At 39.5% G+C, this 144,179-nt stretch overlaps 1 protein-coding gene across 1 annotated transcript; it reads right to left on the bottom strand.

The window, feature by feature from the left end:
* Positions 1 to 29,158: 29,158 nt before the first annotated feature.
* Positions 29,159 to 140,881, bottom strand: LOC128652033 (glycoprotein-N-acetylgalactosamine 3-beta-galactosyltransferase 1). Its single transcript, XM_053704985.1, has 5 exons — positions 140,773 to 140,881; positions 140,355 to 140,491; positions 115,811 to 116,003; positions 100,671 to 101,332; positions 29,159 to 29,891 (listed from the first exon to the last, which is right to left on the bottom strand). The coding sequence occupies exons 3-5, from the start codon at positions 115,995 to 115,997 to the stop codon at positions 29,655 to 29,657; spliced, it is 1,086 nt and encodes a 361-aa protein (XP_053560960.1). The 5' UTR covers positions 115,998 to 116,003; positions 140,355 to 140,491; positions 140,773 to 140,881; the 3' UTR covers positions 29,159 to 29,654.
* Between the last annotated feature and the right edge of the window lie 3,298 nt (positions 140,882 to 144,179).

Below are 144,179 nucleotides of genomic sequence, written 5' to 3'. Positions count from 1 at the left end.
GACTTAGATTTAGGGGTTAATACATTTAATATAGTGGTGGCGACGTTGGGGGCGGCAGATTAGGGGTTAATAAATGTAAGTAGGTGTCGGCGATGTTAGGGACGGCAGATTAGGGGTTAATAAAATGTAACTAGTGTTTGCGAGGCGGGAGTGCAGCGGTTTAGGGGTTAATATATTTATTATAGTGGCGGCAATGTCCGATTCGGCAGATTAGGGATTAAAATTTTTATTTAACTGTTTGAGATGTGGGGGGGGGGCTCGGTTTAGGGGTTAATAGGTAGTTTATGGGTGTTAGTGTACTTTTTAGCACTTTAGTTAAGCGTTTTATACTACAGCGTTAGCCCATAAAACTCTTAACTACTGACTTTCAAATGCGTTAGGGATCTTGGAGGTAGAGGGTGTACCGCTCACTTTTAGGAAGACTCATAATACCGGCATTAGGAAAATCCCATTGAAAATATAGGTTACGCAATTGACGTAAGTGGATTTGCGGTATTTTCGAGTCTGGCCAAAAAAGTGATCGGTACACCTGTACCTGCAAGACTCGTAATACCAGCGGGCGTTAAAAAGCAGCATTGGGACCTCTCAACGCTGCTTTTAAACCCTAACGCAAGACTCGTAATCTAGGCGTATATATGTTGTTACTCAAATCTACAGTTTCCTGTCCTACCTAAACTCAAAGCTATCTAACAATTGTAACCCATATTAAGAACCTTTAAAAATTGTATTAGTGGACTTAAATGTGTTTTCTGGTTACTGTGTCTTTCTTCTTATAACATTACATATAAGTTACAGACACTAGCTTGTTAGCCAGTTAACTTTGTATTTCCTATTTTTTCTCTATGAGGTATCTAAATATTCGTACTCTGCGATACCTTAGCTGTATTAATTTACCCAATACAACTAACGTGAGGAACCTTAATGCATACTATATAACAGCTAAATACAAGAGCTAAGTTAATGATATTTAATCACATTAAACATAATATGTACTATTACTCTAATCTACAATTTCCTGTCCTAAATAGACTTAAAGCTATCTAACTGTAATCTAATTGTAACCCGTGTTGAGAACCTTTAAACATTTTATTCAACAGATAGATATAAGAATTAAGTTAATGGAGTTCAGACACATTAACTTATCTGTTCCTCCTAAGGGAGGAGTCCAATCCTTATTCATGGCATCTTCATTCTGTTAGGTGAATAGTCTCGTAAGAGTCCAGCTTTACTTCTACCAGCTAGAATCACTTCAGTAAATCTAGCCTGGGTCTTTTCCACCAGTAATCTGGGTCTTTTCCTGAATTATGTGTGTTCTACCATCTTTGTTCCATAGTCGCTGTATCTGCTTCCTAGGAGGTCTCTGAGGTACTGGCATTGGTGGATCCTCAATCTGCAGGTGCAAGTGGTTTAGCATCTCAATTCCTTCCTCCATGTTGGAGCATGACTAGTTGGTATTGTTATGTATACAAATTAGTTGAAATGGAAAAGTCCATCTATATTTCAGCTTAGCTTTCAACAATGCAGTAACGACTGGTTTAAGCTCTCTTCGTTTCCTTAAAGTAGTGGGGGAGAGGTCTGAAAAGAACTGCAGTTTGTGCCCCTCATATTCGAATTGGGAGAGTTTCCTTGAGGCCTGTACTATCTTCTCCTTAGTAGAATAGTAGTGGAACTTGATGATTGTGTCCCTGAAGTTAATAGGGTTTTGGGGTCTGTTCAGAGCCCTATGTGCCCTATCCATTAATAGGAGCATTTTGTCAGTTGCTGGTATTAGCTTTTGAAAAATTTGTGGTAGGACTTCCTGGAGATTGTCGAACAACTCTGGCAGATTTCTAATCCTGACATTAGAGGCACGATCCAATATACAGCATAGTTTTCGGCGCAAGCAAGGGAACCTGAGCCGTCCGTAGTTTCACCTCGCACATCGGGGTATTACATATACCCCGCCGGCAGTTGCTAAAGTGCCGTAAGTCGGATAAACTAGCGATGTCCAGAAATGAGCGTAACTACAAATTTCTAGAGTCACCAGTGACTTACGGCACTTTAGAAACTGCCAGCGCCTAAAAAAACCAACTGAAATCTTAAATCTCCCGTTACTGTCTAACACGCCTCCCAAAAATAAGCCCGATACGTATACCCCTATATCCGCAATCCCCCCTCTCACTCCTAATAATAAATGTATTAACCCCTAGACCGACAACCCCCCACAACGCAATAAGCCTAATTATTAACCCCTAAACTGCCATAGCCCACACCGCAATAAACCTATCCTAGTATTAACCCCTAAACCGCCGATCCAGGAGGCCACCGCCACCTACATTATATGTATTAACCCCTAAACCGCCGCTCACGGACCACGCCGCCACCTACATTAAATCTATTAACCCCTAATTTGACCCCCTACACCGCTGCCACCTACATTAAATATAGTAACCTCTAATCTGACCTCCCTACACCGCCGCCACCTACATTAAATATAATAACCTCTAATCTGACCCCCCTACACTGCCGCCACCTACATTAAATATAGTAACCTCTAATCTGACCTCCCTACACCGCCGCCACCTACATTAAATATAGTAACCTCTAATCTGACCCCCCTAAACGCTGCCACCTACATTAAATATAGTGACCTCTAATCTGACCCCCCTACACAGCTGCCACCTACATTAAATATAGTAACCTCTAATCAGACCCCTCTACACCTCCGCCACCTACATTAAATATAGTAACCTCTAATCTGACCCCCCTACACCGCCGCCACCTACATTAAATATATTAACCCCTAATCTGACCCCCCTACACCGCCGCCACCTACATTAAATGTATTACCCCCTAATCTGACATTAAATGTATTACCCCCTAATCTGACTCCCTACACCCTATATGATTTATTTTACAGGTAATTTTGTAATTATTTTAACTAGGTAGCTATTAAATAGTTATTAACTATTTAATAGCTATTGTACCTAGTTAAAATAAATACAAAGTTGCCTGTAAAATAAAAATAAATCCTAAAATAGCTACAATGTAATTATTAATTATATTGTAGCTATCTTAGGGTTTATTTTATAGGTAAGTATTTAGTTTTAAATAGGAATAATTTAGTTAATAATATTAATGTTATTTAGATTTATTTAAATAAAAATTAAGTTAGGGGGTGTTAGGGTTAGACTTAGGTTTAGGGGGTAATACATTTAATGTAGGTGGAGGTGGTGTAGGGGGTCAGATTAGAGGTTAATATATTTAATGTAGGTGGCGGCGGTGTAGGGGGGTCAGATTAGGGGTTAATATATTTAATGTAGGTGGCGGCGGTGTAGGGGGGTCAGATTAGAGGTTAATATATTTAATGTAGGTGGCGGCGGTGTAGGGGGGTCAGATTAGGGGTTAATAAATTTAATGTAGGTGGCGGCGGGGTCCGGGAGCGGCGGTTTAGAGGTTAATACACTTTATTAGGTATTGCGGTGGGGGATTGCGGTTGACAGGTAGATAGACATTGCGCATGCGTTAGGGTTTTTTTGCAGGCATTTTAGGGAGTTACGGTGCTCCCATACTCAGCGCAAGGCCTGCTATGGCTGCATTTTATGGCGAGGTGAAAATAGAGTAATATTTCTCCATTTTCGCCACGTAAGACCTTGCGCTGGATATTGGATACCGATTTACGACGCGGTCCCATGTTAGCCTACGGGAGTAAAAATTGCGGGCGACAGGTGAAATATACGGGCATAAGTTGTATGCCACGCCGTATATGTGATACCAAACCTGCGCAAAAAACGGCGTCGCCGGCCTTTGCAGGCGACGCTGCATATCGGATGGGGCCCTAGATCTCCTAGACCTATTTTCAAGATCTTCTATTTGAGTTTCCAGCTGTAAGATCTGTTTTTTTATGGTCAGAGAGGGTTGGGTGAACTTCTAGGAGATCTTCATTGATTTCATCCACTTTATCTTCTCTGTCCAATACCCATAATGTCAGTCTTCAGTTCCGCAAGTGCAGACTTCAGCTCTGTTTGAAAGACTTCTTTAATTTGATTAATAAGATTGGTGGAAGGGGTAATCATTTGGTCCCCCTGGGGTTCATCAGCTACGTTATCTTGTCCGTCAGCTGACACCATGGTTGCAGAATTGGCTGCTTGTTGCTTCTTTTTTGCTTGAGCCTTAGAGAGACAATCCTTAAACGTTTGATGTTTCCCTTTCATGTTCGATCAGGAGCTTACATAACTTATATTTTTAGCAATTCTTGTAGGGCAATAATACAGTATCTTCTATGCAATTATTGCCGCTAGGGTATGAGTAACTTTCTGTAACTTTGCCTCTTTTTTGTTTAGTTTGCACCCTGCCACCCAGGAACCGTTATTCAAAAAACATTATGCTCAGTGCGGTTGATAAAATGCTAGATAGAATCAGCTCCCTCCAAAACACTTTTCCCCATTTGTACCTCAATCTCTAAGCAGCATGTACTATGTGAGACAAAGACAGGGCACATGTTCCAGATAAGTGAATGTACTCTTAGGAGCCAGATCCCAGTGTAGAATGTAATTAGGCCATATATGATTGTTTAAAGAGGTAGATGGCACAAGGTGAGGTCTTCAGTCATTCAGACTTTCGGGAAGAGCCAATGTGAGGTGTGGTAGTGTTCTAGAATATAGGTGAGGCCGATTATTGGAATGGAGACAATAATGTATATGTCTCAGAATGTCAACCAAACACCGACTTCGGGAATTAGTTCTGTGAGTGGGGGAAAGTCTTACTTCATGTGTCTCTATTAAGCGGCAATGTGTCGTGGGACTCACCCATACCGCACACAAATACCAGCGCTGCTTTGAGCTGGTTTTACGTGCTCGTGCACGATTTCCCCATAGACATCAATAGGGAGAGCTGGCTAAAAAAAAGCCTAACACCTGCAATAACGGAGCGTAAAGCTCCGTAACGCAGCCCCATTGATTCCTATGGGGATAGAAAATGTATGCTTAAACCTAACAGCCTAACATAAACCCTGAGTCTAAACACCCCTAATCTGCTGCCCCCGACATCGCTGACACCTACATTACACTTATTAACCTCTAATCTTCCGCCCCCAACGTCGCCGCCGCCACTATACTAAAGTTTTTAACCCCTAAACCTCTGATCTCCCACATCACTAACACTAAATAAATATATTAACCCCTAAACCTGAGTCTAACCCTAACACCCCTAACTTTAATATAATTAAAATAAATCTAAATACAAATTACTATTATTACCTAAATAATTCCTGTTTAAGACTAAATACTTACCCGTAAAATAAAACCTAAGCTAGCTACAATGTAACTAATAGTTACATTGTAGCTATCTTAGGTTTTATTTTTATTTTACAGGTAAATTTGTATTTATTTTAACTAGGTAGAATAGTTAGTAAATAGTTATTAACTATTTACTAGTTACATAGTTAAAATAAATACAAAGTTACCTGTAAAATAAAACCTAACCTGCCTTATAGTAAAACCTAACATTACACTAAAATTAAATAAATTAAATTAACAAAATACATTTATCTAAATTACAGAAAATAATAAACACTAAATTACACAAAATAAAAAAGAAACTATCAAATATTTTAACTAATTACACCTAATCTAATAGCCCTATCAAAATAAAAAAGCCCCCCAAAATAAAAAAACTAGCCTACAATAAACTACCAATGGCCCTTAAAAAGGGCCTTTTGCGGAGTATTGCCCCAAAGAAATCAGCTCTTTTACCTGTAATAAAAAAATACAAACAACCCCCCAACAGTAAAACCCACTACCCACACAACCAACTCCTCCAAAAAAAAACCTACCAAAAAAAACCTAAGCTCCCCATTGCCCTGAAAAGGGCATTTGGATGGGCATTGCCCTTAAAAGGTCATTTAGCTCTTTTAGGTTGCCCAAAGTCCCTAATCTAAAAATAAAACGCACCCAAAAAACCCAAGGCTAACCCCCGAAGATCCACTTACAGTTTTTGAAGACCGGACATCAATCCTCAACGAAGCCGGGAGAAGTCTTCATCCAAGCGGCAAGAAGTCCCCAACGAAGCCAGGAGAAGTCTTCATTCGAGTGGCAAGAAGTCGTCCTCCAGGCGGGCAGAAGTCTTCATCCAGACGGCATCTTCTATCTTCATTCTTCCGACGTAGAGTGGCTCCATCTTCAAGACATCCAGCGCGGAGCATCCTCTTCTTTCGATGGTTCTTGAACAATGAAGGTTCCTTTAAATGACATCATCCAAGATGGCGTTACTTGAATTCCGATTGGCTGATAGAATTCTATCAGCCAATCGGAATTAAAGGGTAAAAATCCTATTGGCTGATTGGGTCAGCCAATAGGATTGAGCTTTAATTCTATTGGCTGACCCAATGAGCCTATAGGATTGAGCTCACATTCTATTGGCTGATTGGAACAGCCAATAGAATACAAGCTCAATCCTCTTGGCTGATTGGATCACCCAATATGATTGAAGCTCAATCCTATTGGCTGACTGCATCAGCCAATAGGATTTTTTACCCTTTAATTCCGATAGGCTGATCAGCCAATCGGAATTCAAGGGACGCCATCTTGGATGACGTCATTTACAGGAACCTTCATTGTTCAAGAACCATCGAAAAAAGAGGATGCTCCGCGCCAGATGTCTTGAAGATGGAGCCGCTCCGTGTCGGAAGGATGAAGATAGAAGATGTTGTCTGGATGAAGACTTCTGCCCGTCTGGAGGATGACTTCTTGTCGCTTGGACGAAGACTTCTCCCGGCTTCATTGAGGACTTCTTGACGCTTGGATGAAGACTTCTCCCGGCTTCGTTGAGGATGGATGTCCGGGCTTCAAAAACTGTAAGTGGATCTTCGGGGGTTAGTTTTAGTTTTTTTTAAGGGTTTTATTTTTACATTAGGGACGTTGGGCAACGTAAAAGAGCTAAATGCCCTTTAAGGGCAATGCCCATCCAAATGCCCTTTTCAGGGCAATGGGGAGCTTAGGTTTTTTTAGGTAGGTTTTTTTTTTGCGGGGGGGTTGGTTGTGTGGGTGGTGGGTTTTACTGTTGGGGGGTTGTTTGTATTTTTTATTACAGGTAAAAGAGCTGATTTCTTTGGGGCAATGCCCCACAAAAAGGCCCTTTTAAGGGCCATTGGTAGTTTATTGTAGGCTAGGGTTTTTTTTTTATTTTGGGGGGCTTTTTTATTTTGATAGGGCTATTAGATTAGGTGTAATTAGTTTAAATATTTGATAGTTTCTTTTTTATTTTGTGTAATTTAGTGTTTATTATTTTCTGTAATTTAAATAAATGTATTTTGTTAATTTAATTTATTTAATTTTAGTGTAATGTTAGGTTTTACTGTAAGGCAGGTTAGGTTTTATTTTACAGATAACTTTGTATTTATTTTAACTAGGTAGCTAGTAAATAGTTAATAACTATTTACTAACTATTCTACATAGTTAAAATAAATACAAATTTACCTGTAAAATAAAAATAAAACCTAAGATAGCTACAATGTAACTATTAGTTATATTGTAGCTAGCTTAGGGTTTATTTTATAGGTAAGTATTTAGTCTTAAATATGAATTATTTAGTTATTAATTGTAGGTTTTATTTAGATTTATTTTAATTATATTAAAGTTAGGGGTGTTAGGGTTGGGGTTAGACTTAGGGTTAGGTTTAGGGGCTAATATATTTATTTAGTGTTAGTGATGTGGGAGGCCAGAGGTTTAGAGGTTAATAACTTTATTATAGTGGCGGCTACATTGGGGGCAGCAGATTAGGAGTTAATAAGTGTAGTTAGGTGGCGACGACATTGGGGGCAGCAGATTGGGGTTAATAATATTTAACTAGTGTTTGCGATGCAGGAGTGCATCGGTTTAGGGGTTAATATGTTTATTATAGTGGCGGCGATGTCCGGAGCAGATTAGGGGTTAATAAATTTATTTTAGTGCTTGTGATGCGAGAGGGCCTCGGTTTAGGGGTTAATAGGTAGATTATGGGTGTTAGTGTATGTTGTAACACTTTAGTTATGAGTTTTATGGTACAGCTTTGTAACGTAAAACCCAAAACTACTGACTTTCAGTTTACAGTACAGATCTTGTAGTTGTAGGCTGTACCGCTCACTTTTTGGCCTCCCAGGCAAACTCGTAATACTGGCGCTATGGAATTCCCATTGAAAAAGGACTTTTTTAAAAGTGCGGTAGTTACGTTGCGTAACGGCCAAAAAGGTGTGTGGTACAGCTATACTTACAAGACTTGTGATAGCAGTGGTAGTGAAAAAGAGCCATAACGATGCTTGTTCACTCATAATGCAAAACTCATAATCTAGCGGTATCTAATTACAAAAAAATAAAATACTAAGTTACAAAAAATAACAAAAAACTAAATAACAAAAAATAAAAAAGAAATGATCTAAAATAAAAAATAATTGGGGGGTGGAGCCTGCCAAGGTTGGTAATGGCCGCAATCTGATTGAGCGCCGCGAGCCAAAGCTCCGTTAAGCTATTTCATATGGGGGATATGTCAGTCCTTTGAGCCACAAAAGTGAGTGGAAACGCTCATGAAATGACAGGGAAGTCGCCGCTACTGATTTTCCTGTTGTACAAGTGGGGCCTAAAAACATACCCATAATAGAAACGGATGATAGCGAAATAGGTTTAAATGATCTTCAGGCCGACAGGCAGCACCTTAAAAAGATAAGATACCCCACAGAGCTGAGGTGAGCGGAACATTTGTGATATAGGCTGCAGAGACAGCGGGGAACATACATACAGAGAAAAACAACTCAGATACTTGACAAGCAGCATTTTAATCAGAGGCAGGATAAACAATACCTGGAACAGAGTTAATATAGATTGCACAATGACCTCCAAAAGGGTTACTAAAGGAGAGAAGCATGCCAAAACAACAAGCAATCAGGGGGCAAAAATGGGCACGTAATTTAAGGCCCTAGAGGCCACAATAGAAGGGACAAGTAACCCTCATAACAGCCCCCTATCACAAGCCTCTGGAGCTAATGTTACACTGACAAATGAAGAAAGCAGCCCAGTCACAAAAGCTGACCTTCACTCTCTACCTAATAAAACTGAATTTGCTGCATTATCATGCAGGTGGGTCAGATGATAAAGGAGGGAATAGCATAAGTGAAAAGAGACATGAATGCCTTGGGAGACAGGGTTGTTCATTTAGAAGAAACCATGGAGACAACTACTTCAGAACAAGACTCACTCACACAAAAAACCCTTCAACAAACAACAATGATATTAGATCTACAACATCAAGTTGAGAACTTAGATAATAGGGGGCGGCGTCAAAATTTAAGGATAAGAGGAGTCCCTGAGGGAATACTACCTAACCAACTTGAAGACTACCTCGAATCCCTCTTTGCTATGAAACTAGAAAATCTTGACCTTCCTAAAATAATTTTGGAAAGAGCGCATCATGCTCTCCGACAAAATCCATCAGACACAGCTCCCACAAGGGACATTATTCTCTAATTCCACAACTTTCGTGATAAGGAGAGAATTATGAATGCCACTCATAGATTCAACCTATCAAGCACCAAGGACATACTCTGCAAATATATGCAGATATCAGCCCATAGACTCTATCCAAAAGGAGAGAAGTCAGATACTTAACGCAACATGTAAGAGACTTGACAATACCCTATAGATGGGGGTTCCCTTTCTGAATCAAAGTGGTCAAAAATAACAAGATAATGCTTTATAAATCTCCTGAGGACATAGCAGATTTCTGTGAACAATTGGGAATACTGCAACCTTCACTGCCCTCGATATTGGTGGACAGAGAAGTCTCAGAGAGATACTCAGGAGAGAAACCTTGACCCCAAAGACAAACATGGCAATTGGCCTCCAGAGGAAGACGATCAGCACAAAAATCTACAGGCTGACAGACAGACTAATCCCATAGGATTTTGTGAATGCAAATAATAAGTGATATTTCTGGAGCTGATAGGCAAAGAAGCCTACATCCAGACTTGCCATGTGACAGTTGTGACTATACTTACTTTACAACATCAGTATATAGTAGCGTGTACACTCTAAGGAACTTAATGAGTGTCTAAGCCTAATTTTCAGTCTCAGTTTAGGACAGTTGGTACACCCCAGTAGCCATAAGGATAACTGGTTCTTTAGAACACAATTAGAAGAGTTGTATGAGTATCTGAGATGGCTGTATTAACCCCCTTTAGTATAATACATATAACAAATGGAACAGTGGCTCCCCTTTTAGTTTTAGTTTAGTGTCATAGCTTCTAGCTTTTAGCTCTTAGTTCTACCTTATTGGTTAAAAGAGTTAGTTTTAGTCCCTCCAGAGGGAAAAGACGAGTTTGAACAATGTTTGTTGAAATGTATTGCAAAACTAACCCATGGCTTTATTTTCAGTTTAGATGTTTTTGTGTTTTGGTAAGAGTTCATGACTGCTGCCCAGATGCCCTAAAGTGTTCTCTTATAGCCTTTCCTATAACTAACCACCTTCATAAGACCAGGTATCCTGGAGGTGCTTCAGAGAATATGGTAAGATCGCCCCTTTGCAGAAGGGAGAACATACATAAACTTAAATCTTTACATATTAATATATTCAATAATGCACAATTAGCATCATGGCGGAGACAAATCTAACTTTTTTTGTCCCAAAATGTAAAGGGATTGAATGCACCTAGCAAGAGATCTATAGCTATGAATTGGTTTAAAAAACTAAAATATGATATAGTTTATGAACAGGAAACCCACTTCCAACAGGGAGCTCAGCTGAAGTTTTCCTCGAGGGAGTACCCTACCACTTTCTTTAGCTCCTCAAAAAGCAAACATAATAGAGTGGGGATCCTCTTACACAGGGGGCCTCACAGACATCACCACTCACAGTATGGGAGGCTCATAAGGCTGTCTTTAGGGGGGAATGCATAAACCAAAAAACTTGCTTAATTAAAATATATATAAAAAACTGTGCTCCATGACCCAAACTATTTATGCACTTGAGAAAACACTCAAAGATAACCCCACTGATACACATGTACTCTCAAAATTACAAAAAGCAAGGAAGGATTTGCAGGCACTCTTAATGCAAGATGCTCAAATAAAAGCACTTAACCTGAAAAGAATGTACTTCTATGAGGGGAATAGGGCAGGATCTCTGATACCCAGAGCACTCAAGAAGAGAACATATGCAGCATATATACATAAAAAAACAATGAAATCACTCAGGACTGTTCCGAAATTGTGGAGGTGTTTAGGGAGTTTTACAGTCAGTTATATAATATTCAGGTCCCAAATATGGTGGACAGAGAGACACAAACAAGAACCTATATAGCAAGGTTGGACTTACCGAAAATTACTCCAGAAATTAGAGATAAATTAGAATAAGCGATAACATACCAATAAGTACTTGCTGCAATATAAAGTTTGCCTTCGGGCAAAAGTCCTGGACCAGATGGTCTTTCGAATGTATATTACAAAACATTTAAAAAAAACTTTAATCCCCCATTTGAAAGAGATATTTCAAGAAGTAGATAGGGACCATCCCTTTTCCCCATCCTTATTGGAAGCCCACATATCTATTATCCCCAAACCAGACAAATCTTTGGAAGATCCTGGAAATTATCACCCAATCTCATTATTAAATTCAGATGTCAAGATTTTTGGGAAAATATTAGCAAAACGTATAAACCTAATTATAAGTGATATTATCCATTTAGATCCGGTGGGCTTCGTCCTGCGTAGAGAAGCTTGCGACAGCACCATAAGAGCACACACCCTAATGTCATATGCTAAAAAATAGATCTTAAATCGATACTAGTGGCAAAAGACGCTGAAAAAGCATTTCACCGCACCAGCTGGTTGTTCTTACGTCAAACACTAGAAGCATTTAACTTTGGCCCTTTGATGATTAAAAGAATATTTAACTTGTACTCATCTCCTACGGCTAAAATAAGAATTTATGCCACGTTATCACATACACTTCAAATTAAAAATGGCACGCGACAAGACTGCCCACTTTCTGCCACATTATTTATTCTTACTATGGAGGTATTGGCAGCACATATAAGACAGAATCAGAACATTAAATGGATACAAATAGGACCAAATGATAATAAGATAGCGATGTACGCAGACAATGTTCTTTTGTCATTGTCTGCCCCTGAAACATCTCTCCCGGCGGCGTTAGAGGAAATAGCCACCTTCAGCGCATACTCCTCCTTCGCTATTAACACGGCGAAAGCTGAAATTATGAATATAAATCTATCGCAATTAGCCTTTCAATCACTGAAACATGTCTGCCAATTCAACAACAAAAAATGGCACTTAAATAATTAGGATGTTAGAAAAAAGGAGGGGCACCTGCGCTAAAAACTCTAACACTTGGTGAGTAATGGCTATTTTTGCAACAATAGTAGTAATAGTGATATATGTGCGTGCTGCCTCTGATACAGTGTACCCGTGTCACTGTTAGGAATGTGGATGGAAAAGAGAAAATCAAAAAGGGCGCACAGCTAGGCACTAGAATAAAAATTGACTATTAGTAAAGTAGGTATGTAGTTTTCAGACCTATGTGGTTATAGTAACAGGATAATAAAAATAATAATAATAATAATGTCCTTGGATTGTTATTGTATTCTAAAGAGTTCAGTAATGTGCTTTAGAATATTCGACACTTCTTTGTCTGAGGTGAGTGGATTTGTGCTTACCAGAGGTAACCTCAATCATATGAGGTAAGTTGTAGACTTGTCTGGGTTAGAGATGTTTCTTTGGCTCTTGTCCAGTCGATTTTGCTTTGTTCTTTTCTGTAGGAATCTTTCCTTTGTTGAAACCCTTTGGGATCTTTGTTTCCAGGTGGCTCCTGGCAGCAGTATGTTGTTTTGAATGAAAATCTTGGACTCTCTTGTATCGTTTGTTGAAAGGCAATGGAAAATCCTCTTTTACTGCCCAGACACTAAACTAAAAAATAAAATCCACCCATTAAACCCTTAAAAAAGCCTAACACTAACCCCCTGATGATCCACTTACAGTTTTTGAAGTCCCGCTTGAACGCTCTTCATCCCGGCGAAGTCTTCATCCAGGTGGCCTCTTCAATCTTCATTCCGGTGGCGATGTCCTTATCCAAGTGGCGAAAGGTTTTCATCCAGACGGCCTCTTCAATCTTCATCCAGGCGGCATCTTCTATATTGATCCCGGAGACGCGGAGCGAGTACGATCGGGTTGATTGCCACCTCCCGGCTGGCGGCAGGGATGCAATGTGCAATGCTGAATATGGAGAGCGTATTGCTCTCCGAATTCAGCGAGGTCTGGCAGACCTGATCCGCGCTGTTGGATCAGGTCCGCCAGACCTTTGATAAATATCCCCCTGGGGTTTATGTTAGGGTGTTAGGTTTAAACTGTCTTTTCTTTTTCCCCATAGACATCAATGGGGCTGCGCTACGGAGCTTTTGTTTCCGTGATCGCAGGTGTTAGACTTTTTTTTTGCCTGCTCTCCCCATTAAAGTCTATGGGGAAAGCATGCACAAGTCAAACACAGCGCTTGTTTTGTGTGTGGTATGGAGCTTAAAATCTCCATATCGCCCGCGCAAGCAGTGTTTTTCAAAACTTGTAATGGCAGCGCTATAGGGGTTTAACTAACACAACTCGCAATCTAGGTGTTTATTAGGAAGTTTGCGATGTGGGGGTTGGCGGATTAGGGGTTAATATATTTTTATAGTTATTGCGTGGGGGAGATGGGGGTTGACAGGTAGATATTGTGCATGTGTTAGGTGTTAGAACTTTCAGGAGTTACAGTTCTTATATACTCAGTGCAAGGCTTGCTGTGCCTGCCTTTGTGTGGTGATTACGAGTTTTGAGCGCTATAGGGAAAGTAAAGAATGCAACAAAAGTTGCGTTATTTAACCCCCTATAGCGCTGCCATTACACATTTTGAAAAACACTGCTTGCACGGGCTGCCGCCTAGCTCCTTTACAATCCAAAATGAATGCCTCTGCCAGGCTCATCTTCCTTGCATGTCGATCTTCATCTGCCGCGCCTCTCTGCCAATCCCTTCACTGGCTTCCTCTTGCCTCCAGGATTAAAAACAAAATTCTCACTCTGACACACAAATCCCTCAATTGCATTGCTCCCCCCTACATCTCAGACCTTGTCTCCAGATACTCTCCTTCCTGTCCCCTTTGCTCCGCTCATGATCTCCTACTCTCCTTCTCTCTTGTTACCTCCTCTAATCCCTGTTTACAAGATTTCTCCAGACTGGCTCCCATCTTATGGAACTCTCTGCCTCGCTCCACAAGAATATCCACTAGTTTTAAAAGCTTCAAGTGCTCCCTGAAGACTCTACTATTCAGGGACTCTTACAACCTACACTAAACTTCCTATCTCCACTGCTATCCCCTAAAACCTCATAGCATGTAAGCCTATGAGCCCAGCTGTTTGTAGTTTACCTTCATAAGAGCCGACTACAACAGTGCAACTCTCGGCAGGACCCTCTCTCCCATTTGATCCCTGTAATCGTTTTTACATACTACCTATGTCCAAACCCCCGCTGAACCTGTTGGTGCTCTACAAATACCTGATAATAATAATAATCTATTTTAATTATGTTAAAGTTAGGGGGTGTTAGGGTTAGGGTTACATTAGGGTTAGGGATTAATAGTTTAATTTCGGTTGTTGCGATGTGGGGGGTTGGCAGATTAGGAGTTTACTAAACCCTAATATCACCTAGGCAATTTTTTTATTATATGCTAGTACTAAAGCCCGTGTACACGGGCCATTTTTTGCAGTACAGCGGTCCCACCCCTTGCTCTCTCCCCCCTCTCTTTTGCTCTCTCTTCCCCCCTCTCCTTTGCTTTCTCTCCCCCCTCTCTTTTGCTTTCTCTCCCCCCTCTCCTTTACTCTCTTCCCTCTTTTGCTCTTTCTCTCCCCTCTTTGGCTCTTTCCCTCCTTTCTTTTGCTCTATCTCCCCCTCTTTTGTTCTCTCCCCCCTCTTTGGCTCTCTCCCACCCTCTTTGGCTCTCCCCCCCCCTCTTTGGCTCCCCCCCTCTTTGGCTCTCTCTCCCCCCTCTTTGGCTCTTTCCCCTCTTTTGCTCTCTCTCCTCTTTGGCTCTCTCTCTCCCCCCTCTTTGGCTCCCCCCCCTTTGGCTCTCTCCCCCCCCTTTGGCTCCCCCCCTCTTTGGCTCTCCCCCCCCCTCTTTGGCTCTCCCCCCCTTTGGCTCTCTCTCCCCCCTCTTTGGCTCTCTCCCCTCTTTTGCTCTCTCTCCTCTTTGGCTCTCTTTCCTCTTTGGCTCTCTCTCTCCCCCCTCTTTGGCTCTCCCCCCCACCTTTGGCTCCCCCCCCTTTGGCTCCCCCCCCCCCTTTGGCTCTCTCCCCCCCCCTCTTTTGCTCTCTCTCTCCCCTCTTTGGCTCTCTCCCCCCCTTTTGTTCTCTCCCCCCTCTTTGGCTCCCCCCCCCCTCTTTGGCTCTCTCCCCCCCTCTTTGGCTCTCTCTCCCCCCTCTTTGGCTCTCTCCCCTCTTTTGCTCCCTCTCCTCTTTGGCTCTCTCTCCTCTTTGGCTCTCTTTCCTCTTTGGCTCTCTCTCTCCCCCCTCTTTAGCTCTTTCCCCCCCCTTTGGATTTCTCCCCCCCCTTTGGCTCTCTCCCCCCCTCTTTGGCTCTCCCCCCCCCCTCTTTGGCTCTCTCTCCCCCCTCTTTGGCTCTTTTTCCTCTTTGGCTTTCTCTATCCCCCATCTTTGGCTCTCCCCCCTTTGACTCTCCCCCCCCCCTCTTTGGCTCTCTCCCCCCCTCTTTGGCTCTCTCTCCCCCCCCCTTTGGCTCTATCCCCCCCCTCTTTGGCTCTCTATCCCCCCTCTTTGGCTCTCTCTCCCCCCCTCTTTTGCTCTCTCTACTCTTTGGCTCTCTCTCCTCTTTGGCTCTCTTTCCTCTTTGGCTCTCTCTCTCCCCCCTCTTTGGCTCCCTCCCCCCCCTCTTTGGCCCTTCTCCCCCCTCTTTGGCCCTTCTCCCCCCCTCTTTGGCCCTTCTCCCCCCCTCTGCTGCTCCCTCTCTGGCTCTGTCTTCATTGAAAACCTTTGCCTCTCTGGCCACGCCCCCATCGCGGCACCCCATCCGGCCATGCCCCATCACGACGACACCGCCGACCACGCCCCTCGCGACGCTGGGCCACGCCCCCATCGCAACGCTCCCGTCGGCCACCTCCTTGACACTCCACTTCAGCCTTGCTCTGTGCTGAGTGCGGAGTGTCAGGATCCAAACGGTCAGGTATGTTTGTCACATGCAGTCTCTACTACGCATGACTGCATCTGACAAACATACTTGGCCATTTATTATATAGGATGTCCTATACTATTTAGCTAATGACCAGTCAGATTGGAACTTAATTCATATGACTACACTACTATAAATAAGCATCCATCCCATTTTACATTGTACTGTAAGCTACTCAATTGTTAATGAGTACCTAATTAGACGCCATATTGCTATACAGTAGATTCTTGGAGGATAGATACTAATGACCGACTCTACCACCCCCACAGGGACTAAATATTCCTTTTTGGATCAGGTAATCTATACTATGTTACCCGATAACAGATGTCTAAAATATTCATCAGGCTATCCAAATAATCTGATCATATTCAAAGCCATATATACTGTGTTACTATATGTAGTTAGACGAGATATCATGATTTCATTGCAATACTATGTGGAAACCCTAAAGTAAAGCTGTGATTACAGTTCCATGCATTCCACTTTCCCCCAGTGTGACAATCCTAGTAGTGAATAATATTGAGACCTTGCATAAACCTTACTTTTCATCATTAGATGAGATCTCAAGCTTCCATATAGATATGTGCAATGCTGTTCTAATCTACTTTTTTTAAATGTCTAGGAGTAACATATGGGATACATATGGGTAACGATATAATGTGATCCTTGTGTTCTCTACAATGCAGACTTGCTATTTTAATGATGAAAATTGATTATGTAATATCGGACAATTAAAACTTTTATCTCACTACCTACTACAGCACCACATGTAGTCACATAGCTAAGGAAGGTACCACTGAGTTTTATACTGCTAATCTGATATCTCTTAGACAATAGACCTCCTAACTCTTACATTACCCAAACATTCTTCTCCTCCAGAACATACCAAACAGTTTTTATTATTAGCCCCCCCCCAATAATTTACCTGTTAAACATGGGATAATATATCCTATGACCTAAACCCCTAACCATTATTATATGTGCTCTATTTTTTTAAGCAATCAGAGGGATTGCTGCCTCTACATGTGTTCAGTTAGTCTATAATAGATATTCATACAGGGAGTGCAGAATTATTAGGCAAATGAGTATTTTGACCACATCATCCTCTTTATGCATGTTGTCTTACTCCAAGCTGTATAGGCTCGAAAGCCTACTACCAATTAAGCATATTAGGTGATGTGCATCTCTGTAATGAGAAGGGGTGTGGTCTAATGACATCAACACCCTATATCAGGTGTGCATAATTATTAGGCAACTTCCTTTCCTTTGGCAAAATGGGTCAAAAGAAGGACTTGACAGGCTCAGAAAAGTCAAAAATAGTGAGATATCTTGCAGAGGGATGCAGCACTCTTAAAATTGCAAAGATTCTGAAGCGTGATCATCGAACAATCAAGCGTTTCATTCAAAATAGTCAACAGGGTCGCAAGAAGCGTGTGGAAAAACCAAGGCGCAAAATAACTGCCCATGAACTGAGAAAAGTCAAGCGTGCAGCTGCCAAGATGCCACTTGCCACCAGTTTGGCCATATTTCAGAGCTGCAACATCACTGGAGTGCCCAAAAGCACAAGGTGTGCAATACTCAGAGACATGGCCAAGGTAAGAAAGGCTGAAAGACGACCACCACTGAACAAGACACACAAGCTGAAACGTCAAGACTGGGCCAAGAAATATCTCAAGACTGATTTTTCTAAGGTTTTATGGACTGATGAAATGAGAGTGAGTCTTGATGGGCCAGATGGATGGGCCCGTGGCTGGAGTCGGCTCCAGTCCGACTCAGACGCCAGCAAGGTGGAGGTGGAGTACTGGTTTGGGCTGGTATCATCAAAGATGAGCTTGTGGGGCCTTTTCGGGTTGAGGATGGAGTCAAGCTCAACTCCCAGTCCTACTGCCAGTTTCTGGAAGACACCTTCTTCAAGCAGTGGTAGAGGAAGAAGTCTGCATCCTTCAAGAAAAACATGATTTTCATGCAGGACAATTCTCCATCACACGTGTCCAAGTACTCCACAGCGTGGCTGGCAAGAAAGGGTATAAAAGAAGAAAATCTAATGACATGGTCTCCTTGTTCACCTGATCTGAACCCCATTGAGAACCTGTGGTCCATCATCAAATGTGAGATTTACAAGGAGGGAAAACAGTACACCTCTCTGAACAGTGTCTGGGAGGCTGTGGTTGCTGCTGCACGCAATGTTGATGGTGAACAGATCAAAACACTGACAGAATCCATGGATGGCAGGCTTTTGAGTGTCCTTGCAAAGAAAGGTGGCTATATTGGTCACTGATTTGTTTTTGTTTTGTTTTTGAATGTCAGAAATGTATATTTGTGAATGTTGAGATGTTATATTGGTTTCACTGGTAAAAATAAATAATTGAAATGGGTATATATTTGTTTTTTGTTAAGTTGCCTAATAATTATGCACATTAATAGTCACCTGCACACACAGATATCCCCCTAAAATAGCTATAACTAAAAACAAACTAAAAACTACTTCCAAAACTATTCAGCTTTGATATTAATGAGTTTTTTGGGTTCATTGAGAACATGGTTGTTGTTCAATAATAAAATTAATCCTCAAAAATACAACTTGCCTAATAATTCTGCACTCCCTGTAGTAGTAAATCCAATTTATACCCTAGGCCACATACGCAGTTAAGAAAATAAGCCCTACTGTGCCCTTTAAAACTCTTCACTATTTTTAAGGGGGCTGATTCTTTTCAATACACACTGTGTGTATATATATATATATATATATATATATATACACACACAGTATCTCACAAAAGTGAGTACACCCCTCACATTTTTGTAAATATTTTATTATAACTTTTCATGTGACAACACTGAAGAAATTACACTTTGCTACAATATAAAATAGTGAGTGTGCAACATGTATAACAGTGTAAATTTGCTGTCCCCTCAAAATAACAACACACAGCCATAAATGTCTAGACCATTGGCAACAAAAGTGAGTACACCCCTTAATGGAAATGTCCAAATTGGGCCCAAAGTGTCAATATTTTGTGTGGCCACCATTATTTTCCAGCACTGCCTTAACCCTCTTGGGCATGGAGTTCACCAGAGCTTCACAGGTTGCCACTGGAGTCCTCTTCCACTCCTCCATGACAACATCACAGAGCTGGTGGATGTTAGAGACCTTGCGCTCCCCCACCTACCATTTGAGGATGCCCCACAGATGCTCAAAATGGTTTAGATCTGGAGACATGCTTGGCCAGTCCATCACCTTTACCCTCAGATTCTTTAGCAAGGCAGTGGTCGTCCTGGAGGTGTGTTTGGAGTCGTTATCATGTTGGAATACTGCCTTGCAGCCCAGTCTCCGAAGGGAGGGGATCATGCTCTGCTTCAGTATGTCACAGTACATTCTGGCATTCATGGTTCCCTCAATGAACTGTAACTCCCCAGTGCCGGCATCACTCATGCAGGCCCAGACCATGACACTCTAACCCCAATGCTTGACTGTAGGCAAGACACACTTGTCTTTGTACTCCTCACATGGTTGCCGCCACACAAGCTTGACACCATCTGAACCAAATAAGTTTATCTCATCGGACCACAGGACATGGTTCTAGTAGTCCATGTCCTTAGTCTGCTTGTCTTCAGCAAATTGTTTGAGGGCTTTCTTGTGCATCATCTTTAGAAGAAGCTTCCTTCTGGGACGACAGCCATGCAGACCAATTTGATGCAGTGTGCAGCGTATGGTCTGAGCACTGACAGGCTGACCCCCCCACCCCTTCAACCTCTGCAGCAATGCTGGCAGCACTCATACGTCTATTTCCCAAAGACAGCCTCTGGATATGACGCTGAGCATGTGCACTCAACTTCTTTGGTCGACCATGGCGAGGCCTTTTCTGAGTGGAACCTGTCCTGTGAAACCGCTATATGGTCTTGCTCACCGTGCTGCAGCTCAGTTTCAGGGTCTTGGCAATCTTCTTAAAGCCTAGACTATCTTTATGTAGAGCAAAAATTCTGTTTTTCAGATCCTCAGAGAGTTCTTTGCCATGAGGTGCCATGTTGAACTTCCAATGACCAGTATGAGAGAGTGTGTGAGCGATAACATGAAATGTAACACTAACCTGAGACCTTGTAACACTAACGAGTCACATTACACCGTGGAGGGAAAATGGCTAATTGGGCCCATATTGGACATTTCCACTTAGGGGTGTACTCACTTTTGTTGCCAATGGTTTAGACATGTATGGCTGTGTGTTGAGTTATTTTGAGGGGACAGCAAATTTACACTGTTATACAGGCTGTACACTCACTACTTTACATTCACCTAGTTTACAAGTTTTGCGCTATAGAGGGTGCGAAACGAATGCAACTAAAGTTGGGTTATTTCAACCTCCATAGCACTGCCATTAAGAGTTTTGAAAAACCCACCTTGTGCGTTCGATATGGTTGCGTTAAGCTCCATACCGGACAAAATACAAGCGCTTTTTTGACGTGCTCGTGCACGCTTTCCCCATAGACATCAATGGGGAGAAAGTGTAAGAAAAAAACTAACACCTGCGATCGCGGAATGAAAAGCTCCATAGTGCAACCCCATTGATGTCTATAAGAAAAAAAAATTACGTTTAAACCTTAACACCCTAACATAAACCACATGTTTTAACACCCCTAATCTGCTGCATCTGACATCGCCGACACCTACATAAACTTATTAACCCCTAATCTACCGCTCCCGATATTGCCGCCAGTATACTAAAGTTATTAACTCCTATTCCCCTGCACCCCAACATCGCTAACACTATAATAAAGACACTGCAACTAAATAAAGTTATTAACCCCTAAATCTCTGGCCTCTCACATCACTGCCACTAAATAAAACTATTAATCCCTAAACTGCCAGCCCCCCACATCGCAAAACACTAAATTAAAATATTAACCCCTAAACCTAACAACCCCCTAACTTTAAATTAAAATTACAAGATCCCTATCTTAAAATAAATAAATACCTGGGAAATTAAAAAAACCTAAGTGTAAACTATAAACTAAACTAACATTACTATTATACTAAAATTAAAATAACTATCAATTAAATAAATTAAATTACTCATTAAAAAAAACTAAACTACTAAAAAAATTAAATCTACAGTTACAAAAAATTGAAAATACTAAATTACAAAAAATAACAAATGAAATTATCCAAAATAAAAAGTATTACACCTAATCTAATAGCCCTATCAAAATAAAAAAGCCCCCCAAAATAAAAAAAAAAACCTTAGCCTACAATAAACTACCAATAGCCCTTAAAAGGGCCTTTTGTGGGGCATTGCCCCAAAAATATCAGCTCTTTTACCTGTAAAAAAAAATACAAAGAACCCACCAACAGTAAAACCCACCAGCCAACCAACCCCCCAGCCAACCAACCCCCCAAAATAAAAAACCTAACTCTAAAAAAAACCTAAGATACCCATTGCCCTGAAAAGGACATTTGTATGGGCATTGTCCTTAAAAAGGCACTCAGCTCTTTTTCTTGCCCTTAAAAGGGCATTCAGCTCTTTTAAGACAAGCCCAAACCCTAATCTAAAAAAAAAACACCCCAAAAAGGTTTTGAAAAACCTAACACTAACCCCTGACGATCCACTTACAGTTTTTGAAGTCCGGACATCCATCCTCATCCAGGTGCAAGAAGTCTTCATCCATCCAAGCGTCGTCTTCTATCTTCATCCTGGCGGCCCGGAGCGGCTCCAAACTGAAGACATCCGGCGCGGAGCATCCTCTTCATACGGTCGCCGCCACATACTGAATCTTTAATGCAAGGGAGCCTTTTCAAAATCGTGTCCCTTGCATTCCTATTTGCTGATTTTATTTTTGAGATTAGGGTTTGGGCTTGTCTTAAAATATGCCATTTTCAGGGCAATGGGCAGATTAGTTTTTTTTTTTAGAGTTAGGTTTTTTATTTTGGGGGGTTGGTTGGGTGTTGGGTTTTACTGTTGTGGGGGTCTTTGTATTTTTTTTTCAGTGAAAAAAGCTGATTTCTTTAGGGCAATGCCCTACAAAAGGCACTTTTAAGGGCTATTGGTAGTTTATTGTAGGCTAGGAATTTTTTTTATTTTTGGTTGGCTTTTTTATTTTGATAGGGCTATTAGATTAGCTGTAATTGTTTTTAGTTTGGATAATTTTATTTGTTATTTTTCGTAATTTAGTATTTTTTTGTAATTTAGTATTTTTTTATTTTTTTTGTAATTTAATATTTTTAATTTTTGTAACTGTAGATTTAATTTTTTTATTAGTGTTAGGTTTTTTTAATGAGCAATTTAATTTATTTAATTTATAGTTATTTTAATTTTAGTATAGTAGTAATGTTTAATTTATAGTTTGAATTTAGTTTTTTTTAATTTCCCAGGTAAGTTTTTATTTATTTTAAGATAGGGATCTTTTAATTTTAAGTTAGGGAGTTGTTAGGTTTAGGGGTTAAAAGTTTAATTTAGTTTTTGGCAATGTGGGGGCTGTTGGTTTAGGGGTTAATTGCTTTATTTAGTGGCAGTGATGTGGGAGACCAGAGGTTTAGGGGTTAATAACTTTATTTAGTGGCGGCTATGTCAGGAAGCGGCGGAATAGGGGTTAATACATTTTATTATTGGCAGCGATGTCGGGAGCGGCAGATTAGGGGTTAAAACTTTAATATAGTGTTTGTGATGCGGGAGGGCCTCGGTTTAGGGGTCAATAGGTAGTTTATGGGTGTTAGTGTACTTTGTAACACTTTAGTTATGAGTTTTGTGTAAAAGTTTTGTTGCGTTATACTCATAACTACTGGTTTTAGATTGCGAACAGGATTGTGTCGGTATAGGGTGTAACGCAAGCTTTTTAGCCTCACTGCAAAACTTGTAATAGCAGCGCTATGGAAATCCAATGCAAACACGTAATTTTTTCAAAAGGGATTGACGTTGCGTTACAGGCTAAAAGGCTTGTGGTATAGCTATACCGATAAGACTCATAATGACTGCGTTGCTGTTTTAACGCTGAAATGGCCATTTTTTCAGTGTTAAAACACAAACGCAAAACTCGTAATCTAGGTGATTGTAGCAAAGTGTAATTTCTTCAGTGTTGTGACATGAAAAGAAATAATAAAATAGTTACAAAAATGTGAGGGGTGTACTCACTTTTGAGACACTGGGCTCCATTTATCAAGCTCCGAACTGAGCTTGAAGGGCCGTGTTTTCAGACTCGCCAGAAACAACAGTTATGAAGCAGCGGTCTAAAGACCGGGGGGTATCTAAAGACCGGGGGTATCAACGGCACTACTATGCAAGTATTACTTTAATACTCTATATTACTTAATAACCCCTTATCACTATTTGGTATATGTGGGAGTTATTCCCATTCAAATTTTATTGACTGGAGTAGGTGCTATGTAGTATTCAACATATGAAAACTTTTAGTAGAGAGAAGCTCTAACTAGACAGACAACATGTTTAGCACTCAAAGGGTTAATATAGGGTACATCAATAAGTAGTGAAAAGACTATTACATAAGGCAAATCAGAGTTGCTGATGGTCGAGTGAGCATGCGTGCTCTACGTTAAAACAAAACTTTTATTCATATCAAAATTAAATATAAAATGCTGGAAAGTTACTTTAAAAACACTCTCAGAAGCTGAGAATTTATTGAATAGCCTGATCACGATGAGTTAAGTATATATATATTGCAATTAATATATGTGTACTACAACACAGGGCTATTCTATGTAAAAGCACAGAAGTTACCAAATAATTTTGGGCTGAATATACAACACACTATATAATAGACAGAGTGATGTTTCTTGGCTAAAGTGTTACAACGGCAACATAATCCCACACGAAGTATCGTCAATCCTTTATAGCAAAAGTTACACAATAACAATGGGAACCCACATTTTTTACTAGATTGTACTACTTGAATGAAAGCCTTTGTCTTGTGGCTACTCTACTGAGAATAAGTGAATTTGGAGCACCAGACTGATATCTAAATATTTAAACCAGGGGTTAATTCCCCATGCATTAACATTAAGTGACTATTGGTCTCCAACACGGTGCACTGTATACTTATTACCTTACTTCAAATACACAGGACACAACACCCATACAAGCTATTATTGGGTTAAACCTGAATATTAGAGCTGTTCTGATATATTGTAAATTCACATCATTCAGTGACTCTTGTGTATAATAATAAATATTAGATGCTTTACAAATAATACAATTAATAAATATAATAAAGTATCTTTTTATTTATAACCAACTATTTGAGCAAAGACTTTTTGATACGAGACTGTATCAATATGGAATAATTTGATACAATCAAACCTAAGTAGTCTATAAGCACAATATACTACCTACTTTACTATACTTAACTCATCGTGATCAGGCTATTCAATAAATTCTCAGCTTCTGAGAGTGTTTTTAAAGTAACTTTCCAGCATTTTATATTTAATTTTTATATGAATAAAAGTTATGTTTTAACGTAGAGCACGCATGCTCACTCGACCATTAGCAACTCTGATTTGCCTTATGTAATAGTCTTTTCACTACTTATTGATGTACCCTATATTAACCATTTGAGTGCTAAACATGTAGTCTGTCTAGTTAGAGCTTCTCTCTACTAAAAGTTTTCATATGCTCCATAACCCTGTCCGTCTGCTCTGATGAGGCGAACAGGAATCGCCGGAAATCAACCCGATCGAGTACGATTGGGTTGATTGACACCTGCCTGCTGACGGCCGATTGGCCGCGAGTCAGCAGGGGGCGGCGTTGCACCAGCAGCTCTTGTGAGTTGCTGGTGCAATGTTAAATGCGGAGAGTGTATTGCTCTCCGCATTCAGCGAGGTCTTGCGGACCTGATCCGCACTGTCGTATCAGGTCCGCAAGACCTTTGATAAATATGCCCCTATGTATATCATAGGTCTTAATTTTTAGGTTTGATATAAGCAGCACTTTAAATTTACTTTGCGACCTTGCAAGGACAATCCATAGGATATATCCTACTCGACTTTATGATTATTTTTAAGTCACATGATAACATAAAAAATAACTTTATAGTTTGCTTCTGTTTATATATATTCCCTACCCTCTTGATCTAGATAACACTATTCCCAAGTATTCATGTTTTTAATGTTCCAGGTCGAAGAGAGACCATTTATTAAATATAAAAATAAGGTTCCATTTTTGTCAGTATACTTTTGCTACAGACAAATCGCCTTCTATGCTTCCAGGTAATATATTTAATGTCTATCACACTGTCAGAACTATATAGCTATGTCATTATCACTAACTTATGGAAAGTGGATGTTTAAAAAATGTCATATCAATGTTTTTAATTGCATGGAAAATACTATAAGTCTGACACCAATGCTGTTTCATGCTGACAATTATAAGTTGTTGTGATCTTTGTATTTTATAACCTCAATAAAAATAAAAACTTAAAACAAAAAAATAAAAATAAATGTACAGCAACGCATCTCAAATTCACATGCATGCATTCTTGCACATGCATCACCCTAGTCACACTCTGGTAGGCAATATAACCCACTTCACACCCCTGACCAAATGCATAACCCCAGACTAGATTCATACCTACAGCAACTCTGTTACTAAACTTGTTCTTGAAAAAAAAATAAAGGCAGATAAATAGTTACTAGTAATACTGAGGCTATTGAGTGACCTAAAAGGTGGTTTTCAACATAAGGCCCCCAAAAACTTTGGGTCAGGGTCGGCTCCAGAACTAATGAAATGGGGGGGGGGGCATTTTTTTTCACGAGGGGGCACGCATTTAAAAAGCATGTATGAGAGTCAAAATAAGAGCAGACCTACTGTGGCAGTCCAGGGGTTACATTTATCAGATCTCTGGCTGTGCAGGAGTTAGATTTGTTTATATTTCTGGAAGTGCAGCGGTTACATGTGTCATATCTCAAGGAGTATAGGGGTTACATTTATAAGATGTCTGGCAGTGCCGCAGCAGTTACATTTACCAGATTTATGGCAGTGCAGGGGTTACATTTGTCATATCTCAGGAATGTCTCCCACATATGATACAGCCAGTGGACACTGTTTGCATGTGTAGCTCTACCAATGACCCTACTAATGATCAAATAAGCTTTTATGTGACAATAAGTTTGAGTGCCAATCAGTACATTACCTGTACAGATATTATTAATGATATTTACCAGCACACACACAGTATATACAGTATGTATATACACACAAATTATATATATATATATACATACATATACACACACACATATATATATATATATATATATACACATACATATATATACATACACACACACACACACACACACAGTGTGTGTGTATATATATATATATATATATACACATACACACACACACATACACACGGTATATACACACATATATATATATATATATATACAGGGAGTGCAGAATTATTAGGCAAGTTGTATTTTTGAGGATTAATTTTATTATTGAACAACAACCATGTTCTCAATGAACCCAAAAAACTCATTAATATCAAAGCTGAATAGTTTTGGAAGTAGTTTTTAGTTTGTTTTTAGTTATAGCTATTTTAGGGGGATATCTGTGTGTGCAGGTGACTATTACTGTGCATAATTATTAGGCAACTTAACAAAAAACAAATATATACCCATTTCAATTATTTATTTTTACCAGTGAAACCAATATAACATCTCAACATTCACAAATATACATTTCTGACATTCAAAAACAAAACAAAAACAAATCAGTGACCAATATAGCCACCTTTCTTTGCAAGGACACTCAAAAGCCTGCCATCCATGGATTCTGTCAGTGTTTTGATCTGTTCACCATCAACATTGCGTGCAGCAGCAACCACAGCCTCCCAGACACTGTTCAGAGAGGTGTACTGTTTTCCCTCCTTGTAAATCTCACATTTGATGATGGACCACAGGTTCTCAATGGGGTTCAGATCAGGTGAACAAGGAGGCCATGTCATTAGATTTTCTTCTTTTATACCCTTTCTTGCCAGCCACGCTGTGGAGTACTTGGACGCGTGTGATGGAGCATTGTCCTGCATGAAAATCATGTTTTTCTTGAAGGATGCAGACTTCTTCCTGTACCACTGCTTGAAGAAGGTGTCTTCCAGAAACTGGCAGTAGGACTGGGAGTTGAGCTTGACTCCATCCTCAACCCGAAAAGGCCCCACAAGCTCATCTTTGATGATACCAGCCCAAACCAGTACTCCACCTCCACCTTGCTGGCGTCTGAGTCGAACTGGAGCTCTCTGCCCTTTACCAATCCAGCCACGGGCCCATCCATCTGGCCCATCAAGACTCACTATCATTTCATCAGTCCATAAAACCTTAGAAAAATCAGTCTTGAGATATTTCTTGGCCCAGTCTTGACGTTTCAGCTTGTGTGTCTTGGTCAGTGGTGGTCGTCTTTCAGCCTTTCTTACCTTGGCCATGTCTCTGAGTATTGCACACCTTGTGCTTTTGGGCACTCCAGTGATGTTGCAGCTCTGAAATATGGCCAAACTGGTGGCAAGTGGCATCTTGGCAGCTGCACGCTTGACTATTCTCAGTTCATGGGCAGTTATTTTGCACCTTGGTTTTTCCACACGCTTCTTGCGACCCTGTTGACTATTTTGAATGAAACGCTTGATTGTTCGATGATCACGCTTCAGAAGCTTTGCAATTTTAAGAGTGCTGCATCCCTCTGCAAGATATCTCACTATTTTTGACTTTTCTGAGCCTGTCAAGTCCTTCTTTTGACCCATTTTGCCAAAGGAAAGGAAGTTGCCTAATAATTATGCACACCTGATATAGGGTGTTGATGTCATTAGACCACACCCCTTCTCATTACAGAGATGCACATCACCTAATATGCTTAATTGGTAGCAGGCTTTCGAGCCTATACAGCTTGGAGTAAGACAACATGCATAAAGAGGATGATGTGGTCAAAATACTAATTTGCCTAATAATTCTGCACACAGTGTATACACACACAAACAATATATATATATACACACAGTGTGTGTATTGTGTATATATATATATATATATATATATATAATAAAACAACCTTGGGGACAAATAGGATATGTTTTGAAACATGTAAATAATAAACATAAGGCTATTTCACTCATTGTCCGACAGCTACATTTGAAGTGTGTGTATGTGAGCACCTATAATCTGACACACATTTTACACTGATCACTGCAGATAAAGCAGGCACAATGCACACTTGTTTTGTTTGACCTGCAGTGGGGAAACCAAGGAATTCCCAATTTGCTTCTTTATCTGTGGCTGCCATGATATAAAGCACAATAGGGAAGGGATACTACACTCACACACACATTGGTTATACGGCTGTGTTTTCACAAAATTACTTCTGCCTTCCCTCTCACTGACTGTTAGCTTCTCCCAGCACTTCCTGCAGAGGTCTGATGATGTCATCATCTCACTTCAGCTCTGTAGTAAGTGGGCTATCAGGAGGAGGGGCATTGCGAGCCCTAGGTTAACTGTGAGAGCACCAGCAGAGAAATGCAACTTTATTTGTTATCTGGTTGTAAATAGAGGAGAGTAAAGAGATTAGCTGGGCCCTCCAGTGGCGGATCTCCAGGGTCCAGTGGCTGCAAATGGTTGATGCAACATTTGGGACCCTGGACGTTCCGTCACCCCCAATGCCCCCCCTTAGAGCCGACCCTGCTTTGGGTGCTGTTGTAGTATATGTCTCATGTCTACTTGGAGGTAGGTAGTTCACAAACATGAAAAGAGAGTGAGAGAAATACATTTATATGCACACCACATATATCCGTCATAAAACTGAAATAAGCATTCACATTTATTTATAAGAAAATAGGGATACTTGGAGTGTATAAAAAGTTATTTTGATAACTTAAGTTTTATGCTAAGGCATTATTTTTGTCTTGGCTTTATGGTAATGTAAAATAATCCAATAATAACATAGTATTCGTCCTATAATTTATTAAAATAAAATGTGTTGTATAAATAAAGACAAATAAATGTTTAAATAAAAAACATATTAGAAGTTCACATTTGATTCACAGGTTATTTAGTGATATTTCTCTGGAAATAGTCTATAAAATTGCAGATGGTACTGTTATTTCTATTTATCCAAAGATGATGAAATTATAATTAGTCCATCTTTTTTTGTTTCCAGATCCATCAATGCACTGTTTGTCTCGTGTTCCTTGCTAATAACAACAAGGTTTTAGATTTCTTTTAGTGGTCTTGGCTGGTTGAACAACAGAGTTTTTCACTTCCACCATGTGGAAATGCACAAAATCTTCATTGACCCATCAAAAGAATTAGTAAAAACAAAAAGCAGTCATAAGGTGAAATAAATTAATGGTATGATGGGAAACAACATATTAATTCATATTTTCATATAAAATTCAACAGTGATTCTTCATATTAGAGGCACTTTTATGACATATGTCCTGAGTTATATCTTCTTATTAATATCAGATAAAGTTAAATTGGATTTGACAGAAGGTTCTGGTACTGAAGCCTCATCCTTAGTGTGTATTGGGAGTCTACGTGCATTCTCAGGTAGTGGTGGCTGGTAACGATACTGGTAACCATATGGTCGGAGATGATAGGTAAAATACTCCAATGTGTACATGAGTTCAGGATTGACATAATGGAATGATATTGCCAGATCCGAGCAGCACTGGGGGCCCTGTGAAGTATAAAATACATAATAAAACATTATATTAAAAAATGAACAAAAGACAAAACAGATATTCAAACTAGGTTAAAGAGACATTAAAGTATTTTAAACATACATGGGCTCCACGTACGAAGCAGCGAGAGCTGCTCCGGAGCCATTGTGGGGCAGATTAGCATATGCAAGCCTGCTTCCCGCAATGTTAAAAGCAGCGGTCATTAGACCGCTGCTTCCTACACTCCTCGCCACCTCAGAGGTGGCAAAGAGAAATCACTCGCTCTCGGTGATTGACAGTCCCTTCACTCAGGAGATTAGTCACGCGAATGAAGGGGCGGGCATTACACACTCATCAGAGTGTGTAATGATACATGCGGGCTAGCGGATCAACAGATCAGTGTCTTAAAGGGATACTAAACCAAGATTTTTTTCTTTAATGATTCATATAAAACATGCAATTTTAAGCAACTTTCTAATTTACTCCTGTTTTAAAGTTTTCTTCTTTTGCTATCTTTATTTGAAAAGCAGGAATGTAAAGCTTAGGAGCCGACCCATTTTTTGTTCAGCACCTGGGTAGCGCTTGCTGATTGGTGGCTAAATGTAGCCACCAATAAGAAAGCTTTATCCAGGGTGCTGAACCTAAAATGGGCCGGCCCCTAAGCTTTACATTCCTGTTTTTTAAATAAAGTTAGCAAGAAAACAAAGAAAAATTGTTGGTCTCAACAAATGCACTCTCTTGAGCCTACCTCAGTATGCTCATGTAAAGGAGCTACTTTTTAACAATGGATAAAAAGATAAAAAGGTACATTTCTCCAACATAGGTGTGTCCGGTCCACGGCGTCATCCTTACTTGTGGGATATTCTCTTCCCCAACAGGAAATGGCAAAGAGCCCAGCAAAGCTGGTCACATGATCCCTCCTAGGCTCCGCCTACCCCAGTCATTCTCTTTGCCGTTGTACAGGCAACATCTCCACGGAGATGGCTTAGAGTTTTTTAGTGTTTAACTGTAGTTTTTATTATTCAATCAAGAGTTTGTTATTTTAAAATAGTGCTGGTATGTACTATTTACTCAGAAACAGAAAAGAGATGAAGATTTCTGTTTGTATGAGGAAAATGATTTTAGCACCGTAACTAAAATCCATGGCTGTTCCACACAGGACTGTTGAGAGCAATTAACTTCAGTTGGGGGAACAGTGTGCAGTCTCTTACTGCTTGAGGTATGACACATTCTAACAAGACGATGTAATGCTGGAAGCTGTCATTTTCCCTATGGGATCCGGTAAGCCATGTTTATTAAGATAGTAAATAAGGGCTTCACAAGGGCTTATTAAGACTGTAGACTTTTTCTGGGCTAAATCGATTCATTATAACACATATTTAGCCTTGAGGAATCATTTATTCTGGGTATTTTGATATGATTATATCGGCAGGCACTGTTTTAGACACTTTATTCTTTAGGGGCTTTCCCTAATCATAGTCAGAGCCTCATTTTCGCGCCGGTATGGCGCACTTGTTTTTGAGGACAGCATGGCATGCAGCTGCATGTGTGTGGAGCTCTGATACATAGAAAAGTCTTTCTGAAGGCATCATTTGGTATCGTATTCCCCTTTGGGCTTGGTTGGGTCTCAGCAAAGCAGATTCCAGGGACTGTAAAGGGGTTAAATATAAAAACGGCTCCGGTTCCGTTATTTTAAGGGTTAAAGCTTCCAAATTTGGTGTGCAATACTTTTAAGGCTTTAAGACACTGTGGTGAAATTTTGGTGAATTTTGAACAATTCCTTCATACTTTTTCGCAATTGCAATAATAAAGTGTGTTTAGTTTAAAATTTAAAGTGACAGTAACGGTTTTATTTTAAAACGTTTTTTGTGCTTTGTTATCAAGTTTATGCCTGTTTAACATGTCTGAACTACCAGATAGATTGTGTTCTGACTGTGGGGAAACCAAGGTTCCTTCTCATTTAACTATATGTATTTTATGTCATAAAAAAATTTAGTAAAAATGATGCCCAAGATGATTCCTCAAGTGAGGGGAGTAAGCATGGTACTGCATCATCCCCTCCTTCGTCTACACCAGTCTTGCCCATACAGGAGGCCCCTAGTACATCTAGTGTGCCAATACTCCTTACTATGCAACATTTAACGGCTGTAATGGATAATTCTATCAAAAACATTTTAGCCAATATGCCCACTTATCAGCGAAAGCGCGACTGCTCTGTTTTAGAAAATTCTGTAGAGCATGAGAACGCTGATGATATGGTTTCTGAAGGGCCCCTACACCAGTCTGAGGGGGCCAGGGAGGTTTTGTCTGAGGGAGAAATTTCAGATTCAGGAAACATTTCTCAACAAGCTGAACCTGATGTGATTACTTTTAAATTTAAGTTGGAACATCTCCGCGCTCTGCTTAAGGAGGTGTTATCCAATTTGGATGATTGTGATTATCTGGTCATTCCAGAACCACTATGTAAAATGGAAAAGTTCTTAGAGGCCCCGGGGCCCCCCGAAGCTTTTCCTATATCCAAGCGGGTGGCGTACATTGTTAGTAAAGAATGGGACAGGCCCGGTATACCTTTAGTACCTCCCCCCATATTTATAAAATTGTTTTCCTATAGTCGACCCCAGAAAGGACTGATGGCAGACAGTCCCCAAGGTCGAGGGGGCGGTTTCTACTCTACACAAGCGCGCCACTATACCCATAGAAGATAGTTGTGCTTTCCAAGATCCTATGGATAAAAAATTAGAAGGTCTGCTAAAGATGTTTGTTCAGCAAGGTTCCCTTCTACAACCAATTGCATGCATTGTCCCTGTCACTGCAGCCGCGTGTTTCTAGTTTGATGAGCTAGGAAAGGCGATTATTAGTAATTCTTCTTCTTATGAGGAGATTATGGACAGAATTCGTGCTCTTAAATTGGCTAATTCTTTCACCCTAGACGCCACCTTGCAATTGGCTAGGTTAGCGGCGAAAAAATTCTGGGTTTGCTATTGTGGCGCAGAGCGCTTTGGTTAAAATCTTGGGCAGCGGATGCGTCTTCCAAGAACAAATTGCTTGACATTCCTTTCAAGGGGAAAACACTCTTTGGCCCTGACTTGAAAGAGATTATCTCTGATATCACTGGGGGCAAGGGCCACGCCCTTCCTCAGGATAGGTCTTTTCAAGACCAAAAATAAACCTAAGTTTCGTCCCTTTCGCAGAAACGGATCAGCCCCAAGGGCTACGTCCTCTAAGCAGGAAGGTAATACTTCTCAAGCCAATCCAGCCTGGAGACCTATGCAAGGCTGGAGCAAAGGAAAGCAGGCCAGGAAACCTGCCACTGCTACCAAGACAGCATGAAATGCGGGCCCCCGATCCGGGACCGGATCTGGTGGGGGGCAGACTCTCTCTCTTCGCTCAGGCTTGGGAAAGAGATGTTCTGGATCCTTGGGCGCTAGAAATAGTCTCCCAAGGTTATTCTCTGGAGTTCAAGGGGCTTCCTCCAAGGGGGAGGTTCCACAGGTCTCAGTTGTCTTCAGACCACATAAGAAGACAGGCATTCTTACATTGGGTAGAAGACCTGCTAAAAATGGGAGTGATTCATCCTGTTCCATTAGGAGAACAAGGGATGGGGTTCTACTCCAATCTGTTCATAGTTCCCAAAAAAGAGGGAACGTTCAGACCAATCTTAGATCTCAAGATCTTGAACAAGTTTCTCAAGGTTCCATCGTTCAAGATGGAAACCATTCGAACACTTCTTCCTTCCATCCAGGAAGGTCAATTCATGACCAAGGTGGATTTCAAGGATGCGTATCTACATATTCCTATCCACAAGGAACATCATCGGTTCCTAAGGTTTGCATTCCTGGACAAGCATTTCCAGTTCGTGGCATTTTCTTTCGGATTAGCCACTGCTGCTAGGATTTTCTCATAGGTACTAGGGTCCCTTCTGGCGGTGCTAAGACCAAGGGGCATTGCTGTAGTACCTTACTTGGACGACATTCTGATTCGAGCGTCGTCCCTTCCTCAAGTAAAGGCTCACACGGACATTGTCCTGGCCTTTCTCAGATCTCACGGATGGAAAGTGAACGTGGAAAAGAGTTCTCTATCTCCGTCAACGAGGGTTCCCTTCTTGGGAACTATAATAGACTCCTTAGAAATGAGGATTTTTCTGACAGAAGCCAGAAAAACAAAACTTCTAGACTCTTGTCGGATACTTCATTCCGTTCCTCTTCCTTCCATAGCGCAGTGCATGGAAGTGATAGGTTTGATGGTAGCGGCAATGGACATAGTTCCTTTTGTGCGCATTCATCTAAGACCATTACAACTGTTCATGCTCAGTCAGTGGAATGGGGACTATTCAGACTTGTCTCCGAAGATACAAGCAAATCAGAGAACCAGAGACTCATTCCGTTGGTGGCTGTCCCTGGACAACCTGTCACAAGGGATGACCTTCCGCAGACCAGAGTGGGTCATTGTCACGACCGACGCCAGTCTGATGGGCTGGGGCGCGGTCTGGGGATCCCTGAAAGCTCAGGGTCTTTGGTCTCGGGTAGAATCTCTTCTACCGATAAATATTCTGGAACTGAGAGCGATATTCAATGCTCTCAAAGCTTGGCCTCAGCTAGCGAGGGCCAAGTTCATACATCAACCATCAGGGGGGAACAAGGAGTTCCCTAGCGATGGAAGAAGTGACCAAAATCATTCTATGGGCGGAGTCTCACTCCTGCCACCTGTCTGCTATCCACATCCCAGGAGTGGAAAATTGGGAAGCGGATTTTCTGAGTCGTCAGACATTGCATCCGGGGGAGTGGGAACTCCATCCGGAAATCTTTGCCCAAGTCACTCAACCGTGGGGCATTCCAGACATGGATCTGATGGCCTCTCGTCAGAACTTCAGAGTTCCTTACTACGGGTACAGATCCAGGGATCCCAAGGCGGCTCTAGTGGATGCACTAGTAGCACCTTGGACCTTCAAACTAGCTTATGTGTTCCCGCCGTTTCCTCTCATCCCCAGGCTGGTAGCCAGGATCAATCAGGAGAGGGCGTCGGTGATTTTGATAGCTCCTGCGTGGCCACGCAGGACTTGGTATGCAGATCTGGTGAATATGTCATCGGCTCCACCATGGAAGCTACCTTTGAGAGACCTTCTTGTTCTAGGTCCGTTCGACCCACTCCAGCTGACTGCTTGGAGATTGAACGCTTGATCTTATCAAAGCGAGGGTTCTCAGATTCTGTTATTAATACTCTTGTTCAGGCCTGAAAGCCTGTAACCAGAAAAATTACCACATAATTTGGTATATCTGTTGGTGTGAATCTGCAGGATTCCCTTGGGACAAGGTTAAGATTCCTAAGAGTCTATCCTTCCTTCGAGAAGGATTGGAAAAAGGATTATCTGCAAGTTCCTTGATGGGACAGATTTCTGCCTTGTCTGTGTTACTTCACAAAAAGCTGGCAGCTGTGCCAGATGTTCTAGCCTTTGTTCAGGCTCTGGTTAGAATCAAGCCTGTTTACAAAATTTTGACTCCTCCTTGGAGTCTCAACCTAGTTCTTTCAGTTCTTCAGGGGGTTCCGTTTGAACCCTTACATTCCGTTGATATTAAGTTATTATCTTGGAAAGTTTTGTTTTTGGTTGCAATTTCTTCTGCTAGAAGAGTTTCAGAATTATCTGCTCTGCAGTGTTCTTCTCCTTATCTGGTGTTCCATGCAGATAAGGTGGTTTTGCGTACTAAACCTGGTTTTCTTCCAAAAGTTGTTTCTAACAAAAACATTAACCAGGAGATAGTTGTGCCTTCTTTGTGTCCTAATCCAGTTTCAAAGAAGGAACGTTTGTTGCACAACTTGGATGTAGTTCGTGCTCTCAAATTTTACTTAGCAGCTACTAAGGATTTCAGACAAACTTTGTCTTTGTTTGTTGTTTATTCTGGTAAACGGAGAGGTCAAAAAGCAACTTCTACCTCTCTCTCCTTCTGGATTAAAAGCATTATCCGATTGGCTTATGAGACTGCCGGACGGCAGCCTCCTGAAAGAATCACAGCTCACTCCACTAGGGCTGTGGCTTCCACATGGGCCTTCAAGAACGAGGCTTCTGTTGATCAGATATGTAAGGCAGCGACTTGGTCTTCACTGCACACTTTTTCTAAATTTTACAAATTTGATACTTTTGCTTCTTCTGAGGCTATTTTTGGGAGAAAGGTTTTGCAAGCCGTGGTGCCTTCCATTTAGGTGACCTGATTTGCTCCCTCCCTTCATCCGTGTCCTAAAGCTTTGGTATTGGTTCCCACAAGTAAGGATGACGCCGTGGACCGGACACACCTATGTTGGAGAAAACAGAATTTATGTTTACCTGATAAATTACTTTCTCCAACGGTGTGTCCGGTCCACGGCCCGCCCTGGTTTTTTTAATCAGGTCTGATAATTTATTTTCTTTAACTACAGTCACCACGGTAACATATGGTTTCTCCTATGCAAATATTCCTCCTTAACGTCGGTCGAATGACTGGGGTAGGCGGAGCCTAGGAGGGATCATGTGACCAGCTTTGCTGGGCTCTTTGCCATTTCCTGTTGGGGAAGAGAATATCCCACAAGTAAGGATGACGCCGTGGACCGGACACACCGTTGGAGAAAGTAATTTATCAGGTAAACATAAATTCTGTTTTTATTAAAAAAGTAAACTGGGAAGGGTTTTGCACTCTGATTTATGGATGTTTAATTTTTACTTTCATTATCATTTTTTCCTATTTATGTAAATGTATATTTGCTGCTCCTTCATGCACAATACAATTTATTTCAGTTTTATGACCCTATAAAACATTTATGTACAAAATGCTGTCAGGGTATCTGTGAAGTAACCTTAAATAAACTACAGATGTATCATAGAATCTAATATTTCATTTAGCTTCTACGAATTGATTTAGCTGCATTGCGAACAAACACTGGAATGGGTGATATCAACCCCTCCCTTTTGCTCTCAACTACAGACTTGTAGAACAAAAGAAATAGACAGGACTTCTAAAGAAAAACAAACATTGGTCCCAAATTATAAGAGATAATGAGGGATATTTATCAAGCTGTCAACCGCAAATACGACGGAATTCCGCTGCGTAATTGTGCCGAACCTGATTTGACCCATTTATCAAAGCCTACAGACCGTCAAAATTTGAAATTTGTGATGTAATATACGATCCGCCGGTCTCAATCCGACACAGATCGATAATTACGTCATTACAGATGTTCCAAATACAAATTTGGCAGTATCTGACACCTTTGGCAAGTTATCAAATTTCTAACAGGTAGGCTCGCCACTATTCCGGCCCAGCATACCTGGTTTTCAATCCGCCACCCTGGAGGCTGCGGATGCCATAGGACTCAATGGGAGTCTGAAAGCAGCAAAAGCTTATGTTCGATGCTGCCAGATATTCCATTGATTTCTATAGTAGAAAAAAAATTACGTTTACACCTAACACCCTAACATGTTCCCCGAGTCTAAACACCCCTAATCTGCTGCCCCCGACATCCCCTCCACCTACATAATGTTATTAACCCCTATCCCGCCGCTTACGGACCCCGCCACAAATAAATATATTAACCCCTATCCCACCGCTCCCGGAGCCCACCGCAACTAAATAAATGTATTAACCCCCATCCCTCCACTCCCGGAGCCCACCGCAACTCTAATGAAGTTATTAACCTCTATCCCACCGCTCCCGGACCCATCCGCAACTAAATAAATGTATTAACCCCTATCCCTCCACTCCCGGAGCCCACCGCAACTCTAATAAAGTTATTAACCCCTATCCCGCCGCTCCCGGACCCCTCCACAACTAAATAAATGTATTAACCCCTAAATCCCTGGCCTCCCACATCACTACCACTTACTAAACCTATTAACCCCTAAACCGCCAGCCACACACATCACCATAAACTAAATTAAGCTATTAACCCCTAAACCTAAACAACCCGCTAACTTTACTTTAAATATTAACTCATTGCTATCTTATAATAAATTTAAACTTACCTTTAGAATTAAAATAAACTATATTAAACTACTAATTAACCTACCCCAACTATTATACTAAAATTACATTAAACTAACAATTAAATTAACTATATTACATATTTAAAAACCTAACCCTACTCAAGTTATTTAAATCTACTACAAAGAATTATTAGTTACAAAAAAATAACCTATAAAACTATATTAAACTATTAATTAACCTACCCTAACTATTATCCTACAATTACATTAAACTATATTAAACTATTAATTAACCTACCCTTACTATTTTACTAAAATTACATTAAACTAACAATTAAATTAACTATATTACATATTTAAAAACCTAACTCTACTCAAGTTTTTTAAATCTACTATAAAGAATTACTAAGTTACACAAAATAAAAAACACTAAGTTACACAAAATAAAAAATAAATTATCAAATAATTAAACTAATTACACCTAATCTAATAGCCCAATCAAAATAAAAAAGCCCCCTCAAAAAAAAAAAAAAACCCTAGCCTACAATAAACTACCAATGGCCCTTAAAAGGATTGGAATAGCCAATAGAATGCGTGCTCAATCCTATTGGCTGATTGCAACAGCCAATAGGATTTTTTCCACCTCAATTCTTATTGGCTGATAGAATTCTATCAGCCAATCGGAATGTAAGAGACGCCATCTTGGATGATGTCATTTAAAGGGAAACTTCATTTGGCAACAGACGTTGAAAGAAGAGTATGCTCTGCGCCGGATGTCTTGAAGAGGGAGCCCTCTGCGCCGGATGGATGAAGATAGAAGATGCAGTCTGGATGAAGACTTCAGCCCGCTTGGATAAAGATTTCGGCCTGCTTGGATGAGGATGGATGTCCGGTCTTCGGAAACTGTAAGTGGATCTTCGGGGGTTAGTGTTAGTTTTTTTAAGGGTTTATTGGGTGGGTTTTAATTTTAGGTTAGGGACTTTGGGCTGAAAAAGAGCTAAATGCCCTTTCCAGGGCAATGGGGAGCTTAGGTTTCTTAGATAGGTTTTTATTTGGTGGGTTTGGTTGTGCGGGTGGTGGGTTTTACTATTGGGGGGGGGATGTTTGTATTTTATTTTACATGTAAAATAGCTGATTTCTTTGGGGAAATGCCCCGCAAAAGGCCCTTTTAAGGGCCATTGGTAGTTCATTGTAGGCTAAGGTTTTTTTTTATTTTGGGGGGACTTTTTTATTTTGATAGGGCTATTAGATTAGGTGTAATTAGTTTAAATATTTGATAATTTATTTTTATTTTGTGTAACTTAGTGTTTTTTATTTTGTGTAACTTAGTGTTTTTTAATTTGTATAACTTAGTTGTTATTTTTTTGTAACTTAGTAATTCTTTGTAGTAGATTTAAATAACTTGAGTAGGGTTAGGTTTTTAAATATGTAATATAGTTAATTTAATTGTTAGTTTAATGTAATTTTAGTATAATAGTTGGGGTAGGTTAATTAGTAGTTTAATATAGTTTATTTTAATTCTAAAGGTAAGTTTAAATTTATTATAAGATAGGGATGAGTTAATATTTAAAGTAAAGTTAGCGGGTTGTTAGGTTTAGGGGTTAATAGCTTAATTTATTTATGGCGATGTGGGGGGCTGGCGGTTTAGGGGTTAATAGGTTTAGTAAGTGGTAGTGGTATGGGAGGCCAGGGGTTTAGGGGTTAATACATTTATTTAGTTGCGGAGGGGTCCGGGAGCGGGGGGATAGGGGTTAATAACTTTATTAGAGTTGCGGTGGGCTCCAGGAGTGGAGGGATGGGGGTCAATAACTTTATTAGAGTTGCGGTGGGCTCCGGGAGCAGAGAGATAGGGGTTAATAACTTTATTAGAGTTGCGGTGGGCTCCGGGAGCGGAGGGATAGGGGTTAATAACTTTATTAGAGTTGTGGTGGGCTCCGGGAGTGGAGGGATAGGTAACTTTATTAGAGTTGCGGTGGGCTCTGAGAGTGGAGGGATAGGGGTTAATAACTTTATTAGAGTTGCAATGGGCTCCGGGAGCGGAGGGATAGGGGTTAATAATTTTATTAGAATTGTGGTGGGCTCCGGGAGTGGAGGGATAGGTAACTTTATTAGAGTTGCGGTGTATAGTGGTATAAATAAAGTTGGGTGTTGAGATATAAACTGAAAGTGCTCTTACAGTGTTGTAGCCTATATACATTGCATGTTAACAGAAGTGTAAATAAAGTTTATTTTATGTTGTTACCTCCTCCTTCCTCCTGACACAGGAAGCAGAAGCAGTGTAGTAAAATAAAGACATAGAAGCAAGAAGTGCCTGTGTGATTTTTCCTCCATATTTATATAAAATAATTTATATATCTGGTTATCCTACCCTAATAATAACAGAATGGCAACAGATTATGGGCCCAGGAGGGATGCAGGAAACCGATGGAGCAGACTTTGCTTTGATGGAGATGAAAAGAATTATGAACTTTGGGAGACTAAATTCTTGGGACATCTGAGATTGCTGAAGCTGAAAGAAACCATCCTGAGTGTGCCTGCAGACACAGAAGAGGAGGATGAAGATCACAGTAAGAATGAGGAAGCTTATGCTGAATTAAAGGGCCATAATACCCAAATGTTTAAACACTTGAAAGTGATGCAGCATAGCTGTAAAAAGCTGACTAGAAAATATCACCTGAACATCTCTATGTAAAAAAGAAAGATATTTTACCTCAAAAGTTCCTCAGTAGCCACATCCCATTGTAAAGGATTTCTAAGCAGCATATTAGTATGTCTGTCCTGGGACAGCTTAGGGGATGAGCCTCGTGCACTCATATTATTTCCCTATTCAGCTTACTATGAAATCTCATGAGAGTTAAGTCAAATCTCATGAGATCACAGTAAAAGAGTTCATGACCTCAGCACTGCTGATTGGCTGCTGTTCATTTCTTCATTTTTTATTTTTTTTTACCTGCAGCTGGGAGCAGCTGAGTATAACTTTTTACACAGAACTTACTCTGCTGAGCTGAGGAAATTGTGAGGTAAAATATCTTCCTTTTTTACATAGAGATGCTCAGGTGATATTTTCCTGTCAGCTTTTTACAGTTATACTACATTAGTTTCAAGTGATTTAGCATATGAGTATTATGTCCCTTTATTTAAGATTTTAGATGATAAAAGTTTGTCTCTGATTATGAGAGAAGCAGCTGATGATGGAAGAAAGGCTCTTCAAATATTGAGAGACTACTATGCAGGTAAAGGAAAGCCCAGCATAATTAGTTTATACACTGAACTGACATCTCTTCAGAAAACTGTAAATGAGAGTGTGACAGACTATATTATACGTGCAGAGACAGCCATTACAGCACTAAGAAACATTAAGTGACGGATTGTTGATTGCAATGATTTTGAAAGGTTTGCCTAAATAATTTAAACCGTTTGCCATACACATTACACAGGGTGATGGAAAAGTAACTTTTGTAGAATTTAAAACACAGTTGAGAAGTTTTGAGGATACTGAAAAATACCGCACTAGTACAAATGAACATAATGTGTTAAAAGTGAGTAATTCTCAATGAACAGAAAAAAAGGCACCTTCACGGTTATGCGGTTAAAAAGTCTTTTGTTTATTTCTTGAACAGCAAAACAAATTCTTGAATTCAGCTCAGGATGGAAAGTTTGGGTTGTTCCCAGTGACCCACTGACGCGTTTCGGCTCGCTGGCCGTAATCGTAGTGTGGTCTGTGTAGCCTCTATCGGCTCTTTTTAAATCTGTAGGCTTTTGCCTATTGGTTAAAACCAAAAACCTGGGAATTAACCCATTACTTTCCAATTCATTTAAATACTCATATGTAAATACTATTACAAAGCCTTTCTTAGGACAATCAATTAATGTATATTATAAACATCCTCATATATGACATGACTTCATAAAGTTACATTGGCACATTTCAGAAAATGATAAATTCATATCTCAATTAATACTCTTATATCAACATAGTAATAGAAGGAGGAAAGGGCTATCAATGATTACATACTTAATTTTAAATAAGTTGTTAACTCCTCTTTTAACTATATACTATAATGGTACCCTCTTAGTGTAATGCAACCTTTTCCAGACAATCTAAGACTTAAATATCAATTTATATGACCCCTTGTTTTGGGTAAATTCATTCTTTAATATGAGTTGTCCCCAACTCCATAATTTAGCTGCCAGTTTTTGTGTTAATGTTCCGGGATCGATTTACATTATCTCTTAGACAGTCAGAGTCAAAAATTCATTATTTCTGGACACACAAACTATTTCCAGAAGTTGATCAGATCATATTCTGAATTTAATCCTTGTGGCAACCTCGTTTTTAGTCTGTGTATCCAGAATATTTCTTTCTTAGCCAAGACTGACTCCCTATCACCTCCTCTTGAGCCCATTTTTGCATCATCTATTATTGTCCATCTAAGTGTTTTGCTACTTTTATTATGACAATTTTTGAAATGAAGCACAAGAGGTGTAGTTAGTTTACCTAATTTTATGTTTGAAAGGTGCTCTCTAATTCTATACCTTACTTCTCTAGTAGTGAGTCCAGTATACTGTACTTCGCATTCTATACAAGTAAGCAGGTAAATGGAATAAGTGGCTCTACAATTTGAGCATCCTTTAAATTCAAAAACCTCTCCTGTTACACTGCTTTTAAATTCTTGTCTAGGGTCTAACTTCTCGCAGGCTTTACAATGTAAATTGCCGCATCTAAATACCCCTCTATGTTCTAACCATGAGCTTCTTCTTGGAAGCTCAGATTTCAACTGTGTAGGAGCAATTCTATTTCCAATAGACAGTCCTTTTCTGAATGCAAACCTGCACATTCTTGGACTCATCTCCTCCAACCCATCATCAGCTTTTATCATAAACAGATTTTTTCTGATGATTTGACAAATTTCCTCATACTGATTACTATATTGGGTGACAAAAGTCACCCTTTTCTCCTCCTTAATATCACGCTTTTTTGACAAATCCCTATAATTAAGGTAAATTGACCTGTCTTGGCCATCAATATCTTTTCTTACTGAGTCAATATCTTTTTGTTGATATCCTCTTTCTCTCAATCTTTTACTAAGATCGTCTGCTTGTATGCTGTACGTGTCCATGTTTGTACAGTTTCTCTTGAGCCGTATATATTGACCCCTTATAACTGATTTAAAGACCCTTTGGGGATGATTACTGCGGGCATGCAATATAGTATTGCCCGATATGGGCTTTCTATATAATTCCACCTCAATTTTGCTTTGATTCTCTCCTTTAAGGGTAACATCTAAGTAGTTAATACTACTCTTACCTACTTCAAAGGTGAAATTAATCCCCACATCATTTGTGTTCAGTCTTTCCACAAACCTCTTCGCCTCCTCAGGTCTACCACACCATACGAATATCAAATCGTCTATATATCGTTTGTAATAAACAATGTGGTCCCTATCAGTGTTTTCACCCCCAAAGATGTGGGACAGCTCCCACCATCCCATGAATAAATTCGCATAGGATGGTGCAAATTTTGCTCCCATGGCCGTCCCACATCTCTGGAGGTAAAATTCCCCCTCGAAGGCGAAGAAGTTGTGGCTCAGTAAAAATTCTGTTACTCGTAAGATGTACTTACATAAATCTTCATCAAAAGATTTATTTCTATGAAGAAAATAGTTTAATGCCTCCAAACCTTTCTCATGTCTAATAGAGGAATATAACGAGACTACATCTATAGTCAACCATATGTAGTTTTCTTTCCAATCTATAGATTCCATTTCTAGTAATAACTGTTTGGTGTCTCTTAAAAAACTTGGTAACTGTTTCACCAATGGTTGGAGAATTTCGTCCAACCATTCTGAAAGATGTTCAAAGATAGAATTGATGCCACTTATTATAGGCCTTCCTACCACATTTTCTAAGGATTTGTGGACTTTGGGCAAAAAATTGAAGATCGGAATAACAGGGTGGTCTACCAACAAAAATTCTTTGGTTTTATCATCCACAAAACCACCTTCAATTCCATCATCAACTAAGTGCCCAAGTTCCTTTTGAAATCTTTGGGTAGGGTTAAAAGTCAACTTAGTGTATTGGTTCGGATTACTCAACTGTCTATGGGCTTCTTTGACAAAGAAGGTTCGGTCCATAACCACGACCGAACCCCCCTTGTCGGCTGCCCTAATTACTAAATCATTTCTATTTCCCAATTTTTTTAACGCTAAATGCTCTTCTTTGGTCAAATTTTTCCTTTTATATTTATTTACACGATAGGCTAATTTATTTAAATCCCTTTCAACTCGTTTTTGGAATTTCTCCAAAATTTCTCCCCTAGATTGAATAGGATAAAAAGAGGAAACTCGTTTTAAAGATGGTCCTTTTACTATCTGCCTGTTTGCAAATTCACTGTTACTTTCATTATATAGTGATTCCAGAGTTTCCAGATCACATTCCTCCTGATAGCTAAGGTTTCTACTCATAGGATATCTATCTCTTTCAGACTGTAGGTGACCAAATATCTCTCCACTCTCATCATTTTTAAAATGTTTTTTTAAAGTTAAATTACGAATCAGTTTATTGGTATCAATTAGAGTCTGAAAGAGATTAAAATCCTCACTCGGGACAAAATTCAAACCTAAACTCAATACTCTAATTTCAGTTTCATTTAATTCAGAGGAGGAAAGGTTAATTACTGAGTTCACTTGTATTTCGTTTGTGACCTCCCTCTCCGTGGTGGGAGCTGATTCTCCCTTATTTTTCCATCTCTTCCCCCCCCTTCTGATTCTTTTGTTTTTACCTGAAAAACCTGCGCTACTTCTTGTTCTTTATCTCTATCAGATGCAGTCATTGATGTCCCTGATGTAGAGGGCCCTACCTGCTGATAATTAGAAGCTTCTTGTGTTAGGTTACATTTAAGAATAGAGCCTGTTTTAGACCTAGCTCCCATATCTTCGGTGTTCACTAGGTTCTGTCTATCCTCATCTCCTGAATTGGACCCTTCCCCTGAAGTATGTCCCTCCTCCTGAGAGTCCCCCTCACTATCTGTAAAAGTGACCTTTTTATTTTTTCTACTCTTATTTCTTCCTTTTCCTTGTTTTTTACCTTTGTTTGTAAAAAATTAATTTTCCCTTCTATAACTGAATCTTTGTTTCTTATTCCAAATATACACTTTATTTGTTTCGAAATCAATGGAATCTCTAACAAATTTATCATGTTTGATTTCCATAATCATACGTTTGGTGTCGGCTATGATCTCGTGTAATATTTTATCAAATTTGGAATATTGTAATTCCCCTTCCTATAGATTGGAAAGAAAACTACATATGGTTGACTATAGATGTAGTCTCGTTATATTCCTCTATTAGACATGAGAAAGGTTTGGAGGCATTAAACTATTTTCTTCATAGAAATAAATCTTTTGATGAAGATTTATGTAAGTACATCTTACGAGTAACAGAATTTTTACTGAGCCACAACTTCTTCGCCTTCGAGGGGGAATTTTACCTCCAGAGATGTGGGACGGCCATGGGAGCAAAATTTGCACCATCCTATGCAAATTTATTCATGGGATGGTGGGAGCTGTCCCACATCTTTGGGGGTGAAAACACTGATAGGGACCACATTGTTTATTACAAACGATATATAGACGATTTGATATTCGTATGGTGTGGTAGACCTGAGGAGGCGAAGAGGTTTGTGGAAAGACTGAACACAAATGATGTGGGGATTAATTTCACCTTTGAAGTAGGTAAGAGTAGTATTAACTACTTAGATGTTACCCTTAAAGGAGAGAATCAAAGCAAAATTGAGGTGGAATTATATAGAAAGCCCATATCGGGCAATACTATATTGCATGCCCACAGTAATCATCCCCAAAGGGTCTTTAAATCAGTTATAAGGGGTCAATATATACGGCTCAAGAGAAACTGTACAAACATGGACACGTACAGTATACAAGCAGACGATCTTAGTAAAAGATTGAGAGAAAGAGGATATCAACAAAAAGATATTGACTCAGTAAGAAAAGATATTGATGGCCAAGACAGGTCAATTTACCTTAATTATAGGGATTTGTCAAAAAAGCGTGATATTAAGGAGGAGAAAAGGGTGACTTTTGTCACCCAATATAGTAATCAGTATGAGGAAATTTGTCAAATCATCAGAAAAAATCTGTTTATGATAAAAGCTGATGATGGGTTGGAGGAGATGAGTCCAAGAATGTGCAGGTTTGCATTCAGAAAAGGACTGTCTATTGGAAATAGAATTGCTCCTACACAGTTGAAATCTGAGCTTCCAAGAAGAAGCTCATGGTTAGAACATAGAGGGGTATTTAGATGCGGCAATTTACATTGTAAAGCCTGCGAGAAGTTAGACCCTAGACAAGAATTTAAAAGCAGTGTAACAGGAGAGGTTTTTGAATTTAAAGGATGCTCAAATTGTAGAGCCACTTATTCCATTTACCTGCTTACTTGTATAGAATGCGAAGTACAGTATACTGGACTCACTACTAGAGAAGTAAGGTATAGAATTAGAGAGCAAGGAGGGGGTGGTGTGAGTGCTATCTTGTGAGGTGTGAGCTTAAATCCCTAAATGGTCTATTATAATCTCCAATAATAGACTTGAACAGTGAAATAAAAAAGGGGGGGTGTGGGATAAGCGCTCCAGAAGGAGCTAACCTAAAGTGAAACTGTGATTATAATATATTAAATATATTAAATACCAAAATTAATCAAGATGTTGAATATATATGTGTGAATAAAAATACCAAAAAGTGACATAAAATTGTCAATTTAATAAAAGATAACAAATATAAACAGGTAAATATATAACATATAATAAAATCGGATAAAAGAAACTCATATAAGTCTAAGATGCCGGCATCACTGGATTACAATAATGACTAATAGGAAATTCATACCATATAAAATTAGCGATCGCTATATTAAAAATAGCAGTATACAGAACCTTGATATAGCAATAAATCTGCTGACCTGTAGCAAACCAATCTTATGGTCACTTGAGGAAAGGTGACTCTGTTATGAATAACAATAAACAACTTATTTATATGTCCGTTATAGGCTATGGAACATGTGATCCGTGGGTGGTGACGTCACGTCATGTGACTAGTATTACTGATCCAATGTTATCCAATGATATCCAATGATTGATGTGTGGCGTTATATTTGAAAAATATATATACCGGTATAAAAAAAAAGGAAAAGAAACAAAAATGTCAATTATTTTCCGTAACAAAAAGAATACTTGCAAGTAGTGGATCGCTATCCTCCAATTTCCCCCGTGAGAGGGAAGTGATACAGCTGAAAGGAACAACAATATAGGTGGAATAAAGATGAGTGTCCGTCTTTTTCTTTCCAAACTCCAAATAGATAGAATTTCTTTATAAGGTGCTCTTTGTTCAGCAGTCCTTTAGGTGAATAAGGTGCTCTTTATTCAGCAGTCCTTTAGGTGGATAATGTTATGGTGGCTAAAACCAAAGGTCTCTTGCAAGCACACAGGGATTATTCATATATCTAGCTCAGGTTATGTGTGTGAGCTAGAAATGAACCTGTTGTTTGTGCCGCCGTAGAAACAGGTGAGTTAGAATGAAGCTCTATGGCTATGAAATTGTGAACACCGCACACAGGAATTATTCATATATCTTGCTCAACTAGAAATGTAGAGCTCGAAATGAACCTGTAATGTGCCGAGTGAGAGAGTAAATGAGATTCTATAAGCAAATCTACGCGTTTCGGCAGAGTTACCTGCCTTTATCAAGACCCTCTTGATAAAGGCAGGTAACTCTGCCGAAACGCGTAGATTTGCTTACAGAATCTCATTTACTCTCTCACTCGGCACATTACAGGTTCATTTCGAGCTCTACATTTCTAGTTGAGCAAGATATATGAATAATTCCTGTGTGCGGTGTTCACAATTTCATAGCCATAGAGCTTCATTCTAACTCACCTGTTTCTACGGCGGCACAAACAACAGGTTCATTTCTAGCTCACACACATAACCTGAGCTAGATATATGAATAATCCCTTTGTGCTTGCAAGAGACCTTTGGTTTTAGCCACCATAACATTATCCACCTAAAGGACTGCTGAATAAAGAGCACCTTATTCACCTAAAGGACTGCTGAACAAAGAGCACCTTATAAAGAAATTCTATCTATTTGGAGTTTGGAAAGAAAAAGACGGACACTCATCTTTATTCCACCTATATTGTTGTTCCTTTCAGCTGTATCACTTCCCTCTCACGGGGGAAATTGGAGGATAGCGATCCACTACTTGCAAGTATTCTTTTTGTTACGGAAAATAATTGACATTTTTGTTTCTTTTCCTTTTTTTTTATACCGGTATATATATTTTTCAAATATAACGCCACACATCAATCATTGGATATCATTGGATAACATTGGATCAGTAATACTAGTCACATGACGTGACGTCACCACCCACGGATCACATGTTCCATAGCCTATAACGGACATATAAATAAGTTGTTTATTGTTATTCATAACAGAGTCACCTTTCCTCAAGTGACCATAAGATTGGTTTGCTACAGGTCAGCAGATTTATTGCTATATCAAGGTTCTGTATACTGCTATTTTTAATATAGCGATCGCTAATTTTATATGGTATGAATTTCCTATTAGTCATTATTGTAATCCAGTGATGCCGGCATCTTAGACTTATATGAGTTTCTTTTATCCGATTTTATTATATGTTATATATTTACCTGTTTATAGTTGTTATCTTTTATTAAATTGACAATTTTCTGTCACTTTTTGGTATTTTTATTCACACATATATATTCAACATCTTGATTAATTTTGGTATTTAATATATTTAATATATTATAATCACAGTTTCACTTTAGGTTAGCTCCTTCTGGAGCGCTTATCCCACACCCCCCCTTTTTTATTTCATAGAATTAGAGAGCACCTTTCAAACATAAAATTAGGTAAACTAACTACACCTCTTGTGCTTCATTTCAAAAATTGTCATAATAAAAGTAGCAAAACACTTAGATGGACAATAATAGATGATGCAAAAATGGGCTCAAGAGGAGGTGATAGGGAGTCAGTCTTGGCTAAGAAAGAAATATTCTGGATACACAGACTAAAAACGAGGTTGCCACAAGGATTAAATTCAGAATATGATCTGATCAACTTCTGGAAATAGTTTGTGTGTCCAGAAATAATGAATTTTTGACTCTGACTGTCTAAGAGATAATGTAAATCGATCCCGGAACATTAACACAAAAACTGGCAGCTAAATTATGGAGTTGGGGACAACTCATATTAAAGAATGAATTTACCCAAAACAAGGGGTCATATAAATTGATATTTAAGTCTTAGATTGTCTGGAAAAGGTTGCATTACACTAAGAGGGTACCATTATAGTATATAGTTAAAAGAGGAGTTAACAACTTATTTAAAATTAAGTATGTAATCATTGATAGCCCTTTCCTCCTTCTATTACTATGTTGATATAAGAGTATTAATTGAGATATGAATTTATCATTTTCTGAAATGTGCCAATGTAACTTTATGAAGTCATGTCATATATGAGGATGTTTATAATATACATTAATTGATTGTCCTAAGAAAGGCTTTGTAATAGTATTTACATATGAGTATTTAAATGAATTGGAAAGTAATGGGTTAATTCCCAGGTTTTTGGTTTTAACCAATAGGCAAAAGCCTACAGATTTAAAAAGAGCCGATAGAGGCTACACAGACCACACTACGATTACGGCCAGCGAGCCGAAACGCGTCAGTGGGTCACTGGGAACAACCCAAACTTTCCATCCTGAGCTGAATTCAAGAATTTGTTTTGCTGTTCAAGAAATAAACAAAAGACTTTTTAACCGCATAACCGTGAAGGTGCCTTTTTTTCTGTTCATTGAGAATTACCTGAGTAATCACTAAAGTGCACACACGGCAGCGATTTCCACCACGCCCCACTGCAGGTATTGTGACGGAAGCACGCCCTGAACGTCAACGAGCACACACACGAAGGGGTAACAGAGAAACACAGAACGCCGAGCAAGGACGAGCCGGGCTTCCGCGATAGTGGAGTCTCCAAAGCAGACCACAGGTGAATACCGGGTTTTGTCTATAAGAGGGAGATGAGTTCCGGACAACGGGCGAATGTGAGTGTTTAACCCAGAAGTGAAGTTTGAAATGTGTGAACTGAAATCTTGTGATGGGTGTAATTTATTAATGTCACATAGCAGTGGGGTTTAAATTTGGACTTGGCAACATAAGGATATAAGACAGGTGCTAAGCCTTTGGTGTATCTTTAGAGGAGCGGCGGATTGCCCGCAATAGCTGGAGCACTGTTAATATCCATAAGAACGCTAAACCATTAGATTGGTGGACTCTTTGGGGAAATATAATCTTTTGTATTTGAATATACGGAACAGCATCTAATTATGGAGCTAGAAGTTAACAGTGAAGGAACTTTGCAATACTATTCACTAAAACCAACTGTGGACAGAGTGAGTGATCGGAGCGATTTGGAATGTGTGTTTACTACGGACTGTTCTATGTTCTCATTAAGCAAGTTGTTTGAGACAATTGAAGATTTGATGATAAAAGAAACCAGGCTGAAATGGGATGTATGGACTCTAGAAAAATATTTAGATGCAGGGTTAATCCCTAGGGGTCTAAGAGTAAATAAATTCCCCACATTTACTGTGGATGATGCTGAATTTGTAAGAAATTGGAACGGTATTCTGTCAGAATGCTCTATAAGATTAATGAGAATGTTATTAGAGTTTAAACGTAAAGCTTTAAATGAAGTTTCCAATGAAATTGATGTTTTACAAATTGAATGCAACCGCAGAAAAGGGGAATTACAATATTCCAAATTTGATAAAATATTACACGAGATCATAGCCGACACCAAACGTATGATTATGGAAATCAAACATGATAAATTTGTTAGAGATTCCATTGATTTCGAAACAAATAAAGTGTATATTTGGAATAAGAAACAAAGATTCAGTTATAGAAGGGAAAATGAATTTTTTACAAAGGTAAAAAACAAGGAAAAGGAAGAAATAAGAGTAGAAAAAATAAAAAGGTCACTTTTACAGATAGTGAGGGGGACTCTCAGGAGGAGGGACATACTTCAGGGGAAGGGTCCAATTCAGGAGATGAGGATAGACAGAACCTAGTGAACACCGAAGATATGGGAGCTAGGTCTAAAACAGGCTCTATTCTTAAATGTAACCTAACACAAGAAGCTTCTAATTATCAGCAGGTAGGGCCCTCTACATCAGGGACATCACTGACTGCATCTGATAGAGATAAAGAACAAGAAGTAGCGCAGGTTTTTCAGGTAAAAACAAAAGAATCAGAAGGGGGGGGAAGAGATGGAAAAATAAGGGAGAATCAGCTCCCACCACGGAGAGGGAGGTCACAAACGAAATACAAGTGAACTCAGTAATTAACCTTTCCTCCTCTGAATTAAATGAAACTGAAATTAGAGTATTGAGTTTAGGTTTGAATTTTGTCCCGAGTGAGGATTTTAATCTCTTTCAGACTCTAATTGATACCAATAAACTGATTCGTAATTTAACTTTAAAAAAACATTTTAAAAATGATGAGAGTGGAGAGATATTTGGTCACCTACAGTCTGAAAGAGATAGATATCCTATGAGTAGAAACCTTAGCTATCAGGAGGAATGTGATCTGGAAACTCTGGAATCACTATATAATGAAAGTAACAGTGAATTTGCAAACAGGCAGATAGTAAAAGGACCATCTTTAAAACGAGTTTCCTCTTTTTATCCTATTCAATCTAGGGGAGAAATTTTGGAGAAATTCCAAAAACGAGTTGAAAGGGATTTAAATAAATTAGCCTATCGTGTAAATAAATATAAAAGGAAAAATTTGACCAAAGAAGAGCATTTAGCGTTAAAAAAATTGGGAAATAGAAATGATTTAGTAATTAGGGCAGCCGACAAGGGGGGTTCGGTCGTGGTTATGGACCGAACCTTCTTTGTCAAAGAAGCCCATAGACAGTTGAGTAATCCGAACCAATACACTAAGTTGACTTTTAACCCTACCCAAAGATTTCAAAAGGAACTTGGGCACTTAGTTGATGATGGAATTGAAGGTGGTTTTGTGGATGATAAAACCAAAGAATTTTTGTTGGTAGACCACCCTGTTATTCCGATCTTCAATTTTTTGCCCAAAGTCCACAAATCCTTAGAAAATGTGGTAGGAAGGCCTATAATAAGTGGCATCAATTCTATCTTTGAACATCTTTCAGAATGGTTGGACGAAATTCTCCAACCATTGGTGAAACAGTTACCAAGTTTTTTAAGAGACACCAAACAGTTATTACTAGAAATGGAATCTATAGATTGGAAAGAAAACTACATATGGTTGACTATAGATGTAGTCTCGTTATATTCCTCTATTAGACATGAGAAAGGTTTGGAGGCATTAAACTATTTTCTTCATAGAAATAAATCTTTTGATGAAGATTTATGTAAGTACATCTTACGAGTAACAGAATTTTTACTGAGCCACAACTTCTTCGCCTTCGAGGGGGAATTTTACCTCCAGAGATGTGGGACGGCCATGGGAGCAAAATTTGCACCATCCTATGCGAATTTATTCATGGGATGGTGGGAGCTGTCCCACATCTTTGGGGGTGAAAACACTGATAGGGACCACATTGTTTATTACAAACGATATATAGACGATTTGATATTCGTATGGTGTGGTAGACCTGAGGAGGCGAAGAGGTTTGTGGAAAGACTGAACACAAATGATGTGGGGATTAATTTCACCTTTGACGTAGGTAAGAGTAGTATTAACTACTTAGATGTTACCCTTAAAGGAGAGAATCAAAGCAAAATTGAGGTGGAATTATATAGAAAGCCCATATCGGGCAATACTATATTGCATGCCCGCAGTAATCATCCCCAAAGGGTCTTTAAATCAGTTATAAGGGGTCAATATATACAGCTCAAGAGAAACTGTACAAACATGGACACGTACAGTATACAAGCAGACAATCTTAGTAAAAGATTGAGAGAAAGAGGATATCAACAAAAAGATATTGACTCAGTAAGAAAAGATATTGATGGCCAAGACAGGTCAATTTACCTTAATTATAGGGATTTGTCAAAAAAGCGTGATATTAAGGAGGAGAAAAGGGTGACTTTTGTCACCCAATATAGTAATCAGTATGAGGAAATTTGTCAAATCATCAGAAAAAATCTGTTTATGATAAAAGCTGATGATGGGTTGGAGGAGATGAGTCCAAGAATGTGCAGGTTTGCATTCAGAAAAGGACTGTCTATTGGAAATAGAATTGCTCCTACACAGTTGAAATCTGAGCTTCCAAGAAGAAGCTCATGGTTAGAACATAGAGGGGTATTTAGATGCGGCAATTTACATTGTAAAGCCTGCGAGAAGTTAGACCCTAGACAAGAATTTAAAAGCAGTGTAACAGGAGAGGTTTTTGAATTTAAAGGATGCTCAAATTGTAGAGCCACTTATTCCATTTACCTGCTTACTTGTATAGAATGCGAAGTACAGTATACTGGACTCACTACTAGAGAAGTAAGGTATAGAATTAGAGAGCACCTTTCAAACATAAAATTAGGTAAACTAACTAAACCTCTTGTGCTTCATTTCAAAAATTGTCATAATAAAAGTAGCAAAACACTTAGATGGACAATAATAGATGATGCAAAAATGGGCTCAAGAGGAGGTGATAGGGAGTCAGTCTTGGCTAAGAAAGAAATATTCTGGATACACAGACTAAAAACGAGGTTGCCACAAGGATTAAATTCAGAATATGATCTGATCAACTTCTGGAAATAGTTTGTGTGTCCAGAAATAATGAATTTTTGACTCTGACTGTCTAAGAGATAATGTAAATCGATCCCGGAACATTAACACAAAAACTGGCAGCTAAATTATGGAGTTGGGGACAACTCATATTAAAGAATGAATTTACCCAAAACAAGGGGTCATATAAATTGATATTTAAGTCTTAGATTATCTGGAAAAGGTTGCATTACACTAAGAGGGTACCATTATAGTATATAGTTAAAAGAGGAGTTAACAACTTATTTAAAATTAAGTATGTAATCATTGATAGCCCTTTCCTCCTTCTATTACTATGTTGATATAAGAGTATTAATTGAGATATGAATTTATCAATTTCTGAAATGTGCCAATGTAACTTTATGAAGTCATGTCATATATGAGGATGTTTATAATATACATTAATTGATTGTCCTAAGAAAGGCTTTGTAATAGTATTTACATATGAGTATTTAAATGAATTGGAAAGTAATGGGTTAATTCCCAGATTTTTGGTTTTAACCAATAGGCAAAAGCCTACAGATTTAAAAAGAGCCGATAGAGGCTACACAGACCACACTACGATTACGGCCAGCGAGCCGAAACGCGTCAGTGGGTCACTGGGAACAACCCAAACTTTCCATCCTGAGCTGAATTCAAGAATTTGTTTTGCTGTTCAAGAAATAAACAAAAGACTTTTTAACCGCATAACCGTGAAGGTGCCTTTTTTTCTGTTCATTGAGAATTACCTGAGTAATCACTAAAGTGCACACACGGCAGCGATTTCCACCACGCCCCACTGCAGGTATTGTGACGGAAGCACGCCCTGAACGTCAACGAGCACACACACGAAGGGGTAACAGAGAAACACAGAACGCCGAGCAAGGACGAGCCGGGCTTCCGCGATAGTGGAGTCTCCAAAGCAGACCACAGGTGAATACCGGGTTTTGTCTATAAGAGGGAGATGAGTTCCGGACAACGGGCGAATGTGAGTGTTTAACCCAGAAGTGAAGTTTGAAATGTGTGAACTGAAATCTTGTGATGGGTGTAATTTATTAATGTCACATAGCAGTGGGGTTTAAATTTGGACTTGGCAACATAAGGATATAAGACAGGTGCTAAGCCTTTGGTGTATCTTAAAAGTGAGTAACACAACTTGAAGATTTCAAGTGAGAAATGACTCTAACATTCGGCTAGATTTCGAGTTTTGCATTATGAGGGGTGCGGTGCTAACTTGCACGTTATTGTCACCGCTCACTTCCCTACAGCGCTGGTATTACAGGTTTAAAAAAAACCGGCGTTATCAGGCAAAAAGTGAGCGTAGAGCAAAAATTGAGCTCCATACCGCACTCCACCAGCGCTGCTGAAAGCTGCGGTGAGCTGATTTTACGTGCTCGTGTACGATTTCCCCATAGATATCAATGGGGAGAGCTGGCTGAAAAAAAGTCTAACACCTGCAAAAAAGCAGCGTAAAGCTCCGTAACGCAGCCCTATTGATTCCTATGGGGAAAATGTATGTTTACACCTAACACCCTAACATGAACCCGAGTCTAAACACCCCTAATCTTACACTTATTAACCCCTAATCTGCCGCCACCGACATCTCCGACACTTACATTATATTTATTAACCCCTAATCTGCCGCCCCCAATGTCGCCGCAACCTACCTACACTTATTAACCCCTAATCTGACACACCAAACGTCGCCGCCACTATAATAAACATATTAACCCCTAAACTGCCGTACTCCCACATCGTAAACACTAGTTAAATATTATTAACCCCTAATCTGCCGCCCCTAACATCGCTGCCACCTACCTACATTTATTAACCCCTAATCTGCCGCCCCCAACGTCGCCGCCACTATACTAAATTTATTAACCCCTAGCCCTAAATCTAACCCTAACACCCCCTAACTTAAATATAATTAAAATAAATCTAAATAAAACCTATTAATAACTAAATAATACCTATTTAAAACTAAATACTTACCTGTTAAATAAACCCTAAGCTAGCTACAATATAACTAATAGTTACATTGTAGCTATCTTATGGCTAGATTACGAGTTTTTGTCAGTAATGGTGTGCGGTGTTAATGAGCATTTTTTTCTCACCGCTCACTTAAGACAACGCTGGTATTACAGGTTCTTCTAAACCCGGCGTTAGCCGCAAAAAAGTGAGCGGAGAGCAAAATTTAGCTCCACATCTCACCTCAATACCAGCGCTGCTTACATTAGCGGTAAGCAGGTAAAATGTGCTCGTGCACGATTTCCCCATAGGAAACAATGGGGCTGAGCCGGATGAAAAAAAACCTAACACCTGCAAAAAAGCAGCATTCAGCTCCTAACGCAGCCCCATTGATTCCTATGGGAAAATACATTTTATGTCTACATTTAACACCCTAACATGAACACCGAGTCTAAACACTCCTAATCTTACACTTATTAACCCCTAATCTGCCGCCCCCGACATCGCCGCCACCTACATTATACCTATGAACCCCTAATCTGCTGACCCCAACATCACCGAACCCTACATTATATTTATTAACCCCTACTCTGCCGCCCCAACGTCGCCGCAACCTATCTAAATTTATTAACCCCTAATCTGCCGTCGCCGCCACTATAATAAAGTTATTAACCCCTAACCCTAACACCCCCCTAATTTAAATATAATTTAAAATAATCTAAATAAAATTACTACAATTAAATAAATTAATCCTATTTAAAACTAAATACTTACCTATAAAATAAACCCTAAGATAGCTACAATATAACTAATAGTTACATTGTATCTATCTTAGGATAGATATTTTTATTTTACAGGCAACTTTGTATTTATTTTAACTAGGTAGAATAGTTATTAAATAGCTATTAACTATTTAATAACTACCTAGCTAAAATGAATACAAAAGTTCCTGTAAAATAAAACCTAACCTAAGTTACAATTACACCTAACACTACACTATAATTAAATTAAATCCCTAAACTAAATTCAATTAAATACAATTAAATTAAATAAACTAAAGTACGAAAAAAACCACTAAATTACAGAAAATAATAAAATAATTACAAATTTTTAAACTAATTACACCTAATCTAATCCCCTTGATAAAATAAATAAGCCCCCAAAATAATAGAAATCCCTACCCTATACTAAATTACAAATAGCCCTTAAAAGGGCTTTTTGCGGGGCATTGCCCCAAAGTAATCCGCTCTTTTACCTGTATAAAAAAATACAAAACCCCCTCAACATTAAAACCCACCACCCACACACCCAACCCTACTCTAAAACCCATCCAATCCCCCCTTAATAAAACCTAACACTAACCCCTTGAAGATCACCCTACCTTGAGACATCTTCACCTAACCGGGCACAAGTGGTCCTCCAGACGGGTAGAAGTCTTCATCCTATCCGGGCAGAAGAGGACCTCCAGACAGGTAGAAGTCTTCATCCAGACGGCATCTTCTATCTCCATCCATCCAGAGCGGAGCGGGTCCATCTTCAAGTCAAACGACGCAGAGCATCCTCTTCTTCCGACGACTCCCGAAGAATGAAGGTTGCTTTAAATGACGTCATCCAAGATGGCATCCCTTGAATTCCGATTGGCTGATAGGATTCTATCAGCCAATCGGAATCAAGGTAAGAAAAATCCTATTGGATGATGCTATCAGCCAATAGAATTGAGCTTGCATTCTATTGGCTGATTGGAACAGCCAATAGAGTGCAAGCTCAATCCCATTGGCTGATTGGATCAGCCAATAGGATTGAACTTCAATTCTATTGGCTGATTGCATCACCAATAGGATTTTTCCTACCTTAATTCCGATTGGCTGATAAAATCCTATCAGCCAATCGGAATTCAAGGGACGCCATCTTGGATGACGTCATTTAAAGCAAACTTCATTCGTCGGGAGTCATCGGAAGAAGAGGATGCTCCGCGTCGGTTGGCTTGAAGATGGACCCGCTCCGGATGCATGAAGATGCCACCTGGATGAAGACTTCTGCCCGTCTGGAGGTCCACTTGTGATAGGATGAAGACTTCTCAAGGTAGGGTGATCTTCAAGGGGTTAGTGTTAGGTTTTATTAAGGGGGGATTGGGTGGGTTTTAGAGTAGGGTTGGGTGTGTGTGTAGTGGGTTTTAATGTTGGGGGGGTATTGTATTTTTTTTACAGGTAAAAGAGCCGATTACTTTGGGGCAATGCCCCGCAAAAGGCCCTTTTAAGGGCTATTTGTAATTTAGTATAGGGTAGGGATTTTTATTATTTTGGGGTCTTTTTCATTTTATTAGGGGGATTAGATTAGGTGTAAGTATCTTAAAAATTTGTAATTATTTTATTAATTTCTCTAATTTAGTGGGGGGGTTTCGTACTTTAGTTTATTTAATTTAATTGTAATTAATTGTAGTTAATTTAGGTAATTAATTGAATTATAGTGTAGTGTTAGGTGTAATTGTAACTTAGGTTAGGTTTTATTTTACAGGTAAATTTGTACTTATTTTAACTAGGAAGTTATTAAATAGTTAATAACTATTTAATAACTATTGTACCTAGTTAAAATAAATACAAAGTTGGCTGTAAAATAAAAATAAACCCTAAGCTAGATACAATGTAACTATTAGTTATATTGTAGCTAGCTTAGGGTTTATTTTACAGGTAAATATTTAGTTTTAAATAGGAATAATTTATTTAATTGTAGTAATTTTATTTAGATTTATTTAAATTATATTTAAGTTAGTGGGGTGTTAGGGTTAGATTTAAGGGTTAATACATTTAATATAGTGGCGACGACATTGGGGGTGGCAGATTAGGGGTTAATAAATGTAGGTAGGTGTCGGCAATGTTAGGGACGGCAGATTAGGGGTTAATAATATTTAACTAGTGTTTGCAAGGCGGGAGTGCGGCGTTTTAGGGGTTAATATATTTATTAAAGTGGTGGCGATGTCGGGTCGGCAGATTAGGGGTTAAAAATTTTAGTTAAGTGCTTGCGATGTGGGGGGGCCTTGGTTTAGGGGTTAATAGGTAGTTTATGGGTGTTAGTGTACTTTTTAGCACTTTAGTTAAGAGTTTTATGTTACGGCGTTAGCCCATAAAACTCTTAACTACTGACTTGTAAATGCGGTAACAGTCTTGACAGGAGAGGCTGTACCGCTCACTTTTTCCAAGGAAAATCCCATTGAAAAGATAGGATACGCAATTGACGTAAGTGGATTTGCGGTATGCTCGAGTCACGGAAAAAAAGTGAGCGGTACACCTGTACCTGCCAGACTCATAATACCAGTGGGCGTTAAAAAGCAGCGTTGGGACCTCTCAACGCTGCTTTTTAACCCTAACGCAAGACTCGTAATCTAGGTGTTAGGTTTTATTTTTATTTCACAGGTAAGTTTGTATTTATTACTAGGTAGACTAGTTGGTAAATAGTTATTAACTATTTACTAGCTACCTAGCTAAAATAAATACAAATTTACCTGTGAAATAAAACCTAACCTGTCTTACATTAACACCTAACCTTACACTACAATTAAATAAATTACATAAATTAAATACAATTACCTACATTACAAAAAAAAACCCCACTAAATTACACAAAATAAAAAAATAAATTATCAGATATTTAAACTAATTACACCTAATATAATAGCCCCCCAAAAATAAAAAAAAAACCTAACCTAAACTAAACTACCAATAGCACTTAAAAGGGCCTTTTGCGGGGCATTGCCTCAAAGAAATCAGCTCTTTTACCTGTAAAAAAAATACAAACAACCCCCCAACAGTAAAACCCACCACCCACACAACCAACTCCCCCAAAAAAATCCTAACTAAAAAAATCTAAGCTCCCCATCTAAGCTCCCGCATTTAGCTATTTTTCTGCCCAAAAGCCCTAATCTAAAAATAAAACCCACCCAATAAACCCTTAAAAAAGCCTAACACTAACCCCTGAAGATCCACTTACAGTTTTTGAAGACCCAACATCCATCATCAAGAAGCGACAGAAGTCCTCATCGAAGCCGGCAGAAGTCTTCATCCAAGCCCGCAGAAGTCTTCATCCAGACAGCATCTTCTAGCTTCATCCATCCGGCGCGGAGAGGCTCCATCTTCAAGACATCCGGCGCGGAGCATCCTCTTCAATCGAAAACTTCTTGCAGAATTAAGGTTCCTTTAAGTGACGTCATCCAAGATGGCGTCCCTTGAATTCCGATTGGCTGATAGAATTCTATCAGCCAATTGGAATTCAAGGGACGCCATCTTGGATGACGTCATTTAAAGGAACCTTCATTCTGCAAGAAGACGTCGATTGAAGAGGATGCTCCGCGCCTGATGTCTTGAAGATCAAACTGCTCCGCACCGGATGGATGAAGATAGAAGATCCTGTCTAGATGAAGACTTCTGCCCGTCTGGAGGACCACTTCTGCCTGCTTGGATGAAGACTTCTCCTGGCTTCGTTGAGGACTTCTTGCCGCTTGGATGAAGACTTCTCCCGGCTTCGTTGAGGATGGATGTCCGGTCTTCAAAACTGTAAGTGGATCTTCTGGGGTTAGTGTTAGTTTTTTTTTAAGGGTTTATTGGTTGGGTTTTATTTTTAGGTTACGATTTGGGCACTGAAAAAGAGCTAAATGCCCTTTTAAGGGCAATGCCCATCCAAATGCCCTTTTTAGGGCAATGGGGAGCTTAGGTTTTTTTAGTTAGGATTTTATTTGGGGGGTTGGTTGGTTGGGTGGTGGGTTTTACTGTTGGGGGGTTGTTTGTATTTTTTTTTACAGGTAAGAGAGCTGATTTATTTGGGGTAATGCCCTTTTAAGGGCTATTGGTAGTTTAGTTTAGGCTAGGTTTTTTTTTTATTTTGATAGGGCTATTAGATTTGGTGTAATTAGTTTAAATATCTGATCATTTCTTTTTTTATTTTGTGTGATTTAGTGTTTGTTTGTGTTTGTAATTTAGGTAATTGTATTTAATTTAGGTAATTGATTTATTTGTAGTGTAAGGTTAGGTGTTAGTGTAAGACAGGTTAGGTTTTATTTTACAGGCAAATTTGTATTTATTTTAGCTAGGTAGTTAGTAAATAGTTAATAACTATTTAGTAACTATTCTACCTAGTTAAAATAAATACAAACTTAGCTGTAAAATAAAAATAAACCCTAAGCTAGCTACAATGTAACTATTAGTTATATTGTAGCTAGCTTAGGGTTTATTTTATAGGTATTTAGTTTTAAATAGGAATAATTTAGGTTATGATAGTAAGTTTTATTTTGATTTATTTTAATTATATTTAAGTTAGGGGGTGTTAGGGTTAGACTTAAGTTTAGGGGTTAATAAATTTAGTATAGTGGTGGCGACATAGGGGTGGCAGATTAGGGGTTAATAAATGTAGGTAGGTGGCGGCGATGTTAGGGGCGGCAGATTAGGGGTTAATAATATTTAACTAGTGTTTGTGATGTGGGAGTGCTGTTTAGGGGTTAGTATGTTTATTATAGTGGCGGCGATGTCCGGAGCGGCAGATTAGGGGTTAATAAATTTATTTTAGTGTTTGCGATGCGGGAGGGCCTCGGTTTAGGGGTTAATAGGTAGTTTATGGGTGTTAGTGTACTTTTTAGCACTTTAGTTATGAGTTTTATGTTATAGCTTTGTAGCGTAAATCTCATAACTACTGACTTTCACTTTACTGTATCGATCTTGGCGGTATAGACTGTACCGCTCACTTTTTGGCCTCCCAGGTAGACTCGTAATACCAGCGCTGTAGAAGTCCCATTGAAAAAAGACTTTACGCAAATTGCGTAAGTTAATTTGCGTTGCGGCCAAAAAAGTGTGCAGTGCCCCTAAACCTGCAAGAGTCGTAATACCAGCGGTAGAGAAAAAGCAACGTTATGAGCCTTAACGCTGCTTTTTCACCCATACCGCAAAACTCGTAATCTAGCCAATTTTTTGTTACAATTGCAGCAAAAAGGGACACAGGGCCAGAGAGTGTTTAAACAATACAAATAAAGGTCAATCACTGTGGTGTAGCTATTGCAAGAGCTCAACACACAAAGATGCAAATTGCAGGAGCAAAAAGAGAGACAATGTCAGACAAGCAACAGATGACGCAGACGACAGACACTCATTTGCTTTAAAAATTAAAGATAACCAGCTAGATGGGATGGGATAATACCAAAAGGACTAATGGTTGATACAGGAGCAACATCCCATATAATTACTGATATTGGAAAGTTTAAGAACTTTGACAAAACGTTTAAACCAGAGAAACATACAATGGAGCTCGCAGATGGGAAAAAGACAACAGGCGTGGCACTGAGAAGAGGCGATGCAGAGGTTTGTCTACTTGACAGCGAGGGGAGCCGAATGAAGATGACATTGAAGAATGCGTTGTACATACCTACATACCCTCAAGACATCTTTTCTGTAGAGACAGCAACAAACAGTGGAGCATCAGTTAACTTCCAGCAAGGCAGGAATACACTCATTCATAAGAACAGTACCAAATTCACGATCCAGAAATACAGTAGACTTTACTGTCTAAATACTTTTGTTGAAAATGATGACAGTTGTCATGGATGTTATGATATTCAAATGTGGCATGAAATTTTAGGTCACTGTAATTATGATGATATTGCAAAACTACAAAATGTGGTAGAATGAATGACAATTAAAGGTAAGATTGATAAGTCTAGTCTAAACTGTGAAGTTTGCACTCAGGGAAAATTTGTTCAGAGTAGGAACAGAGAACCTGATACCCGTGCCACAGCTACATTAGAACTAGTACATACTGATTTAGCAGGTCCTATAGAACCACAAGCTAGAGAAGGTTTCAGATACACAATATCATTCACTGATGATTATTCTGGTGCAGTATTTGTATATTTTCTGAAAAACATGAGTGATACAGCGTTAGCATCTGAAAGGTTTATTGCTGACACAGCCCCATATGGAGTTTTAAAATGTATAAGATCTGACAATGGTACTGAGTTTGTAGCAAATATTTTTAAGTCACTGCTAAGTAAGCAAGGCATAAGACATGAGACCTCAGCACCTTACTCACCCTATCAGAATGGGACTGCTGAGAGAAATTGGAGAACGCTATTTGAAATGGCAAGATGTCTGTTAGTTGAGAGTAAATTACCAAAAGAGTTATGGACATATGCAGTAATGACTGCCGCTCATATTCGAAACAGGTGCTTTAATAACCAGTTAGCACAAACCCCTTATTACCTTTTGACAGGCAAAAAACCTAAGCCAGAATGTTTTGCATACAAATACGACAGAAAGAAACAAGATTCAAAATGTAAGAGAAGGATTTTTATTGGATATGACAAGAACAGCCCCTCGTATCTAGTGTTTTATTCAGACACTGGAAAGGTCCTTAAACACAGGCTGGTGGGGTTTATCACAAAGAAAGTTGTTGAAAGACAGACTCAAACTGGTCTGTTACATGATGATGAGGATTGCCATAGGGAGGGCTATGCACCCACTATACTAAAGACTAATCAGACTGAAATTGAGTGTCCAGAGATAGTCCAAATTTCTGAAATAGAAACTTTGAAGAGTGAGAACAATGGACAGGAAGGGAGTGACCATAATACAGGTTACCCTAAAAGAGACAGAAAAACTCCTCAATACGTGGAAGACTATGTTTCAGATTTTGAATGTGATGATCAGATACTAACAAACATTGATTATTTTTACAGAGTGTTTGATGTACCACAAACCTTTAAAAATGCTATGAGCTCACCTCAGTCACAGAATTGGTTTAATGCTATGACAGAGGAAATGGATTCACTAAGAGAAAATGACACATTCACTTTGACCATTTTACCAGAAGGTAAACGTTCAGTGGGTGGTCGATGGGTATATGCATTAAAAAACAATGTTGATTGATCAGAAACATACAAAGCCAGATATGTTGCTAAGGGTTATAGTTAAGTAAAGGGAATTGATTACAAGGACGTTTTTTCTCCAACTGCAAATATTACGTATGTATCAGTACGTTTTTTTATGCAACTGGCAGCACAGTATGATTTACTTTTTCACCAGATGGATGTGAAAACAGCCTACTTACATGCCCAAATTGATTGTGATAGATTTATGTGGAACAACCTGTAGGATTTTAAAATGAAAGAAGTCATTGTATGGTCTAAAACAATCAGGTAGAAATTAGAACAAGATGCTGCATGATTATTTAAATGAGAATGGGTTTGAACAAAATCCAGCAGACCACTGTGTATATGTCAATCATGGACATGATAGAGTAATACTGTTAATATGGGTTGATGATCTAATTATTGGTGCCAATGAAGAAACAGTACTTAATGACGTGAAAAAAATGCTTACAGCACAATTTAAGATGAAAGATCTTGGAAGGATCAAACATTTCCTAGGTATTAATTTTGAACAAAGTAATGGTTTGGTAAAGATGAATCAGAAGAGATACATATTAAAGATTCTGGAGACGTTTGGAATGATAGATTGCTAACCCAGATCGACACCATGTGAGCAAAAACTAGAACAAAATGATCACAATGATCCAGTAGATGCAAGAAAATATCAAGAGATAGTAGGTCGCTTGCTGTATGTTATGACCTGTACAAGGCCAGATTTAAGCTGGGTGATCAGTAAACTGTCACAATACTTATCAGAGCCAACAAAACAACGTCTAACCACAGCTAAGCATGTGATGAGGTACTTAAAGTGTACTATTGACTATGAGTTGTGCTACAGAAAATGTAGTGATAACTTGAAACTCAAGGCGTATAGTGATGCAGATTGGGCCTCTGATGTGAATGATAGGAGTATGAGTGGACACTGCTTTAGCCTAACCAAGAATGGTTTGCATGGAAATAAAAAAAACAGCCCACAGTAGCTTTATCTACATGTGAAGCTGAATACATGGCACAGCCAATAGAATGCGAGGTCAATCCTATTGGCTGATTGGATCAGCCAATCGGATTGAACTTCAATCCGATTGGCTGATAGCATCAGCCAATAGGATTTTTCCTACCTTAATTCCGATTGGCTGATAGGATTCTATCAGCCAATCGGAATTCAAGGGACGCCATCTTGGATGACGTCATTTAAAGGAACCTTCATTCTTCATTAGGACTTTGTTTGAAGAGGATGCTCCGCGTCGGCTGGATTGAAGATGGACCCGCTCCGGAAGTATGAAGATAGAAGATTCCGCCTGGATGAAGACTTCTGCCGTCTGGAGGACCTCTTCTGCCCCGATCGGATGAAGACTTCTGCCGTATGGAGGACCAATTGTGCCCAGCTGGGTGAAGACGGCTCAAGGTAGGGTGATCTTCAGGGGGTTAGTGTTAGTTTTTTTTAAGGGGGGATTGGGTAGGTTATAGGAGTAGGGGTGTGTGGGTGGTGGGGGGTATTGTATTTTTTTTACAGGTAAAAGAGCTGATTACTTTGGGGCAATGCCCCGCAACAGGCCCTTTTTAGGGCTATTTGTAATTTAGTATAGGGTAGGGAATTTTTTTTATTTTGGGAGGCTTTTTTATTTTATTAGGGGGATTAGATTAGGTGTAATTAGTTTTAAAATTTGTAATTTATTTTTTATTTTCTGTAATTTAGTGGGGGGGTTTTCTTCGTAATTTAGTTTATTTAATTGTAATTAATTGTAGGTAGTTTAGGTAATTAATTTAATTATAGAGTAGTGTTAGGTCCAATTGTAACTTAGGTTAGGGTTTATTTTACAGGTAAATTTGTATTTATTTTAGCTAGGTAGTTATTAAATAGTTAATAACTATTTAATAACTATTGTACCTAGTTAAAATAAATACAAAGTTGACTGTAAAATAGCTACAATGTAACTATTAGTTATATTGTAGCTATATTAGGGTTTATTTTATAGGTAAGTATATAGTTTTAAATAGGAATAATTTAGTTAATAATAGTAATTTTCTGTAGATTTATTTAAATTAGATTTAAATTAGGGGGGGTTAGGGTTAGACTTAGGTTTAGGGGTTAATAAATTTAGTATAGTGGTGGCGACGTTGGGGGCAGCATATTAGGGGTTAATAATTGTAGGTAGGTGGCGGCGACGTTGGGGGCGGCAGATTAGGGGTTAATAAATATAATGTAGGTGGCGGCGATGTTAGGGGCAGCAGATTAGGGGTTCATTAGTATAATGTAGGTGGCGGCAGTGTCCGGAGCGGCAGATTAGGGGTTAATAATATTATGCAGGTGGCGACGATGTCGGGGGTGGCAGATTAGGGGTTAATAAGTGTAAGATTATGGGTGTTTAGACTCGGGGTTCATGTTAGGGTGTTAGGTGTAGACATATTTTTTATTTTCCCATAGGAAACAATGGGGCTGCGTTAGAAGCTGAACGGTGCTTTTTTCCAAGTGTTAGGTTTTTTTTTTTCAGCCGGCTCAGCCCCATTGTTTCCTATGGGGAAATCGTGCACAAGCACGTTTAGCCAGCTTACCGCTGACTTAAGCAACGCTGATATCGAGGTGAGATGTGGAGCTAAATTTTGCTCAACGCTCACTTTTCTGAGGCTAACGCAGCCATTCAGAAAACTCGTAATACCAGCGTTGTTTTAAGTGAACGGTGAAAAAAAAGGCTTGTTAGCACCCCACGGCTCTACCGACAAAACTCGTGATCTAGCCGTTTGTATTTTAAGCTTGTGTTCGTAGTCCTGTATAGTTTAAAGCTAGTCATATTTAGTGCCAAGCAATTTATATTTGCAACTATATATTTTAGAATTTGCTTTATTGTAGCTAAATAAGATTTATTTCAGCTCAGATAAATTGGCATACAAATTGGCTGTTAAAGTATCTTGTTATATTGTTTAACTAAGCACTGTTAAAGTTAGCGGTCCATATTCTGGTATTTTATTGTGATATTTTAATGCGATTCATTGTGAATAAGGTAAATTGTAAAGGTATATATTTTTTATGATCTTTGTATAGAATAACAGCATAAGCGTGTATAGTTTGATTCATAATCTGGTTTCTATAAATATAATTTAATGTGTATATAGATTTTAACTAATCTTAAAGAAATTAGGAATAAATATTGATTTTAATTTTTTCGTATGCATTTTAATTGGAGGTTATTTTAAAGAATAATTATTATATTTTGTAGTAAATAGAAATTATCTTGAAAAAAAAAATATTCATTTTTTTTTAATTTTAAGATTCATTTTTTTTTTCTTGTTGGTAAAAATTGTATTAGCATTTTAAATTAACCAAATACTAAGCCAAAATAATAATGTCTGTTACTAGAAGTGAATCAAATGAATCTATACATAGTATTGAAATAAGTTCCCCAAAATTACCCCTTACTGAGGGCGATATCCTTAAGATGGACGTTATAGGCCACATTAAAAAGAGGTGTAATATTGCGAGTGATTTAAATGATTATATGGATATGCTTGCAATTAAGGCTAAAAATATTGCTATTGATGATGGAAGGTGGAATGAAAAAAGTGAATTGTTCCAAGAATTATTCAAAATTAATAGATGCAAAAATGCTAAGATGCGAGATAAGTTAATACTAAAATCCTAGCCCCTTGTAATATGCATTATTGATGAAATGTCCCTCCTCCTTTATAGAAAAGGAACTGCAAATACATTGAAAATGAAATTGTTACAATTTAACAGGACATGGCCGCCTTAGATAAGCATAACCAAAAATTACTAACCAAGATAGAAGATTTGCATAAGCAACTCGCACAAAGCCAAAGAGAGTTAAATGGTTTAAAAAGGCTGTATCATCATAATGAAAACCCCTCTATTAGCAATGAGGATAATGCAGATAATTCTAAATACATCAGAAATGAACTGCAGAAATTTATGGAAGAATTTAAACAAAGAAATACACTTCCCAAATAGACAGTCACCTCATGTTATAAATTCAGGGAACTGCTATACCTCAGATGAGGGAGGAAGCTCTAATAGTGAGTCAGAGGGTAGAGCTAGCTACCCAAATACTAAGTAAAGGACAGATAGGGGGCACTCCAGCCCCAAAAATAAGGTCTCTCTAGGAGAGCCCAAGATACGTCTAATAAGGTATATGACACCCCTAAAAACATAAATTATGCTTACCTGATAATTTCCTTTTCTTCTGATGGAAACAGTCAACAGCTGCATTCATTACTTTTGGGAAATAAGAACCTGGCCACCAGGAGGAGGCAAAGACAACCCAGCCAAAGGCTTAAATACTCCTCCCACTCCCCTCATTCCCCAGTCATTCTGCCGAGGAACAAGGAACAGTAGAAGAAATATCAGGGTGAAAGGTGCCAGAAAAGGTAAGATTGATAAGTCTAGTCTAAACTGTGAAGTTTGCACTCAGGGAAAATTTGTTCAGAGTAGGAACAGAGAACCTGATACCCGTGCCACAGCTACATTAGAACTAGTACATACTGATTTAGCAGGTCCTATAGAACCACAAGCTAGAGAAGGTTTCAGATACACAATATCATTCACTGATGATTATTCTGGTGCAGTATTTGTATATTTTCTGAAAAACATGAGTGATACAGCGTTAGCATCTGAAAGGTTTATTGCTGACACAGCCCCATATGGAGTTTTAAAATGTATAAGATCTGACAATGGTACTGAGTTTGTAGCAAATATTTTTAAGTCACTGCTAAGTAAGCAAGGCATAAGACATGAGACCTCAGCACCTTACTCACCCTATCAGAATGGGACTGCTGAGAGAAATTGGAGAACGCTATTTGAAATGGCAAGATGTCTGTTAGTTGAGAGTAAATTACCAAAAGAGTTATGGACATATGCAGTAATGACTGCCGCTCATATTCGAAACAGGTGCTTTAATAACCAGTTAGCACAAACCCCTTATTACCTTTTGACAGGCAAAAAACCTAAGCCAGAATGTTTTGCATACAAATACGACAGAAAGAAACAAGATTCAAAATGTAAGAGAAGGATTTTTATTGGATATGACAAGAACAGCCCCTCGTATCTAGTGTTTTATTCAGACACTGGAAAGGTCCTTAAACACAGGCTGGTGGGGTTTATCACAAAGAAAGTTGTTGAAAGACAGACTCAAACTGGTCTGTTACATGATGATGAGGATTGCCATAGGGAGGGCTATGCACCCACTATACTAAAGACTAATCAGACTGAAATTGAGTGTCCAGAGATAGTCCAAATTTCTGAAATAGAAACTTTGAAGAGTGAGAACAATGGACAGGAAGGGAGTGACCATAATACAGGTTACCCTAAAAGAGACAGAAAAACTCCTCAATACGTGGAAGACTATGTTTCAGATTTTGAATGTGATGATCAGATACTAACAAACATTGATTATTTTTACAGAGTGTTTGATGTACCACAAACCTTTAAAAATGCTATGAGCTCACCTCAGTCACAGAATTGGTTTAATGCTATGACAGAGGAAATGGATTCACTAAGAGAAAATGACACATTCACTTTGACCATTTTACCAGAAGGTAAACGTTCAGTGGGTGGTCGATGGGTATATGCATTAAAAAACAATGTTGATTGATCAGAAACATACAAAGCCAGATATGTTGCTAAGGGTTATAGTTAAGTAAAGGGAATTGATTACAAGGACGTTTTTTCTCCAACTGCAAATATTACGTATGTATCAGTACGTTTTTTTATGCAACTGGCAGCACAGTATGATTTACTTTTTCACCAGATGGATGTGAAAACAGCCTACTTACATGCCCCAATTGATTGTGATAGATTTATGTGGAACAACCTGTAGGATTTTAAAATGAAAGAAGTCATTGTATGGTCTAAAACAATCAGGTAGAAATTAGAACAAGATGCTGCATGATTATTTAAATGAGAATGGGTTTGAACAAAATCCAGCAGACCACTGTGTATATGTCAAACATGGACATGATAGAGTAATACTGTTAATATGGGTTGATGATCTAATTATTGGTGCCAATGAAGAAACAGTACTTAATGACGTGAAAAAAATGCTTACAGCACAATTTAAGATGAAAGATCTTGGAAGGATCAAACATTTCCTAGGTATTAATTTTGAACAAAGTAATGGTTTGGTAAAGATGAATCAGAAGAGATACATATTAAAGATTCTGGAGACGTTTGGAATGATAGATTGCTAACCCAGATCGACACCATGTGAGCAAAAACTAGAACAAAATGATCACAATGATCCAGTAGATGCAAGAAAATATCAAGAGATAGTAGGTCGCTTGCTGTATGTTATGACCTGTACAAGGCCAGATTTAAGCTGGGTGATCAGTAAACTGTCACAATACTTATCAGAGCCAACAAAACAACGTCTAACCACAGCTAAGCATGTGATGAGGTACTTAAAGTGTACTATTGACTATGAGTTGTGCTACAGAAAATGTAGTGATAACTTGAAACTCAAGGCGTATAGTGATGCAGATTGGGCCTCTGATGTGAATGATAGGAGTATGAGTGGACACTGCTTTAGCCTAACCAAGAATGGTTTGCATGGAAATAAAAAAAACAGCCCACAGTAGCTTTATCTACATGTGAAGCTGAATACATGGCACAGCCAATAGAATGCAAGGTCAATCCTATTGGCTGATTGGATCAGCCAATCGGATTGAACTTCAATCCGATTGGCTGATAGCATCAGCCAATAGGATTTTTCCTACCTTAATTCCGATTGGCTGATAGGATTCTATCAGCCAATCGGAATTCAAGGGACGCCATCTTGGATGACGTCATTTAAAGGAACCTTCATTCTTCATTAGGACTTTGTTTGAAGAGGATGCTCCGCGTCGGCTGGATTGAAGATGGACCCGCTCCGGAAGTATGAAGATAGAAGATTCCGCCTGGATGAAGACTTCTGCCGTCTGGAGGACCTCTTCTGCCCCGATCGGATGAAGACTTCTGCCGTATGGAGGACCAATTGTGCCCAGCTGGGTGAAGACGGCTCAAGGTAGGGTGATCTTCAGGGGGTTAGTGTTAGTTTTTTTTAAGGGGGGATTGGGTAGGTTATAGGAGTAGGGGTGTGTGGGTGGTGGGGGGTATTGTATTTTTTTTACAGGTAAAAGAGCTGATTACTTTGGGGCAATGCCCCGCAACAGGCCCTTTTTAGGGCTATTTGTAATTTAGTACAGGGTAGGGAATTTTTTTTATTTTGGGAGGCTTTTTTATTTTATTAGGGGGATTAGATTAGGTGTAATTAGTTTTAAAATTTGTAATTTATTTTTTATTTTCTGTAATTTAGTGGGGGGGTTTTCTTCGTAATTTAGTTTATTTAATTGTAATTAATTGTAGGTAGTTTAGGTAATTAATTTAATTATAGAGTAGTGTTAGGTCCAATTGTAACTTAGGTTAGGGTTTATTTTACAGGTAAATTTGTATTTATTTTAGCTAGGTAGTTATTAAATAGTTAATAACTATTTAATAACTATTGTACCTAGTTAAAATAAATACAAAGTTGACTGTAAAATAGCTACAATGTAACTATTAGTTATATTGTAGCTATATTAGGGTTTATTTTATAGGTAAGTATATAGTTTTAAATAGGAATAATTTAGTTAATAATAGTAATTTTCTGTAGATTTATTTAAATTAGATTTAAATTAGGGGGGGTTAGGGTTAGACTTAGGTTTAGGGGTTAATAAATTTAGTATAGTGGCGGCGACGTTGGGGGCAGCATATTAGGGGTTAATAATTGTAGGTAGGTGGCGGCGACGTTGGGGGCGGCAGATTAGGGGTTAATAAATATAATGTAGGTGGCGGCGATGTTAGGGGCAGCAGATTAGGGGTTCATTAGTATAATGTAGGTGGCGGCAGTGTCCGGAGCGGCAGATTAGGGGTTAATAATATTATGCAGGTGGCGACGATGTCGGGGGTGGCAGATTAGGGGTTAATAAGTGTAAGATTATGGGTGTTTAGACTCGGGGTTCATGTTAGGGTGTTAGGTGTAGACATATTTTTTATTTTCCCATAGGAAACAATGGGGCTGCGTTAGAAGCTGAACGGTGCTTTTTTCCAAGTGTTAGGTTTTTTTTTTCAGCCGGCTCAGCCCCATTGTTTCCTATGGGGAAATCGTGCACAAGCACGTTTAGCCAGCTTACCGCTGACTTAAGCAACGCTGATATCGAGGTGAGATGTGGAGCTAAATTTTGCTCAACGCTCACTTTTCTGAGGCTAACGCAGCCATTCAGAAAACTCGTAATACCAGCGTTGTTTTAAGTGAACGGTGAAAAAAAAGGCTTGTTAGCACCCCACGGCTCTACCGACAAAACTCGTGATCTAGCCGTTTGTATTTTAAGCTTGTGTTCGTAGTCCTGTATAGTTTAAAGCTAGTCATATTTAGTGCCAAGCAATTTATATTTGCAACTATATATTTTAGAATTTGCTTTATTGTAGCTAAATAAGATTTATTTCAGCTCAGATAAATTGGCATACAAATTGGCTGTTAAAGTATCTTGTTATATTGTTTAACTAAGCATTGTTAAAGTTAGCGGTCCATATTCTGGTATTTTATTGTGATATTTTAATGCGATTCATTGTGAATAAGGTAAATTGTAAAGGTATATATTTTTTATGATCTTTGTATAGAATAACAGCATAAGCGTGTATAGTTTGATTCATAATCTGGTTTCTATAAATATAATTTAATGTGTATATAGATTTTAACTAATCTTAAAGAAATTAGGAATAAATATTGATTTTAATTTTTTCGTATGCATTTTAATTGGAGGTTATTTTAAAGAATAATTATTATATTTTGTAGTAAATAGAAATTATCTTGAAAAAAAAAATATTCATTTTTTTTTAATTTTAAGATTCATTTTTTTTTTCTTGTTGGTAAAAATTGTATTAGCATTTTAAATTAACCAAATACTAAGCCAAAATAATAATGTCTGTTACTAGAAGTGAATCAAATGAATCTATACATAGTATTGAAATAAGTTCCCCAAAATTACCCCTTACTGAGGGCGATATCCTTAAGATGGACGTTATAGGCCACATTAAAAAGAGGTGTAATATTGCGAGTGATTTAAATGATTATATGGATATGCTTGCAATTAAGGCTAAAAATATTGCTATTGATGATGGAAGGTGGAATGAAAAAAGTGAATTGTTCCAAGAATTATTCAAAATTAATAGATGCAAAAATGCTAAGATGCGAGATAAGTTAATACTAAAATCCTAGCCCCTTGTAATATGCATTATTGATGAAATGTCCCTCCTCCTTTATAGAAAAGGAACTGCAAATACATTGAAAATGAAATTGTTACAATTTAACAGGACATGGCCGCCTTAGATAAGCATAACCAAAAATTACTAACCAAGATAGAAGATTTGCATAAGCAACTCGCACAAAGCCAAAGAGAGTTAAATGATTTAAAAAGGCTGTATCATCATAATGAAAACCCCTCTATTAGCAATGAGGATAATGCAGATAATTCTAAATACATCAGAAATGAACTGCAGAAATTTATGGAAGAATTTAAACAAAGAAATACACTTCCCAAATAGACAGTCACCTCATGTTATAAATTCAGGGAACTGCTATACCTCAGATGAGGGAGGAAGCTCTAATAGTGAGTCAGAGGGTAGAGCTAGCTACCCAAATACTAAGTAAAGGACAGATAGGGGGCACTCCAGCCCCAAAAATAAGGTCTCTCTAGGAGAGCCCAAGATACGTCTAATAAGGTATATGACACCCCTAAAAACATAAATTATGCTTACCTGATAATTTCCTTTTCTTCTGATGGAAACAGTCAACAGCTGCATTCATTACTTTTGGGAAATAAGAACCTGGCCACCAGGAGGAGGCAAAGACAACCCAGCCAAAGGCTTAAATACTCCTCCCACTCCCCTCATTCCCCAGTCATTCTGCCGAGGAACAAGGAACAGTAGAAGAAATATCAGGGTGAAAGGTGCCAGAAAAGGTAAGATTGATAAGTCTAGTCTAAACTGTGAAGTTTGCACTCAGGGAAAATTTGTTCAGAGTAGGAACAGAGAACCTGATACCCGTGCCACAGCTACATTAGAACTAGTACATACTGATTTAGCAGGTCCTATAGAACCACAAGCTAGAGAAGGTTTCAGATACACAATATCATTCACTGATGATTATTCTGGTGCAGTATTTGTATATTTTCTGAAAAACATGAGTGATACAGCGTTAGCATCTGAAAGGTTTATTGCTGACACAGCCCCATATGGAGTTTTAAAATGTATAAGATCTGACAATGGTACTGAGTTTGTAGCAAATATTTTTAAGTCACTGCTAAGTAAGCAAGGCATAAGACATGAGACCTCAGCACCTTACTCACCCTATCAGAATGGGACTGCTGAGAGAAATTGGAGAACGCTATTTGAAATGGCAAGATGTCTGTTAGTTGAGAGTAAATTACCAAAAGAGTTATGGACATATGCAGTAATGACTGCCGCTCATATTCGAAACAGGTGCTTTAATAACCAGTTAGCACAAACCCCTTATTACCTTTTGACAGGCAAAAAACCTAAGCCAGAATGTTTTGCATACAAATACGACAGAAAGAAACAAGATTCAAAATGTAAGAGAAGGATTTTTATTGGATATGACAAGAACAGCCCCTTGTATCTAGTGTTTTATTCAGACACTGGAAAGGTCCTTAAACACAGGCTGGTGGGGTTTATCACAAAGAAAGTTGTTGAAAGACAGACTCAAACTGGTCTGTTACATGATGATGAGGATTGCCATAGGGAGGGCTATGCACCCACTATACTAAAGACTAATCAGACTGAAATTGAGTGTCCAGAGATAGTCCAAATTTCTGAAATAGAAACTTTGAAGAGTGAGAACAATGGACAGGAAGGGAGTGACCATAATACAGGTTACCCTAAAAGAGACAGAAAAACTCCTCAATACGTGGAAGACTATGTTTCAGATTTTGAATGTGATGATCAGATACTAACAAACATTGATTATTTTTACAGAGTGTTTGATGTACCACAAACCTTTAAAAATGCTATGAGCTCACCTCAGTCACAGAATTGGTTTAATGCTATGACAGAGGAAATGGATTCACTAAGAGAAAATGACACATTCACTTTGACCATTTTACCAGAAGGTAAACGTTCAGTGGGTGGTCGATGGGTATATGCATTAAAAAACAATGTTGATTGATCAGAAACATACAAAGCCAGATATGTTGCTAAGGGTTATAGTTAAGTAAAGGGAATTGATTACAAGGACGTTTTTTCTCCAACTGCAAATATTACGTATGTATCAGTACGTTTTTTTATGCAACTGGCAGCACAGTATGATTTACTTTTTCACCAGATGGATGTGAAAACAGCCTACTTACATGCCCCAATTGATTGTGATAGATTTATGTGGAACAACCTGTAGGATTTTAAAATGAAAGAAGTCATTGTATGGTCTAAAACAATCAGGTAGAAATTAGAACAAGATGCTGCATGATTATTTAAATGAGAATGGGTTTGAACAAAATCCAGCAGACCACTGTGTATATGTCAAACATGGACATGATAGAGTAATACTGTTAATATGGGTTGATGATCTAATTATTGGTGCCAATGAAGAAACAGTACTTAATGACGTGAAAAAAATGCTTACAGCACAATTTAAGATGAAAGATCTTGGAAGGATCAAACATTTCCTAGGTATTAATTTTGAACAAAGTAATGGTTTGGTAAAGATGAATCAGAAGAGATACATATTAAAGATTCTGGAGACGTTTGGAATGATAGATTGCTAACCCAGATCGACACCATGTGAGCAAAAACTAGAACAAAATGATCACAATGATCCAGTAGATGCAAGAAAATATCAAGAGATAGTAGGTCGCTTGCTGTATGTTATGACCTGTACAAGGCCAGATTTAAGCTGGGTGATCAGTAAACTGTCACAATACTTATCAGAGCCAACAAAACAACGTCTAACCACAGCTAAGCATGTGATGAGGTACTTAAAGTGTACTATTGACTATGAGTTGTGCTACAGAAAATGTAGTGATAACTTGAAACTCAAGGCGTATAGTGATGCAGATTGGGCCTCTGATGTGAATGATAGGAGTATGAGTGGACACTGCTTTAGCCTAACCAAGAATGGTTTGCATGGAAATAAAAAAAACAGCCCACAGTAGCTTTATCTACATGTGAAGCTGAATACATGGCACAGCCAATAGAATGCGAGGTCAATCCTATTGGCTGATTGGATCAGCCAATCGGATTGAACTTCAATCCGATTGGCTGATAGCATCAGCCAATAGGATTTTTCCTACCTTAATTCCGATTGGCTGATAGGATTCTATCAGCCAATCGGAATTCAAGGGACGCCATCTTGGATGACGTCATTTAAAGGAACCTTCATTCTTCATTAGGACTTCGTTTGAAGAGGATGCTCCGCGTCGGCTGGATTGAAGATGGACCCGCTCCGGAAGTATGAAGATAGAAGATTCCGCCTGGATGAAGACTTCTGCCGTCTGGAGGACCTCTTCTGCCCCGATCGGATGAAGACTTCTGCCGTATGGAGGACCAATTGTGCCCAGCTGGGTGAAGACGGCTCAAGGTAGGGTGATCTTCAGGGGGTTAGTGTTAGTTTTTTTTAAGGGGAGATTGGGTAGGTTATAGGAGTAGGGGTGTGTGGGTGGTGGGGGGTATTGTATTTTTTTTACAGGTAAAAGAGCTGATTACTTTGGGGCAATGCCCCGCAACAGGCCCTTTTTAGGGCTATTTGTAATTTAGTATAGGGTAGGGAATTTTTTTTATTTTGGGAGGCTTTTTTATTTTATTAGGGGGATTAGATTAGGTGTAATTAGTTTTAAAATTTGTAATTTATTTTTTATTTTCTGTAATTTAGTGGGGGGGTTTTCTTCGTAATTTAGTTTATTTAATTGTAATTAATTGTAGGTAGTTTAGGTAATTAATTTAATTATAGAGTAGTGTTAGGTCCAATTGTAACTTAGGTTAGGGTTTATTTTACAGGTAAATTTGTATTTATTTTAGCTAGGTAGTTATTAAATAGTTAATAACTATTTAATAACTATTGTACCTAGTTAAAATAAATACAAAGTTGACTGTAAAATAGCTACAATGTAACTATTAGTTATATTGTAGCTATATTAGGGTTTATTTTATAGGTAAGTATATAGTTTTAAATAGGAATAATTTAGTTAATAATAGTAATTTTCTGTAGATTTATTTAAATTAGATTTAAATTAGGGGGGGTTAGGGTTAGACTTAGGTTTAGGGGTTAATAAATTTAGTATAGTGGCGGCGACGTTGGGGGCAGCATATTAGGGGTTAATAATTGTAGGTAGGTGGCGGCGACGTTGGGGGCGGCAGATTAGGGGTTAATAAATATAATGTAGGTGGCGGCGATGTTAGGGGCAGCAGATTAGGGGTTCATTAGTATAATGTAGGTGGCGGCAGTGTCCGGAGCGGCAGATTAGGGGTTAATAATATTATGCAGGTGGCGACGATGTCGGGGGTGGCAGATTAGGGGTTAATAAGTGTAAGATTATGGGTGTTTAGACTCGGGGTTCATGTTAGGGTGTTAGGTGTAGACATATTTTTTATTTTCCCATAGGAAACAATGGGGCTGCGTTAGAAGCTGAACGGTGCTTTTTTCCAAGTGTTAGGTTTTTTTTTTCAGCCGGCTCAGCCCCATTGTTTCCTATGGGGAAATCGTGCACAAGCACGTTTAGCCAGCTTACCGCTGACTTAAGCAACGCTGATATCGAGGTGAGATGTGGAGCTAAATTTTGCTCAACGCTCACTTTTCTGAGGCTAACGCAGCCATTCAGAAAACTCGTAATACCAGCGTTGTTTTAAGTGAACGGTGAAAAAAAAGGCTTGTTAGCACCCCACGGCTCTACCGACAAAACTCGTGATCTAGCCGTTTGTATTTTAAGCTTGTGTTCGTAGTCCTGTATAGTTTAAAGCTAGTCATATTTAGTGCCAAGCAATTTATATTTGCAACTATATATTTTAGAATTTGCTTTATTGTAGCTAAATAAGATTTATTTCAGCTCAGATAAATTGGCATACAAATTGGCTGTTAAAGTATCTTGTTATATTGTTTAACTAAGCACTGTTAAAGTTAGCGGTCCATATTCTGGTATTTTATTGTGATATTTTAATGCGATTCATTGTGAATAAGGTAAATTGTAAAGGTATATATTTTTTATGATCTTTGTATAGAATAACAGCATAAGCGTGTATAGTTTGATTCATAATCTGGTTTCTATAAATATAATTTAATGTGTATATAGATTTTAACTAATCTTAAAGAAATTAGGAATAAATATTGATTTTAATTTTTTCGTATGCATTTTAATTGGAGGTTATTTTAAAGAATAATTATTATATTTTGTAGTAAATAGAAATTATCTTGAAAAAAAAAATATTCATTTTTTTTAATTTTAAGATTCATTTTTTTTTTCTTGTTGGTAAAAATTGTATTAGCATTTTAAATTAACCAAATACTAAGCCAAAATAATAATGTCTGTTACTAGAAGTGAATCAAATGAATCTATACATAGTATTGAAATAAGTTCCCCAAAATTACCCCTTACTGAGGGCGATATCCTTAAGATGGACGTTATAGGCCACATTAAAAAGAGGTGTAATATTGCGAGTGATTTAAATGATTATATGGATATGCTTGCAATTAAGGCTAAAAATATTGCTATTGATGATGGAAGGTGGAATGAAAAAAGTGAATTGTTCCAAGAATTATTCAAAATTAATAGATGCAAAAATGCTAAGATGCGAGATAAGTTAATACTAAAATCCTAGCCCCTTGTAATATGCATTATTGATGAAATGTCCCTCCTCCTTTATAGAAAAGGAACTGCAAATACATTGAAAATGAAATTGTTACAATTTAACAGGACATGGCCGCCTTAGATAAGCATAACCAAAAATTACTAACCAAGATAGAAGATTTGCATAAGCAACTCGCACAAAGCCAAAGAGAGTTAAATGGTTTAAAAAGGCTGTATCATCATAATGAAAACCCCTCTATTAGCAATGAGGATAATGCAGATAATTCTAAATACATCAGAAATGAACTGCAGAAATTTATGGAAGAATTTAAACAAAGAAATACACTTCCCAAATAGACAGTCACCTCATGTTATAAATTCAGGGAACTGCTATACCTCAGATGAGGGAGGAAGCTCTAATAGTGAGTCAGAGGGTAGAGCTAGCTACCCAAATACTAAGTAAAGGACAGATAGGGGGCACTCCAGCCCCAAAAATAAGGTCTCTCTAGGAGAGCCCAAGATACGTCTAATAAGGTATATGACACCCCTAAAAACATAAATTATGCTTACCTGATAATTTCCTTTTCTTCTGATGGAAACAGTCAACAGCTGCATTCATTACTTTTGGGAAATAAGAACCTGGCCACCAGGAGGAGGCAAAGACAACCCAGCCAAAGGCTTAAATACTCCTCCCACTCCCCTCATTCCCCAGTCATTCTGCCGAGGAAAAGGAACAGTAGAAGAAATATCAGGGTGAAAGGTGCCAGAAGAATAGAAGGACGCCCCACATAAAATTACAGGTGGGGAGCTGTGGACTCTTTCCATCAGAAGAAAAGGAAATTATCAGGTAAGCATAATTTATGTTTTTCTTCTTAAATGGAGTCCACAGCTGCATTCATTACTTTTGGGAAAACAATACCCAAGCTATAGAGGACACTGAATGCCATGACGGGAGGGTACATAGGCGGCCCATACTGAGGGCACCAAGCCTGAATCTCTACCCAAGAAAAAACACTGCTTCGTCCGAAGCCGACAACAATTTGAAAAGGAAAAAGCCCCAATGACACTGACTCGCAGTTAGTCCAGAAGCCAAACTAGAGAACAAACTAGAGACCACAAATGGATTCGACTGAGCCAACAGTCCTCTAGGAGACACCGTCGCCCAACAAACAGTCCTCCACCACTCATCTCCACAAATGAAGGAGACACCAGCCGAAACCCCCAAGGGAACAAGGCAAGGAACCCAAAAGGTCCCCTAATCCAAAAAGGAACACCTCCACGAGTGAGTTCAGCTCACAGAGGCCCAAAGGGACCCAAACAAGGAAAGGATGCCATGCCTATACCAAGCGAAACCCGGGATAAGACCGGACACAGAGACAGAACAGACGTCTCATCAACATCCTGCAAGTACGGATTACAACTGAAAAGGCAAAGTCCTCCCAGTGTCAAGAATAGCAAGGCATTCAACCATGAAAAAGTGTGTAATGCACCCAGGAGAGAACCCCAAGTTTGAAAACACAGAGTCCATAACAGGATGACACAGAGGATACTTGCGAGGAAGAAGAAGCAGTCAAGTAAGAAACAGACCGCAAAAGCAACCCCCAGACAGAGGGCATGCTCCAGTCACCGGACCTGCACACAGGTCCCTAAAAAGGGGAACACAAACCTCCACCAAGGCCACCTGAGAAGAAGAGTATACCCTCAGAACCCGAAGGAGCCAGTTGAAGGAGAATCTATACCCTAGCAGACTAAGCTAACTGGATAGATAAACTCAATGAAGCTCACACATCCAGAGGAGACTGTGACTGAACCCAGCTCCATAGACCACTCAGCCATCCTGAGCTGCAGACCCACAGCCAGCTGGACCAACCCAGCCTCAGGGAACCAAAACAGGGGAAAAAATAATCCCAAAACAGGTACAGGAACTAGAGTAAGGATCGCACAGCCATCCCCACAGAGAACAAGTACAACCCGACTCCGAAAACAGAAAACAAGGCCATAGACCGAAGGATCTATCAAAATAAAGGCCCAACAAGTCTGCTTGGAGCCAACAAGACCCCCAGGGGAACCAATCCCACCTTTCTGACTCCCATCCAGGAGAAGCGCCAAGCAAGGATTCTATCTCCATAGGGAGGAGAATATCCCCTAAAGAAAAGGGATGATGCTAGAAGAGCAACAACTGTTCTCAAGGCCCAAAGGCACCAGCTTATGGGAAGAGAAATTCCCAACACAGATGTCCTAGAAAAGGACCCCCTACAAGTAGCTTGCCAAGCAGAGGCTCAGCCAACCCATACGCCTGCAGAGCAGGGAATCCAGGGGAACACAGGCAAGCTAACCAGGGGAATGCAACCCTAAGGCGAACCAGAAATTGGACATCCAACGCCAGCAGCTGGGTATGAACCAACCACTCTTAAGGCTCAAGCCACACGGCTAACCACCAGAGGACAAGGGTCACTCTGTGGCAAAGAATAAAAAAATACTTCAAAATCCTGGCCAACCATGACCAGATTAGGTAGATGGATCAAGGACATAGCCCCAGTTCCCAATTCAGTGGAACTCCCTGACCAGCCCAAGGATGACCCAGGGATACCTCGAGGTAAAAAAATCCTACTAACAGGACAAGTCTCCCTAACACCTTTGCACAAGCAGAGGACACAAGGAAGAGAAGGCATGAAGCCTACCCAGCTCCGGAGAACTCTGAGCTACACAAAAATCCCGAGCAGGGAACACCATCACTAGAAAACACAGATCCCTAAAACGAGATCCACTCACCCGGAGGCAATGGAAGAAGACCCAAAAGGCCTCCTATAACTAAGTCAAGAGTAAGAGCTGCATCTAGATACACTAGAAACAGCTTAGGCATACACCTGTAAGGTGTTAACAACTGCAAACCTTCCGCATGCTAGACAGCTATCACGTACAAGCTGTTGGAACAAGCCCAAAAGGACAAATCCAGAGGCCTAGAAATGAAGGCCAAACTGCTCAATAGCGGTAAGGGGCATTAAGCCCTTCCACCCTCCACCACATGGGGGAGGAAACTCAAAGTTCTGATAAAATCAGATGTCAGAGTGATGCAGCGGAAAAACTCCCCTGCCCGATCACTTATAACTGAAGGCTATAAGGACTGAAACAATCCGTCCCACCTCACAGACCCTCAGGTCCTCTTGAATGCTTAGCTTAACATGAAAACAAACCATGATAACCTGAGCACTCGGTGCTTCTACCGAACCAGCCGAGCAGAACAGCGCCACGTGTTTGAACAGTCGCAAGAACGAACGAACCTGACAGGACCAGTCTGCACCTAGGGTCCCAACCGGCAAGCTGTGTAAATTCTCCCTCATAGGGGAAAAAACAGATAAACAGACTAACATGTCCAACAACTTCTGAAGAAGTAATAAAGAGTATCAATCTCAGAAGATTCCCGAAGGAAACAAAAACAAATAAAAGACATCCCATCAGATATAAATAAAATATAAGGCAACCCGGAGACACAGGCCAACCCGCAGGACCAGCCAAACGGAGCCCTATCTTACAAAACTGGGAAAGATCTCAAACAAATGACAATCAGGAGTTTACTTCATCCCCACATGTCTAAAGAGGTGCACTATTCAAAGTATCAGACTGAAAATCCCCGTATCTCGTAACGATAGGGTCATTCAATAACTGAAAAACATGTCTGAGCAACACGCAAAGGCGTGCAATCCTGTAACGGAAGGCACAACACTTAGGGACAGATACCCCTGCAGGGAACTGTAGAGGCCCTCCCCAAGGCGGAAGGCCTGGGACAATAGGGCACAAGCACATTCTCAAATAAACGTCTGGACTCTGCAGACAAATAATCGCCAACATTATGTGGAAGCGAAAACGTGCTGCAACCTCCAGGGGAAACACACCACCCCGCATGGAGGAACAACAAACTGGGTTACCCGCATGTGCAGAAGTAGCATTTGGTAGGGAACTCGCCTCTCAGAGGACAGGACCCCCAGAGGCGGATGGAGTCCGAGGAACCCAGCACTCTGAAATGGCATACGGAACAAAACTGGTTGACAGGCATCAATAAGGCCACTTCGGATTCATCACCGGACACTGAATCTGAAATCAAAATAGTCTCAGTATCAGAATCCTCTGTAACTGAATCTGAAATTAACACAGTCTCAGCATCAGAATCATCCATAACTGGATAGAGGATATTTAAATATGGACTAAAGTAGTAAAAACTAATACGGCACCTGACACCCCCAATGGCTGGGGCACTCACCACCTTCTATGACCAGACCCCTGCGAACTAGAAATTTTTCCTTCACCACGCGGTCGGGAATGCGGAAATGAAAAAACGGAACGTAGACACGCCCGAAGACAAGGTGAACCGTACAGTTCAAAACCAGCGCGCCCAACCAAAAGGCTGCGTCACTCCAAAAGGCTTCAAGTTCCAACCACGAGCCCAGTAAACATTGCACATAAGCAGGTTGAAACACATAACAAAAATAATTATAAACCCCCCTGTTCAATAACCACCCTCAGGAGATATTAACTCTTGATTCCAAGATACTAAAAGAGACTCACTGAGACCCTTATGTATAAGTTAGACCCACAAGGTGGTAGCCTCTCGGGAAAACAGTCACATTACAATACATTGCAAATAAAGTAAAATGAAAAGATCTTACCGGAATAAACGCCGTGGAACAGGAACACGGCCTTTCAAGTGTGACGGATAGTAGCATCGCCTCCGCCATGGACTTGAGAGAAGAAAGAAGGCAGCGGAGCGAAGTTCAACAACGCTGATTGCTTGAGGAGCTGTTAATATAAATCGGGATGGTTTTGCAGAAAGAAACTCCCTGCATCTCCGGACTCTAACTTTCATCTAAGCCCTCACTGAGAGACTGACAGGACTACTTAAAACTCCTGTCCCATGCTGAAGAGTACTACCCTCCATAAGAGACAAAAACAAAAATTAAAAATTCTGACACTTCTCTGCCATCCTCCTGGGACGAAAGGCAAAGAATGACTGGGGGATGAGGGGAGTGGGAGGAGTATTTAAGCATTTGGCTGGATTGTCTTTGCCTCCTCCTGGTGGCCAGGTTCTTATTTCCCAAAAGTAATGAATGCAGCTGTGGACTCTTTCCATTTAAGAAGAAAATAATTACTTTCTTAAAGGATGCAGTACCTAAATTTTCCAAAAACAGAAACACTTCTACAATTGACCACTTGGAGAACTATGAAAATGCTTTATCCATAATGAATGTCACTAAAATTGAATTTCTGCCCTGGGTATTTGAGGGTAAACATCACAAATTCTTTGCTTCACTCAAAGATATGAATATTCATCCCTGGAGTGAAACGTAAAATCAGTGAAAAAAAGAATTCAGGAATTATCGCACCAAAACCGCAGCGAAAATAGCTGTATACGGTTTAAAATGTTGCACGAATCTAAGCCCTATAGAATTTCTTTCTGTACTGAAAAGTGCGTACAGTATGGCCGAAGACTACCCCATATTTGAAATCTCAGAATTTGTAAATGTAATTTTCGAAGCATTTCCCGCGCACATCAAAATTAATTTAGCTAGAGATTTTGATGAGCAGGGGTTAAAAAGGAACCAAGGCCCAGCCCTAAAATTGTGGCAGAAACTAGGGTGTCACCTAGCCCTCTCAATTTGGAGTCTAACAAGAAAACTTATGTGGAGGTGGCCCGAGAAAACAGGCCATCCCCACAAAGTTTTAACTCTGCCCCTCCCCCAACACAGGCTGATGTGCAGAGAGAAAATACTCAAAATGGGGAGCATACCCAGGAAAATAATTATCCCCAAAGAGATGAAAACCCACAAGGTAATCGGTATCTCCGTAAAAATAAACACCAAAAGTAGTGAAAATACTCTCAGGGTAACCAGACACCCCAAGTAAATAGTGCTCCCCAAGACATTATTGCTGAACAAGTTGAACCCCAAAGACAACCACGTCAAAATAGGAACAATAGCTATGATTCTGAGGGATCCCAAGGATCCAGGAATCAGTAACCTGGGATATCAAAAAAATCGATCCATGGGTAAAGGTGGCTTGTCCATTCAAGTGGGCCAATCAGTACGCAAATAAGTAAATTATGTACACTATTTAATAATATGAGTCAAGCTTTGACAGCTCAGAACCCTAATAATCCTTTTTTAGGGGTACAGCCAGTGGCTAGCAGTGGGCCACAGGCACAGTCATAAACACTACAGTATTACCTAAGAAAGAGGGGAGAGATATTCCAAATAACGTGATAAAGGTCAATAATGGTACTAATCATATTCTCTCCCTACAGACCAGGAACGGACGATTTAGCTGTGATGGACGCGCAGTTTCTCCTCACTAGAGGACAGCAGGCACTAGCTCCGGTGGGGCCTAAAAGTTGAGATTCAGTCACCGGATCGTTGTTGAATCCATTTTGTGTACCCAGGGGGCAGGTAGGCGCCGCAGCAGAGCTGTGGCGAGGTGCAGGGGCTGTTATCGTTGTTAAAGTTTATTTTATAGATACAAAGACTTTTTACAGGATGATTTAGTTTATTTCTCAACTAGTGCAATAATTTTTGGCAAAATTGAACTGTTTAGCATAAGATTTAAGTGCTAAAGATTGTTTTTTTTGTGCAGTCAGAAAAATTCTTGCACTTTTATTATTTAAAGGCGCAGTATATTTTTTTCAAAATTTTCATGATACCACAATTAAGGTTAAAAGACGTCCATTGTGGATAATGATAGTCTGTTTAACATGTCTGAAATTGAAGAAAATACTTGTTCTATGTGTTTAGAGGCCAGTGTGGAACCCCCCCTTACTTTCTGTACCTCTTGTACTGAAAGAGCCTTACAATGTAAAAATCATATTTTATGTAAAGAAAGTGTGCCTAAGGATGATTCTAAGTCTGCAGAGAATCAGGATATGCCATCTAATTCTCCACAAGTGTCAAAACCTTTAACGCCCACACAAGCGACGCCAAGTACCTCAAGTGAGTCTAATTCTTTTACTCTGCAGGATATAGCTACAGTTATGTCAACTACCGTTACAGAGGTATTATCTAAGTTACCAGTGTTACAGGGTAAATGTAGTAGGACAGGAATTAATGTGAATACTGAGTCCTCTGATGCTTTGTTAGCTATTTCTGATGTACCCTCACAGGGCTCTGAGTTGGGGGTCAGGGAATTGTTGTCTGAGGGAGAAATTTCAGACCCAGGAAGTATGTTACCTCAGACAGATTCTTGTATCATGTCCTTTAAGTTTAAGCTTGAACACCTCCTCCTGTTATTTCAGGAGGTTTTAGCGACTCTGGATGATTGTGACCCTATTGTAATACCACCAGAGAAATTGAGTAAAATGGACAAATATCTAGAGGTGCCTACTTACACTGATGTTTTTCCGGTTCCTAAAAGAATTTCGGAAATTATTAAGAAGGAATGGGACAGACCGGGTATACTGTTCTCTCCTCCCCCCTAATTTTAAGAAAATGTATCCCATATCAGACACCATTCGGGACTCTTGGCAGACTGTCCCTAAGGTGCAGGGAGCTATATCTACCCTGGCTAAGCGTACAACTATTGCTATTGAGGACAGTTGTGCTTTCAAAGACCCTATGGATAAGAAGTTAGAGGGTATTCTAAAGAAATTATTTATTCATCAGGGTTTCCTTTTACAACCAACAGGTTACATTGTTCCGGTTACTACTGCAGCAGCTTTTTGGTTTGATGCTCTAGAAGAGTTGGAGACCCCTTTAGAGGACATTTTGGATAGAATTAAGGCTCTCAAGCTAGCTAATTCTTTTATTACAGATGCCGCCTTTCAAATTGCTAAATTGGTGGCGAAAAATGCAGGATTTGCCATCTTAGCGCGTAGAGCGTTATGGTTAAATCATGGTCTGCTGATGTGTCATCTAAATCTAAGCTATTAGCTATTCCTTTCAAGGAAAAGACCCTATTCAGGCCTGACATGAAGGAAATCATTTCTGACATTACAGGAGGTAAAGGTCACGCCCTACCTCAGGATAAGTCTGTTAAGATGAGGGGTAAACAAAATAATTTTCGTTCCTTTTGGAATTTTAAATGAGTACCCTCTGCTTCCTCTTCCTCCACAAAGCAGGAAGGGAATTTTGCTCAGTCCAGGTCCGTCTGGAGACCCAAACAGGCTTGGAACAAGGGTAAACAACCCAAGAAGCCTGCTGCTGCTACAAAGACAGCATGAAGGGGCAGCCCCCGATCCGGGACCGGATCTAGTAGGGGGCAGACTCTCTTTCTTTGCCCAGGCTTGGGCAAGAGATGTTCAGGACCCCTGGGCACTGGAAATCGTGACCCACGGGTATCAACTGGAATTCAAGGTTTTCTCCCAAGAGGGAGATTTCTTCTTTCACGATTGTCTGTAGACCAGATAAAAAGAGAGGCGTTCTTACATTGTGTAAAAGACCTCTCCACTATGGGAGTAATTTGTCCCGTCCCAAGACTAGAACAGGGACAGGGATTTTACTCAAATCTTTTGGTGGTTCCCAAAAAAGAGGGAACGTTCAGACCTATTTTAGATCTCAAGAGTCTAAACAAGTTTCTCAGAGTTCCATCCATCAAGATGGAGACCATCCAAACTATTTTACCAATGATCCAGGAGGGTCAATATATGACTACCGTGGATTTGAAGGATGCATACCTTCATATTCCTATTCACAGCACCCAGGATCATCACAAAGGTTCTAGGGTCCCTTCTGGCGGTTCTCAGACCGCGGGGCATAGCAGTGGCGCCTTATCTGGACGATATCTTGATTCAGGCGTCGACTTATCATCTGACGAAATCTCATACAGACACAGTGTTGTCCTTTCTGAGAACTCACGGATGGAAGGTGAACCTAGAAAAGAGTTCACTAGTTCCACGGACAAGGGTTCCCTTCCTGGGAACTCTGATAGAATGTAGACATGAAAATATTTCTGACAGGGATCAGAAAATCAAAAATTCTAAATACTTGCCAAGCCCTTCAGTCCAATCCTTGGCCATCAGTGGCTCAGTGTATGGAGGTAATTGGATTAATGGTAGCAGCAATGGACATCATTCTGTTTGCTCGTTTCCATCTCAGACCACTGCAGCTGTGCATGCTCGGACAGTGGAATGGGGACTATGCAAATTTATCTCCTCAGATAAATCTGGATCAAGAGACCAGAGATTCTCTTCTTTGGTGGTTGTCGCCGGATCATCTGTCCCAGGGAACGTGTTTCTGCAGACCCTCGTGGGTGATAGTGACAACGGACGCCAGCTTACTGGGCTGGGGTGCAGTCTGGAATTCCCTGAAGGCTCAGGGTGTATGGACTCAGGTGGAGTCTCTGCTTCCAATCAATATTCTGGAATTGAGAGCAATATTCAATGCGCTTCAGACATGGCCTCAGTTGGCTTCGGCCAAATTCATCAGATTCCAGTCGGAGAATATCACGACTGTGGCTTATATCAATCATCAGGGGGGGAAACGAGGCGTTCCTTGGCGATGATAGAAGTATCCAAGATAATTCGATGGGTGGAGGCCCACTATTGTTATCTGTCGGCAATCTACATCCCAGGAGTAGAGAACTGGGAAGCGGATTTTCTAAGTCGACAGATTTTTCATCCGGGGGAGTGGGAACTCCACCCGGAGGTGTTTGCCTCACTGATTCTCCGATGGGGCAGACCGGAATTGGATCTGATGGCATCTCAACAGAATGCCAAGCTTCCAAGATACGGATCCAGGTCGAGGGATCCTCAGGCTGAACTGATAGATCCCTTGGCAGTGCCTTGGTCGTTCAGCCTAGCTAACGTGTTTCCACCGTTTCCTCTCCTTCCACGCGTGATTGCTCGGATCAAACAGGAGAGGGGTTCAGTAATTCTGATCGTGCCTGCGTGGCCACGCAGGACTTGGTATGCGGATCTAGTGGACATGTCCTCTCTGCCACCGTGGAAACTTCCATTGAGACAGGACCTTTTCATTCAATGACCTTTCCAACACCCAAATATAAATTCTCTGCAGCTGACTGCTTGGAGATTGAACGCTTGATTTTATCTAAGCGGGGATTCTCAGATTCGGTCATTGATACTTTGATACAGGCACGTAAGCCTGTCACTAGAAAGATCTATCATAAGATATGGCATAAATATCTTTTTTGGTGTGAATCCAAGGGCTACTCATGGAGTAAAGTTAGGATTCCCAGGATTCTGTCTTTTCTCCAAGAAGGATTGGAGAAAGGTTTATCAGCGAGTTCCTTAAAGGGACAGATTTCTGCTTTGTCAATTTTGCTACACAAACGTTTGGCAGATGATCCAGATGTTCAGTCTTTTTGTCAGGCTCTAACCAGAATTAAGCCTGTATTTAGACTAATTGCTCCTCCCTGGAGTTTGAATTTGGTTCTTAAAGTTCTTCAAGGGGTTCTGTTTGAACCTATGCATTCCATAGATATTAAGCTGTTATCTTGGAAAGTTTTGTTTTTGGTTGCTATTTCTTCTGCTCGTAGAGTTTCTGAGCTTTCAGCATTACAATGTGATTCACCTTATCTTATCTTCCATTCTGATAAGGTGGTTTTACGTACCAAACCTGGTTTCCTCCCTAAGGTTGTTTCTAATAAGAATATTAATCAGGAAATTGTTGTTCCTTCATTATGTCCTAATCCTTCTTCTAAGGAGGAGCGTAAATTGCATAACCTGGACGTGGTCCGTGCCTTGAAGTTTTACTTGCAGGCGACTAAGGATTTCCGTCAATCATCTTCATTGTTTATTCTGGAAAGCGTAGGGGTCAGAAAGCTACGGCTACCTCTCTTTCTTTTTGGCTGAAGAGTATCATTCGTCTGGCATATGAGACTGCTGGACAGCAGCCTCCCGAAAGAATTACGGCTCATTCTACTAGGGCTGTGGCTTCCTCATGGGATTTTAAAAACGATGCTTCTGTTGAACAGATTTGCAAGGCTGCGACTTGGTCGTCTCTTCATACTTTTTCCAAATTTGATACTTTTGCTTCTTCTGAGGCTGTTTTCGGGAGAAAGGTTCTTCAAGCAGTGGTGCCTTCCATTTAGGTCTCTTTCTTGTCCATCCCGTTTCATCCGTGTCCTGTAGCTTTGGTATTGTATCCCACAAGTAAGGATGAAATCCGTTGACTCGTCGTATCTTGTAGAAGAAAAGTAAATTTATGCTTACCTGATAAATTAATTTCTTCTACGATACGACGAGTCCACGGCCCTCCCTGTCATTTTTCAGACAGATTAGATTATATTTTATTTTTAATAACTTCAGTCACCTCTGCACCTTTAGCTTTTCCTTCTCTTCCTAAACCTTCGGTCGAATGACTGGGGGTGGAGGGAAGGGAGGAGCTATATATACAGCTCTGCTGTGGTGCTCTTTGCCACTTCCTGTTAGCAGGAGGTTAATATCCCACAAGTAAGGATGAAATCCGTGGACTCGTCGTATCATAGAAGAAATTAATTTATCAGGTAAGCATAAATTTATTTTTTATCCCTCAGGTACTACACACAGATAAATGAGCTAACACCCCACAAATCTAAAATACAAGAATTTGATGGTTCACTAATAGGTGTTGAGGGTAACTCTCTCAAAGTCTATGATACGGCATGGTTAAAACTAAGGCAGGGGAACAGGGTAATAAAACAACAAAAAATATTGGTGCACATCCAACCACTTAAGTCCACTCTTTCATGGCATATTTGTATATGCTTCTGTCTGCCAAATATACTTACATAGCTTCTAATAAGATTGGGATATACATCTCGCAATAATATGAGCTTATATTTGTGCTGCAAAAACAAATATACTTCTATCTGCTAAATATACTTACATAGTTCAAATAAAATTGGGATTAACATCTCGCAATAATATTGACTTATATTTATGCTGCAAATTTTTTTTTTTTGCTTTAAAAATGCCTTTAAATGAAATGGGATCTTAGTCACACAATATGATCATATTCTGCTAAGCCAGTCACCACTTACATGGTGTCCCATAAAGACTGGTCCTAACACTAACCAGTTTCCACACTGCAGCAAGTCATGTCTACACAGTGTGAAGCTTTCTAGCTTATTAAGTATATTTATCTGGAACACACCTGGGCTGGGTGCCGTGCATTAACCAAAGGGGAGGGATTTGGTCAGCTCCCTATTTAAGAGATACAACAAAGGGGTTTTTTGGTTAAGCACACCACAAAAGGACTGTTTAATCTTAACACACATATTGTGCGAGTGCTACCAAAGTGACCAAAACAATTACAAAACAACAAAAATATTGGTGCACATCCAACCACTTAAGTCCACTCTTTCATGGCATATTTGTATATGCTTCTGCCTGCCAAATATACTTACATAGCTTCTAATAAGATTGGGATATACATCTCGCAATAATATGAGCTTATATTTGTGCTGCAAAAACAAATATACTTCTATCTGCTAAATATACTTACATAGTTCAAATAAAATTGGGATTAACATCTTGCAATAATATTGACTTATATTTATGCTGCAAAATTTATTTATTTTTTGCTTTAAAAATGCCTTTAAATGAAATGGGATCTTAGTCACACAATATGATCATAATCTGCTAAGCCAGTCACCACTTACAAGGTGTCCCATAAAGACTGGTCCTAACACTAACCAGTTTCCACACTGCAGCAAGTCATGTCTACACCGTGTGAAGCTTTCTAGCTTATTAAGTATATTAATCTGGAACACACCTGGGCTGGGTGGTGTGCATTAACCAAAGGGGAGGGATTTGGTCAGCTCCCTATTTAAGAGATACAACAAAGGTTTTTTTTGGTTAAGCACACCACAAAAGGACTGTTTAATCTTAACACACATATTGTGGGAGTGCTACCAAAGTGACCAAAACAATTACAAAACAACAAAAAATATTGGTGCACATCCAACCACTTAAGTCCACTCTTTCATGGCATATTTGTAAATGCTTCTGTCTACCAAATATACTTGCATAGCTTCTAATAAGATTGGGATATACATCTCGCAATAATATGAGCTTACATTTGTCCTGCAAAAACAAATATACTTCTATCTGCTAAATATACTTACATAGTTCAAATAAAATTGGGATTAACATCTCGCAATAATTGTTGTTTCTCTTAAATAGGGAACTGACCAAATCCCTCCCCTTTGGTTAATGCACGGCACCCAGCCCAGGTGTGTTCCAGATAAATATATTTAATAAGCTAGAAAGCTTCACACTGTGTAGACATGACTTGCTGCAGTGTGGATACTGGTTAGTGTTAGGACCAGTCTTTATGGGACACCTTGTAAGTGTTGACTGGCTTAGCAGAATATGATCATATTGTGTGACTAAGATCCCATTTCATTTAAAGGCATTTTTAAAGCAAAAAAAAAATGTTGCAGCATAAATATAAGTCTATATTATTGCGAGATGTTAATCCCAATTTTATTTTAACTATGTAAGTATATTTAGCAGATAGAAGTATATTTGTTTTTGCAGCACAAATATAAGCTCATATTATTGTGAGATGTATATCCCAATCTTATTAGAAGCTATGTTAGTATATTTGGCAGACAGAAGCATATACAAATATGCCATGAAATAGTGGACTTAAGTGGTTGGATGTACACCAATATTTTTTGTTGTTTTGTAATTGTTTTGGTCACTTTGGTAGCACTCCCACAATATGTGTGTTAAGACTAAACAGTCCTTTTGTGGTATGCTTAACCAAAAAAAACCTTTGTTGTATCTCTTAAATAGGGAGCTGACCAAATCCCTCCCCTTTGGTAAATGCACGCCACCCAGCCCAGGTGTGTTCCAGATAAATATACTTAATAAGCTAGAAAGCTTCACACTGTGAAGACATGACTTGCTGCAGTGTGGAAACTGGTTAGTGTTAGGACCAGTCTTTATGGGACACCTTGTAAGTGGTGACTGGCTTAGCAGAATATGATCATATTGTGTGACTAAGATCCCATTTCATTTAAAGGCATTTTTAAAGCAAAAAATTTTTTTTGCAGCATAAATATAAGTCAATATTATTGCAAGATGTTAATCCCAATTTTATTTGAACTATGTAAGTATATTTAGCAGATAGAAGTATACACGAACAGGGTAATAAGACACCCTGTCATTATAGTGGATCTGCCAACTGATTGTTTATTAATTGGTAGTGATCTCCTGAAGCGATTAAGCACCATAATTGATTGAATAAATAATGTAATTTGGTCACAAGTAAAAAGGCCTATTAATTGTGAGCGGTCCAGTATATCTCGCACCCGACATAACTGTCACGTGGTGGAAGAGAAGCCAGATGCTGTGGAGATTCATTTCAGGAATGACTCTATACCTGAAATCACTATCCTACAAATAGATGATCAGACTCCTTTAAGTGGCTCTGATGGTAATACTTTTAAAATTTCGCCCGGAAAGACAGCAAATATATCCTTAGACAGCGATATATTAACCATATACCTCCACAAGGGGGACCCTAAATCCCCTAAAGGGGGAGATTATTCGCTCTCAGAAATTGCGTAAGTTAAGGATGCTCTATTTATCCCTATGCAAGTGCATGACCTTGGGAAAACCAAGCATGCCAAATTGAGCTTAAAACAGGAAGCTAGCTATATAAGTGAAGACTTATTAGCGCAGATCTCTGAACCTGTTTTTAGTTTTAAATACTCCCCATAATCAAATATACATTGGCAATGATCTCTTACAGAGATATGCCATACAAATAGACTTGATTAACCTTTGCCTCTGGAGCAGGTTAAAGGGGGACCCTGAAGTATTTCAGGATGAAAATGCAGCCCTGAAATCAAACCAGCAATTGCCATATGCTGTAAATATGCAGGTGTCTCACAATGTTGTAATCCCTGCTGGGGCTGATAAATTCCTCTTCTGAAACACTAATATGCCTCTCCCATAGAATGCAAAATCTGGATATAACAATGACCCATACACCTATGGTAAATATTGGAACGATTCCAATACATGTTATTGTGCATAACACAACCCCACAGGATATCACCTTGTCTAAGGGTACCACCATAGGATATGCACTAGAATCTAATTATTACAATCTTTCCAGGATTTCATCAAATAGTCGAAGAGCAAATCTCCTTACCTAATGGCTGTTCCAGTAATGATGAACACCAACAGCTACGCAGACTCCTGATGGAATACAAGAATATTTTTGCTAGGGATTGTTATAACTGTGGGACCACAGACTTGCACATTGCAAGAATCCAAACAGATCCTAATGCACCGCCTGTATTTGTTAAACAATACAGCCTTACTTTAGCCTCATATGATTCTTGTGCAGAAATCATAAGGAAACTGGAAGAAAGGGGTATTATCCGACAGGTGCAAAGCTCTATAACAATCCTATTCTAGGTGTTCTTAAGCCCAATGGACAATGGCGTTTGTGTGCTGACTTAAGACAGCTAAACCAGCGAGTGTACATGTCTGGCTGGCCTGTGCCATATATTGACCAGTGCCTAGCGCAGATGCAGGGATCTAAAATATTTAATGCCATTGATTGTGCACAGGGATATTGGACCATAAAGGTACATGAGGAGGAAAAGTATAAGCTTGCATTCTCATTCCAAAAAGCCCAGTATGCATTCCAAAGGCTCCCATTTGGATACATAAATTCAGGACATGAATTTGCTGTATTCATGCATAAGGCTATGCCTGATGCACTGAAAAGGGGGACCTTATCTTATGTTGATGATGTTTTATTTAAAAGCACAGACATTGAAAAACACATCACAGAACTTAAACACATCCTCAGCCAACTTAAAAGGGCAGGTGTCAAATTAACCCTACAAGAAGCTCAATGGTGCCGCACTCGTGTAAACTTCTTGGGACATGAAGTTACTTCTGAAGGGTTAAATAGTCAGAAGAAATAGGTGGAAGCTATAATAAATTCTAAGAACCCAACTAACTTAAAGGAATTGAGATCATTTCTGGGTATGACGAATTATTCTCGAAAATGTATTGATAATTATGCAGAATTAGCTAAACCACTGCTATTTCTCCTAAAGAAGGATGTGAAATGGCACTAGAATGAGGCTCAAGAGATGGCCATCAGAGAGCTGAAGAGAAAACTAACTCAAGCACCTTACTTAGCATACCCTGAAGGGGGTAAACCTTTCTACTTAGAAACAGGTTACACAGATATAAGCATGAGTGCTATTTTATACCAAAAAGGATAATAATTTAAGTTTATCCCCAGTAGAAATAAAATTTAGCAATTGTGAAAAAGCCCTCTTATCTACTGTATGGACTCTACAAAATTTCCGTAGCTATATACAGGGCGAGAAAATTATTGTAGATCTGGCCCAACAGCCTTTGCTATATCTGCAAAGTGAGAGAATAAGAGATGGGAATTTGTCTAATAGCCGCATAACAGCTTGGACTCTCTTTCCTTACAAGGCTGGCCTTTAGAAATTCGCTATAAGCAAAACAAAAAGAATCCAGTTGTACAGGGGCTTGCTGAGCTCCACGACTGTACTGCTAAGGATCATGGGGAAGAGTTATTAGAAGATGATTTCCTGGAGGAACAATTTCTTTCCCTGTAAAAAATATACGAGGACCATTGTCAAACCTTGGGTATATGTTGACGGTTGTTCTTACCATTCCACTATTGAAAATGAGTGCAGATTGGTCCCTGGCATTGGTATAACCTGGGAAAATGGATTCCCAATTATTTCTATAGGTTTCAACATTGGACCAAGATCCAGTCAAGTTTCAAAACTAACTGCTGTTCTTAAAATCATTGAAATGGCTATTGAACAGGGTATTCATGAATTTGTGATCATTACTGACTCAAATTATGTGCATGACAGTTTTGTTGAATACCTGGCAACTTGGAAAAGAAATGGCATACAGAAAACTAACAACAAACCAATCAAACAGGGTAAGTTGTTCTGCAAGATTGATAATCTAGTGGTTTCCAATGGGTTAACCATACACTGGAAAAAGACTAAGGGTCATTCCAGGATTCTAGGTCCTGATAAGGAAGGCAATGATCTTGCGGATTCATTAGCCAAACAAAGAGCCATAACTGGAGAACTCCTTAATATCGACCACTTAATGGGTGAAATTCAGGTAGAAGCCATTACCAGATTCTCCTAGTGAGGACCTGATCACTAGTCAAAAGGAAGACCCCATTGTAGGCATCTTCTATAAACACATAGAAGATCCTGAAAGCAACCCCATCTCAAAAGAGGATGGTATTGGCAAGGAAGATCTTAGAATCTTAATGAAATCCAAGTCACAATTCAAGTTACAGAATGGTTTGTTAATTAGAACTTCCAAAACTGGCATACAGCAATGGGTGGTACCTACAAAGTTCAAAGGTATCATGCTTCAACATGCCCATGATGCTCCCACATCTGGTCATCGTGGCGCCAAATTAACGTATGAAATATTGCGTGATTACATCTTTTGGCCGCATATGTTGAAGGAAGTTCAGACCTACTGTCAAGGTTGTTTAATCTGTCCACAATTCCGACCCACTGCACCCACGCATACAGCTCCATTGCAAAAAAGGGGGATGGTAATGCCATGGTCAGATATACAAATGTATTTTATTGGTCCAGTAACTAGATCATCAAGAGGTAACAAATAAATGTTGACAGTGACATGCCTATTCACTAAATGGGTAGAGTGCATCAGTGCACCTAACAATAGTGCTGAAACATGCACAGCTTTGCTCATCAACCACATGTTTTCCAGATTTGGTTTGTCCCAAAGAATCAAATCCGATAGGTGAAACCACTTCACTAGCAAAGTGATGACTAAAATGTGGAAAATACTAGGGGTCAAAAGAAAGCTCCATATTGCTTATAGAGCTGCCTCAAGTGGTGGTGTAGAGTGTTACAACCAGTCCATTGTGAAAATCCTCAAAATGTTTGTGAGTGAAACGGGTAAATACTGGGATGTAAAATTACCTCTAGTCCTGATGGCATTAAGAGCAAATCCAAGTAGTGCTACCAAGATGTCACCTTTTGAATTGATGACTGGTAGAAGAATGGTTCTACCTCAACATCTACTGTACCGTACATCAGACCAGAACTTGATAAATGCTGCCAATACACATCAATATGTGGATATCCTAAGAAAGCACCTGCAATATGCCTTTGCATTTGCTCAAAGGAACTTAGAGAAGGCTGCAACTGCCCCTAAAACCTATTATGATCTCAAAACCTCCAAAAAGGAATATAAAATAAATGATAAAGTTTATCTTTATAATTTTGGAAGAGATCAGGTTAAGGAGAAGAAATTTCTTCCATCATGGAAGGGTCCTTTTGTCATTACTGACAAAATATCTCCAGTTGCCTATAAAATTTGGATACCTAAAAATTATACTTTTATGGATAAATGGTCCATATTAATCAGTTGCGAGCGTGCCATCCGAGATCCCAACTACAAGTCATAGAGGGTGAATGAAGTGTCATATCCCCAAATGCAATAAAAAATATTGTAGTTAAAGAGGCCTAGCTAACAAGCATAAATAGAAGGATTGAAAAATAACGGACTCTCTTCATAGAAGACTGTCTATGATGCATGCTGCCAAAACACTCACCAAGTACCACTGACTTTAAGCATATTCAAATACATGTGTCCTACATCTATTTAAAATTGGAAGGGGGAATTATGTCAGGGTATCTGTGAAGTAACCTTAAATATAGAGCACTTGAAAAGTGCCACAAGAGCCTCCTGGACCATCAACAGGTGTCCAGATCTCTGTCTTCTCATGCAAACCGCAAATCTCCTGTTGCAAAGATAAAAAGGGAGAAACGACCACCACAATAGTGTGTATCAATAAGACAATGGCTCCACACATGCACAGTAGTACCGTACTTACAGGATGTATAGCACTTGATAAGTGCCACAAACGCCTTCTGGACTATTATCAGCTGTCCAGCTCACTGGTCCCCCATACGATACGATGAATCACCTGTTCGTGAAGAAATTCACTCCTCCAGATATATATCACACTATAGTCGTTAGGCTTACCAAATCTATGCCAGAATATCGGGGTATAACCACTGTGACTCGGTTACTCCAAAACTTGTAAAAGTACATAAAAAAGCTGTGATGTATAATAAAATTGAATTTATTTAAAACAAATCAATGCCACCTTTTAAATAAATTCAATTTTATTATACATCAAGGCTTTTTTACGTACTTTTACAAGTTTTGGAGTAACCGAGTCACAGTGGTTATACCCCGATATTCTGACATAGAGTTGGTAAACCTAACGACTATAGTGATATATATCTGGAGGAGTGAGTTTCTTCACAAACAGGTGATTCATCGTATCGTATGGGGGACCAGTGAGCTGGACAGCTGATAATAGTCCAGAAGAAGTTTGTGGCACTAATCAAGTGCTATACATCCTGTAAGTACGGTACTACTCTGCATGTGTGGAACCACTGTCTTATTGATACACACTATTGTGGCGGTCGTTTCTCTCTTTTTATCTTTGCAACAGGAGATTTGAGGTTTGCATGAGAAGACAGCGATCTGGACAGCTGTTAATGGTCCAGGAGGCTCTTGTGGCACTTTTCAAGTGCTCTATATCTCGTAAGTACGAGTCATACTGTGAGTGCGCAGAGTCATTGGTTTATTGATACACACTATTGTGGCGCCTTCTCCTTTTATATTGTTTATACAGATTCATTTGGGTTGAATTGCCTTTAATCCTTTGGAAGACGTTTTTCAGCCTGGGAATCATTTACCTGAGTATTATATTGTGGACTCTATAGTTCTAAAATCCCTGCATATCACTCTTGATCTAGGAAATATGTGATATTGTATTTACTTTTGTATGTTTTGTGTCTACAGCACTGAGAGAATTTAGTTTAGTATATTCCACTATATATATGAGTGTGTGTATTTTTGCATTATTGTAGATAACTCCTTATCACTAAATAGAGGATCACTCTTTATATTGGTAACAACTTTTTGAACTTGCAACGGTTGGTCATTTGCCAATATTGTTGCTTTTAGTTCATAGATAATAGGCGCATCTGAATATATTTACACTTTTATAACCTTAAATAAACTACAGATGTATCATAGAATCTAATATTTCATTTAGCTAATATCTACTATGAATTGATTTAACTGCATTGCGAACAAACACTGGAATGGGTGATATCAACCCCTCCCTTTTGCTCTCAACTACAGACTTTTAGAACAAAAGAAATAGACAGGACTTCTAAAGAAAAACAAACATTGGTCCCAAATTATAAGAGATAATGTCATCTAAAGAGCCTTTGATCACGGTCTCAGAAGAGAGATAACTTCAAATGAATTATTGTTGGATAGCCTTCCCAGATTGAAATCTCTAAATTAATTTAGCCAAAGAAATGAATTACTTAGATCACAGGAATCCCATGTAAGGAACAGACGGTCTGTCTATAAGAATAAGGGAATATACAAACATTCTCAAAAGATGTGACTCATACCATCTAGGTGTAAATTATCCCCTGCAGAGTTTCCCATACGCAGCTCCCAGACAAGCTGGCATTTCAAGTCTCTGTATGACATGGGAAACTAGATCTCAGATAAAGGAATTATGCCTAATTTTCATGTAGTTTAAGATACTCAAATGGATATATATATTCAGACACATATTAAATATGAACGTATGGATCTGGGAGCTTGTCTATGCTTAAGAAAGGTAATATGGGAAGCTGAAAGCCAAAGAATCAAGGTTTCAACATGTCTTAACCTATGTATTTTTGAAAACATAGAAGTCTTAAGGATTCGAAGTTTGGACAAATCATATATATAGTTTTCAAACATGAAATATGTGCATCAGACTATTAAATAATAGGTACAAATAAATAAATACGAGATTGTCTGTTTGTATAACATTAAATATGAAAATTTGCTGAATTTAATAAGTAGCTATACAGTCAATTTAAAATGTCCAATTTATTTAAAAATTAACAACCTATTCTTTTTATTTTTCAGGCATCTGACAAGTGCATGTGTAGTTGGTGCTGTAAATTGTGTCATATGTTTTTGCAAGAGGTATAATGTGGAGCATACTGTATTTATATAAATATGGGACAACAATAATAAAATGCAACTTTAAAGGCATCTTCTAAAATATTATGAGAAATATATCATATCTAGTCTTAAAATACTCAGGGTAAATAGTATGACATAATTCAATACACATGGAACATAAGACTTAATAATACTAGAAAATATAGTATATTGAATAAAAATATATAAGAACTGTATTTACTGTTAGCAGTTTAAAAATGAAACTGTTTGTCTTTGTCTGCTGCCCCCGATGGCCTAAATCCAGTATTACAACCAAAAGGCATTTGGCTGTTGAAAATGAAATTTCAAAGGAAGCCAATCAGAGAAAAAAGCATATCCAAATCTATCGAATGAGTAAGACATGGGGAGGAGTTTTGTCTCAGACAAAAGCTCCCTGCACAGAGAGAAAAGGATCTTGGTGGAAAATTTTTGATGGGTGATTGTTTGCAATCCTGCTGTTGCTATTTTTGCTTCTATGAGAGACCTGTGTGCGAACACAGTTTTCTGTAAGACAAATACGTTGGGACACTCTTTGTGGATAAGAGACTATCAAGATTAATTCTCTTACAAATGTGCATAATTCTACTAAAACATATGACGATAGACATATTTGGATATTAACTGAATTCTCAAACTGGTGACCTTGTAAAGTATAAGAAATTGTTAAATATATATAATATTTAAATCAAGGGTATTCTAAGGCTATAGTTAGATTACAGCTGGTAAATGTAAAGAGCATACTGTATTTTAAGCTTGTGTTCATAGTCCTGTATAGTTTAAAACTAGTCATATTTAGTACTAAGTAATTTATATTTGCAACTATATATTTTAGAATTTGCCGCCTTGTAGCTAAATTTATTATATTAGCTAGATTTATTTCAGCTCAGATAAACTGGCATAAAAATTGGATGTTAAAGTATCTTGCTATATTGTTTAACTAGGCACTGTTAAAGTTAGCGGTCCATAATCAGTTTTTTTTATTGTGATATTTTAATGTGATTCATTGTGAATAAGGTAAATTGTAAAGGTATATATTTTTATGATCTTTGTATAGAATATAGTTTGATTCATAATATGATTTCTATAAATATAATTCAATGTGTATATAGATTTTAACTAATCTTAAATAATTTAGGAATAAATACTGATTTTAATTGTTTCGTATATGCATTTAAATTGGAGGTTATTTTAAAGAATAATTATTAAATAAATTGTATTGTAACCCTGCTATATACTGACAATGCAAAACATATTTTTTTTCTAATGTGTACCCAGTTCACAATTTAGAATCTTCATGTACTAACCTCCACAATAGGGTAGAAGCAATAGTTCCAGTACCAAAAGCTTTTACTAAAATGCTCCACAAGGTGGGACTCTGGTGTAAATGGATGGAACGTTTCTCTTTTTTCTGTGTCCCTCGAGTCCCCTGCAATAACTCCCATCTTCTCCATGCACTGTCCTAATGCCAGGTCTTCCACTGAGGTTGTGTGTTTGCAGACCTCAGTACGGAATCCTTCCACAAAGCGATTCAGGGCTTCCTTACTAAGAACATAACCAGCTCCTCCACTCATGTAGCCCTGCTTGGCATAAGGTTTAAAGCGCTTGCCAAAGTAGATAGGCTGGTCAGGGGTATAACTGGACAGCATCCAACGTAGATTGTCAACAACAACGTATGTGTCATCATCTGCTTTTAAGAACCAATCAGCCTGGTCAAAATAGTGCTTATGCACATATTGAAAAGCTCGGATAGTCTTCCAGTATAATTGATCCCGCCCTTCCTTAGTCTCCAAACCGATTGTTGGGAAACTGTTGTTGGTTGTGGAGCTCATGAACAGTACCACATTACAGTGACGGGTCCAAGAATACTTTAGGTGAATAGCTTTGGATTTAAGGTTTTTTGGTCCAGTCATAATCCAGCAAAGCACTCTAACTTTCTGTGCAAGGTCTTCATTAACACTGCTATTGCCTAAAATAAATGCAAAATAAATATCAATACCAGTAACAGGACAACTTATTTCAACTTTTTTCTTGAATATTATTTTATTAAATATATATATATATATATATATATATATATGTGTATATATAATATACTGATCATTAAAAAACAGTCTAGACAGTGGCGTCACTAGGGTTGGTGTCACCCGGTGCGGTACGTTATGGTGCCTCCCCCCCTCCTCCCAGAAAGCAGACACACACAAACACAAAAACACAGGCACGCACACATACAAACACTCAGACACACTTAAAAACACACTCGGATGCACACACAAACACTCGGAAACACACTCAGACACACGCACAAAAACACTCAGACACACACACAAAAACACTCAGACACACACACATACAAAATAAGTAAACTGCACTGCATTAATTATAAAGCTCATGCCTAGAGATGCTCCCTGGTTCAGCAGAGCATCAAATGAAAGATAAACAGAGCACTCTAAAAATAAATCACTAAGGAAAAGGTTTAGGCGCGCAAACTATGAAAATTCTGCTCTCTGACTCTGTTCCAAGTCTGTCAGTGCACAGCCCCAGGCCGCGTGCCTACCGCTTCTTATGGTCAAGCACCTCTGCTCTCTGCCCACCCCCAGACCCCCGTCTGCCCTCCTCTTCTACCTCTTCAGTGTGCACTTAGTGTACCGTAACCGTACCGGTCTGGTGGGCATCATACGTGGCTCCTTCACTTTAGAGACAGTGTCAGACAGTCATGTGGTCAGGTGCCAGGCATCCCCCTCATGATTTCCCAGTTCCCGATTAGAGAGACAGCACAGCAGTGAGTGACTCCACTGCTCCACACGTCACTGAGCAGTGAGCACAGATAGACAGGCAGGTTTAGGCTAGCAGCGCAACTTTGCAAGCCCCACGGCATGCCCACAACATTCATAGTGAAATTGGGCAGTGGAGGAGCAAAGTGCAAACAAGCAAAAGCAGCCAGGAAAACGATTTGTGGAAATTGCAGCGCTGGCTCAAAAAAATGAAGTGTCTACAACTTCCCCAGTCCCACTAATGTTCACAAATGCTGGCCACTCTAATAAAAAAATATATGCATCTCTACATTGTATTTCTTTAAATTTCAATAAAATTTAAAAAAAAAATGTTGTTTTTTTTTGGTGGTGTCACCCTCTGGAGGGTATCACCCAGGTGCGGCCCGCACCCCCCTAGTGACGCCACTGAATCTAGAAATCTAATACTAGAAACTTACATCATATCTGTTGTGACAGAATATATACACATTTTATATATGTGTGTATATATATATATATATATATATATATACACACACACACACACACACACATAGATACATACATACACACACACATGTATACACACATATACAGATTATACAGATAGATATAATATATTTTCACGAACCAAGCCCTCCAGACTAAAAAGAAAAGGTCTGGGAGGCTTTCTGCAGTGCAGGGATTTGAACCTGTGGCTCTGTGCTTACTACTTACTTAGGAGTTTTAAATACAATAGCATGCAACTTAAAAGATCTGTTAAATGAGTATATGTATTACTTGTAACTACAACTGTGAAAAACACAGGTGCTTTCAATTTTGGATTTACTCAGAACTAATCCTGTGCAAAACCTCCCTTTCTTTCATGTAATTGGCAAGAGTCCATGAGCTAGTGACGTATAGGATATACAATCCTATCAGAAGGGGCAAAGTTTCCCAAACCTCAAAATGCCTATAAATACACCTCTCACCACACCCACAATTCAGTTTTACAAACTTTGCCTCCCTATGGAGGTGGTGAAGTAAGTTTGTGCTTGATTTTCTTCTGTGATATGCGCTTCTCAGCGTTTTAGAGATCTATGCTATTTTCAGCGCTCTTCAGGTTTCGCCTCTGTTGAAGAGAGAACCGTTCATTTGTTTTCAGACAGGCAATATCACAACTGTGGCATATGTCAATCATCAGGGTCATATCACAGTCCCCTAGCTATAAAAGAAGTATCTCGGATACTTTCTTGGGCGGAATCCAGCTCCTGTCTAATTTCTGCGGTACATATTCCTGGTATAGACAATTAGGAAGCAGATTATCTCAGCCGTCAGACTTTACATCCAGGGGAGTGATCGCTCTATCCAGATGTGTTTTCTCAGATTGTTCAGATGTGGGGTCTTCCAGAAATAGATCTGATGGCTTACCATCTAAACAAAAAACTTCCCAGGTACCTGTCCAGGTCCAGTGATCCTCAGGCGGAGGCGGTGGATGCGTTAGCAGTTCCTTGGTGTTACCAAACTACTTATATCTTCCCGCCTCTAGTTCTTCTTCCAAGAGTGATTTCCAAGATCATTATGGAACAATTGTTTGTGTTTCTAGTAGCTCCAGCATGGCCTCAAAGGTTTTGGTATGCGGATCTTGTCCGGATGTCCAGTTGCCAACCTTGGCCACTTCCTTTAAGACCAGACCTTCTGTATCAAGGTCCGTTTTTTTCCATCAGGATCTCAAATCATTAAATTTGAAGGTATGGAAATTGAACACCTAGTGCTTAGTCATAGAGGTTTCTCTGACTCAGTGATTAATACTATGTTACAAGCTCGTAAATCTGTTTCTAGGAAGATTTATCATCGAGTTTGGAAGACTATTTCATGGTGTTCTTCTCATAAATTCTCCTGGCATTCTTATAGAATTCCTAGAATTTTACAGTTTCTTCAGGATGGTTTGGATAAAGGTTTGTCTGCAAGTTCCTTGAAGGGACAAATCTCTGCTCTGCTCTGTTTTATTTCACAGAAAGATTGCTAAGCTTCCTGATATTCACTGTTCTGTACAGGCTTTGGTCCGTATCAAGCCTGTCATTAATTCAATCTCTCCTCCTTGGAATCTTAATTTGGTTTTGAAGGCTTTACAGGCTCCTCCTTTTGAGCCTATGCATTTTTTGGACATTAAACTACTTTCTTGGAAAGTGTTGTTCCTTTTGGCCATCTCTTCTGCTAGAAGAGTTTCCGAATTATCTGCTCTTTCTTGGGAATCTCGTTTTCTGATTTTCCATCAGGATAAGGTAGTTTTGCGGACTTCATTTAAATTTCTACCTAAGGTTGTGAATTCTAACAACATTAATAGAGAAATTGTAATTCCCTCTTTGTGTCCTAATCCTAAGAATTCTTTGGAGAGATCCTTACATTCTTTGGATGTTGTAAGAGCTTTGAAATATTATGTTGAAGCTACTAAAGATTTCAGGAAGACTTCTAGTCTATTTGTTGTCTTTTCTGGTTCTAGGAAAGGTCAGAAAGCTTCTGCCATTTTCTTGTCATCTTGGTTAAAGCTTTTGATTCATCAGGCTTATTTGGAGTCAGGTCATGCCCCGCCTCAGAGAATTACAGCTCATTCTACTAGATCAGTCTCCACTTTGTGGGCTTTTAAGAATGAAGCTTCAGTTGATAAGATTTGCAAAGCAGCAACTTGGTCTTCTTTGCATACATTTACTAAATTCTACAGTTTTGATGTATTTGCTTCTACGGAAGCAGTTTTTGGTAGAAAAGTTCTTCAGGGAGCTGTTTCAGTTTGATTCCTCTGCTTATGTTTAAGTTTTTTCTTTTCAACTATGAGAAAAAAACTTATATTTTTGGTTGTGGATTAATTTTTTCAGAGGAAAATTGATTATTTTTATCCCTCCCTCTCTATTACTCTTCTGTGGAGTTCCACATTTTGGGTATTACTATCCCATACGTCACTAGCTCATGGACTCTTGCCAATTACATGAAAGAAAACATAATTTATGTAAGAACTTACCAGATAAATTAATTTCGTTCATACTGGCAAGAGTCCATGAGACCCACCATTTTTTATGGGCTTCAGCAGTGTAACATTATGGGGTTAATACCTTGGTCAGGTTGTAGTTAAGGGCGTGTTCAGTTTACTGGGTTTCACAACCTATCAGATTGATTGTTAACCTTTTTAAAGATGTCTCACCTGTGTGGCACCATAGGCTATGATTACGGCTCCACGCCGAAACATGTAAGCCATTGGTGTCACGCTCTCTCTACCCAGCTTTTCGCTTTTGTTGCACTGTTGAACTTTCTGGATTTTAACTTATGTGAATAAACTACGGATTTTTACTTCACCTTTGTGTGTTCTGGGACGTCATACTTGCTTCATTTTGTGCTATTAACCACTAGTGTATGGGTCCCATCATATCCCACAGGAAACTGACAAGCACTGGGTGAAAACTCTCACTCTCACACCCTACGTCGTCACTGACGTCATCCACTGAAGCCCGGAGCTTGATACCGCAGGCCGGAACACGCATAGAGGAGTTACTGTGAGAACCGCAGAGAACGCTGCTGTCGAGCAATTTCTCGATCTGTATGAGTTACAGATTCTACAGTCACCTGGATTTCTTCACCTCTGACGGTAATCTCGTGTCCTACACCGGAAGGTTGCAGTGTGGAGGCATGTTCAGTGGGGTGAGTGTTATTCATTCGTAAGTCCCAGTTACAGGACCGGAAAGCACTTCTCCCTTTGGAAGTGGAGAGCCCTCTAGTGGCCCTGTAACAAAATTAAGGGATAACTGAGTTGAAGTCTGGAAGGTACTAGGTGTTACATTGTTGCAAGTGGAGGAGCGGGTGTTTCTGCTTACCTTTATAGGTCCTGACTGCAGTGGATCCGGCCCTCTTTTGTTCCTGGTTCCAGACTTCAAGTAAGATTTCTTCTGTGGAGATGGAGCGTGCCAAGAGAAAGTCTGTGCCGCCAAAGCGTTATAGAGAAGTGGTGAAGGAGGTTCCAGGCATGCGGGGAGCTGGAAGAGAAAGCTGTGGATCAGGCTCTGAGGATGTGGTACCCCCTTCTCCGGCAGCTAGGCCCAGGGCAGCCCCCATGATTCAGAATAGGCCTAACACGAGGGGAAGGCTGGGAGACAGGGCCACTACTGTGGGCTCTGGCTTCCAGGGCTCCCCTCCAGGCCACCACCCACAGCATACTGATACCCCAAGTGCCCTAGGGGTTCCTGTCTCTGAGATAGTTAGAGGGGCAGGCCCAGTGGGAGTTATGGGGCCCTCAGTAATTATGGTGCATAAACCACCTAGGAGTTCCTATGTTCCCGCTTTGGATTTATCACCATCCCTTTACCCGCACCTCGAACCCACCCACAACCTGAACGTGTCCTCACAGGGGGATAGGCCGCAAACGGACCAAGCTGCTGCCGGGCAGGCGTCATGGCAGCAGCTTCAGGCCCTTCCACCGGCGGCCTTGTCCTCGGTCCTGTCGCTTGCTCAGGCCCTCTTGGGGAACATATCCCCGGATGGTTTGGGTGGCGTGGGAGCGGGGCAGACTGGGGGGCAGGGCGCCCACGAGGTTTGGGCTCTTCAAGTTCCTGGGCCTGCATCGGGCCGTAGCCCCGCCCCTTCCGGCGTCACGTCACGTGCCTCCTCCCCGAGTGACGTTTCAGACGGGGAGGAGCGCGGGTGCGGCAAAGTGCGCAGAGGAATTGAGAGGAGCAGGTCGCCGCACGGAGCACACACTAGTGAGTTGGGGAGGCTCCGTGCGGCTGGTCGGGCTCCTGGGGTGGCTGGAGTAGTAGAGGGGGAGCGCGGTGTGGGGCTGGCTAGAAAGGCACAGGGGAAAACGGCTGGAGGCAGGAGAGCTACTTTGCAGAGGCAGAGGGGGAGAGGTGCTATATCCGGTCATGCTAATCAGGGCAGAATGAATACCGGGGTCCACAGGGGGATAACTGTGGCTAGACAGGGGGACATAATTGGGGATACAGAGTTTCTGGATGTGTCAGGCACTGCTTCTGGGGGAACAGTTTCAAGGGATGTTAGTATGCATGTGGCACAAGGCCTGAGGCGTGAGGCTATTATAGAAAGGGTGAATGGGCCTCAGGGCCAGGTTCCCAGTGTGACTGAAGAGATAAGGAAGGCAGTTGCAGCTGCGCTAGGTGTGTGTTTGCCTAGGGATCAGGTTGGGAACCCCTCAGGGGTACCAGCATCAGCATGGAGTACTCCCCAAAATGTCTTGTTTCCCCAGGGTTTTCCAATGGAGCAAGCTGGACCAGCTATGGGGTCCACATCCTGTCAAGTCGCGACACCTATGGCGGCATCAACACCAGCTGCCACGGAGGACAGACATCAACATCTGGCATCAGGAGCTGCGCCACCCTTGGCCCCCAGCGGTGAGTTCCTACTACACACTTAGAGTTAGGTTCATCCTCTAGTGGGTCAGGATCTGAAAGTGAGGGTGACCTAGGCCTAGTGGGAAAAGGGCAGAAGGAGATGTTTAAAATGATAAAGAAGTTGGTAGCTGCGCAGGTGAAAGGGAAGGGCTCCTCAGTGGGGGTTAGTCAGGGGGTCCCCTTATCGCAAGATGTCAACACAGGTTTGTCGGGTTTAGGGGCAGTTCCAGTGTCAAGGAAAGTGGCGTCTCACGGGGATACGTACCCGTCTCTGGTGCACTCCTTGTATGGTCATTTAAAATCTAAAGTCGTTAAAAAGATTCAAGATGGATGTTATGTCAATATCCTTGAACTCTCCCCTGAGGCGTGTAGGGCCAGAGAACGCGCGGCGGACGGCACTGGGCCTAAGAAGGTCCAGAGGCCGGAGACCTATGAGGAGTGGCAGCGGTGCTTTAGGGTACTGGCTACATGTTATGTAGACAAGTGGCCCTCCCAGGGTCATAACCTGTTTAAATATGAGGATACCATTGATGATATCCCCTCCAGGTTTAAGGAAGGCGCGTGGCATGAATATGACATGGCCTTCCGCAGGAAGATGGTGGGTAACCCTCTCCTGCATTTTGGTACTAAGGATATTCACCTGTGGTCCAAACTGGGCTTGGAAGGGGGCACAATTAGCGCCCCCACGCCTCGTCCAGGGGCAAACAGAGCGGTGCCAAGGCAGAAATGTCGCGGCAAAGAATGTTGGAAATTCCAAGATAAACTTTGTGACAGGGGGGCAAGCTGCTCCTTTCGTCACATCTGTAAATTCTGCAGTGGGCCACATTCCGGGGCGGACTGCAGCAGGCGAAAGGTGCAGCAGGCGAAAGGATCCTGGCGCAGACAAGCCAGCTTCCAAAGGGGGCCCTGGGTACAAGGGCCCCAACCCCACTTAAATTAGCTGCCATGGAGCCATGGCTGGCTCACTACCCCGACCAGGGGGCGGCTCAGCTGTTCAGGTGGGGGTTAAGGGACGGGTTTAGGATTCCAGTGGTGGGTCCCGTGGTTGGATCTGTGGTCCACCGGAACCTTAAATCGGCGTACGAATTTCCGGTGGTACGGGACAAATTGAATAAGGAATTATCCCTGGGCAGGGTGGCTGGCCCATTTTGGGAGAAGCCTTTGCCTGAGTTGGTGGTATCCCCACTTGGGGTTGTCCCCAAGAAGGATACAGGCAAGTTTCGCCTTATCCATCACCTGTCCTTTCAAAAAGGGGGGTCGGTGAATGACGCCATTGACCCGGACATGAGCTCGGTTCACTACCAGTCCTTTGCATTTGCAATCGTCAGGGGTAAAGGGGCGGGGGCTTTAATGGCAAAACTGGACATTGAGTCCGTTTTTCGCTTGCTGCTCCTACACCCGTCTGCCTTCAGACTTATGGGCATGAAGACAGATGGTGCATTCTACGTGGATAAATGTCTTCCCATGGGGTGCTCACTATCCTGTGCTCTGTTCGAAGGTTTTAGTTCCTTTCTACATTGGGTAGTCCAGAAGGCATCCGGGGGTGGGGCCGTGGCCCATTACCTGGACAACTTCCTGCTGGTAGGTAAGGCGGAATCGGACAAGTGCTCGCGCATGATGGTTATCATGCAGGACATGATGGGTAGATTCTGGGTGCCGTTGGCGGATGACAAAACGCAAGGCCCCTGTACCTGTCTTACTTTCCTAGGTGTCGAAATCGATACTCGGGCTGCGGTTTGTAGGTTTCCTCAGGACAAAGTCGAACGCCTGTTGAAGGTGTTTGTCTGTGAGCAGTGCTGATTTCCATTAGGGAATTGCAGTCCTTGCTAGGGTTACTGAATTTCGCTGGTAGGGCAATACCTATGGGGAGGATATTCAACAGGAGGTTGGATAGCCAGCTGCAAGGCCCGAGAGGAAAGGGCTCTAGGATCAAGGTGTCCTCTGAAATGAGGGAGGACCTCGGGGTATGGGAGGAATTTCTAAAGAAATTCAACGGTGTCTGTATTTGGCAGGAAGGCCCTATTTCCAATCAAACGCTTCATCTCTTTACAGATGCAGCAGGGGGTTTCAGGTATGGGGCGTATTTAAATGGCGAATGGAGCGCGGCTCCATGGCCGGAGGATTGGGTTTCAGCCGGCTTAACCAGAAATCTAACATTGTTAGAAATTTTCCCAATCATTGTAGCGATTGAACTCTGGGGTCAGAAGTTAGCCAATCGGGCGGTGGTTTTTTGGTCGGATAACATGAGTGTTGTCTACACCATAAACCGGCTGTCGGCTTCGTCACCAAGGGTGGTTACATACTTGAGGCACCTGGTGTTGCGTTGCTTGCAGCTGAACGTGCGTTTTACGGCGCGGCATGTGCCTGGGGTTTGTAATGTTGTGGCAGATACTCTCTCCAAATTTCAATGGGATCAGTTTAGGAGGGTGGCGCCCTTGGCCGAAAAAAATCGGTCTAACTTGCCCTCCTTTTCTTTGGCAGATGGCGGGGGTTGGGAAAGCGTCCTTCCCCTAGTAAGGGCATCTTTGGCTCCCAAGACGTGGTGTGCATATGAGAAGCACTGGAGATCATGGGTCTGCTTCGCCGGACAACATGGGTTTTCCGTACCTGATGAGCATACTATGGGCCTTATATGCATTCATTCAAGGATCCAAAGTAACCCCGTAATGTATCTAATTAGTCTTACAAGCATCGTATAGCATGTCTTGTCTATCAAGAGATATGGGGGCAAAGTGTAGAATAGATACATAATTAATTATACAAGGATCGATGCCACAGGCTTATCATGTAAAGGATTAGCATATTTGTGCAGCTCAATAGATAACACGTCGCAATTCATTTGCATATAGATTAACACATAGCCCATGAGCTAGTAATTAGTGCTGTATCTATTCACACTACGCTAGAACCATTTGTATGTTATTTGTCTCATACACGTAGTTTTAAACTTTACTTTTGTCTCTCTGCCCTAACAGCTGGCCATTATTTTGTAGAGCACGCCCGCCCCTTTCCTGACGTCAGCAGGCTATGCTAATTAGCCATGCCGTTTGTCTAGGTACTCCTTTGACTAGCGGATCAGGCTGATCCGCGCCTGTTTTTACTTCTTTACTCTGTTGCGCCCGCTCTGTGGCTTCAGCAGGCTATGCTAATTAGCCATGCTTGTCACTTTTACACCCCACAGACCTCGGGTTGTACTGATCCGCGCCAGTTTTTCGTCTGGCATACATCGGCACATCAGGTTAACTACAACTGGTTTCAGGAGGTGATCTAGCTCGGTACGAGATTTTAGAAATAAGTAGTGCTCATACTTCACAAACATCATTTGTCTATACGATGTCTATTGAGCTGCACAAATATGCTAATCCTTTACATGATAAGCCTGTGGCATCGATCCTTGTATAATTAATTATGTATCTATTCTACACTTTGCCCCCATATCTCTTGATAGACACGACACGCTATACAATGCTTGTAAGACTAATTAGATAGATACATTACGGGGTTACTTTAGATCCTTGAATGAATGCATATAAGGCCCATAGTATGCTCATCAGCACGGTGTCTCCGGTACTATATTGTCTGGGCAGTCATTGTGATGACTATAGCTGTCGGAGCTGTAAACGGCGATAGATACAAATGTGATTGTTCCCATAGAGCCAATATACATTGCTCACAGTAGAGGTGTATTCTTTCTTATAAGGTTACTTTGTTTCTTATGATATTTAAATATCAGATGAAATGTGTACACATTTTTTGTTTAACACTATTGTTTGTATTCTGGTATAAGTATTTACATATATCATAGGGCTATGGTTCATGTGATGTACATATTTACTATATTGTTAATTGGTAACTATTTCATTTAGATTATTATTGCTATTTGCTCTTGTGGCCAATTGTGTGTTACCATGGTTACTAATTTTTGGCGCATTTTTCACTAATTGTTTGGTGGGTGGGGTTTTGTTGCTATATATTGCACTGTTTTTTCACTTACACTGTTGTCTGGTCTGAGGAAGGGGTCTGCGAACCCCGAAACGTTACCACAATAAAGATTTAAACATTCTTTGAATTGAATCCAGTGAGTGCAGTCCCTGATTGAAGTAAGACTGTGTGCACCCTGGTTGATGACCCTACTGTATTGCGAGTGCAGGCACACACGGAGGATTTATATATATATATATATATATATACACATACACACACACACACACGTTAAGGCTTGCCAATTTCAAGTACAGTATAAAGAGCAATGGAATACATCACAAGACAATAAAACAATACCACATATATCATAGACTGTCAGCATTTGTTAGCTAATGAAATCATAATGAATAATAATAATAATAAAACAAAAAGGAACAAAGGAAAGTGCTTATAGCTGTTGGCAAGACACATGTTCTTACTCCCCTGTAAGCGCTACACGCAGGCTGCTATTAAGGGGTTAACAGGATAGCACTAAAAAAATAACATACTTTTTATTAAAATAAAGATGAAGCTCTTTAAACTGTGATTCCCCTTTGGATTGGGAGTATACAGAGTTTTATCTGGACATTCTCAGTATTAAAAATTGTATAATATATGTAGGTTTACAAGATTAGGCATATTTTGAAAATGTATCATTTAAAAGGGATAGTAATGCCAAAATGAAACTTAGGATTCAGATTGAGCATGTATTATAAAAAAAATTTCCAATGTACTTCATTCTCTTGGTGTCCTTTGTTGGAAAGCATACCAAGGTGGGCTCAGGGGAGCTTTGCACTACTGGACCTAGAAGGTAATAAGTAGCTGCACATATATGCCTCTTGTCATTTGTTCATCACGTGTTCAGCTAGCTCCCAGGGTTGCATTGCTGCTCCTGAGCCTACTCATTAACAAAATTTAAAAAAAAAACAGATTTAAGAACAGGTTGAAATTATATTTCCAACTTTTTTGTTTCATGGATTAGCTAAATGCCAAAGTGATATCTCTTAATTGTCAGTGATGCCAAAAGGAGGTGTAAAAATAACAAGATCATTTTATATTTCACACTTACTATTCCTAAACTCTTTATTTATTATTAATACAATGAGAATATTTATAAGTATATTTATCTGGGACAAGTTTTTTTGGTGCTATTGCAATTTGTTGGCTGAGGTAGAAACAAAATGACTTATTATTGAAGTAGAAGATCCAAGTTTCCCAAATCAAGTGGGACAATTGAATTTATCCTTCAGTCTCACCTTCCTCCCTGTAGATCTGAACTTATTAGGGATTGCCTGGAACAGTGATAAGTGCGAGCCACACCCCCAAACCTCATCCTTCAACCACTCATATGTGTTAGATGTGCCTCCTCTGATCACCCTTAGGTTGCCAAAAATTAAATATGTGTATTCAGAAGTTTCGTTCACCTCTGAATGCAGAAGAAGACGGCACCTTCGTGCCGCTCGGCTATTTTCGTTGCCACATTTATTCTTGAGCAACAGCAACGTACTAAAATCTATGCATATCCAGATTTTAGTGTGTTGCTGACGACTACACTTTAGAAAACCGATAGCAATAAACAGTATTTTAAGATGGGAAAGTCATCACCCTAAGAGCCAGAAATGGGGTATAAGGCCAATACCTCAGGATTAGAAGACGCTGCAGCTCTGATGAGGACTTTGAGAGAGAGGCAGGCGACTTAAGAAAGAGATTTTAGGATAGATATCCAAATGCCTGTTTGAAAAAAACATATCAAAGAGCAAAAGCTATCAACAGAAGGACACTATTGAACAATAGTGAAAAAGAGACTAAAGATACTAATCCTGTAAGGATTATTGGCACTTTTGGGGACCAACATAACAAGATCAGAGGAATTTTTGACAAATATTGGCACATCCTTGCAAAAGATGAAGACCTTAAGGAGATATTACCATCTAAACCCATGATAACTAATAGACGTTCAAGAAACCTAAAGGACATCTTAATGCATAGTCACTTTCAAAAGACTCAATCTGAAAGTTGGCTAAATAGAACCAAAGGCTTCTTTAAATGTAGCCACAGCAAGGCCTGTGAGAACATGAAACCCATCAAATGTTTTGAACATCCAAAGACTGGCAAAAAATATAATATAACAACATTTATGAACTGCAGATGTAAGATGGTTATTTATGTCGCTATGTGCAGCTGCCCAAAGATCTATGTAGGTGAAACCAAAAGAGAACTACGCACAAGAGTCTTAGAACACTTGGGTGATATTAAGTGGAATAGACCTGTACCAGTTGCGCAACATATGCATTCTATACATAGTGACCGCAAATATGATATAAAATTCTTTGCAATTGAACAACTTAAACTGCAAGGGAGAAAAGGGAATGTAACTAAAAAGAAAGAATGTAGGCGGATACATGAGTTACAATCCATGTCACCTATGGGCCTCAATGAGGCATTGTCCTTTAAATGCTTCCTATGAGAACATATGATATTAAATACCATCTAAAAAACATAAATACAACCGTTATATAAACATAAAAATGAGAGTTTCTGCCATGTTATCGCTAATATAATCTTGTCTCGCTTTTCATTGTAAATTATAAACTTGTGAGCACTGTAACATACTTTGATATACTCGTGAGGACTCTTTTGTATTTCCAAATAAGGCATTCTAACTAAGTTTTGGAAGATTTCCATCCATATAACTGAGATGTGTATACAAAAGATAAAAGGAAAACAATGGACTCGTCAAGTAAATTTTGAATGTAGTTTTTTCTATACAAGCATCCTTTGCATATCACAAGAATTGTGGATTATAAAAATATATTGTATTAACTTTTTTTCTTTGCATACCACAAGAATTGTGGATTGTAAATATATCATATTTTATTGCCATTTTTTTTAATTATAATAGAGTATCGTAAATATCCGATAGATACTTACAAACATACAGAGATTGTTATAGCCAAACTTGCGGTTGACACTTCCGCAAACAAACAATGGTTACCATAACAACCTAACTGTATATAAGCCGTGTCTTACAGCTTGGCCAGCCCTAGTACCCTGACGAAGTCATGTTTGTTAGTGAAGAAATGCGTCGGTGGGCGGGGCCAATGGGACAGTGTGTGCTTTAACTGTTAGGTGCCATACACACAATGCAATATATTCTGATACATTGATATATGTAGATTATAAACATAGTTGCTAAACTTTAAACACAGATAGTTTAACTGAAGCTAATGAATACTATTTACGAAACTGGGATCTGTTGGTGTAATATACACAGCTTTTTTGTGTTACTTAACGATTAAGCTTAACAAGTTCTGCAACTATTGAGAATAATAGGGCGTTTTATTACTATAATCTATACCACAATAACGAGTGTTTTGGTGTGTGTGTTGAAAATTATTTAGGGTTTTTAGCCAGAAATCGGCTGACTGGGTAACCCCCATGAAGTTTGCAGGTAGGAGGACGCTTTTGAGTGCATAGGAATGCTTGCTTGGGATGCTTGAGCAATTTTGTTAACCCTATGATTTCCACACATCTTTACAATATTGAGAATTGATACTGAGATTAAAATATTTAGCTGCCTAGCTTTTAAAGAGATAGTCTAACCTATTTGGCTGACATTCATATAAAACTGTGATTACAGTATATATAAGACAATTATCGAATATAATCAGCTCTTTTTTTTGTTAAGACTACACAGCGATTTAGACAAATCGTTAACAACATTAAAATTGCAGCCGATTCTTCCAGTATTATAGGACATAATCACGACCCTTATTGTGAACGAACATTCTGTGTGTATATAAGACATACTGTTGATATCTCTATAGGGTTTAGTTATATATTGGGTGGTTTGATAATTTCCACTTTTTTTATGAGCATAGTAGAATGCCAATGATAAATGCTTGCTAAGTAATAATTAACCCTATATTGGATATACTCCACAATTAACACACTCCCCATTGACCTCATGGCCCTTCTTGTTTTTAATTAGTGTTGGGCTCATATTGAATATAAGGATTGGTTGTAACATTCCCTTTCCTGAGACCTAACAAGAGATTTATGTTGTTGTTGTCTTTTTTCAATAAAGTGTTAAATTTTAAATTATTAGTTTATAATTCTACACTGGGCTAAAAGCCCAAATCCTTTAGATACCCTAATATAATTTGTTTTTTCTGTTGCTGTTACACAAGAATAAATGTGGCAACATAAATAGCCGAATGGCACAAAGAGGTGAACAAAACCTCTGAATGCACATGTCTACCAAAAATTGCCCTGGGCATTCAAACATTGTACTGTCAACTTCTCATCCCAGTTTTCAGGATCGAAATGATGAAAGGTATGCTTCGATTTTTAATCTACCTGGAAAATGAAAGTGAGATGTGCTCTCTTGTATATACTTGGCATTCTTCCATGAACGAAGAGCTTCAGATTTCTGAGATTTGTTCACATCTAGGATATTGCGAGCCAGGTAAAAAGTTGTTAAGAAGCCTACAAACATCCCCAAATAAAAGGCCATCCATGAAGATCTGGAACAAATAAATGCCATCGCTGGCTGGAAAAAAAATAAGCAGAGAAAAGGTTTAGTTATATGTGTGTTATGTACCGTATAATGAGGGCTGCACCTTTATCATATAGTTCCTCTTTTAAGAAAGAAATTTAAAATAAACATTGAAGGGATATTAATATATATATATACATACACACACACACCCACACACAGTGTGTATTGAAAATATTCACCCCCTTGAAAATAATCACATTTTGTTGCTTTGCAGCCTGAAATAAAGACAGACACAGTTTTTGTTTATCCAGTTGTAATTACTAAGTGCAACTTATAACATCCAAGTGAAAGATATAACACCAACATGCTAGGCAAAAATAAAGACAATTCAAAAGCAGAATCACTGAGTTGGAAAAAGGATCACCCCCTTGTGTCAGTATTTTGTTGAACCACCTTTTGCTTTAATGACAGCCTTTAGTCTTTTGGGATGTGTCTCTACTAACTTTGCCCATCTAGACTGTGCAATATTTGCCCACTCTTCTTTGCAGAAATGCTCCAGTTCCATTACATTTTATGTTCATCGTTTGTGGACTGCAGTCTTTAAGTCATGCCACAGATATTCAATGGGGTTTAAGTCTGGGCTCTGACAAGGCCATGCATGGACATTCACCTTTTTCTCCTTCAACCACTGTGTGGTCATTTTTGCTTTATGCTTTCGGTCATTGTAATGTTTTAAGAAAAACCTTCCTCCCATTGACAAGTTCCTGGCAGAGGGCAACAGATTTTCCTCAAGAATTTGACGGTATTTTGCCCCATACATTATTTCTTCTATCCTGACAAGTACTCCAGTGCCTTCTGCAGAGAAACACCTCCATAACATGATAGTACCACCTCCATGCTTAACTGTAGGTATGGTGTTATTTGGATGGTGAGCTGTATTGGATTTCCTCCTGACATATCGTTTGGTGTTGAGGCCAAATAATAAAATTTTAGTCTCATCTGACCAAAACACCTTTTCCATGTGGCCTCAGAATCTCCTAGATGTGTTATAGCAAAGCTCAGTCGTGACTGCATGTGGCCTTTCTTGAGAAGTGGCTTTTTTCTTGCAACCCTCCCACACAAGCCACATTTGTGGAGAGTTTGTGATATTGTTATCACATGCACACAATGACCACTCTTTGTCATAAATTCCTGCAACTGCTTCAGAGTTGCTGTGGGCCTCTTGGAAGACTCTCTGACCAGTTTTCTACTGGCTCTTTCATCCAGTTTGGAGTGACGTCCTGATCCAGAGAGGGTCTGCGTTGTACCAAATACCTTCTACTTCTTAATAATACCCTTCACTGTGCTTCTAGGCATCGATAAAGCCTTTGATTATTTTCTTGTATCCATCTCCTGACTTGTACCTGTCCACAACATTATCCCGGAGATCTTTTGACAATGCCTTGCCACCCATAGTTGATTTTTTTGCTTCAGTTGCACTACCAGGGACTGAGATGCTCCAGGAAAGCTATTTTCATGTTGAGCTAATCAATATGCCCACAGCTGATCACAGTTGAAGGTCAAATGGCTTTGTGTGTGCCGTTGAGAAGGTGATTAGCTACACCTGATTGAGTTTAAATAATTTTAAGAGGGGGTGATCCATTTTCCAACTCAGTGATTCTGTTTTTGAATTGTCTTTATTTTTGCCTGACATGTTGGTGTTATATCTTTCACTTGGATATTATAAGTTGCACTGAGTTATTACAAATGGATTAACAAAAACTGTGCCTGTCTTTATTTCAGGCTGCAAAGCAACAAAATGTGATTATTTTCAAGGGGGTGATTCTTTTCAATACCCACGAGAGATAGAGAGATAGATAGAGATAGAGATATATATATGTGTGTGTGTATATGGGGTGAGGTGAGGTGACTTTCGATTCCATGGATGATAAGCTAAAGGGTAGCCGGCACTTCTGCAATTAAAACTTTGAAGTTTATTGTCACATCAAAAAAAATAAAAAAATATATATGTGATGGTTGCTTCTTACGTGCTTTGGCTACATGCTACATGCCTTAATCATAGACGTAACCATATTAAAAACAACACACATTTTTAAAAATTAGCAGTAATGTTATTGGACAATTATAAATCTTGTGACCGATTCATCCTTAATCTTCAGGTTGACGGACATATTACTTACTTTCCATTTGCTAATAATGCTATACCATGATAGAAAGAGAAAAAAGGAAGGGCAAACACACCTACATAACAGAGAGACTTCATCTTCCTTTGCATACACACATTGTAGTGTAGATAGATTAGAAGAATAAAGCCTTGTATGTTAGACGCTTCTATCACCACTCATGTATAGATCTGTAATTTAATAAACTCATCCTTTTATAAGACTGGTGTAAGTACCATTCTTTAAATAAGGTAAATGGTATATAAAGGAAAAGCCTGACACAGATTTTAGTCACTGACCCAATATTAGAAAAGGGTTTTTTTCACAAAATCCAAAAGCTTTCTCTCTTATATAGCAATTTGTCTATGTCACCTCCCCACCTGGGTTGCTTAACTTTCTCAATTACCATCCTCTAAATGTGGTGGTTACACTTTGATGTTTTGTGATAAAGTACTTTGCCATTTCTGAGCATTTGTCCAGTCTCATGATATCAGAGAGATGCTCCCTTAATACGTTCTCTCACCTCACAAGAGGTGCACCATACACACTGTTTATCCCAGCAAGTACACCAGATAAGATAAACAACATTCATAGATCTACAATTTACACAAGACTACACTTGGTATTTTTTCCTGTTAGATTGGATTCAAAAGTGTGCATGTGCTATTACCAGACCGGTACATGCATTTAACTTCCTGCTCTCTTCCCCTCCTGCACTTATCAATACCTACCTCCAAACCCATATCTCTCCTCCTTTGAAGTCCATTGTATTCGCCTGTTCTCCCCCCTCTCCCTCAAAGTGGCAGTCATATATGGCCCTCCTGGACCGACCATTTCCTTGACAACTTCGCCACATGGCTTCCTCATTTTCTCTCTTCAAAATATACCAACCCTAATTCTTGGGGACTTCAACGTTCTCATTGACAACCCATCTGCCCCTACTGCCTCTAAACTTCTTTCACTCACATCCTCCTTCGGTCTCTCACAATCCACCCTATTCCTGACTCACCGTGATGGACCCTCCATCGACCTGGTATTTTCCTACCTCTGCTCTATATCTGACACCACCTGTTGCCCTTTTCCCATTTCAGACCATCACCTGGTCACCTATAATATTAATGCAACAGGTAAACGCACTTCTCCATCCCGCCCCCGCACCTTTAGAAATACACATGCTGTGGAACCGCTCCAATTTTCAAAAATCATTCAAAATCTCCTCCCTCACACTTCCACTATAACCTACCCTGATCTTGCTACAGCCCACTATAACAAAACTCTCTCCTCTGCATTAGACACACTTGCCCCTCCCCAGCTGCGCAAAACACCACGCCGTCAGTTACAGCCCTGGGATGCTCAGCAAACATGCTATTTGCAAAAATGCTCCTGTACTGCTGAGCGTGTCTGGAGGAAAACTCACTCTGAACCTGATTTCATACACTATAAGTTTATTCTTTGTTCATACACTTCCGCCCTTCACTTAGCCAAGCAAACCTACTTCTCTTCACTCATATCTACTCTTTCCTCAAACCCTAAACGACTCTTCTCCACCTTTAACTCTCTCCTCTACCCACCTGCTCCACCCCCATCTGTCTTTAGTGCTCAAGACCTGGCAGACTACTTTTTAAACAAAACACGTACTATCTGAAGTAAAATCCCAACACCAACCTGCAATATTCCAACAACAGGCCCAATTACTCCCTCTGCAACTCTCTGCATCTTCCATCCAGCCACTGAGAATGAAGTTTCTTCCTTACTCTCTTCCTCACGCCATAAAATACCCTCCCTGTCTCCCACTCTCACTCCTGCTCTTACTCACATCTTCAACCTATCTCTCTCTACGGGCTCATTCTCATCTTCTTTCAAACACGCAAAAGTCAATCCCATACTCAAAAAACCCTCCCTTGACCCTAATTCTCCTGAAAGCTACCGTACCATATCACTGCTTCCACTAACATCAAAACTCCTTGAAAAACTAGTTTACAATCGCCTAACTCACTTTCTGTCCACCAACTCTTTGCTTGACCCCCTGCAATCTGAATTCCGCCCTAAACACTCAACTGAGACTGCCCTTACCAAGGTTACTAACGATCTTCTCTCTGCTAAAAATATTGGCCACTACTCTATACTCATCTTACTTGACCTCTCAGCTGCATTCAACACAGTTGACCACCCCTCCTCCTACAGACCCTTAGCTCTTTTGGCCTCTGTGACACTGCTCTTTCCTGGATTCACTCCTATCTTTCTCATAGGTCTTTTTCTGTGTCATTTTCCGGCGACTCCTCCTCTCCTATGCCTCTGTCTGTTGGTGTACCTCAAGGATCTGTTCTGGGTCCTCTACTCTTCAGTTATGGCTTCAAATATCACCTCTATGCTGATGAAACCCAGATCTACCTCTCCACCCCTGCTCTCTCTCCCTTTGTCTTTTCTCATGTCAGCGACTGCTTATCTGGTATTTCTTCCTGGATGGCCTCTCACCACATAAAGATTAACATGTCCAAGACTGAGCTCCTTCTTATCCCCCCTCAAGTTCTACGCCGACTTCTGACTTCTCTATCCCTGTTGACAGCATCACTATTTCCCCATCGCTCCAAGTCTGCTGCCTCAGAGTTACACTTGACTCAAATCTATCCTTCGTCCCCCATATCCAATCGCTTTCTACATCCAGCCGCAACCGTCGACACAATATTTCCAAGATTCCCCCTTTTCTGAGTGCTGACACCACAAAGCAAATAAGCCACTCCCTTGTTATTTCCCGACTTGACTACTGCAATAACCTACTCTCTGGCCTTCCTCTTTCCCGCCTCTCCTCCTTTCAATCCATCCTAAATGCCTCTGCCAGGCTGATCCACCTTTCCCGTCACTCTGTATCTGCGAGTCCCTTCATTGGCTCTCCATTCACATCAGAATTAAATTCAAAATTCTCACCCTTACATACAAAGCTCTCACCAACGCCGCTCCCCTTTACCTATCCTCTCTAATATACAAGTATACTTCAGCCCGCCAACTAAGATCCAACAATGACCTGCTCCTTGCATCCGCGACTATCACCTCCTCTCATGCTAGTCTGCAGGACTTCTGTCGTGCAGCACCTACCCTCTGGAACACTCTCCCTCGTGCTGTCAGGCTTTGCCTTAATCTTTCTTCCTTTAAATGTTCCCTGAAAACTTTTTGAAAGCCTACCACCCAACTCAATAATAAACTGATTTCACTTACCTAACATTTCCCTCATCTAACTCAGTATTAACATCTTTCTTAATCTTGCAGTCCTCACCTCCTGTTTCTCAACCTCCTACCCTTCTAGATTGTAAATCCCACGGGAATAGGGCCCTCAATCCCTCCTGTATGTGTTTGTAAATGTTGTCCTGTCTCTTACAAGTCTTATATTGTTTTATTTAAATTAATTGTATCCATGGACAGCGCTGCGGAATATGTTGGCGCTTCATAAATATAGTATAATAGAGAGGCGGAGTTAGCCACAGACCTGAACAGTCGCATATGCGGTGGGCTCCGTGCTTAAACTGATAATATCTATTTAAAATAATACTTATTTTTTTCAAACTACCACCTGTTTGAACGGACTAGCTAGCAGTGAGGCTGGACACCCCTTTTCTGGGGTCTTGGGTTCCAGAGTGACCAACTAGACGGACTTATATTTCCAGCAACCCGTGAGCCACTACAAACACTCCTGTTACATACCCGCCTATCTTAGCCACAGTGCACACCCATTGCTCCGGAGGGTCGGGGCTCCGCTCCGGAGCATTGAGGTTGGATTCAGGGTGAGGAAGCAAGTGTGTGAGAGCCATAGAATCTCCCAGAGAGGGAGCGACACCATTTGAGAAAGTACCTGGGGGCCTATAGGACGCAGATGTCTGCCACCGCAGAGACAAGGGGAATCGCCCCACGAACAAAGTATAGGCGATTGTAATTATATATAGGTACCTTACTGGAGAGACTTGTAGAAGATTTGAGGCCCTGAAGTCCAGCATCCAAAAGAGCCGGGGTACAGTGAAACAGCGCGAAACGGCGCCATCTTAGTTCTGGGGCCTACACCTCGGCCGCAACAACGCATCCAACGAGTGGAGAAAGAACTGGTCTAATAGCAACCAGAGTTCAGGTACTCTTTTACTTATTCTTGCAAAAAGCCCCCAGATAAGGAGGTTACCCAAAAAACTGTAAACGAGACCCATAACATCTGTCGTCGACAAGTGTTGAAGGTTTGCCTGGGGCCTTTCTCTGCTGCGATCTGACACTAGTGTATGTATTACCCCCCTACTTTACACCGGAAAGTAAGAGACTGTTGTTTTAATTTTTTGGGAGCTTTGAAACAGAAGAAGGAAATACACCAGCTAGGAAGAGGTTAATACCCATTAAGAGACATATGTCACACTTGGTTGCTTAACAGATTAGACCTCCCTATGTACAGCAAACAGTACCTCCAATCAACTCCCTGAAGAGTAATGCTGTAAAAGTGTCTCTAGTAAAGGTGTTCGGTCCCCCCCTGCTCCTGCATTCCTAAGGGAGAGGGGATATGATTCCTGTCTCAGTTCTACAGTGGTATGACTTAGGATCTGAGAGACTAGCAGGTCTCTATAGGCTGGATAGCCATCTTTGTTATTTCTATGTTACAAGAGGACTTTTGATTAAGATTCAGCCCCTTTACCAATAAGCATGTCTGCATTCTCATAGGTCTTAACCTTTGGTTTTCATGGTGTTTAACAAGCAATAAGGCACTGAAGATCTACACAACCATTTAGCTACTGCATGATAAGACGGATGTCTGCTATAATATAGGTTGCACAAGAACTATTCCTGATAGAAAATATTTACAGTATAATGAAGGGAAAAAAATCAGTCTGTCAAGGACTGTTTATCCAAGGCTCAGGCAAAGAAAAGAGCTATGCTCCAAGACAGGGGAGCTTCGCAGAAGGTTGATTTGATAGAGGCCACTTCAGATTCTGGTACAGAAGATCAAGCACAGCCATCCACTAACACCCTAGTCCAAAAAATCAAGGAGGTATTTCAAATTGAATTAAAAGCTGCAATTAAAGATATAAGAAATTATATCAAAGAGATTAGTCAGAGAACCTCTGATCTAGAAGATAAAGTTGGAGAGATTGTTGAGGAAATTCCAAAGATTCATAATTCTGTACAGGCCCAACATAATACAATGGACCAACTAGAGTCACAACTTGAAGATTTGGAGAATAGATCCCGGAGATCTAATGTGAGACTCAGAAATCTCCCAGAAACATAAGACAAGCTTCATGATGTCCTTCTTAAGATCCTCCAACATCTACTACCAGAAGTAGAGGAGAGCTTTTTTCTGATTGATAGAATACACAGAGCTTTAAATAAACCAAGACCCCCAAATATCCCTAGAGATGTCATACTCAAATTCCATTATTACTCCACCAAAGAGCGGCTCCTGCAAACTACCAGAATGCAACAGAATGTAGACTTTGAGGGCCATCACCTTCAATTTTTTGCTGACCTTTCTCCTATTACTCTGCGTAAGAGGAGGGAACTCAAGCCAATTACTATGGCCTTAATGAAAGCTCAGATCAAATACCGATGGTCTTTCCCATTCCGACTTGTCTTCCTCCACAATAAAACCACATACTCCTGTACATCTGTAGAGGAAGGCATGGATCTACTTGGTCAACTGTGACTAGTGAGGGAGGACACACCCCTACCCTTGCCACCCAGACCACCCAGGAAGCAGAATCAACAGATGTGGAATAGAGTCCCCAAGGGTACAACACTCTCCAGAAACATTGGGGATCAATTAGGAGAAGATTCGGATTTACAAGCCCAAGCTACAATAGATGAACGATGAGAGCTGGCATCCTAATATCAGTGGCTAGGACCCATTGGGCCTAACCATTAACTTTCACAAGAAATGAAGCGTATTTTCCTTCATGTGTCTAAGATGGAGGAAATTGTTAAACAGTACTAAACTGTTTATGAGTTATGACTCTACGAACAGTAATTATATGTCTATTGCTGCAAATGAGAGCCCATGTTCCATAAACCAAAGTTACTTTAAATATGTTATTGTTATAGTTGATTTGAAAGTTGTCCATGTTATAGTCAGAAAATTATTATGTCTCTATGTCCAATATATGCTTGCCTATTAATGCAAATGGAAACCCATGCTCCAATAACCAAAATTATTTTAAATATATTGATGTTATTGTTGGTTTAGAAACTGCACATGTTAGAGGCAGAAAGTTATTTTCAATCCCCTATTATTACCATTGGTTGGTAGAATATTTACGTTGGAGATAGGAGGGGAGAGGGAAATTAAGCTCCAAAATTACTTCGCATGACCTACATTGGGTCCTAATATACTATCCCTCTATGGATAACAGAGTTCATTACCATGCTTCTGGCCCGCTCTGACACAAAGAGCGTGATAGGGAATAATCAAAATACCTAGATATATATTAATATGATCTCCCTTTCCCTAACTGAGGTAGTGTTATATCATTTATTGTCCACCAGATCCCGTTCCCCTACCTTTTATTTCATATAATTTCTCTCTTGACACCTTTAAATAAAATAATCCCATGCAGTAGCATCTTCCTTTGTAGTAAACTATAAATATACAAGATTAAATCTGGTCATGTACATCTACCTAGCATTATTGTAGTTATATGTGCTAATTGGATCATTCATACACCATGAAACCACTAAAGTGTTGTTCATTGAACAATGAAGTATCTCACACTGATACTAATGTTATTATTTGTTTGTCTTGTTACTAATGTCTTTCTTATTCCTTTCTTAGCTTTTCTCGCTTTCCCTTTGAACACTCGTGGGGCTATAAAGTTAGAGATATGGTGGAGGTATGCGGAGGAAATAGGTAATTCAGCTAACAACGTCAGCTCTCCAAGGTATTGTTTAAATTGGGGATATGTGATAAGGCCGCCTTTATGCTTAACTATGCTAGTTAGAGATGCAAGTTAAAATAATTTCACATAACGTGAGGGATTTACACTCCCACGTTAAATGTAAAAAAGCAATTACAGAATATAAACACAGACAAGCACATATTATTATGCTGCAAGAAACTCACTTTACCTCCACGCAGAACCCGAAATACTGGGATTCAGCTTTCCCAATCCAATACCATTCATTTGGCCAAAAGAAAAAGAGAGGAGTTTCTATTATCCTACATACCTCCCTCAACTTTCAGGAAGAGGAGGTTATTAGAGACCCAGAGGGGAGATTTATAATACTAAAAGGTAAAATACAAGGCAATACGGTTGTACTAGGGAACATTTATGCCCCGAACGAGAATCAGAGTAACTTTATGCTAAAATTAGCAAATTACTAACCTCATGGAAAAAACACAATATTATCCTTGGAGGAGACTTTAATCTAACCCTTAATAATAAAATAGACAGATCCCCTTCAACAGACACAGGTTCCAAAAAAATCCTAAGCGACTTCATATTAGATCATAATTTGCTAGATGTATGGAGAATCCATAATCTGGGGGTCCGAAATTATACATTCTATTCGTCGGCCCATAATTCCTACTCCAGGATCGATTATATCTTTGCAAGTCAAATTCTATGCCCACTAACGACAAGCACCAATATAGTACAAGTCTGTTGGTCTGACCACTCCATAGTAGAAATCATGATGAGTGGGGGTTTTTACCCTTCCAGGGACAGATCCTGGACTCTAGATCCATCCCTTTTAAGAAATGAAATATTATGTCAAAAAATTATCCGCCAAATTAAGCAATTTTGGGCAGACAACAACAATTCCACACCAAATTCATTAAATGTATGGGGGGCATTCAAGGCTTTCCTTAGAGGAATCCTAATCAAAGAAAAGGCTAACATAAGCAAACTTAAGAAACAACTAATAGAGGGAAAAAAATAGAAATTGAGGATCTCACTAGAAAACATATTTTAACTAGAAGTCCTAACTTAGCTACAGTAATCAAAACTAAGAAAGCTGAATTAGATAAAATGCTTGACGAAGAGTCCTTAGCTTCCTCGAGAATTATTGATGCACAGTATTTTGTATATGCCAACACGCCTGACCGTATGTTGGCCAGGAAAATTAGAAACATGACGAGAACTACCTCTATTCCCCAGATCCAGTTACCTTCAGGCTCCATAATTAATAATCCCTCCCATATTGCTAACTCATAGAAACATAGAATTTGACGGTAGATAAGAACCAAAAAGGCCCATCAAGTTTACCCATATTACATGTTACTTTTTCCTTAGGATAGCCTTATGCATGTCCCAGGCATTTTTAAATTCCTTTACAGTCTTTGTGTTTACCACCTCAAATGGAAGTTCATTCCATGAATCCACCACCCTTCAGCAAACTCATTTGCTGATTTCTATCAATCCTTATATAGCTTACCAAAAACTTTAACCTCCTCTAGAATAAATAAAATAATGGTGTTTCTGGATGATTGTCATCTGCCTAAGCTTGAAGAAACTGCTTTGGATCAATTCAATTCCCCAATTACAGCTCAAGAAGTAGCCATAGCTATAAAACAACTCAAGAGTAATAAGGCCCCGGGTCCTGACGGTTATTCGGGAAGTTTTTACAAAAAGTTTTCAATTGATCTTATTCCTCACATGGTCGAATCATTTAATTATATAATGGGAGGGGGGACTATTCCTTCTGAACTATTGGCAGCTCGGATATGCGTTGTACAAAAACCAGGCAAAGACAAGTTTCATTGCAAAAATTACAGGCCAATATCGCTTATTAATACAGACCTTAAGCTTCTAACCAAAATACTAGCCACTAGGTTAAATCCCCATATACCTAAATTAATATCAAATGACCACGTGGGATTTGTACTGGGGAGAGAAGCCCCGATAACATTCGTAGGGTAATTGACTTAATTGACTTTGCTACAGCCGAAAGAATGCCTTCTCTGTTCCTATCTTTGGATGCAGAGAAGGCATTCGACAGAATCCACTGGGATTACATGTTTGAAACTCTTTCAAAATTCGGAATCTCAGGGTCATTCATAAAAGCTGTAAAGGCTATTTATGCTAGTCCATATGCATTTCTTAGAATTGCAGGTTATCAATCAAAGGCCTAGATTTGGAGTTCGGCGGTAGCCGTGAAAACCAGCGTTAGAGGCTCCTAACGCTGGTTTTGGCCGCCCGCTGGTATTTGGAGTCAGTGATTAAAGGGTCTAACGCTCACTTTTCAGCCGCGACTTTTCTATACCGCAGATCCCCCTACGCCATTTGCGTAGCCTATCTTTTCAATGGGATCTTTCTAACGCTGGTATTTAGAGTCGTTTCTGAAGTGAGCGTTAGAGCTCTAACGACAAGATTCCAGCCGCCTGAAAATAGCAGGAGTTAAGAGCTTTCTGGCTAACGCCGGTTTATAAAGCTCTTAACTACTGTACCCTAAAGTACACTAACACCCATAAACTACCTATGTACCCCTAAACCGAGGTCCCCCCACATCGCCGCCACTCGATTTAAATTTTTAACCCCTAATCTGCCGACCGCCACCTACGTTATACTTATGTACCCCTAATCTGCTGCCCCTAACCCCGCCGACCCCTATATTATATTTCTTAACCCCTAACTTGCCCCCCACAACGTCGCCGCCAGCTACTTAAAATAATTAACCCCTAATCTTCCGACCGCAAATCGCCGCCACCTACGTTATCCCTATGTACCCCTAATCTGCTGCCCCTAACATCGCCGACCCCTATATTATATTTATTAACCCCTAATCTGCCCCCCACAACGTCGCCGACACCTGCCTACACTTATTAACCCCTAATCTGCCGAGCGGACCGCACCGCTACTATAATAAAGTTATGAACCCCTAACCCGCCTCACTAACCCTATCATAAATAGTATTAACCCCTAATCTGCCCTCCCTAACATCGCCGACACCTAACTTCAATTATTAACCCCTAATCTGCCGACCGGAGCTCACCGCTATTCTAATAAATGTATTAACCCCTAAAGCTAAGTCTAACCCTAACACTAACACCCCCCTAAGTTAAATATAATTTTTATCTAACGAAATAAATTAACTCTTATTAAATAACTTATTCCTATTTAAAGCTAAATACTTACCTGTAAAATAAATCCTAATATAGCTACAATATAAATTATAATTATATTATAGCTATTTAAGGATTAATATTTATTTTACAGGCAACTTTGTAATTATTTTAACCAGGTACAATAGCTATTAAATAGTTAAGAACTATTTAATAGTTACCTAGTTAAAATAATAACAAATTTACCTGTAAAATAAATCCTAACCTAAGATATAATTAAACCTAACACTAGACTATCAATAAAATAATTAAATAAACTACCTACAATTACCTACAATTAACCTAACACTACACTATCAATAAATTAATTAAACACAATTCCTACAAATAAATACAATTAAATAAACTAGCTAAAGTACAAAAAATAAAAAAGAACTAAGTTACAGAAAATAAAAAAATATTTACAAACATAATAAAAATATTACAACAATTTTAAACTAATTACACCTACTCTAAGCCCCCTAATAAAATAACAAAGCCCCCCCAAATAAAAAATTCCCTACCCTATTCTAAATTAAAAAAGTTACAAGCTCTTTTACCTTACCAGCCCTGAACAGGGCCCTTTGCGGGGCATGCCCCAAGAATTTCAGCTCTTTTGCCTGTAAAAGAATAAATACAATACCCCCCCCCAACATTACAACCCACCACCCACATACCCCTAATCTAACCCAAACCCCCCTTAAATAAACCTAACACTAAGCCCCTGAAGATCTTCCTACCTTGTCTTCACCATACCAGGTTCACCGATCCGTCCTGAAGAGCTCCTCCGATGTCCTGATCCAAGCCCAAGCGGGGGCTGAAGAGGTCCATGATCCGGTCAAAGTCTTCATCCAAGCGGGGCAGAAGAGGATCTTCCATCCGATTGAAGTCATCATCCAGGCGGCATCTTCTATGGTCTTCCATCCGGAGCGAAGCGGCAGGATCCTGAAGACCTCCAGCGCGGAACATCCATCCGGACCGACGACTGAACGACGAATGACTGTTCCTTTAAGGGACGTCATCCAAGATGGCGTCCCTCGAATTCCAATTGGCTGATTCTATCAGCCAATCGGAATTAAGGTAGGAATTTTCTGATTGGCTGATGGAATCAGCCAATCAGAATCAAGTTCAATCCGATTGGCTGATCCAATCAGCCAATCAGATTGAGCTCGCATTCTATTGGCTGTTCCGATCAGCCAATAGAATGCGAGCTCAATCTGATTGGCTGATTGGATCGGCCAATCGGATTGAACTAGATTCTGATTGGCTGATTCCATCAGCCAATCAGAAAATTCCTACCTTAATTCCGATTGGCTGATAGAATCCTATCAGCCAATCGGAATTCGAGGGACGCCATCTTGGATGACGTCCCTTAAAGGAACAGTCATTCGTCGTTCAGTCGTCGGTCCGGATGGATGTTCCGCGCTGGAGGTCTTCAGGATCCTGCCGCTTCGCTCCGGATGGAAGACCATAGAAGATGCCGCCTGGATGATGACTTCAATCGGATGGAAGATCCTCTTCTGCCCCGCTTGGATGAAGACTTTGACCGGATCATGGACCTCTTCAGCCCCCGCTTGGGCTTGGATCAGGACATCGGAGGAGCTCTTCAGGACGGATCGGTGAACCTGGTATGGTGAAGACAAGGTAGGAAGATCTTCAGGGGCTTAGTGTTAGGTTTATTTAAGGGGGGTTTGGGTTAGATTAGGGGTATGTGGGTGGTGGGTTGTAATGTTGGGGGGGGGGTATTGTATTTATTCTTTTACAGGCAAAAGAGCTGAAATTCTTGGGGCATGCCCCGCAAAGGGCCCTGTTCAGGGCTGGTAAGGTAAAAGAGCTTGTAACTTTTTTAATTTAGAATAGGGTAGGGAATTTTTTATTTTGGGGGGCTTTGTTATTTTATTAGGGGGCTTAGAGTAGGTGTAATTAGTTTAAAATTGTTGTAATATTTTTATTATGTTTGTAAATATTTTTTTATTTTCTGTAACTTAGTTCTTTTTTATTTTTTGTACTTTAGCTAGTTTATTTAATTGTATTTATTTGTAGGAATTGTGTTTAATTAATTTATTGATAGTGTAGTGTTAGATTTAATTGTAGGTAATTGTAGGTAGTTTATTTAATTATTTTATTGATAGGGTAGTGTTAGGTTTAATTATATCTTAGGTTAGGATTTATTTTACAGGTAAATTTGTTATTATTTTAACTAGGTAACTATTAAATAGTTCTTAACTATTTAATAGCTATTGTACCTGGTTAAAATAATTACAAAGTTGCCTGTAAAATAAATATAAATCCTAAAATAGCTATAATATAATTATAATTTATATTGTGGCTATATTAGGATTTATTTTACAGGTAAGTATTTAGCTTTAAATAGGAATCATTTATTTAATAAGAGTTAATTTATTTCGTTAGATAAAAATTATATTTAACTTAGGGGGGTGTTAGTGTTAGACTTAGCTTTAGGGGTTAATACATTTATTAGAATAGCGGTGAGCTCCGGTCGGCAGATTAGGGGTTAATAATTGAAGTTAGGTGTCGGCGATGTTAGGGAGGGCAGATTAGGGGTTAATACTATTTATGATAGGGTTAGTGAGGCGGGTTAGGGGTTAATAACTTTATTATAGTAGCGCTCAGGTCCGCTCGGCAGATTAGGGGTTAATAAGTGTAGGCAGGTGTCGGCGACGTTGAGGGGGGCAGATTAGGGGTTAATAAATATAATATAGGGGTCGGCGATGTTAGGGCAGCAGATTAGGGGTACATAGGGATAACGTAGGTGGCAGCGGTTTACGGAGCGGCAGATTAGGGGTTAAAAAAAATATGCAGGGGTCAGCGATAGCGGGGGCGGCAGATTAGGGGTTAATAAGTGTAAGGGTAGGGGTTTTTAGACTCGGGGTACATGTTAGGGTGTTAGGTGCAGACGTAGGAAGTGTTTCCCCATAGGAAACAATGGGGCTGCGTTAGGAGCTGAACGCTGCTTTTTTGCAGGTGTTAGGTTTTTTTTCAGCTCAAACAGCCCCATTGTTTCCTATGGGAGAATCGTGCACGAGTACGTTTTGGAGGCCGGCCGCGTCCGTAAGCAACTCTGGTATCGAGAGTTGCATTTGCGGTAAAAATGCTCTACGCTCCTTTTTTGGAGCCTAACGCAGCATTTGTTTGAACTCTCGATACCAGAGTTAATTTTATGGTGCGGCCAGAAAAAAGCCCGCGGAGCGTTAACAGCCCTTTTACCGCCGAACTCCAAATCTAGGCCTAAGAGAATAAACATCCACAACGGTACCAGACAAGGGTGCCCGTTATCGCCTTTGCTATTTGCATAGAGCCCCTAGCAGCAAGTATTAGAAATAATGAAGACATCGCTGGCATTGTGGTAGGTAAATCCGTACACAAGTTGTCATTATTCGCAGACGATATCATATTAACAATTTGCAAACCTCTTCTGTCACTGCCAATTTTATATGATCTACTAAAACTTTTTGGGGCCCTATCTGGTTACCAGATAAATAATGACAAATGCGAGGCAATTGAGGTACATCTCCCTAACCATACGAAAAAGCTGTTAGAAATAAATTTTAACTTCAAGTGGGCCACTCAAGCCATCAAGTATCTCGGAATTTTAATCCCATATAATCTAAAAGATTTATATAAACTTAACTACTCCCCTCTCTATAAAGATCTTCTTAAAGAAATGAAAAATTGGACTTTCAGGCTTACTTTTATGCATCTAGATTAGCTCAAACAACACAATTATTTAATCCCAAAACCGAATTGGCCTGGGTCCACTTAGAAAGTGAAATGCTAAACCTCAACCCAATCTCCCAAATATTCTGGACACATAAAAAGGACAGACCAGAATCCAGGACGAAATATATATCTTTGTCACATACTCTAGGTCTGTTGGATAACCTTAAAAAAAAACATGACCTGATATCTAAAGGATCACCTCTGACACCCTTGGCAGTATTTTCGGATAGCTATAGAAACCAAGTTAGCGACATATGGGCTAATAAAGGCTTGTATAGGATAGCTGACACACTAAGAGGCACAGACGTTCTCACTTTCACACAATATAATGACCTTATGACCTCCGCACCCCACTCCTGGTTTCACTTCTTCCAACTAAAGTCTAGAATAGAAGAAGTATATAGACCTGGTAAGCCACATAACCCCTCACTATTCAAAAAATTATGTAGTGCAGACACTAGGGTTAAAGGAGCAATTTCTAACCTATATAAGTTTATAGGCTCAAGACATTTGCCAGAGAAGTTACACTTTATTAAAAAATGGGAGGAAGAAACCAACCTCTCTAAAGATATTAAGGAGTGGTCTGACATCATACAAAAAGGCTTGGCTTGCTCCATCAGCGCAAATCTGAAAGAAAACTATATAAAGGTTCTATATAGATGGTATATCCACCCGAGTAGAATCAAGCACCCTAAGGCGATTGCAAGCACTACCCAAATACATCAGTGCTATCGAGGCTGTCAGATAGAGGGCACCTATGTCCACATGTGGTGGGAATGTCCGAAAAGTGCGAAGGTATGGGCAACCACTTCTAAGTTACTAAGCAAAATATTCAATAAACAGATAATATTAAATATAGAACATGCCCTCTTACACTTCCTGGTTACGGGCTTATCAAGACACTCCTCTAAATTAGTAAATATCATATGTACTGCGGTAAGAACAATTATCGCAAAATACTGGAAGTCTTCGATTCCCCATTATGATGTTATACTTAACAAAATCAAATATTATCATCAAATGGCAAGCATTGCATCCTCCCTATTAGACAATAGAAATGAGTTTTTAAAAACTTGGGAAGCATGGATAGTATGGGAAGACACAGTTAGAATGCAGTCGAGATTAAGTGTTAGGAACCAGGACTGTTAGGAAATGAATAAAATAATAGATAGGCCTCGCAAGTGTTCACCACAACCTTTTCTTCTTCTCCCTCACTTTTTCCCTTTTCTTCTCTGTCCACCTCTGGACCGTCTTTCCCCATTATCCCCTATTCTACTACTAATCCTATTGTTAAATTGAAAAAAAAAAAAACAGGAGGCCACCACTGCCTTAAAGGGACAGTCTACACCGGAATTTTTATTGTTTTAAAAGATAATGCCTTTATTACCCATTTCCCAGTTTTGTATAACAAACACAGTTATAATAATATACTTTTAACCTCTGTGATTATCTTGTATCTAAGCATCTGCAAACTGCCCCTTTTTTCAGTTCTTTTGACAGACTTGCAGTCTAGCCAATCAGTGCCTGCTCCCAGATACAGCTATTTAGTGTTGTCATCTGACACAAGATGGCGGCGCGTGCACAACGCGAGGCTCTGTGTCTAGCTAATCCTACTACACAGGTTGCTACTTTGCTGGTTGTCTTAAGCCTGCTAACTGTGATCAGTACCGCACATATTAGGTACAGCAGGCTGGAACTTTTGGATATCAGAATTCAATACTCACAAACTGCTTCTACTAACCTCCGGAGCATCTATGTGCCTGTCAGTTTGCCGTGGACTGCTGGGGAGCCTCCGGTGTCTGCATTGTCAGGGCGAGGAGCGCGCAGACGGCGGAGGGATCGCAAACAGAGGCGTGGTAAGCGTGGAGGCATCCGCAATATACTGTCAGCGTCCCCCCATCGAGTCCCCTTGCCCAGTATTGTTCTTGCTAATGTGAGATCCCTCACTAACAAGATTGATGAACTAAAATTAAGGATGCATGCATGCAAAAACATCAGAGACAGTAATATATTACTTTTCACAGAAACATGGTTAAATGATGATATTCCAAACAATGTCATTAAACTTGAGGGTTACGATATCTTCAGAGCAGATAGGAGTAGTATTGAATCTGGAAAGTCCAAAGGTGGTGGGCTATGTATTTGTATAAATCACCACTGATGCACTAATTCTACAATCACTGAAAGCTACTGTTCTGTTAATTCAGAATATTTGATGCTAAAGTGCAGGCCCTTTTATTTACCCAGAGAATTCACTTCTGTTATTGTTATGGCAGCATATATTCCACCTGATGCTAATGCAAAAATTGCAATGAAAGAACTTCAAAAAGCGATAAATAAGCAACAAATTGCTCAACCAGACAGAGCCTACATTGTAGCAGGAGATTTTAATCATGCTAATTTAAAAACTGTGTTACCGAAATTTTATCAAAATGTTACAAGAGAGAATAAAATATTAGATCATGTTTATACAAATATTGTTGATGCTTATAAAGCACTACCTCTTCCACATTTGGGCAAATCTGATCACCTTGCACTTTTTTTATACCCCAGGTATTCTCCACTAATTAAAAGTGAAAAATCTTCTGTAAGAATAGTTAAAGTTTGGCCGGAGGACGCGACTCAAAAACTCCAAGCACAGTTTCAATCTACTGACTGGACTACATTTGCTGTAAGAGATAAGAGTGACTCTCAAGTTGATCTAGACTTGTATGCATCATCTGTCCTAGATCATATTCGCTATTGTATCAGCAAGGAAACCACCTATAACAGGATCAAAACCTTTCCTAACCAAAAACCTTGGATGAACAAAGAGGTTCGCCTCTTATTGCAAGCCCGTAACATTGCATTTAGAACTGGTAATGCTGAGGCTTATAGTTTGGCACGATCCAATTTAAAGAAAGGAATAAAAAGAGCTAAATTTGACTTGAAAACACGCATAGAAGAGCACTTTAATAACAACTCTGATTCTAGAAGAATGTGGCAAGGTATACAGTCCATTACTGACTATAAAACCACAAGCACAGTCCCCATAACTAATGATGCTTCCTTTCCAGACGAACTTAACTATTTTTATGCCCGCTTTGACCGTGAAAACAAAGAATCAATTATTAAACTTATGCATCCACCAGATGAACTACCTCTGAGTTTTTCCGTTGCTGAAGTGTATCGGATCCTCTCCAAGGTGGATGTACATAAAGCGGCCGGTCCTGACGATATTCCTGGACATGTGTTAAGATCCTGTGCTGGAGTATTGGCTACAGTAATTGCTGATATTTTTAATCTGTCTCTGGCTCAAACAACCGTTCCTACATGCTTTAAGGAAACTACCATCATTCCTGTGCCTAAACAATCAACAGCAGTTTGTCTTAATGACTTTCGCCCCATTGCACTCACTTCAGCCTTTATGAAATGTTTCGAGAGGCTGGTTATGGCCTATCTTAAAACTTGCCTACCACCTGCACTGGATCCTAACCAATATGCGTATCGCCAAAATAGGTCAACAGAAGATGCTATCTCGTCAGCTCTGCATTTTGCCCTCACTCACTTAGATCACAATAACACCTATGTTAGAATGTTGTTTATTGATTTTAGTTCAGCATTTAACACAGTCGTTCCTACTAAGCTGGTTGCCAAACTCCATGATCTTGGCATAAATACTTTATTATGCAACTGGATTCTGGACTTCTTGACAAACAGACCGCAATCGGTAAAAATTGGTAATCACACCTCATCTACTCTGACCCTTAATACTGGTGTTCCACAAGGGTGTGTATTGAGTCCACTGCTATATTCTCTTTTTACTCATGACTGTTTGCCTAAGTATGTATCCAATAGTATTATCAAGTTTGCTGATGACACCACTGTGATAGGCCAGATCAGTAATAACGATGAATCAGCTTATAGAGAAGAAATAAGGCAACTGGCTATTTGGTGTGCTGAGAACAACCTGGACCTAAACACTAAAAAAACTAAAGAAATTATTATTGATTTTAGGAAATCTAATCGATGTTTACAATTGCCCATTCATATAAATGGAACTGAGGTTGAACGTGTACCAAGCTTCAAGTTTCTGGGCACACACATCTCTGAGGATTTGACTTGGTCTTTGAACACCTCAACTTTAGTGAAAAAAGCACAACGTCTCTATTTCTTAAGAACACTGAAAAAAGTTAATTTATCTACTCAGATTTTAATTAATTTTTATCGCTGTACTATTGAGAGTATTCTCACCAACTGTATCACAGTATGGTATGGAAACTGTACTAATTCTGATCGCAAAGCTCTGCAACGGGTAGTTAAAACCGCCCAGTATATCATAGGTGCTCAGTTACCTACCATTGAAGATCTTCAAAGCAGACGTAGTCTTTTAAAGGCCTATCAAATTATTCATGATCCCTTCCATGTTAGCAACAGACTATTTGCCCTTCTACCATCTGGGAGACGTTATAGAAGCTTAAAAGGAAAAACTGCTAGGCTACGGAATTGTTTTTTCCCAAGAGCCATTACTCTGCTAAATAATAACTTTTACAAATCTCTCTTATGCTCATAGCCTTTTTTAATTTTTAATTTTTATCCTTCTGATGATTAGATCTTTTTATTATAATGAAGAAAGTGCTAAATTAATGGTCTTAACTTAATTTATTGATTATCCTGTTAAGGGCTCTTTCTCACCTCACTCTATATTCACATAACACATATAATATAAAATACACATATTATTCATATAAAACACTCATGATTCACATCATATATATAATGCAAATATACACATATGTGTGCAAGATGACTAATTTTTTTTTATTTTTTTTATTACATTTTTTTATTACATTTTTTTTTTTACACATATATATACTTTTTTGTATGGAATTGATTTTTTTTTGCACTTGCACTTTATTACACTTGCATTGTACTTTTGTGGTATAGAAATTTTCTGCACAAGTCACTTGAATTTTTTGCTATCTATTAGTTTTACCATTATAGTGCTATCTGTGTATAGGATTGGTTAGATTTTCAAATATAATTTCGTTGTCTCTGTTTTTCTACTTTGTACAATGACAATAAAACGAATCTAATCTAATAACTTCTTGTGCACGAGCACAGTGTTATCTATATGAAATACGTGAACTAACACCCTCTAGTGGTGAAAAACTGTTAAAATGCAATCTGAAAGAGGTGGGCTTCAAGGTCTAAGAAATTAGCATATGAACCTCCTAGGTTAAGCTTTCAACTAAGAATACCAAGAGAACAAAGCAAAATTGGTGATAAAAGTAAATTGGAAAATTGTTTAAAATTGCATGCTCTATATGAATCATGAAAGTTTATTTTGGCCTAGACTGTCCCTTTAAGTTATTGGACAACGTTTGATAGCCTGTCCTTTGTCCTTTTGTTATTTTTCTTGATGCATTGTTTGTATAATTGTGGAAACCTTCAATAAAAAATATTTAAATATAAATATAGTATAATAATAATAATGTAGAAAATAAGTTATTTTCTACCTGTCCAGACAAATAATAACTTATCTATAAACCGATGAGATAATCAAATATACTGTGCAAAACAATAACATGTGTTGTGGTTTCAAATAACAAAAACAGCTATTTAATATACAAAATAAACATAAATAAGCAATTTCTCATACATTTTATACTCTGCAGCTGGTATAACAAATCATTAGAAAGACATTAAAGGAAAAACAAATTTACAGTTCACTGTCTCTTTAATGGGTATAACACACACACATATAATGAACGCTAAACATTTGATTTGCATATCTATGCCATCTATTAAATACTTGTTAATTGCCCTATGTCCTATTCAGTGAAGCAAATGTTTAATCCTATAATGGAAACCATTTTCTAGATAAAAGGGATAATTCTAAATCCTAATAGTTGCAAGCTAATCTGTACATTTAACAAGGCTCCAGTAAGTTTGCCAGCATGACAACATCCTATGTAATATGAACTTACATCTCACATTCTACGTGCTCTTGAAAAAAAACAAATAGCAGGAATAGTACAGTAGGCAGTAATAACTTCTTATTGAAATGACAATGTATTCTATAAAAGCAAAGCCTTGGAGAGTTTATCCTCTTCTTCGGGTTTGAAACAATGAAAAAGGAAACTCTATGCCATGTGCCTTCTGAACAAATGAATTGTTAGACCAATAAAAAGTTTTATATTACTTACTGCAATAAGCAGTACTCGTTATTTTGGTGCCAGAACCACTAAACTAGTATAAAAGCATTTTATGAAACATTATGTTACCAAGCCCCACAACCCTATAAGTGCCAGGCAGCTGTACAGGACTTAAAGGGACAGTACACTGTAAAAAATGTTTTCCATTAATGTATTTCCAATGACTTGTTATACCAGCTGTAGAGTATAAAATATTTGAGAAATTGCATTTTCAGGTTTATTTGTGTATATGAAGTAGCTGGTTTGTGCTTTTAAACCACAGCCTATTACAATGGGTTGAGCTTCAGGTAATATCAGATCTCATTATGTTATCACTTTATGTACACAGACTTGCTTCCTTATCTTATATTTGTCTAGAAGACCAAAGCTCAATACACAGAGAGAACAATGGAAAATTATCATTTTATTACTTAACTATCCTGCACCCCACTAGCAGTGTAATCTCTTCTGCTGGCTGTGTTTACTTAGGCTATTCAATAGAATATACTCCAGTATAGAAATTTTCAGTATAGGTTGGGATACCACAGGCTAAATCAGCTATTTCAAATGCAGAAATAGGAGTAAAGGAGATACTTGTAAACAATTTAATACACTCTAGCAGGTAAAATGGATCATTGGGAATAATTTTAAGGGAGAGCACATTTTTGGGTGAACTGTACCTTTAAGGAGCTGGATGTGGTGGGGGGGGCAAGTATTTAACCCCTTAACGACCGAGGACGTGCAGGGTACGTCCTCTAAAGGATGTCAGTTAACGACCAAGGACGTACCCTGCACGTCCTCAGTCTGGAAAGCAGCTGGAAGCGATCCTGCTCGCCTCCAGCTGCTTTCCGGTTATTGCAGTGATGCCTCGACATCGAGGCATCCTGCAATAACACTTTCTGGCCATCCGATGCAGAGAGAGCCACTCTGTGGCCCTCTCTGCACCGGACATCGATGGCCGGTATCGTTGGTGGATGGGAGCCGACTTGGGAGGCGGGTGGGCGGCCATCGGGGGCCGAGCCTTTGGGGGGTGGCGGGCGGGCGCGTGCACGGGGCGGGAGCGGGTGGGAACCGCTACACTACAGAAAAAAAGTTACAAGTAAATTTTAAAAACAATGAAAATGAGAGAGAGAGAGAGAGAGAGAGAGGGAGAGAGAGAGAGAGAGGAAGGGAGAGAGAGAAGCAGAGAGAGAGAGTGTGTAAGAGAGAGGGGGAAGTGAGAGAGAGAGAGAGAGAGAGAGAGAGAGAGAGAGAGAGAGAGAGAGAGAGAGAGAGAGAGAGAGAGAGAGAGAGAGAGAGAGAGAGATAAAGAAAGAGAATAAAGAGTTGAGGGGGGAATGTGAGAAGACAGGGGGAATGGAGGAAGCGAGGGGGCTGAGAAAGAAAAAGAGTGAGGAAGAGAGAAAGAAAAGAGATGTCTGTATAATAATGGCATTTCACACTGTCATTATGTTAGCAAAGAAAGTTGTGCAATTTTGATATACTTATTGAAATGTATCCTGTTTATCTTATGTTCTTTGCTATAGTTAGAGACCTGAATAAATTAACTTCTACACTGATAAAGCCTCCCTGGGTCAGTAAGAAAAATACAGCAGGAAAAAAATAAATAAATATAAATTATGGGGAACAAAAATATTTTTTTGCTAAATAAATGTCTTATGTCCCATCAAAAAGTGCTTGGCATAGCATATGATGATGATTAAGGCATGTAATAAAAAACAAAACTATTTTTTTGGGGGAGGGGGGTTGTTCATAATACTAAAACAAAAGTATGTTATACTGGAAAGAATCAGGGGTTTCTGGTGTACTTTATAGGTCTATGTGAATTCAAAAACACTTCTAACAAACACATAGGGATTTGGAAAGCAAAACATTTTAATGATTATTAGTAGTAGTATTAGTATTACTACAGTACCCTTATCTGTAGAACACCAGCAGATTCTGGCGTGCTATAAACATGGGTGCAATATAAATAGTAAAACGTATAATGTTTAAGATTTTATCAGCTTTAATCATATAGCATTTGTTTTTACATGAAGTTATTCTGTTATAATAAAATAGATTTTCTTTTTAATAAATATACTCTTCTATTTAATACTTATCAATTTTGCAGTCATATAACTTATGTAATCTGAAGGTATTATTTAGATACGATAATAAGAACAGCCCCCCCCCCAAAAAAATATCTCAAACTTCCAGGGAAATAACCTGATAATGGTCATTGCGAGCATTAAGTTACCACAATATGACTGTATAGCTGAGTTACCTGATTGGTGTTGATGTATTCGCCTGTCTTTTGTGACTTGGTACCTTCAGTCCCCGGATAAATACTTTTCTCACTTTAGGATGCTTGTTTCACGGTTCTGTACTTTCTCGTCGCTGATAGCAGCACAGTTACACTTCCTGTAAAGATTAAAGAATCAGCTAACACACAAAATAAGCTATGAATACATTAAGCTCTCCCCGGGTTGCTATGAGCCTACCACATGAGAGCAGTCTGCCTTCCAAACAAATGAAAAGCCAAGCTCAGAAATTCAAAGATTTCGCAACCCCAAGCACAGTCAGCTGAAAACAGCCAGCAGCAGCAAATGTACAGCTTCACTCATACGCATAGCTCTGCAGAACCATCTCACAAAGGCACATGCACATATTATAGCACACACATCCAAGAACAATAGACTTACAAGTGCAAACACGGGGCATAGGATTCTCGCCACAGTCACTCACATTCCCTGACAAACATGCAGAAGTATTCTGTAACTTCTCTCTTATCGGTCAAGCTGACTTCACACTATCAACCAATCAGCTTCTGAGAAGCAAGCCCATTCACTGCCAGCACTCACTGACACGCCCTGAGGCAGGATTTAGCTCTAGAGTCCTTAACCCTTCCACTCCTGAGCTATAGCTGTCTTTAGTTTGGCATAATTATTTTCTGTCATTGGCAGACCAAGCTTTTTAATAAATAATTGCTTGCAGAAATAATACCATAATATGGGAACATTCCACCACGTTAAAAGGAATATATCATTCATCATATATCATCTATCTATATATCTATCTACATATACATATAAATATCTATATATTATATTCTATTGTTATTATTTATTTGTATAGCGCCACAAAATTGATAATCAGAAGATAAATTGTATTGCTTTTGTCACTTAGCAGTGCAACATCTTTCAACGTATGCAAATGAGTAGGTATAAAACAAAATCTCCCAGAGAGGTGACAAGTCATTTTGACAATGTCTCATGCTCTTACCCATGCTCTGCAAAGCGAAAAATAATGCTAAAAAAGAAACAAACATAAAATGGAAATCATCAAATATAGAAGCTCACAAAATATTGTATATTTTTACACTTACCCAAAGATCCCATTTATTTTGATTCATGCTATTTTTGTATTCGTTCAGAGAAACATGGATCTATGCCCTAATATCAACTATACATCTAAATGAGACAAGTGGTTGCTGCCAGGCGATCATTATTAATATTAAATGCACTTGACAGCTATACAACACCTCGTTTTTGAATGGTGTAACCCCACTCTTTTAAGTTGGGGTCTTATGATATGTTGAGAGGCTAATAAAGTAGGAATAAATGCCTCTTAAAAATCACCAGATCCCCCTAAAAATAGATTAATGCTGTGAGGTCATCTGGACATTTTCAGATAAAATCATGCCTTATCTGTTCATCAACCTTTGTCATCTATGTCAGGGGTCAGCAACCTTGGGCCCCCAGATGTTTTAGAACTACATTTCCCATGATGCTGAGATACTCTTTAGGCTGTCTGAGCATTATGGGAAATGTAGTTCCAAAACATCTGGGGGCCCAAGGTTGCTGACCCCTGATCTATGTCATCACCTGCAGAGTGCAACCTACAATATGTAGGGCTCACCACCAGGGGCATTCGCACCAGAATTTGTGAACCTTTAGCCACTACTATTTATATTAGTACTTCCTCCACTCTTTTTGTACAGCATTTTGTGAGGGTACACAATAAATGTGCAGTTAGCTTGAAATGGATGGTGACTGAGAAAGTAGTTAAACCCAGGAGGGGATCCGACAAATTGAAGATACTTTCCAAATGTGAAATGTAGTGGATATTTACACTGAAAAAAAGGTACCAAAAGGATTAAACTCTGAGTTTGATCTAATCAGTCACTGGTACTGAAGCTGTTGTTTTCATTTTAATTTCATATTTACATCAGTATTACATTAGGATTTTATGAACGTTTGAAAACATATTTGTTTGTATTTTTCTTAGTTCGAATAGAACTCCACGCTCCATGTATCAGTTTTGATAGTTAATAGTGTCATCAGTATATGTTATGATTTTTCTAACACAGTTTATACTTTATGCCAAGTTGTAGTATAACACACAGTCTCTATTCTTACCATTATACTTACAACTGATCGTGATCAAGCTGAAGTATATTTAATTGATAATATTAGGCTTTCGTTATCTTTATTTATTATGTTTTATATTTTAATACTAGGATTGCTCTTTATATTGATTATTGTAGTTCACTATGCAATAATATATACTCTGTCTTATTACAGTTACCATTCACTGTTTGATCCTGATGTTATTTCATCATTAGTTTTATCCAATTAGATACTAATTTAGGCTTTAAATTATTCACTTATAAGACACCCTGACAGGCAATGACTATAGCATAAAGTCAAAACATGTCAGTCGGTCACGGTGTGAGTGCTTTAAACATTGAGTTTACACACGTGGGCTCTCTAGCCTTTTAATTTTGATTAATAAAGTGTGATTTTGTTACCTCCACTGGTTTACCCTAAATCTTTTTTCACTATTTGAGTCTCTTTTTTGCTATTGGAGATGCTTAAAGTGAATGTAAACTTGAGCGTACTCGCTCAAGTCATAGGATATAATTTAAAAAATGAGGTAGACTTTAATTTATGAAATTGGTAATTTATACAGATATTCTTAGATTTTTACAATTTAATGCCGCAACGATAACCGCCGTTCCTCCGTCCGCCATAGTCGGAAATCAACTAATCATTTTTTCACCCTGGGGCCGTGACGTTTGTGCAAAGGGGCTGGACGCCCTGGGGGGGGGGGAAACAACTTTTCGCTAATTGCAGATTTGTCATCTGTCAATCAACTGAGGACTATGGCGGGCGGAGGAACGGTGGTTATCGTTGCGACATTAAAATGTAAAAATCTGAGAATATCTGTATAAATTACCGATTATATGAATTAAAGTCTACCTCATTTTTTAAATTATATCCTATGACTTGAGTGAGTACGCTCAAGTTTACCTTCACTTTAATGCAAGGGTTAAACACATAGTATTGAAGGGTCCCTAAATTACATGCTCTATATGCAAGACCTACAGTTTGAAAATCAATCACCTACTCTTCAAAGGTGTGTCTTGGGTTATATAGTATAAGTACATTTTTAAAATATAAATAATTTAAATTTAAGACAGGCTATTTTTTTTAATGAGGGGGTGTCTAGGCACACCAGCTTATCAAAAATGCCTAGAAATCCCAAAGCCCCCTTGCTTTAAATCCCAGAAGCCCCTTTTTTAAGAGGCTCATGGGATCTCTTATGTGCAGATCAAAGTTACGTAACTATACTATATGGTCCTTATTTACAGTATATGAGGCTAGCCCCTTCATTTGACTTTAGAGTTTAAGAGAAAAAAACAAAAATACAAAAACTCTCGGCTAGATTACGAGTTGTGCGTTAGGGTAAAAAAGCAGCATTAAGAGGTCATAACGCTGCTTTTTTACGCCCGCTGCTATTACGAGTCTTGAAGGTTTAAGGGCACCGCACACTTCTTTGGCCTTACCGCAAAATGACTTACGTAAACTTCGTAAAGTCTTTTTTCTATGGCTTTCATAAACGGCAGTGCATGTATGAAGACTTCTCCCGGCTTCGTTGAGGACTTCGGCCCGGCTTGGATGAAGACTTCTCCCGGTATGTCGATCTTCAGGGGGTTAGTGTTAGGTTTTTATAAGGGTGTATTGGGTGGGTTTTATTTTTTAAAATTAGAGTTTGGGCGGCAAAAGAGCTAACTGCCCTTTTAAGGGCATTGCCCATCCAAATGCCC

Source organism: Bombina bombina, chromosome 3, assembly GCF_027579735.1.
Source record: "Bombina bombina isolate aBomBom1 chromosome 3, aBomBom1.pri, whole genome shotgun sequence".
NCBI classification, from domain to species: domain Eukaryota; kingdom Metazoa; phylum Chordata; class Amphibia; order Anura; family Bombinatoridae; genus Bombina; species Bombina bombina.
This window is presented reverse-complemented; position numbering and strand designations above follow the sequence as displayed.

Coding starts and splice junctions, on each gene's coding strand:
- LOC128652033 (XM_053704985.1), bottom strand. CDS start 115,997: ATGGCATTTATTTGTTCCAGATCTTCATGGATGGCCTTTTATTTGGGG. Junction 101,333..115,810: donor ATCTCACTTTCATTTTCCAG/GTAGATTAAAAA, acceptor CATTTATTTTAG/GCAATAGCAGTGTTAATGAA. Junction 29,892..100,670: donor GCTTCTACCCTATTGTGGAG/GTTAGTACATGA, acceptor TATACTTCACAG/GGCCCCCAGTGCTGCTCGGA.